Genomic DNA, 138,870 nt, shown 5'->3' on the forward strand with positions numbered 1-138,870 from the left:
ATTAAATAATATTTTTACGCTCTCCAAAACGTGGATCTTTGTTGGAAAAGCAGGCCCACGTTTCGGGGGTGTTTCGTTCCATGCCTAAGTTGAAAACAACGGGCAGTTCCCCAACACATGGGGAAAATTCTTGACATGGTCTCCATTTGGTAGTGGCCGGATTCTGATCTGCAGCTGCCCAAGTCAATGGAGTTCTTTTAGATTTACGCTGGTGTAACTGAGAGCAGAATCTGCCCCTTCTATATTATGCCGGTGGTGGGAAAAGTTGGGCTAAAGTGGAATATTTATATATATAATATAAATGTAAACAACAAAACCAGGCTTATTCTTGTGCGGATGGAAAGAATTTAGAGAGGGTGGAGTGTGGGTTTTTTTTTTCTTTTAGGAGTGTCTTGGTTCTGTTTGCGCGAGTTTAACCCCATATTGTCCATTGCAATGAACCAAACCAGCTCTGGGCAAAGTGGCCGCTTGCCCAGTTTTGGACGGTCCCAAGCAGCCTTCACTCTGACAGGAGTGGAGGGGACACTCATCAGGCCGCAGGCAGGACTGTGCAGTGCAGACCAGACGGATTTCCTCAGGGGTGGAAGGTTCAAGGCGAAACCGATCGGTTTCACTCGCAATGAGGGACTCTCTATCACAGCTCTCAGCTAGTAGTATTTTGAGTCGGGTTCCGCGGTGACACTTGCGAGGACTCAGGGTATGCTGGGACATTAGCTGCTTCCCCGGGTGGTGGGGGAGAAGGGAAGGCGGGCGGAAACGGGCGTGCTGTGAAATCGGCAACCAAATCAGAATAAATCAAAACCAGGAAGGGGCTTCATAACATTGTGGCTGGATGGATGGGGGGTTGGGGGGGCAGGGGCTCAGAGACAGAAAATCCAACCTTCTCCCGTCGAATTTACCAAAAGACAAACTCCACGAGAAGTTTTGCCAGGAGGCGTTTTGGCTTTTCCCTCTCCCCAGTCCCCCTTTGTAGTTGTATAACCGCCTACTGCTGAGTTATATAAGGACAACTGGAAAGGGATGTGAGATCGCTGGGTGGGGGAGTCAAGGATGAAGTGGAGTTGGTACCCAGCGCAAACCCTCAAAGCGGGATTTTAGCCACCTATTTGACTTGGCCCATGTTTCTTTCTACCATGATTCATTCTTTCCTTGGATCTTTCTCCCTTCCCTTTTGTGTGCTTAAGTATTCTGATCCTTGTAAATTACGATCCCACGCATGCACACACGCACGCACACTCTCAATTTCCCCCACCAGGCATCTTTCAGCTTCAGGACATCAGCTCAGCTGTTTCATAAATAAAGCTGGCGTGAAAGTGAGGGTGCCCGGCACACCCAAGGACTGGGTATTGTCCAAATGGGCATGGTTAAAATATGAATAAGCCACGTGCGTGATTGTGAAGCAGAATAAAAATCCAAGCATTCTGGTGGCTGGCACTATGTGCCTGGATGGTATGGCGTCTCCTTTGCTAGCCCACCACTGTCTAGAGTTGGTTGGTGCTCAGTTTCTTAGGACTTGGGGCTGGATCTGATGCTGGTGTCAATCAGCGCAGTTCCTGGAAGGATCTGGCCATGGTTGCTGGAAATGCCCTGAGCAGTGCGAAGACACTGCAGTGCTTGTTAAAAAAAAAAAAAAAAAATTGGGTGTGGGCAAGATTGATTTTGTGCCGCCGCATGCGATGGGGAAGGGTGAAAGGGATGAGGCTCGCACACCCTTTGCATGGCGCCGTCAGCTCCTGTTGGCTCCAGTGGAGCTCCAGCGGCTGAGCAGAATCAGGCCTTTTGTCTGGGGAGGGCGCACCCTCGGGTGCTCGGATCCCACCATCAATCTGTCGTCAATCTCCCCCGCCAACGCCCCAGCAGCCCTGCATCACGGGACTGCGGCAAGAGAGGGAACTTTTTTTTTTTTTTGGTGTGTCATTTCCCTCCTTTTCGGATCCTGGGCTGGTCCCAATAAATGACTCGTGGGCCAAAATTCGGTTTCCTTTGTGACGTAAAAGCCAGGGACGCAAAATTACTGAGGCTTTAGTCTGCCCAGGAGTGAGGATCAGCCAGCGAGGTCTTGGCTTGGGGGAGCCCGAGACCACTTTGACGTGTGACCATAAGGAGCTCCCTCAAACGTATCATAGCTGAGATGGAGAACAAAGTGTTCTCTGAGCCACAAATGTGCTTTAGACACGATCTCAACAGGTCTGTCTTTCTCTCCGGTGCTGGTTACCTGGGGAAGGCACCCCATGCCGGTTAGAATCAAATTAAATTTCCACCTCTTCCCAGCCATCCGGTGGGCCCAGTCAACCCCCAGCCCATGGCCAACCCCCCGACCAACCCCCCGACCACAGGCGCACACACACACACACACACACTCAAGTGCATACGGCCCAGGCTGCAGCGCCAGACTGCCTGCCTCGGATTCAGGCCTTCCCCAACCCCGTAGCAATAGCAGCCCTGCAGTAGTCACTCAATCGCAGCGCGGCCCCTCCTGCGGGTAAATGAGTCTCTCTGTGGGAAGAAAGGGGCATTAATTGGATTTTGGGGTGGGGTCACGTCTTAGACGTCCCGCCCCATTAATGCCCCTACCCCATGACAAGCACCAGACTTTTCCATACGTATCACCTCGCTTTCCTTTAAACCCTGTCCGCCATTCAGAGGGCCCCAGCAACTTGACCTGAATGGGTTCTGGATCTAGCCCAAGGTGCCCCTGTCACACGTCCATCTCTCTCTCCCCGTTTTGTGAAAGTCTCGCTGCTGGGTGGGGTTCCACGACATAGGAGCTGACGACACAATGCTGGATTTGTTTGCCTCGAGTTAAGCCCTGCACGTTACAGCCAGATACAGCAACGACACACATGGATCCGGATGCCTCTGGCCACCGCCATGAGCAGCCGTAGAGCCGTGCGGGAAAAGCACCCGCATGGTCTGGGATTTCTCTAAGGGGCTCGTGGGATTTTTCTCCTCATGACCCTAAAAAGGCCAAGACATTTTGATCCCTCTGGGCACATCTGGCTCTCACCCTGAAGTGGATTGCAAACGAGGGGAATTGGGGCGACCCTCGCACTGCCCCGCCACCACCTCCCCAGTGTTAAGTGTGGGGGGGCAGCCCCCAGTCCCGGGAAGCTTGGGTTGTGTTTCAAAGCTGAGCTCAGCTTTATTTTTATTTTTTTCTTGCAAAATAAAATAAAGAGGCCCCTGGAAAAAGCCCCTTCCCTGGAGGAGAACAAGCTCCCTTTGTTTAAAGCAGGCAGGGATCCGTGCGCAGAGGGACTCGGGTAGGTCATACAGCAAAAGTACGGCCGTGAATAGCAGTCCAGCTGGTATTTATGGGCCTTGGGAAGGAGCGGCCGGCTCAGAATCCGCTGCCTGCAGTGGCCTGGCTCCCAAGGGGGAGGTCGCCACAGGACACCCTCCGCTCCTGTAGATGTTAGCAGGAGCTGGGAGAAGCTGGCAGCTCAGGGTGGGTCGAGTTAAATCCCAGCAATGGGTCTATATTGCAGAACGAGGACCTGCTGCTAAGCCTATGGAAATGCACAGGGGAAGGACCCGATTTCACACCCCGAGAACACACTCGGGACGTGTTCGCGCCCTTTGGTTCCGGGGGCTTTGCTTTGGGCTGCGGCTATTCGGGAAAAGGAGCATTGTCTAGCAGTGAGAGCACAGGCCAGGTCGTTGGGGAATCTGGTTTGTTCCCTCCTGCTCATGGGGACGCCTCGGGCAAGTCATCCCCCTCCGCCTCAGAGAATGCATTTCACACGCGTGGCGATCTCTGAAGGGGAGGCAGGGGGTAGGGCCGATCCCGATCATCGATTCCTATCCCAGCCAGAGCCACCCCAGCTGACACCGGCCGGCGATCCAGCCCTCTTGCAAGACAAGGTGTGGGCCCGAGGCTGGGAGCTCAGCTGCCTACTGGGGGATTTGGTGCTCAGCTCCTCCGAAAGCCCCCCGGAAAGGTGATTTTTCCTATGCACACGCACTTGGGCACACTCACCTGTGCTCACACTCACACACACACCCCACGCCTTTTGGGGCTATCCATTTGTAAGGGCCTGACCCACTGAGGTCAATGGGAGCCTTTCCACTGCCCCCAACGGCCTTTACAGCAGGCCCTAGACCTAAGCAAGCACTGGGCATTTCTGAGTCAGTTCTCCCCCCTCCCCTCCCGCTGTGATCTGGCGTGGCGCGGGACTTCAGTCTCCCCTGCCGCATGCGCCACTTGATAAAGGCTGCCTCCTCCAGCCCGGGCAGCCCGAGCACAACCGCCACCCCCCTCCCGGGACACCTCTCTCTGCGCTGGCTCGTGCTGCATGGGGCTGCAGGTTGGAAGAGCAGAAAGGGCTGCCTGGGTTGATTTATTTACGCTAAGTTACCTTCTTTACGCCTCGTCTCTGGCTGCACTGGGACCCCCCTGGGCTTGGGACCTGCTTGACCCAGTGGGTCAAGAGGCTTCTTCCTCAGATATCCCCCCTATGTGGCAGGGCTGTTCCCTGTCATTCAGCTCTTGGTGCGCTGGGGTCGCCCACAGGCCCATCAGCCCCTGGGATACAGCGGTGAGGTCTTTGCGCAGGCAGGGCTGCGCTCTCGGCCGGGGGTGGCTCTTGGTTACAAGGTTTGGCAGAGGGGCGGGGAGGTGAGGGGTAGCTCTTGGGGGTGTTCGCCCCCTCACACACCATCACTGACTGCGTTTCACAGCCTGTTGGCCCTGGCAGAACTAAGTGGGGATCAATTCCAAAGCTGGAGGAGAATGGGTTTGACGGGGCAGGTGGGGATATATGTGGGGCTGAGATTGACACATGTCCCAACCACAAGAGAGGAAAGCAGAGATCTGAATCACAGCCGTGTTACTTTTCACATCCAAATATCCCCCACGATCTGGGGCCGGTTTCTGATCTCACTGGGGTTTTCTCCCTTCCTTGTTGAGCTACTCTAGATTTACGCCAGATCAGAACTGGGGCCCTGGGCGTTGGCTGGGGCCTATCTCCGGCTGGGAAGCCTCCACCACCCTAGTGTGGAGAGAAAGATCTCAGCGCTAAGCTGTGGCGGGTGCCCACTGACGGCCCTCGCTGGGCTGATGAAGGCTCATCTTCCCCCATGGAATGGTCTCAGCGAAGTTAGTAGATGGCGTGTCAGAGCTGCCAGCCCCCCACGTTAACGGGCCCTGACTGGAATCGTACCAGAGTCCCCCTTGAAACGCTTCTCTCTCTGAGACACAGTGACATTGTTCTTTCACTAGGAGCTAATTTCCATCTAAACCCAACACCTTTCTGCCCAGCTCTTTAAACTGGTCTCAATCCAGCTGGAGTGCCTTCAAATCCAGTTGACTCACTCAAGGTCATATAGCACAAAAGTAGCTGAGCTGAGAACGGAGGAGACCTGGCTCCCTATTCTCTCTTGCTCTAAACTAGGGCTGTCAAGCGATTAAAAACATTAATCGCGATTAATCGCACTGTTAAACAACAATAGAATACCATTGATTTAAATGTTTTTAATGTTTTCTACATTTTCAGATATATTGATTTCAATTACAACACAGAATACAAAGTGTACAGTGCTCACTTTATATTTATTTTTGATTACAAGTATTTGCACTGTAAAACACAAAGTAAATAGTATTTTTCAATTCACCTAATACAAGTACTGTAGTGCAATCTCTTTATCATGAAAGTTGAACTTACAAATGTAGAATTATGTACAAGAAACTGCATTCCAAAATAAAACAATGTAAAATTGTAGAGCCTGCAAGTCCACTCAGTCCTACTTCTTGTTCAGCCAATGGCTCAAACAAGTTTGTTTACATTTGCAGGAGACACTGCTGCCCGCTTCTTGTTTACAATGTCACCTGAAAGTGAGAACAGGCATTCTCATGGCACTGTTGTAGCTGGCGTCGTAAGATATTTACGTGCCAGATGTGCTAAAGATTCATATGTCCCTTCATGCTTCAACCACCATTCCAGGGGACATGCATCCATGCTGATGACGGGTTCTGCTCGATAACGATCCAAAGCAGTGGGGACCAACACGTGTTCACTTTCCTTATCTGAGTCAGATGCCACCAGTAGAAGGTTGATTTTCTTTTTTGGTGGTTCAGGTTCTATAGTTTCCGCATCAGAGTGTTGTTCTTTTAAGACTTCTGAAAGCATGCTCCACCTCGTTCCTCTCAGATTTTGGAAGGCGCTTCAGATTCTTAAACCTTGAGTCGCGTGCTGTAGCTATTTTTAGAAATCTCACATTAGTACCTTTTTTGTGTTTTGTCAAATCTGCCGTGAAAGTGTTCTTAAAATGAACATGTGCTGGGTCATCATCCAAGACTGCTATAACATGAAATATATGGCAGACTGCGGGTAAAACAGAGCAGGGGACATACAATTCTCCCCCAAGGAGTTCAGTCACGAATTTAATTAACGCATTATTTTTTAACAAACATCATCGGCATGGAAGCATGTCTCTGGAATGGTGGCCGAAGCATGAAGGGGCATACGAATGTTTAGCATATCTGGCATGTAAATACCTTGCAACGCCGGCTACAAAAGTGCCATGCGGATGCCTGTTCTCACTTTCAGGTGACATTGTAAATAAGAAGCAGGCAGCATTGTCTCCCGTAAATGTAAACAAACTTGTTTGTCTGAACAATTGGCTGAACAAGAAGTAGGACTGAGTGGACTTGTTGTCGCTAAAGTTTTACATTGTTTTTTTTTTTGAGTGCAGTTATGTAACAAAAAATTCTACATTTGTAAATTACACTTTCAGATAAAGAGATTGCACTACAGTACTTGTATGAGGTGAATTGCAAAATACTATTTCTTTTGTTTATCATTTTTACAGTGCAAATATTTGTAATAAAAAATAATATAAAGTGAGCACTGTACACTTTGTATTCTGTGTTGTAATAGAAATCAATATATTTGAAAATGTAGAAAAACATCCAAAAATATTTAATACATTTCAATTGTTTAACAGTGCATTTAATCGTGATTAATTTTTTTAAATCACAGTTAATTTTTTTTTAGTTAATTGTGATTAATTGACAGGCCTACTCTAAACACTAGCTTGCACTTCCCTCCCAGAGCCAGGAATAGAACCCAGGAGTCCTGACTCCTAGCCACCTCTGCTCTGAGCACTAGATTGGACAAATTATCACAGCTGAGAGTAGAAATCAGGAGTCCTGACTCCTTAAACCACCCTCTGCTCTAGCCACGAGCCAACCTTGCATAAAATGACTAAACATAAATATCAATTATTGACTTCAGCGTTGAAAACATGTGGGCTCTGTCTGTGTCCCACACACGCATAGGAGAACAGGGCTAGTTCTCATCTAGCTAATTCGCTGCACTGCTGATAATTCGCTCCAACTGACCCCACCCAGCAGCCTCTCCCCACTTCTCAGCACTGTAAGCTCTGCGGCAAGATCTCGTCAAAATACACCACGGCCCATTCACTGGTCTGCCCTAGAGACTGAAAAGAAAATGGCACCTGTCAAAATAAGGGAACAAAGAGCATTGTGGGAATGCTGTATCCTTGGGTTTCATTTCTTTTGTAATCCTCTTTGTTTGCTAATTGGCACAACTGGACAATACACACGATAGATCTCCCAGCCATTGGGGTGGGTGTGTGTGTGTGTGTGTGTGTGTGTGTGTGTGTGTGTGTGTGTGTGTGTGTGTGTGTGTGTGTGAACAACACACACACATAGTAGAAACTGTGTACAAGAAATTTGGACCCGATGAAGTTCCAGCAGCTAGAGAGGGGCCTAAGCCACAAAGTTTGGCTCTGTATTTGAATTTGCCCAAAGCTGGGGGGGAGTATTTGGGTCAGGAGTCTGGTTCTGACCCAGCGGCTGTTTAGCCTGCGGGGAAATGGTTCAAATCACTCAAGATGTGTACATTTCAGTACTGGTGACACAGATCATAAGAGTGAAATGGTGCTGTGAACCCCGCCCCCCCGGTCTATCTATGGGCTGACGCTCTTGTGCACTGGTGAGGGATACGACCACAATGAGTTGGACCCAGAATCTCTCTCCGTAACCCTAGGTCCTTACACATCTGCTGTGCTGGGCCTTTTCTGTCTCTAACTACTAGGGTCCTACTTTAGCGGGGGTCATACACCTGTCAGGCTGCAGAGACCCAGTGCTGGCAGGTACCGGGGGGGGGCGGCAGGGCGTTCAGACAGGATTTTCCATGCCCCTGGTGCTTAGTTTAAGAAGAAAGCTAACACTACTCGGATAAAATTCCCACTCTGCTTCCCCCCGGTGCCTTCGGTCTCCACCTCCTGCCTCCCCAGAAGTCTGATCCCGTTAAAGAACAGCCAATCTAGCTGCTCTCGAGGTAGGATTATTTATTTATGAGGTGTGTTACGGTAGTGCCTAGCACCCCAGTCACGGAGCGGGACCCCACTGTGCCAGGCGCTGCACAAACACAGAACAGATCCCTCTAGGCTAGCCGAGGAAACAGTCTCCAAATCTTTTTCTCAGGGCCTGACCCAAAGCCAACAGGGGTCTTTCCACTGGCTGTTGGATCAGGCCCTGGGCTCAGTCCAGACATAAGAGGGTCTCAGGACGAGATGAGGATCTGTTTGCAGAGGAAGGGGCGCTGGGTGTGTGCAAAGAGATGCTGTGGTTTTCATTTGTAACTGTTGTAAATGCTCTTTTCCTTCTTCTTCTTCTTCTTCTTTTTTTTTTTTTTAGTATTAATTTTCAGACCAGAAGGAGTATTGGGGGGGAAATTAAAAGGGATCAAAATAAACACGACGACACTCGGTTTATCTGTCGCCTGAGCCGTCCATCCCAGGAACTCAGAGTTAAAGGGTTAAGCTTTACCCTGCTCTGCTGAGGTTAGTACTATGTTACAAATAGGGAAACTGAGGCACCGAGAAGGGACGTGACCTGTCCAAAAGGGAAGGTTAGAACACAGGAGTCCTGGTCCTCCCTGCTTTGACCATTAGACAAGGCTCCCCGACCAGAACTAGGAATAGAGCCCAAAGCCCCTGACTCTTGGGCCCCACCCTCACTCTAACCACTAGACCCCACTCCTCCTCCCAGAGCTGGGAATAGAACCCAGGAGTCCTGACTCCCAGCCTCCACCCCTGCTTTTATCACTAGACCACCCCATTTATGGTGGCAACCTCTCTTTACAACCTTGACGTCAATCACAACTCTGACCTCACAGTCCGCCTCCCAAGCGCACCCCTGCTGGTTGTGTCACGTTGGCTCTGAGGCCATCCTGACGCATACTTCATGTGTTTCCTCCTAGCAAAATGCCGCGACCCCTTCCCTTGAAACAAATCCCCCTCTGTAGTGGCCGTAGCCCGGGGCAGGCGTGGGTAGGCCGAGCTGGCTGGATCCTTCGTTATCCAGATCGGAGCGAGACAAGGTCTGAGACTGCGAACTGCGGTGTGCATGTGTGTCATGTTTCTAATTCAGCAAGACTCAGGGTGGGACCGGCGGGGGCGTCTGATCCAGCTCCGTCCCTCCCCTCATGCTCAATGCCCCTTTGCACAGGGAGGGGAGCTTTCCGAGTACCTACTGTATGCATGGGGGACTTTTCTTCCTTTGGGTCTCGCCTTGTTCTTTGCAATTTCATTAGGCTATTCTGTGTGCTCTCTCCCACCCCCCACCCTCCCAAGCCATCTCTCTCTTTCCATTGAGGGGTTCCCCTTTCCTTTTATTCCCCAAACATTTTAAGGACTGTTCCCTGTCGCGGTCAAGGGCCGTGCTTCGAAAGGGGGCCTTAGCGTCAGGTGGGGATCTGTGGGGCACTGAGCTTTGGGCGTGTGCATTCATTTCCGGAAAGGGGCTCAGTACATCCCTCTGTGAAACTGACGTCCACGCCCTACAAGTGTTCTTATCCTTTGTATTATGGTAGCACCGAGGGCCAGGAATCCTGTGTGCTGTGTGTTTGTTTGGTATATTACGGTAGTGCCCAGGCGCGCCAGTCATTGACCAGAACCCCACTGTGCTGGGGCCGTATGGTCCCTACCCCACAGAGCTCACTTGTCCATAGGCATCTGGCCAGATCTTCAGCTCCATTAGGGGCTGAGAAGGATCTGGCCACGAGTGTCACAACAGGGCCCGCTGGACCCTGAGCGCTGCCAAAGTGGAAGCTGCAAATCAGACCCAGGCAGTAGAATCAAGTTAATTCCCACTGATGTGTGGGAGACGCCATCTCTCTCCTCACTGCCTGGCAGTATTGTATGTGTTTCTGAAATCCCCAGCTCCTAGTGTGAGCACATGACAATCCCGAAAGGACATTTCTGGCCAATGTGGCTGGAGAGAAAAGTTTGAAAACGTGGCCGGAGTGCTCCCTACAGGGGCAGAAAGTAGGAGGCAAAGAAAAAGACCCACCCTGGCCCTGCTGTGATTATGATCTCATGATTTTTAAGCAAATCTCAGGATTTTGGAGAGGGCGGGCTCCTGATGTTTGCGCTCTCGGGGTTGGCAGCAGCGTTGGGGAGGGAGCAAACAGGCCAGGTGATGACAGCACCACGTGTTCGGCTCAGTCCGACCAAGCGCCACTTAAGCCGATCACGCGCTGCGCGCTGCTATGGAATCTCCTGGTGTCAGCTTGGCTGGGTGAAGCTTTATTAAGAGGAGGCCTTGGGGCTCTGCTCTCTAATCGTTGCTGAGAACTGGGGGGCCACGTTTGTGGATCAGAGACGTGAGAACTAGCTGTGGGGGGGTGTGGTGTTTACACACACACACTATATCTTGTGTGCAGGAGGTACACACACAATCTAGCATCTGTCTATCTATGCATATGTTCCATGTAAGATAGTAACCCCCTCTTTGGTTTACACCTCAGTTTAGTATACAGCTCAGGGGCTGCTGAGGGTGTCCTCTCTATGGTCACTACCTACACCATTGCCTCACAATGCCAGATTAGCTCCATTTAAAGAGGGAGAAACTGAGGCCGAGAGAGACTAAGTGACTGGCCCCAGCTGGGTGGTGACCCAGCTCTGCCGACACCCCAAGCGAGTGCTCTAACCGTCTTGTCTCCTGCCCTGCTGGGACAGAGCCCCGAGCTCTCTGCTTTCCGAGCCAGTTGCTTTCCCTGGCCCTTGAGAAGGGTTTGGGGAGCCAGACAGAAGGTGGTGGGTTGCTGAGGAGCTGAGGAGAAGAGGGGAGCTGAATGGCTCTTGAATTTGGTTTTGGCATTTTAAATAACTGGTAGGGTGTGTGGAGCCGGTGCCTGGGCACTCTTTATTGCTCTGAATCAAAAGAAAATAATAAAATAGCAGGAGTAGTAGGTGTCTTACGGTAGCACCCTTGCTCTTGTTTAGTTTATGTGTATTACTGTAGGGCCTAAAAGTTACACCTAAAATCAGGGCCCCCACTGTGCTAGCCGCCGCGCAGACCCTCACTGAAATCGGGGCCCCTTAGTGCCAGGCGCCGCGCAGACCCTCACTGAAATCGGGGCCCCTTAGTGCCAGGCGCCGCACAGACCCTCACTGAGATCGGGGCCCCCTTAGTGCCAGGCGCTGCACAGACCCTCACTGAGATCGGGGCCCCCTTAGTGCCAGGCGCCGCACAGACCCTGACTGAAATTGGGAGCCCCTTAGTGCCAGGCGCCGCACAGACCCTGACTGAGATCGGGGCCCCCTTAGTGCCAGGCGCCGCGCAGACCCTCACTGAAATCGGGGCCCCTTAGTGCCAGGCGCCGCGCAGACCCTCACTGAAATCGGGCCCCCTTAGTGCCAGGCGCCGCACAGACCCTCACTGAGATCGGGGCCCCCTTAGTGCCAGGCGCCGCACAGACCCTCACTGAGATCGGGGCCCCCTTAGTGCCAGGCGCCGCACAGACCCTGACTGAAATTGGGAGCCCCTTAGTGCCAGGCGCCGCACAGACCCTGACTGAGATCGGGGCCCCCTTAGTGCCAGGCGCCGCACAGACCCTGACTGAGATCGGGGCCCCCTTAGTGCCAGGCGCCGCACAGACCCTGACTGAAATTGGGAGCCCCTTAGTGCCAGGCGCCGCACAGACCCTCACTGAGATCGGGGCCCCCTTAGTGCCAGGCGCCGCGCAGACCCTCACTGAAATCGGGAGCCCCTTAGTGCCAGGCGCCGCGCAGACCCTGACTAAGATCGGGGCCCCTTAGTGCCAGGCGCCGCACAGACCCTGACTGAGATCGAGCCCCCTTAGTGCCAGGCGCCGCGCAGACCCTGTCTGAAATCGGGGCCCCTTAGTGCCAGGCGCCGCCCAGACCCTGACTGAGATCGGGGCCCCCTTAGTGCCAGGCGCCGCGCAGACCCTGTCTGAGATCGGGGCCCCTTAGTGCCAGGCGCCGCGCAGACCCTGTCTGAGATCGGGGCCCCCTTAGTGCCAGACACCGCGCAGACCCTGACTGAGATCGGGGCCCCTTAGTGCCAGGCGCCGCGCAGACCCTGTCTGAGATCGGGGCCCCTTAGTGCCAGGCGCCGCGCAGACCCTCACTGAAATCGGGAGCCCCTTAGTGCCAGGCGCCGCGCAGACCCTGACTGAGATCGGGGCCCCCTTAGTGCCAGGCGCCGCGCAGACCCTGACTGAGATCGGGGCCCCTTAGTGCCAGGCGCCGCCCAGACCCTGTCTGAGATCGGGGCCCCTTAGTGCCAGGCGCCGCGCAGACCCTGTCTGAGATCGGGGCCCCCTTAGTGCCAGGCGCTGCGCAGACCCTGTCTGAGATCGGGGCCCCCTTAGTGCCAGGCGCCGCGCAGACCCTGTCTGAGATCGGGGCCCCCTTAGTGCCAGGCGCCGCATAGACCCTGTCTGAGATCGGGCCCCCTTAGTGCCAGGCGCCGCGCAGACCCTGTCTGAGATCGGGGCCCCCTTAGTGCCAGGCGCCACGCAGACCCTGTCTGAGATCGGGGCCCCCTTAGTGCCAGGCACAGCGCAGACCCTGTCTGAGATCGGGGCCCCTTAGTACCAGGCGCCGCGCAGACACTGTCTGAGATCGGGGCCCCTTAGTGCCAGGCGCCGCGCAGACACTGTCTGAGATCGGGGCCCCTTAGTACCAGGCGCCGCGCAGACACTGTCTGAGATCGGGGCCCCTTAGTGCCAGGCGCCGCGCAGACCCTCACTGAGATCGGGGCCCCCTTAGTGCCAGGCGCCGCGCAGACCCTCACTGAGATCGGTGCCCCCTTAGTGCCAGGCGCCGCGCAGACCCTGTCTGAGATCGGGGCCCCCTTAGTGCCAGGCACCGCGCAGACCCTGATTGGAATCAGGACCTTCATTGTACCAGCTGCTGCACAGACACAGAGTGGGAGGCAGACCGCTCCCAACAGAGCTCACAGACTAACTAGACAAAGGGTGGGAAGAGAAACTGAGGCACAGAACTTTGTTGATTTCCCCCTCTGGTGATCCACAAATCTAACACTTCCGAGCCGTGTCACCTGACGCCCCAGGAGAAGGTTAAACGGCAGAGACAGCGCTGCCTGGGATTACTTGTCACTAGAACGCCATTAATATGTAACCAGATTTGCAGAGACGGGCACGTAGGCTGCACCTGCAGAGCCCTCGCTGTTCCCGCAGCAGCCGGTGGATCCACGTGTCACGCGGGTGTTTGTGAGCCCGTCTCGCTGGGCGAACCCCGCGGGTGCAGCGGACACCCCTCGGTTGGGAAGCGTAAGGCTGAGTGGGAAATGACCCACTTGTCAATTGCAGCTACTGACCCTGGAGAAAGGAGACAGCTTTAGAAAGCAACTCTCCCGTGGGACTGCTACGAAGCCTAGGGCCAGATCCCCGGCTGGCGTCAATCAGCGTCACCCCATGGGACTCAGTGGACCCAAGTGGGATAAATTGGCATCTCTCCGTTGGACTCAATAGGCTGGGTTCTCCCATTGAAACTGATGGGAGCTGGGGGACAAGCCTCTATGGCCGCCCTGTCGTAAATGCATCAGGCGCCATCTTCAAACTAGTTAGGTTGTTTGTCCCCACAGCCCATTCCTTGCAACCAGTTCGGGGCTTCAGTTCCCCAGCTCTGACCCTGCCGCCTTCCTCCCCAGTGCGCACTCCTCACAGTCAATGAGAATGTTCAGCGCGAGGACGACTTGCTGGCTGGGCCGAATCGAGGGGTTTCACTCCATCGGAGCTTGCTGTGGGGAGGGGCAGGTTCTGCGGAGTGCCTTACCCCACCCAGCGGCGTCCCGTGGCCGTTTCACTATCGCGGCTACCAGCCATTCTCCAGGTGGGGGTCTGATTGCCGCCAAGGTACACAGACCTGAACTAGCTTGGGCCCCAATACCAGTGAAGCCAGGGCAGACTCAGATCGGAGACCCTAACGGAAAATCTGTCCCCTAATTTTTAAATAGTTTTTGGGGAAATAACACAGCAAAGAAACAGTTCAACCAGTGACATCATCCCTGAGAGATTTAATGATGACAATCAGATGCACCTATCTACTGTGGAGTGAGTGTCACCGCCACAGGACTGCACTCTGCAACCATCTAACTCCTTACAGGGCTCAGAAACCAGTGCCCGGGCTGGTAGAAAAGGTTATTTAATCCTTAAAAGCTCCATCCCCGCAGTCTCCCCTGAGCTAGGTCAGGATTATCCCCATTTTACAGGTGGGGAAAACTGAGGCATAAGCTGGGCAGTGAGTTGCGGCATGAAGAGGCGGATCTGGGAATCCCGATGGTCAGCCCCCTGATTCTAACTCACTAAATTGCCTCCCCTCCCAAAGCTGGGGACAGACCCGGGAGTCCTGACTCCCAGTCCCCACTGCACTAGCCACAACCACTCCCCTCCTAGAACCCTGCAGTTCTGACTCCCAGACCTCCGTTCAAACCAGTAGGCCTCACTCCCTTTGCCAAAGCTAGGGATAGAACCCAGGAGTCCTGGTTTCCGCTCCTAGGCTTGATCTAGCCCTGTTCCATTCCCGTTGGCATTTCAAGTGAGTACACAGGTTTTCCCAAACAAGAGGCAATAAAACTTTTATAGCCCCCCTGGGCACCATCAAACATTTTGTTTAAGCAGCTGAGTTTGTTCATTGTTTATCCATATTTTTTCGGTCTCCTTCCACCCTTTCCCCTTTGAAGTACGTTAGTTACTATGGATACAGTGATGTCATTGAGGAGGGAGGAGCTTAACTAGATCCAGAATGGCAGGATAACATTGATCTAGGCCACATTACACGTTTCTTCCAGGAGCTTCTGCAGCTGATAGTAAGTCTGTGTAGACAAGATCAGGCACTAGTTAGAGCACAGGGCTGGGAGTCAAGACTCCTGGATTCTGGGAGCTTGGCCTAGTGATTAGAGGTGCAGCGAATCAGGACTCTCGGGTCTGGTCATAGTTTTTCCAGTGACTCACTGTGTGACCTTGGGCAAGTCATGTCCCTGCTCTGTGCCTCAGTTTCCCTGTCTGCAAAACAGGGCTATTGGCACTGACCCACCTCTGCAAAGAGGTTGGAAGTCTCCTGATAAAATATACCACGTGAGCAACCACTAGGGTGACAATGTCACCTGTACATGCCAGACTGTGCTCCTTCTCCGGGCGTGTCAAAAGTTAACAAAATGACATTTATAAGGGCAAAAAACAACCAAAAAACCCTCTTTTTCACTTTATACTCAAAAACAGCTGACCCATTTTTGCTCAGAGTTTCCAAAACAATTCACCCCCCTCGCAGAGGCTCGAGGAGGAAGGATTTAGCCTGAAGGTGAAAGTTATCAGCAGTTGGAAAAGATCCTTTAGAATGGAGTCACTTAGGCAACCTTAACTAATACTTCGCTCTTCCCTAGCGCTTTCCAGCAGTAGATCAAGAAGCCCTTTACAAAGGAGGTCAGTATTGTTATCCATGTGATACAGATGGGGAAACTGAGGCTCAGCGATGTGAAGAGACTTGCCAAAGAAGAGACAGGCCAGTGGTAGAGCTGGTAACCAGGTTCCACTAGGCTGCACTGTCTCCTATAGAGGTAGCTATGCCCTGTACGTATTGTGTGTGTGTGTACCATATACACAGGCCAGGGCTGTAGCCACAATCTGGGATTGATAGCCTATGGACTAGGACTAGCTCAGTGGTTTGAGCATTGGCCTGCTAAACCCAGGGTTGTGAGTTCAATCCTTGAGGGGGCCACTTAGGGATCTGGGGCAAAATCAGTACTTGGTCCTGCTAGTGAAGGCAGGGGGCTGGACTCAATGACCTTTCAAGGTCCCTTCCAGTTCTAGGAGATGGGATATCTCCATTAATTTAATTTTAATTTAATTTAGGATTTACTATAGCTGATAACGATTTTGAGGGGCCAATCTGAGATGCCTTAAAGGGACCTGATTTTCAGAAAGTACAAAGGGCCTCTGAAAATCATCAGCCTCCTTAAAGGTGTCTCAATTTGGACACACTAAATTGTGGCACGCAAAATCAGTCGTCACTTTTGAAAGCCATGGCCCTGCTAAACACCCCCCCACACACACACACACACATTTGTGTATACATAACAACAAAACACCCCCGCCACATGAAGATACATGCATGACAAATACCAGCCCATGCAATTATGTACTTGTGCTTTGTTGATCATGTTCATCTAGCTGTAAATACTACGGCAGCATCCCTGGTTATTAAGGCCCCGATTCAGCATGTGCTTATGTGCTCTGCTGAATCAGGGCCTAGGGGAAGAGATCCCCAGTCCTCTTTAGACGCTGTAGCTTCTGGAGTGTATAAATTGGTTGTAATAATTCCTATTTAGCTCCTACATCTACATACTTAGATTATCATTCCCACATAATCTGCAATGCAGTGAGAGTCAGGAAATCTCTAGTAGCTGAGATATTTGCCCCTTCCGTTTGCTGATCCCTTCTCTTTGTAATGTTGGTGGACTTTACTTTTCGTTGACTTGGGAGAGTGGAAACAGTCAAAGATCCTCGAAGTTCCATTTCTCCGAAGTGCTGTCAGTTTTGGGGTGCTGGAGGTGAGAAAACCTTGCCCCGGATTTTCAGAATGCTCTCAGCACCTACAACTCCCACTGGTTTCAGCTGGAGCCGCGGCGCTCAGCCCTTTGCTTAAGTTGAATCTCAAGTTGGGCACCCAATATCAACAGACACATTAGCAAATGTTGGGCCCAAACCTCCCAGCCTGCAAGCCCAGCGTGCTTTTGGCACAGAGGTTAAAAATAAATGTTCGGTGGGTTCCCATTATGAGCTGTGTTGCCTCCTTAAATGAACATTTTATACACACAGAGAGAGAACTAGCACTGTCTTATATGTGTGACTGGCATCTTAATAATGTTGTTCGCTTGGGTACTGTTCAGCAGGAGATTCCAAAGCACTTTATCCCCGTTTTACAGATGGGGAAACTGAGGCACGGAGCAGGGACGTGATTTACCTAAGGTCACAAGGCAGGTCAGTGGCATTGGTGACACCTTTGTCTCTCCCAGTGACACACAGTTTAGTTTTCTGAGGCCTGAAATGGATTAAGCCTAACTAAAGTTTTTGGGCTCAATATCTGGATAAAAATGAAGGCCTTGAGTTACGCACAGGCTTGGCAGAATTTGATTTTTTATACATATATAATTTTGGGGGGTAACTGATGTTTATTTTTAAGTATTTTTTTCAGGTTTTGTCTATTTACATTTTAACACTTGTGCAAAATTCTGGATTTGAAGCTTTTTTTTATTTTTATCCATTTCAGTTTTTACAGTTGTGGGAAATGATGGGGGTCAGCCAATAATAATTTAATGACAGGAGACGTTTGAGATTCAAAAAGGGAAACACAAATCGTCAACATCACGTCAAACTATATCAAGTAAATATCCTTCAGTCGACCTCTAGTTCTCAAGCAGCGTTTTTCTTTCTTTGCCGGTCTGTAAATTTCAGTTATTATCCGTGGAAATATTTTCCTATCGGTTTGTGTGTGCAGGGTGAAATTGCCATTTACCAATAAAAATCGAATCCTTCCAAGCCTAGTTATACAGGAGGTCAGCCTAGACGATCTAAAGGTCGTTTCCGGCTTTAAACATAAACTAGGAACAGAGCCCAGGAGTCCTGGATCTCCTGTTCAGGAACCTCAGATAAGAGAGAGTCAGAATGTCTCTCAGAAGGAAATTGATAAGGGTTTCAAGGTTGTTAAGGTTGTGAATAGAACTGGTGGAAAAATCCAATGTTATTTCTTTGAATGGATTTGAGAGAAACTATGTGGATCAAAATTTTTGACTGAAATATCCATTGATTTTTTTTTTCAAGAGAAACGTTCAAAATGAAACTTTTGTGCCAGATTGTTTCGAATGGAAATTTTGCTTTTTGAAATCTGACAAATGTCAGTTTGGAGACCTGGGGGTATTTTTATGCCTTTAAAAAAGAAACATTTCCCCCCCTTTTTTTGACTGAAAAGGGGAGAGACAATAGAGGTTGGGGTCCAGAAAAAGGATTTTTTTCTGGTTTTTGCAAACCCAAATGAAATGAAAATATCAATTTAGGACTGAGATGAAAATTCCAGTTTCATTTTGTTTTGATTTTTTTTAATCAAAAAATTGGAATTGAACCTTTTCAACTGAGACAAAAAACTGCATTTTCAGATGGGGGGAAAAATGCTTCTTTGAAAAACTTCAACCAGGTCCAGTTGCAAGAAAGACCTTGAAAAGCCAAGGAACCAAGGGGTTCAAATTTCCAGGATCTAGGTAAGAGGTTTGGTTGCAAATCTAAAATTCAGACTGAAGTTTGCAAACTCCCAGTGTTGGGGAATCCTGAAGATCTTGATGCCTCTGGTTTTAGGTCCCCGATGGGGGTTTCCTTAGATTAAAACACAACAGAGTCCACTGAGTTTTGCTTTGATTGTTTGAAAGCTCAGGGGACGGAGTGAATCAAGGGAAGTAAGGCGCTAACCCCCTTTGAGGACCAGGACGTAAAGTCCCACAAGAGATCTGTGGCAGAGTGGGGAAGGCCATTGTGCTGTTCCTCCGCTCTCATTCATTTGGGTTTGCAGATCCCTGTGGAAATCTCCGCCTCTCTTTCCCACCCACCTGGGGCTAAGCTGTATCTGGCCAGTGGGAATAGAAAGCATAATTCTGATCAGATTTCCAGCAGTGTAACTCCACTGACTTCCCTGGAGTTACTCCACATTTACAGGTCAGAATCTAGCCCTTACCCTTCAAACAGGAACATGCTTTCAGGCGAAGGGCCAGTTTCTGATCTTGGTATAAATGTGGTGGAGTCGCCCAGCGTGACCCAGATCGGCAATCGGGAGTCAATATTTGCAGAAGTGATTTCCTCTGAAACAGATCGTCCACACTTACACTGCGAAGGATCGGGCGAGGCCTGGCGTCAGGAGAACAATACTCCTCTTGCTTTGTCATGGCTACAATGAATAACACTGCAGTTGCTAAGTCATCACCTTCTGTCACTCTCGTCCCCCAAAGGCCAATTATTATTTAATCAAAAAGTGCTCCACCTAGTGGACAGAGATGGACCTGCCTCTAAAAAAATCCTTGCAGGTGAATGAAAGTTGTAACAAACTTTGCCCTGCTTCCGAGCAGGAGCATGGAAGGCATGTTCACCATTGACTGGCACCTTCAGGCGATCTGCCTGAGCCCTCCTAGGCATCCGCCTCTAGACAAGCCCTCAGTGCATGCAGCTTTGGTCGTGCCTCTTTCTGAAGCTGGCCCATTAGCCCTTGATTCCCCCAGAGGCCAGGAGTGTCCAGAATGGGGTGATCCCGATCGGCCCCGCCTTCCGTCCAGAAAGAACGATTGTTTACGCCACACTCGGCCATGTTTCCTCATCTCTTTAATGTACTTGTTTGTTCATTTTCGGCAGGAGCTCTGCTTTGGGGGAAGGCTATCCAGGTATTCCCCCTAGAGCTTCTCTTCCTGTCCCAGCCATGGCTGTTATCTTCTCAGCCGTCTCTGCAAAGGCACACTCCTCAGCAGACGCCGAAAGAGAACCCAGGAGTCCGGAGTCACAGCCCGCCCTGCTCTCCTCACTTGAGCCAGCTCCCCTCTCTGGAGTCCTAGGTCCCAAAGCCCCTGCGCTCAAGCACTAGACCCCACTCCCCTCCCACAGCTGGGACGAGAACCCAGGAGCCCTGACGCCCGCCCAGCTCTAACCACACAGCCGTGCCACGTGGCAGTGCTTAGACCCCAGGCGGGGCGTTCCTTGTGGTGTCAGTGTACCACGCTGCGCGCTGTAGCCTTGCCCGTCTCCTCCTGTTAGCTCTTTGCTGCTTGAGGCGGGAGGGCGGGTTTCACAGGGGAGCTGACTTTGCATTCCCGCCCCATCGTGTATTTCCCAGCGGTATCATTCCCCCGCTGGCTTCCCAGCTGCCTGGCCCCAGACTGCAGCTTTGGGGGAGCTGCATGCTCGAGCCCCCAGCCCAACAGTTTTGGGCCCAGGCAATGCAAGGCAACACCCGGTCACAGAGCAGGGCTGTGGTCACTGGTGGGGGTGGGCTGGAGACTGGCAGGACTGGATCCCCTGCCATGGGCCGGATCTCAGATGCATGTTGGGACGGGGGAGCAGACTGAGCCTGTCTCCACAGACGGGGGGAGAGGGACCCCCCCCTCGTGCAGCTGCATGAGGCCAACCGCCTGCAAGGGAAGGCCAAGGGGCCGGTAGCCCTGGGCTGAGCCTTGAGGGGAGGAGGGCTGGAGAGCAGCTTCGGGCATTCTCGACACCACATGGCGCGAGGCTGGCCTGCGGTTATTTTTACTAGGGCTCCGTTAGTACCGTACAAGGGGCGGCCCCGATATAGACACGCTGGGGCCCGGAGGGAGCCGTCAGGCTATGACCCGGCCTGACTCGGCGGCTGTGTGAAGGCACATGTGGGCCTGGGAAAGCAGGGCCAGCGCAGGGAGATCCAGAAATACCAGCAATCTCAGCGGTGTGCTGCCCGCCCCCTATGTGGGCACCGAGGAGAGGGGTGTTCTGATCAACACCGATCACGGGGCTGTGCAGTTGGGTAAGAGCTTCCAAGCCAGGGCCGAAGCCAGGGGTAGAACCCAGGAGTCCTGACTCCCAGCTCCCCCACTCTAACCATTAGATCCCACTCCCCTCCCAGAACCAGGAATAGAGCTCAAGCCCCCATGGCAGGCAGCTCTACCCACAAGTATTTCCCCCGCACAGCAGCTAAGTGTGGTGACCAGCAGCGTGGAGGTGCAAGGAGCCAGCTGGCAGGGCTTTGCCCGCGCTTGGGGAGCAGCCCCTGCCGCTCATGGTCCCAGCCCTGCCAGCACCGCCAGCCTATGGAGAGGCCGTTTTCCCGACAGAAGCTGGAGCAGAGGATACAGAGGCTGGATCCCCACTGGGATCGGAGGGGAGGGATTGAAGGCACCAGATCCCTTAAGAGTATAAATCGCAGACCCCATGTGCACTGACTGGAGGCCGCTGGGTATGCTCCCTCCCACAGCAGGGAATAGGGGACTGAGAATCAGGGCTCCGGGGTCTGGCCCCAGTGCTGGGGCGGTGACTGGGCTAGTGTGAACCAGGATTCCGAGCACTGGGGCGGTGACTGGGCTAGTGTGAACCAGGATTCCGAGCACTGGGGCGGTGACTGGGCTAGTGTGAACCAGGATTCCGAGCACTGGGGCGGTGACTGGGCTAGTGTGAACCAGGATTCCGAGCACTGGGGCGGTGACTGGGCTAGTGTGAACCAGGATTCCGAGCACTGGGGCGGTGACTGGGCTAGTGTGAACCAGGATTCCGAGCACTGGGGCGGTGACTGGGCTAGTGTGAACCAGGATTCCGAGCACTGGGGCGGTGACTGGGCTAGTGTGAACCAGAACTCTTGGGTTCTATCCCTAGATCTCCCACTTTGAGGCTGTTTAACCCCAGGCGAGGAATTCTCAGGCCCGTTTGCCCAGTATCCTGTTTCTGACAGTGGCCAGAACCAGTGGGGAAGGGACACCCTAATATATTGTTCTTTAGTAGGGGTATTACGGTAGTGCCTAGGAGCACCCCATCCCAGAGGAGGACCCCGTTGTGCCAGGCGCTGTACAGACACAGAACAATCCCTGATACTTACAGACTGGCTTTAATCCTGAAGCATGAGGTTTAATCTCCCTTCCAAAAGGCCGGCTTGCATTAACTCTTATAATCCTGGTTAACCTTACCCTCCATTTCTATCTCCAGTCCCTCTTTGAACCTGGCTGAGTTCTTGGCTTCAGGGCCATCCTGTTGCAGGGAGTTCTACATTCCAAGAGTGCGTCGGGGGAGAAAAGGATTTCCTTGCATTGGGTTTGAATTTGCTCAGGGACTAGAGATCAGGGTGATGGGTGTAAATAGAGCAGGTTGGCTCTGGGGCGTAGTTGGGGGAAGGCAATTTCTTTACACCTCTGGCAGGACAAGAAAGGCGCTCTCCCTCTCTGTGTCTGTCTGTGCATGTCTCACTCTTCTCTCTGTCTCTGGGACGCTTCCCCTATTTATACAGCAGGATTCGCTCTTCCCCACCCCCGCTTGTGACTAGCACCTTCCAAAGAAATAGCAGAAGCAGAAAATAGCTGGTTTTTATTTGCAAGTGCTTTGCACGCAGCCGGCAGGAGCCCAGTTTCATCTGGGAGCTGAAAGGGGATGTCGGATCCAGTCCAACCCCCCTTGCACTCTGCTACTTTCCATGTGCGCTCTCAGCTCAAAACCACGCTGGTCCCCTCCCCACCCACCCGCTGATCATCTCCTTCCCCAACAAGAGCCAAGTCACTCCAGGGGACTGAAATTGCAGCCAGTCGCCCTGGGTGAAATCCCTCTTCATGGGAGTAAATTTCACCGCTCCTGCTGGATCACAGCTTAAAACCCTCTGTGGATTTTAATCCAGCAACCTCCCAGACCTTGAAATCCTGTGCCCCCCACCCCCCGGGAAGCCTGCAGCTCAGCCGTAAACCCCCCCCCCCACCACCTCTGGTGGGACTTGAACGCCAGGCTCCTCTGCTCTGGATCATGATGGTGAAGCTGTTCTGGGCCCATAGAGCGCCCAGATGCTCCCCATTGTGGCATGGAGAGACGGGATGGGGGAAGCGAACTCCTCTAAACTCTGCCCACGCAAGTTGTCAAAATGAGGTGCTGATCACGGTAGATTGCACAGATATTCGGATATGATCCTACTCCACGGGCTGTTCCTCGGTGGGGCTTGAACTTGTCCGTGAGCTGAGGTCTTTCCTGCCTGGAGAAAAGAAATCAGCGGTGGCATCTCCCAAATGACACCCACTGCTAGCACCAAAATGAGAGGTGGTTCTCAGTGAACGGGGCCGATCTGCCAGCCTCCCTTACAGGAGGGACGAAATAGTGAGCAGTTGTTGACTTTTAGCACTGTGGCATTGGCGTTCCCCTCTCCCTGAGCGGAATGGGGCAGTTCACATCTCTCCGAGCTCCCATTCCAGGCTCTCGGCAGACTCAGGCAGACATTGCTTCCACTTGAGTCACGTTCCTGAGGTTTTCTTTGTGACCACGACCACTGCTTTTTAAAAAAAAAATTAAAATGGAGATTTTGGAGAACAAAAGAGAAATGCCAGCGTGCCGCGTGGGTGGGTTTCTGAGCCCTGGAGCCAGCTCCCCAAACGTTTCTCCGCTCCTTCCCCATCGCTGTAACACAAACAATAAACATTTTTGAAATGAAAGCTGAGATTAGCACAGGGGTCGGCAATCTTTCAGAAGTGCTGGGCCGAGTCTTCATTTATTCGCCCTAATTTAAGGTTTCATGTGCTAGTAATGCATTTGAACGTTTTTAGAAGGTCTCTTTCTATAAGTCTATAATATAGAACTAAACTATTGTTGTATGTAAAGTAAATAAGGTTTTTTAAAATGTTTAAGAAGCTTCATTTAAAATTAAATTAAAATGCAGAGCCCCCCGGACCGGTGGCCAGGACCCGGGCAGTGTGAGTGCCACTGAAAATCAGCTCACGTGCCGCCTTTGGCACACGTGACATAGGTTGCCTAGCCCTGGATTAGCACATGACTCCAGGAGCTGGGGCTTGAAGTAAAACACCCCATAGCATGAGAATCGGCAAGGCCACACCTCTCCCCACCCGGCTCCCCATCTCGTTGCCCATCGTCCCTTGGAGCTGGTTTTTTATCCCCTTCGGGGGTCGTTCTCCCTCCATGAGCGTTTCTGTCTGTGGCCGTTTGACAGGATTGGGGGGACGGGTATTGCTGGACAAAATGAAGCTCTAATTGTAACCGTTGTTACTTGGGGACAGATTGTTCCAAGATGGCTCAACAATCTCAGGGGCTGAGGAAAATGTGGCCATAGGAGACACAGCCCTCACTGGGCCTGGGCTGCGACTGGGAAATCCAAACCTCATGCAGGCGCTAAGACAGCAGCCGGGTTTTTGGGGATAAACGGCCCTTGTGACCCTGGGAAATCCAGACTTGAAAAGTAATAATCCCTAGTGCTGGGTTCTATTACCGGCCTCACCACTGGCCTGCTGGTTCCCTTGGGCACGTGACTGCCCCGCTTCGTGCCTCAGGTTCCCCATGTGTAGGATGGAGGTGATGACAGTGAGCTCCCTTGTAAAGCACTTTGAGATCTGGGGTTGGAAAGTGCTAGGTATTGTCATATTTTTCAAATACCGAGAAGGGAAGCAAGTCCATGGTCGAGCAGGGGGTAGAACCCAGGAGTCCCCCGGGGAAATTCCAGCCAGGAGAAAGGACCCCCTTGAAGTTCAATTTTAAAACAGCTTGAGATGAATTGGCTCCATATGGAACTGCCTAAATCCCCACCCCTTGAATCCAAGCTGGCAGCGCTTAGTCACCTGCCTGCGGTAGCAGCACCTGTGCTTGTGATGAGCTCACTTCTCACACGTTCAAGCAGAGGCAGGGCTGGCTGGGACTTGAATGGGCGAAATCTCCCTGGAAAAGCCAGCAGGGAGTCAGTGGTGCGTGGGAACTCGGCAAGGGGCACTCTCACTAAGCAAATCCAGGGCCCAGCGGTACCCAGGGGACCCAGGGCTGCTGGAGATGCATCTTTTGGGTGATGGCAGCTTTAGTAAAATATCCTGTTGTCCAAAGTCTGACACCGCTAATCACGTTCTGACCCCTCGCGTTTTCAATCGGATACAGATGCTTTATCACTTCCTGTCCTATTCCTGTGCCCTGCAGTATTGCTGTGTGGCAGTTAAACAGCTGCCATTTTCCGTCCCAGAGACGGCTGCATCTTAGTGCTGAATTGGCAATCCCTGTGCAGCAGCCTTGCCGCGGGGCTGGTTAAAAAACTGCTGCGCCCCACCTCCGAGGCAGCTACGTTTCAGTGCTGGGTAACATTGCTGTGCAGTTTTTAAACTGCTCCACCTCAGAGGTGGCTGCATCTTAGTGGTGGGTGAAAAAAATTATATTCAGCATGCCGCTTACTAAATCATACAGGCTGAAAGTTGCTATAAAAAGGCTTTTTTATGTGAAATTTAATTAATTCTGGGCATTCTTTTCCTGCTGTTTTCCTTTTAAAGGAATCACCAGTTTCCAAGTGGTGGAAAAGAATGCTCTGAATTGTGGAGAATTTGGTCATTTTAAATTATTGTTATTATTTCATTGTCTCTCAGTTTACATTGTTTTTCTCCAGAACCCCCGGAGATGGTTGGAAAACACACAAAACGATCTGATATTTTCCAGCCCCAGGGAAGTGATGGCAAATGTTTCAGAAAGAGCTTAAATAACTTATTGGAGGATCTTCCTGTTCTCAGATCTATCCCTGAAGCCTAGTTAAAGGCCATTGTTTGAGAGGGGAGTAATGTTTTCCTGGTATAACCTCTTCCAAGCAACATTCGATCCATTCTCCCTCAGCGCCGATATTTACGAATTTGTTCGCCATTCAAAGTAGGGCTGATGATGCGTTGCTTCCATGTTTGAATAGCTGTTCATTTGGTCACATGGAGCTGTTTCTGCTTCCTCGCTGGTTGACTCGCTAACACCATGACCCCACTGGGCGCTGCACTTTGGTTATTATGGATTCACTGCTGCGCCCTCGGGGCTGGCTTCCTCTTCACGCCCCCTAGAATTGGATGCCAGTTGGGAAATCTGATCCATGTGAGTTTGGGTTTAAAACAAGACAAAGCCATCGGAATGCAATAGTGTGGTCTAGTGGGTAGCACAGCATAGGGGGAGACAGGACACCCGAGTTCTAATCCGAGTGGGAAGCTGGGTGAGCGGGGCCTCCGTTTTCTCCCACCTTGGGGGACTTTAGATTATGAACTCTGTGGGGCAGAGACTGCCTCCCACTGTCTCCCACCCCACAGAACGGGGGCATCGATGCAGCGCCTGGCATAATGGGAGCCAAGTTCTCGGTTAGGGTCTCCAGCACCATTGTAATGGCTATAATACCGACCACTGGCAAGGCCCATGTAATAGATCGATAGAAAATAACCCCGCGAGGGGATGGAAGCCAGCTGGCTGGATGTACTGGGTTCTGGCAGGGGCATGTGACCAGTCCTGTGGGGAAGGAGCTCCTTCTTAACTCAGACAGGGGTCTGTGCTGAAATGTCCCGGGGCAGCTGGCGCAAGAGTGTCACCTTTCTGATTCATTATTAGGTGTTTTACGGTAGCACCAAGGAGCCCAGACATAGCCCAGGACCCCATTGTGCTGGGTGCTGTACATTATGTATTAGGTGTTTTACGGTAGCACCTAGGAGCCCAGACATGGAGCCAGGCTGTTGTAAATGCCATAAAGCTGAGGCCGGATCCTGCTCTGTTCCCCTCTGTAGGGATCATTAGTTACTAGCTGTCCATGTCCCCGTTCAGCTGGGGAGTCCCTGTTATTGCAGCCCGCCCAGGTCACACCCACTGGCCTTTGAGATACCCCCGGTTTGACCCTAGATGTCACATGCTCTGGGGCGGCCCAGGCTGAGCGAAAGGTGTTCCCGCCAGCATGCTCACCTCTGGCCATGTGGTCAGGAAGAGAGAGGCACCCCACAGCCGACCCTGGGCTGAGGGAGGACAGGCAGGTGAAGGATGTGGGCCTGGCAGCGTGGCCTAGCTGGGGGCGGGGCTGGAAGTCAGGACGCCTGGGTTCTATTAGCAATGGAATCGGTGCGCCCTGCTCTTACAGGCATTTTTGGTGCACCATCGTTGTAGGATTGAGTCACCGTTCTGGTGCTCAGGTGTTGAGTCACAGATGCCCCTCACTCCTGACCCCCCAGCTCCCCATTATTCCACCCCCGGACACCCCAAACACACAGTTCTGCCAGTGCCCCTTACTCCCGACCCACAGCCCCCTGCTAGCCCTGCCCTGGGCTCCCACAGCCCCCCCCCCCCCCCCGCCAGTGCCCCTCACTCCCGACCCGCAGCCCCCTGCTAGCCCTGCCCTGGGCTCCCACAGCCCCCCCCCCCCCGCCAGTGCCCCTCACTCCCGACCCGCAGCCCCCTGCTAGCCCTGCCCTGGGCTCCCACAGCCCCCCCCCCCCCGCCAGTGCCCCTCACTCCCGACCCGCAGCCCCCTGCTAGCCCTGCCCTGGGCTCCCACAGCCCCCCCACCCCGCCAGTGCCCCTCACTCCCGACCCGCAGCCCCCTGCTAGCCCCGCCCTGGGCTCCCACAGCCCCCCCACCCCGCCAGTGCCCCTCACTCCCGACCCGCAGCCCCCTGCTAGCCCTGCCCTGGGCTCCCACAGCCCCCCCCCCCCCCCGCCAGTGCCCCTTACTCCCGACCCGCAGCCCCCTGCTAGCCCTGCCCTGGGCTCCCACAGCCCCCCCCCCCCCCCACCGCCAGTGCCCCTCACTCCCGACCCGCAGCCCCCTGCTAGCCCTGCCCTGGGCTCCCACAGCCCCCCCACCCCGCCAGTGCCCCTCACTCCCGACCCGCAGCCCCCTGCTAGCCCTGCCCTGGGCTCCCACAACCCCCCCACCCCGCCAGTGCCCCTCACTCCCGACCCGCAGCCCCCTGCTAGCCCTGCCCTGGGCTCCCACAGCCCCCCCACCCCGCCAGTGCCCCTCACTCCCGACCCGCAGCCCCCTGCTAGCCCTGCCCTGGGCTCCCACAACCCCCCCACCCCGCCAGTGCCCCTCACTCCCGACCCGCAGCCCCCTGCTAGCCCCGCCCTGGGCTCCCACAGCCCCCCCACCCCGCCAGTGCCCCTCACTCCCGACCCGCAGCCCCCTGCTAGCCCCGCCCTGGGCTCCCACAGCCCCCCCACCCCGCCAGTGCCCCTCACTCCCGACCCGCAGCCCCCTGCTATCCCCGCCCTGGGCTCCCACAGCCCCCCCCCCACCGCCAGTGCCCCTCACTCCCGACCCGCAGCCCCCTGCTATCCCCGCCCTGGGCTCCCACAGCCCCCCCCCCCGCCAGTGCCCCTCACTCCCGACCCGCAGCCCCCTGCTAGCCCTGCCCTGGGCTCCCACAGCCCCCCCACCCCGCCAGTGCCCCTCACTCCCGACCCGCAGCCCCCTGCTAGCCCCGCCCTGGGCTCCCACAGCCCCCCCACCCCGCCAGTGCCCCTCACTCCCGACCCGCAGCCCCCTGCTATCCCCGCCCTGGGCTCCCACAGCCCCCCCCCCACCGCCAGTGCCCCTCACTCCCGACCCGCAGCCCCCTGCTAGCCCCGCCCTGGGCCTCCTGAACAGAGACAGCCAGTCCTGCCCTACTCTGACCTTCCCTCTTCTCAATTTCCCATTCATCCTTCTCTGCTGCCAGGCAGCATTTGCAGCAGACCAGGACTCTAGAGCAGAGAGTCGCGGGGGAAGAGGAGGCCCCAGCGCTGGGCTTGGGTGCCGGTCCTGGCTCGAGGGAGCTCAGGGCCCAGTCAGGTCCATCGCTGGCCCAGCTGGGAGGGGCCCCGGGAGCTCGTCTTGTTTGATACATACGAATAAAAACGAACTCTGACAGGATGGCTGGAAACAGCCGAACGCCCAGGGCCCCACCCTGCTGAGACAGGGTTTCCGGAGCTGCCACTTAATCTCAGTGCTTTCTAAAATCTATTTTTAGGGTCATCTTTAACTGCTCCAGAATCAAGAGGCCGGCAGTCCTGGGGGGAGAGGGGAAGGGGAGGGTTGAGTCCATGGGGTGGCTGGGGGGGCTGAGCCTCAGGGTTGGCTCCCAGAGCTCCTGGTCTCAGAGCAGACTCAGCTCCAGGGGAATCTTCCCAAGGAGGCTGGGGTTTAGGTGAGGGGGCTTGGGATGATGTGTGTTGGGGGGGTGCTGATCAGATGGGGTGTCTGATTGGATGGAGCGGGAGGGGTCTCTGTTCAGATGGGGGTCTCTGATTGGATGGAGCAGCAGAGAGGTCTCTGATCAGGTGGGGGGTCTCTGGTTGGATGGGGTCTCTGGATGGAGCAGGAGGGTTCTCTGATCTGATGGGGCTCTCCCATTGGAGCAGGAGGGGGTTCTCGGATTGGATGGGGGTCTCTTATTGGATGGAGCAGGAGAGAGGTCTCTGATCGGGGGGGTTCTCTGATTGGATGGAGTGGGGGGGGTCTCTGATTGGATGGAGCGGGGGGGGTCTCTGATCAGGTGGGGGTCTCTGATTGGATGGAGCGGGGGGGTCTCTGATCAGGTGGGGGTCTCTGATTGGATGAGGGGGCAGGGGAGAGTCACTGATCAGATGGGCAGCCACTCACCTTGCCTTCCCTTCCTCCCAGCAGGTGTAGGTGGATCTGCCCCCTGGGAGATTTCAGAGAGGGACCTGACCTGACGCGGTGAATCCAGAAGAGACTGGGCACCCCCTGCCCCTCCAGACAGTGTCTGTGTCCCTGTTCGGCTGGTGAGTCCCTGGTACTGCAGCCCTGCTCCCCCCAGATCACACCCACTGGCCTTTGAGATGCAGGCTGGGTGCCCCAGTGATTGGCAGCCAGTGCCGCTCCCCTAACTAGCCACGGGGGGGAGCGATGCTGCCTGGGGCCTGAGCTGCCTGGGGCCTGAGCTGCCTGGGGGCTGAGTAGCTGAGACTGGGACTTGCACCCAGCTCCCCCATGTAGCAAATCGTTGGCTCCTGCCTCCGTAGGCATCAGGAACAGGGAAACAGCTGCCCCAGGGTGGGATGAGCAATCCCCAGGCAGCATTCCTGTGTTGTGATGAAAACAGCTGCCACGCCCTACCCCAGAGGCAGCTGCATCTCAGCCCGGGGGCCAGGGATCCCTATGTGAACAGCCCCCGCGCCGCGCCACACCCCAGAGGCGGCTGCGTTTCTGTGGCGGGTGCGTGTTCTCCATGTACAGACTGTAAAAGGCTTTGGGACAGAAGGACTTGCCACTGGGCGATTTCTTCCCCACCCCCAGCTGAGACATGACCAGGCTGTGGATTTGCGTGGCTGAAGGAGTGCGCTGGGGGATGGGAACGCAGGATGATGGGCAATGTGGCTGGGCACGGAGGAGGAAAGGGTTAAGCCCGCAGCGCTGCCGGGCGGAGGGGGATGGGCTTGTGGTTTGACGGGCGGGCGCCGGCTTCTAGGAAACAGCGTCAGCCCAGCGCAGCAGGCGCAAAGTCACTTCCTCACGGTGGGCACAACTGCGAACTTCCCCTTGGCGCCCGGCCCAGCCGGGTCATGGGGCCAGCCGGGTCTTCAGCGGGGAAGGGGCACTGTCCCCACTGCCCATTCCCTCTGCTCAGCGTCTGTACCCGCTGTGCACGCCAGCCCCCCACTCCCAATGGCCATGGCGGTCCTCCCTGGCCACGGGGCCGTGTGTGAGAGCGTGCGTGCGAGCGACACTGTGTGCGTGCAAGACGAAGCGCGGGTTTGAGTGGGTGTGCCCGTGTGAGCGAGTGTGGGTGTGATTTCTGCGTTTGCGGCTGGGATCTGCCTGGGGGGCGGCGGGTTTGGCTGGATGCGCGTGGGGCAGTGTGATGAGCGTGGGGGCGGCTGGGATCTGCCTGGGGGGCGGGTTTGGCTGGATGCGCCTGGGGCCGTGTGATGAGTGTGGGGGCGGCTGGGATCTGCCTGGGGGGCGGGTTTGGCTGGATGTGCCTGGGGCAGTGTGATGAGCGTGGGGGCGGCTGGGATCTGCCTGGGGGGGCCGGTTTTGGTTGGATGTGCGTGGGGCAGTGTGATGAGCGGGGGGGCGGCTGGGATCTGCCTGGGGGGCGGGTTTGGCTGGATGCGTGTGGGGCAGTGTGATGATCGTGGGGGCGGCTGGGATCTGCCTGGGGGGCGGGTTTGGCTGGATGCGCGTGGGGCAGTGTGATGAGCAGGGGGGCGGCTGGGATCTGCCTGGGGGGCGGCGGGTTTGGCGTGGGTGTGTGTGGGGCCGTGTGATGAGCGTGGGGGCGGCTGGGATCTGCCTGGGGGGCGGGTTTGGCTGGGTGCGCCTGGGGCAGTGTGATGAGTGTGGGGGCGGCCGGGATCTGCCTGGGGCGGGGCGGGTTTGGTTGGATGTGCGTGGGGCCGTGTGATGAGCGGGGGGGCGGCTGGGATCTGCCTGGGGGGCGGCGGGATTGGCTGGATGCACCTGGGGCAGTTTGATGAGCGTGGGGGCGGCTGGGATCTGCCTGGGGGGCGGGTTTGGCTGGATGTGCCTGGGGCAGTGTGATGAGCGTGGGGGCGGCTGGGATCTGCCTGGGGGGCGGCGGGTTTGGCTGGATGCGCGTGGGGCAGTGTGATGAGTGTGGGGGCGGCTGGGATCTGACTGGGGCGGGGCGGGTTTGGCTGGGTGCGCCTGGGGCAGTGTGATGAGTGTGGGGGCGGCTGGGATCTGCCTGGGGGGCGGGTTTGGCTGGATGTGCGTGGGGCCGTGTGATGAGTGTGGGGGCGGCTGGGATCTGCCTGGGGGGCGGGTTTGGCTGGATGTGCCTGGGGCAGTGTGATGAGCGTGGGGGCGGCTGGGATCTCTCTGGGGGGCGGCGGGTTTGGCTGGATGCGCGTGGGGCAGTGTGATGAGCGTGGGGGTGGCTGGGATCTGCCTGGGGGGCGGCGGGTTTGGCTGGATGGGCGTGGGGCAGTGTGATGAGTGTGGGGGCGGCTGGGATCTCTCTGGGGGGCGGCGGGTTTGGCTGGATGCGCGTGGGGCAGTGTGATGAGCGGGGGGGGCGGCTGGGATCTGCCTGGGGGGGCGGCGGGTTTGGCGTGGGTGTGTGTGGGGCCGTGTGATGAGCGTGGGGGCGGCTGGGATCTGCCTGGGGGGCGGGTTTGGCTGGATGCGCATGGGGCAGTGTGATGAGCGTGGGGGTGGCTGGGATCTGCCTGGGGGGCGGCGGGTTTGGCTGGATGCGCGTGGGGCAGTGTGATGAGCGTGGGGGTGGCTGGGATCTGCCTGGGGGGCGGCGGGATTGGCTGGATGCGCGTGGGGCAGTGTGATGAGCGTGGGGGCGGCTGGGATCTGCCTGGGGGGCGGCGGGATTGGCTGGATGCGCGTGGGGCAGTGTGATGAGCGGGGGGGCGGCTGGGATCTGCCTAGGGGGCGGCAGGTTTGGCTGGATGCGCGTGGGGCAGTGTGATGAGCGTGGGGGCGGCTGGGATCTCTCTGGGGGGCGGCGGGTTTGGCTGGATGCGCGTCGGGCAGTGTGATGAGCGTGGGGGCGGCTGGGATCTGCCTGGGGGGCGGCGGGATTGGCTGGATGCGCGTGGGGCAGTGTGATGAGCGGGGGGGGCGGCTGGGATCTGCCTGGGGGGCGGGTTTGGCTGGATGCGCGTCGGGCAGTGTGATGAGCGGGGGGGCGGCTGGGATCTGCCTGGGGGGCGGCGGGATTGGCTGGATGCGCGTGGGGCAGTGTGATGAGCGGGGGGGCGGCTGGAATCTGCCTGGGGGGCGGGTTTGGCTGGATGCGCGTGGGGCAGTGTGATGAGCGTGGGGGCGGCTGGGATCTCTCTGGGGGGGGGCGGCGGGTTTGGCTGGATGCGCGTGGGGCAGTGTGATGAGTGTGGGGGCGGCTGGGATCTGCCTGGGGGGCGGCGGGTTTGGCTGGATGCGCGTGGGGCAGTGTGATGAGCGTGGGGGCGGCTGGGATCTGCCTGGGGGGCGGCAGGTTTGGCTGGATGCACCTGGGGCAGTGTGATGAGCGTGGGGGCGGCTGGGATCTGCCTGGGGGGCGGGTTTGGCTGGATGCGCGTGGGGCCGTGTGATGAGTGTGGGGGCAGCTGGGATCTGTCTGGGGGGCGGGTTTGGCTGGATGCACGTGGGGCAGTGTGATGAGCGTGGGGGCGGCTGGGATCTGCCTGGGGGGCGGCGGGATTGGCTGGATGCGCGTGGGGCAGTGTGATGAGTGTGGGGGCGGCTGGGATCTGCCTGGGGGGCGGCGGGTTTGGCTGGATGCGCGTGGGGCAGTGTGATGAGCGGGGGGGCGGCTGGGATCTGCCTGGGGGGCGGGTTTGGCTGGATGCGCGTGGGGCAGTGTGATGAGCGGGGGGGCGGCTGGGATCTGCCTGGGGGGCGGTGGGTTTGGCTGGATGCGCATGGGGCAGTGTGATGAGCGGGGGGGCGGCTGGGATCTGCCTGGGGGGCGGGTTTGGCTGGATGCACGTGGGGCAGTGTGATGAGCGGGGGGGGCGGCTGGGATCTGCCTGGGGGGCGGCGGGGTTGGCTGGATGCACGTGGGGCAGTGTGATGAGTGTGGGGGCGGCTGGGATCTGCCTGGGGGGCGGGTTTGGCTGGATGCACGTGGGGCAGTGTGATGAGCGGGGGGGCGGCTGGGATCTGCCTGGGGGGCGGCGGGATTGGCTGGATGCACGTGGGGCAGTGTGATGAGCGTGGGGGCGGCTGGGATCTGCCTGGGGGGCGGCAGGTTTGGCTGGATGCACCTGGGGCAGTGTGATGAGCGTGGGGGTGGCTGGGATCTGCCTGGGGGGCGGCGGGTTTGGCTGGATGCGCGTGGGGCAGTGTGATGAGCGTGGGGGCGGCTGGGATCTGCCTGGGGGGCGGGTTTGGCTGGATGCACGTGGGGCAGTGTGATGAGCGTGGGGGCGGCTGGGATCTGCCTGGGGGGCGGCGGGATTGGCTGGATGCACCTGGGGCAGTGTGATGAGCGGGGGGGCGGCTGGGATCTGCCTGGGGGGCGGCGGGTTTGGCTGGATGCGCGTGGGGCAGTGTGATGAGCGGGGGGGCGGCTGGGATCTGCCTGGGGGGCGGCGGGTTTGGCTGGATGCGCGTGGGGCAGTGTGATGAGCGGGGGGGCGGCTGGGATCTGCCTGGGGGGCGGCGGGATTGGCTGGATGCGCGTGGGGCAGTGTGATGAGCGGGGGGGCGGCTGGGATCTGCCTGGGGGGCGGCGGGTTTGGCTGGATGCGCGTGGGGCAGTGTGATGAGCGGGGGGGCGGCTGGGATCTGCCTGGGGGGCGGCGGGTTTGGCTGGATGCACCTGGGGCAGTGTGATGAGCGGGGGGGCGGCTGGGATCTGCCTGGGGGGCGGCAGGTTTGGCTGGATGCACGTGGGGCAGTGTGATGAGCGGGGGGGCGGCTGGGATCTGCCTGGGGGGCGGCGGGTTTGGCTGGATGCGCGTGGGGCAGTGTGATGAGCGGGGGGGCGGCTGGGATCTGCCTGGGGGGCGGGTTTGGCTGGATGCACGTGGGGCAGTGTGATGAGCGGGGGGGCGGCTGGGATCTGCCTGGGGGGCGGCAGGTTTGGCTGGATGCATGTGGGGCAGTGTGATGAGCGGGGGGGCGGCTGGGATCTGCCTGGGGGGCGGCGGGTTTGGCTGGATGCGCGTGGGGCAGTGTGATGAGCGGGGGGGCGGCTGGGATCTGCCTGGGGGGCGGGTTTGGCTGGATGCACGTGGGGCAGTGTGATGAGCGGGGGCGCGGCTGGGATCTGCCTGGGGGGCGGCAGGTTTGGCGTGGGTGTGGTTTCTGTATGCGTGTGCATGTCTCGAAGCGCAGGTGTGAGTGACGTGTGTGCCTACGAGGAAGCCCGGTGCAGTCACCTGCAAGCCGCCGGAGAGCCGTGGTGTGCAGCAGCGCCCTGTGCCCCAGACCTGCAGCACTCGCTGCTCTCTGGCCTCGCAATCCGGGGCAGCTGGGTCGGGGCTCCTTCGAGCCCCCCCTCCCGCTCTAGCAGGCCCTGGCCGTGTCCCACCTCCCTGGGGCTGCCTGGTGTCCGAGATCCTCTCGCCCCACCCCAGGCCGCTCAGACACAGCCCCCCCTTGTGCCGCAGAGGCCCAGCCAGATTTCACAGCTGCTTGAATGAAAACCAGAAGCATCCTCCTCTTTCCCCTCCTTGATCTCTGCTCTCCCCGCCCCCCAGCCCTAAGGACATTCGGCATGTCAGGCACTGCAGTGGGGGCATTGGGTCTGTGCCCCTGGTAGGGAGGGGCAGGGAGAGGAGGGCAATTTCCCAGCCAAGAGAGATGCAAACCTGGCCTGGGGCCTGATTGGCAGCGAGTCCGTTCCCAAGGTTGAGGCAGGAGGAGATGAGGAGGGAGAAACTTGGAGCCACCTTTTTGCTCCCAGTATCCTGGGGGATCTTGCCCAGCTCCAGGCGTAAGTCAGAGCAGCCTTGGCCCCCATGGCCCCTGGGAGGTAGAGAATGGCCAGAGTTCACCGGCCTTGTCCCCAGGCCTGTCTGCAGCCGGCGCGGGGAGGCCCCCTGGCCGAAGGGGTTCGCAGAGGGCTGTTTCCCCTGAGTTTAAGCTGTAAGCAGGCATGCTCCTCGCTGTCAGTGCTGCCCCAGTGCTGCACTAGGGGGCGCTGTGCTGCATGGAGGTGTGCCAGGCGAGGGATCCCTGTATAAAAAGCCCCCACCCCAGAGGCAGCTGCATCTCAGCTCTGGGCGAGGGATCCCTGTATGAACAGTCCCCGCGCCCCACCCCAGAGGTGACTGCAGCTGAGCATAGGGCGCAGTGCTGGGGGATGGAACTGTGTCTCTGACCTGCTCTTTGCTCCGCAATCACAGGTGCCAGCGTAATGTTGACCAGAGACTCCAGGACACCTCCCCAGATGCTGCCTCCTTCCTCTCTTGTCTTCAGCAGCTGGATGGGGTGTGGGGTCCCCCCAGCCTCTCCCACCCAGCGGGGACAGCAGCCATGCCAGCTTCTCCTGCCCCTGCCAGCTGGGGTTCCTGGTGATGCGATTTTTATCCTACCACCCAAAATCACATTGCCAGGGATTTCCAACGGGCAGCGGGCCACAGCGCCAGGAGACCAACTGGCTAAGGGGGGGGCCCGCCGCCCTCTGCCGCCAGCTGCATGAGGCCAGAGATGAAGCGGATCCGAGCACCCCGTCACGGTAACGCAGCTCAGCGCCAGGTATGGGAGAGCGGGGGGATTCGGGGCCGGGACGGGGCGCTGAGGGCAAGCAGCGGGGTCCAGGGCAAAGGAGGAGGAGCTGTGGGAAGGGGGGGAGCAGAAGCTGGGGAGGGAGCTGAGGCTGGGGGGGGTGTAGCCGATCCCTGAGTTGCCCCCCCAGCACTGCCCAGCGCCCGCCCGACACCGGGGTGCAGGGCTTAGCTCACCTGTGAACAGAGTTCGCATCCGTATCGTGTTCACAGTGGCTAAGTTCCGCCCCCTGGGGTCCATTCCCTGGGGCTCGGAACCGCCTCAGCAGCTGGGCTCCTCCCGGAGGGGTCCCCAGGTGCTTAGCATGGGGGGGGGAGTCAGGACTCCTGGGTTCCGTTCCCAGCGCGGCTGCTTTCTCCTGGGGGCCCTGCGTGCCGCGCTCCCGGGCTCTGCCTCCCGTGCCTACTGAGCTGATACTCAGTTGCTTTGGTTAAACTGGCTCAGTTCAGCAGGAACAGGAGTCCGGCTCCAGCCTCACGCCGGCCAGGAGCCCCCGCTGCCGAGAGAGGGGCCCGCGCTGCCCCAGCACAGCACGGGAGCCCCGAGCCTCGGGGGAGATCACCAGCACCAGCTGATTCCTCCACAGCCAAAGTGGGGGGAATCCTGGGCCCCACCCCAGTTCCTACTCCTCCTCTGCGCCTTCCCCATTCCCTCCTTCCACCTCCTCTCTGCCTTCCCCATTCCCTCCTTCCACTCCTCCTCTGCGCCTTCCCCATTCCCTCCTTCCACCTCCTCTGCGCCTTCCCCATTCCCTCCTTCCACTCCTCCTCTGCGCCTTCCCCATTCCCTCCTTCCACCTCCTCTCTGCCTTCCCCATTCCCTCCTTCCACCTCCTCTGCACCTTCCCCATTCCCTCCTTCCACCTCCTCTGCGCCTTCCCCATTCCCTCCTTCCACTCCTCCTCTGCGCCTTCCCCATTCCCTCCTTCCACCTCCTCTCTGCCTTCCCCATTCCCTCCTTCCACTCCTCCTCTGCGCCTTCCCCATTCCCTCCTTCCACTCCTCCTCTGCGCCTTCCCCATTCCTTCCTTCCACTCCGCTGTTGCTCCCAGTATGCCCGGGCGACCCCATGGAATTGGCGTCAGTGGGGTGAAGTGGTGGGGGCGGGTATGTGGCTTTGTGTTGCTGTCTGCACTGGGGAAAGCTAAGAAGCTTTGAGCCCAGCCGGGGGCTCCTGGAATAAACGCTGCTGACCACTCAGAGCCTCCGAACCATTTCTTTTCTTGCGGGAGGTCCTGGGGGGGCGAGGGCAGGGGGGAGAGTGGTGGAAGTGTCATGTGACCTCGTGGGTTGGGTGGGGAGGGGCTGGGAGCCAGGACTCCTGGGTTCTGATCCCAGGAGGGGGTAGGGCCTAGTGGTTAGAACGGAGGGGGTGGGGGATGGGAGTCCTGGCTTCTGGTTCCATCTCAGGAAGGGGAGTGGGGCCTAGTGGTTAGAACGGAGGGGGTGGGGGATGGGAGTCAGGCCACCTGGGTTCTGTCCCAGTTCTGCCCTGTTTCTTTGTTCAGCAGAGCCTTGGGGGAAGGGCTCACGGCCCGACCGCTCAGCCAGCAGCAGAATTTAACTGGGCGGGGGAGTTCCCCTCCCTGCCAGGCAGCCGGGGCCGGAGGGTTGGTGTTTACAGGGACACTCACGTTATTACAAACACTGGGGGCTCTCTGCTGTCAGGGGGATGGGACCCAGCTGGCCCCCGCGTGGCTGGGACGGCCCCTGCTCAGAGCTCAGCACATGGCTCACCACCCCCATGGCCTTAGCAGAACACTGCCCAAGCCAAACCTGTGGGGGCGCTCTCCCCTGGCAGCCAGGGCCGGGACCCAGGGTGGCGCTAGGGGGCGCTGTGCTGCGGGGGGGGGGGGGGGCGGGGCTCAATCTGGGTGCTCTCCCCTCTGAATCAATGCTAACCCAGGTGCCCAGCAGAGAGGAAAGAGTTAACAACGTGGCCATTTAAATGAACCTCTGAGTCCACCCCTCCCTGAGCTGAAGGCGGCAGGTCCCACCTCTCTGGGCCAGGCTCAGGCTCTCTGCAAACTCAGGCAGACCTGGGGGCCTTTCTGAGGTCGTCTCCACAAGCGGCGCAGCGGGAGGCTTCTTCGTGTTCTTTCTGTTGTGAGGAAAACTGAGGTTCTGGAGAACAAGCTGACACCGGCGCGCGCGGGGTCTCCGTGGGCTGACCCAGGCTGAGCGGTGGGCGCAGACCTTGTCGGTGCAGCCGAGCCGCGTGGTTTCGGAAGCCAGTTCCCCACCTGAGCGTCAGTCCAGCCAGCTGGGCCGAAGGCTGCGCCCATGGGGCCCCAGCCCTCATGCTGGGTGTTTCTCCAGCACCCCTGCCACCTTCTCCCGTGGATCTGGGCGGAGGGGAGCCACAGAAGGGCTGGGTTCCCTCTGCCCCGGGGCAGGATGAGGCGGGCGACAAGAATCTCCCCAGAGGAGGGGCATGGCTGGGGATCCCCCGAGACCCACCTGCCACCGGCCCAGCGTGGCACTTGAATTGCTTGCCAGCCACCCTGCTCTTCCTAGCTGCCCAGGATAACGAGAAGGAACTGAGGGGTGTTTCCCATGTCCCCCACAACCTGCCCCCCTGCAGGCCCTCAGCACCACAGCAACGCCACAGCCCAGCAGTACGGCCTCAGCCCTGCATGCCGGGGGCGGCAGGGGGTGGGGAGGGGGGTATCGGTTCCTCCTTTGCAGCACTGTTAAGAAACCCGAGTGGTGGGAGGAAATGTGCGGTGGCCGTGTCCTTCTCCACCCTCCACATGGAACCTGAGCGGAGGAGACGGTTGGGAGAACCACAGGCTTCCTGGAGTGGCCTCTTACGGGAACGCGGAGCCACAGGGCTATTGTGACACAGGGAGAGGGGACGGGCAGCACCCATGGGATGGGGGGGCTCAAAGTGGGTAGGGACCACTTGCCCAGCACCAAGATGCAGCTGGCTCTGGGGGGGAGACCATGGCAGCTGTTCAGCTGTCACTTCATGCTGCAGGAGGAGTGCTCACCTGGCACTGAAGTGCAGCCACCTCTGGGGTCAGGTACAGGGGCTCTTTACACAAGGATTGCTCACCCAGCGCTGAGATGCGGCCACCTCTGGGGCATGGGCATGGGAGCTGCGCTGCTGCATAGCTCTTTAGGACAGGAAGTGAAGGGAAAATCAGTCACGTTGTGAAACCACAGGGAAATGTAGGGAGGCAGAGCAGGTATGAGGCAAGGATGTGGTGGCTAACACACTGACCATGTGCCCTTGGGGGGCCAAGTCACACACCTCCCCCTTTGGTGCCTCAGTTTCCCCCTCTGTAAAACAGGGGTGATGATTCTGCCCCCGCTTAGCTGGCGAGCACTAGGGGCAGGGTGGCCACCACTCAAATGCAGGAATGCTCGACTCCCCGTGGGCTCTGACGCTGAACAACGTGACGCCCGTGATTGCAGGCGTGTGAAACAAGCCAGGACAGGGTGCTGCATTGAATGAGATGCACAACGCTGAGCCCTGTCCCCGCCCCCCCAGCTCAGCCCCGGCCCACGCAGTCCCTCTGGGGCAGCCCCATGGGCGAATTCCTGGCCCAGCGCGGCGCAAAGGAACGTTTCTCAGCAAGTCGAGGCCTCATGGGCAATTAGCGGATTAAGGGGATCCGATCCCACCCACTCTGAGTCACGGGCTGGTTGGCGCCTAGACCAGTCTGGCCTGCCCCCCGCGCGAAGCAGGAGGTGGTAGGGCTGGAATGCTCACACACAGGATGTCGATACAATGTGGGGGTGGGGGGCACATGCCAGGCGACCAGGTGACCATATGGCCTCGCCCGCTAACACATGGCGCCGTGGCTCTCTGGGGGAGCGGGGTATGGAACCCGTTGCCGCTGGTTCAAAGCCGGGCCAAGTCCCAGGCTCACGAGCCCTGCCTGGCTGGTCGCTGCCCCCTCTGCCCTGCATGGAGCGAGTTTGATGCAGGACACGTGCCCACCTTATAAAGCTGACCCCAGCCAATGCCACGGCACCGCAGCTCCCCTCCCCCCATCCCTGGAGGGAGTGTGGCTGGGGCGGGGGGTGGGGGGCACTTGCAGAGCTGTGCCTGAGACACCCGGAGCCTGAATTCAATCACTCTTGGTGCTGCCTGAGAACTTTGCTTGGGAGTAGGTAACAGCCCCACGGACAGAGGGGAAACTGAGGCATGGCAAGGGGAAGGGACTTCCAGGTGTCCTGACTCCCAAGCCCCTCCCAGAGCTGGGACTGGGACTAGGACCCAGGTGTCCAGACACTCAGGCCCCGCTGCTCTAAGTACTAGACCCAATGCCCACAGCTGGGGCTAGAACCCAGGCGTCCTGCCTCTTAGACACCACACCCCTGCACTCACTCAAGTCCCATCCCTCCCAAAGCTGTCACCCGCGGCCTCCGCAGTGCATCTGCACCCATCCGCTTCCTGCCCGTCTGCGTTCCTTTCCCACCACCCCTCCCCCAGCCCGCCCACCCACGGAGGGGGGGCACCCAGTTATAAAGGGGTGTTTGAGCTTGTGCAAAGTGTTAGCTACCACACACACACACACACACACACACACACACACACCTCAGCTGCTGGTAGGTTGGGGGAGCTGAGTGGGGGGGCTGCGGGGGTCACTCTCCAGCAGTTGATAAAGGCCTGTCAGGAAGTTGTTGTCTGTCTGGGCCACTTTGATCTGAAATGTCAGCTGGAAATAGCACTGGATCCTGGTCAGCCCCCCCCCCGCCCGCCCGGTCTCAAATCCCAGTCAGTCACCGCTTGCGCCTGCCAAGAGCCCATGGCCTGGGCGACAGAGGAAGTGTGTGGGGGGGGGGTTGGCGTAGGATGGGCCTGGACGCCTGGGGGCTATTCCCAGCTCTAGGAAGGGCGTGGCGGGGGGCGGGGGGGCGCTAGAGGAGAGGATCTGGGAGTCAGGCCTCTGGGTTAGACGCTCTGGCCTGTGTCTCCAGCAGGTCCGACTGGCTGAGCAGTATAATCCTGGTCTCACTTTACCGGCTAGGAAAAGTTCCCCGGAGTCTCCCGGCACAGACAAGGCCGGAATAGCCAGTTGGGGGGGGGGGGGGTGTATGCGGGGAGGTGAACTCAACATCGCCTGCTTCCTCCCTGCATCAAAACCAGACCCAGCCCTACTAGCACACCCCCCCCCCCCCCCCGCGCACACATGCCAGTTTGGGTCAGGCTGCTTTAGAGCTGTTCTAGCAGCATCTGCCTGGGCAGAGCCGCTCCAGTGCAACCCCCCCCGGCCAGCCAGGCAAAGCCGCCAGGGGAAAACCCTGCTTAAACCCTGGCATGGCTGCTGCATTGCAGGGCTGGGGGGGCCCCCCGCTCCAGCCAATGGCCCATTGGAGCCAGCCCCAGCCAGACAGTGTCAGGCTGCGCCCCCCTGCCACCCTACCCCATCTAATCCAGCTTCCCAGCCGGGGGAGCTCAGTGCCTATTAGGTATATTACGGTAGCACCGAGCGGGCCCAGCTGAATGCAGGCCCCCTCACCGGGCAGGGCACAGACCCTGACTGATGCCCCATTGCGCCAGGCGCTGCCCAGCCACAGGTGGGAGCGAGTCCCTCCCGCGCGCACAGCAGCCAATGGCAGGCTCATTAGCTCCATTGTACAGATGGGGAAACTGAGGCACAGCACGCGCGTGCGCATGAGGACATGAGCTGCTCGAGGTCACCCACAGCCACACCCAGGCACCCCACACTCCCGGCACTGACTCACTCAAACCCCAGGCGCCCATCCCCCTGCCCTGGGCGCTGCGCCTCCCACAGCACAGGCCCCCGGTAATTACGGGCAGGGCCCGGCAGCCGGGCCGGGTTACGCTTCTTCCCGTGATGCTGCCACAGGAATCGGTCACGTGACCCTTCTGCCGCCTCGTGGCGTTTCTGGCCCTGTCCCCGGCTCGGCAGCGGCCGCACGTGGGCCGGAAGGGGAAACTGAGGCACGGGGCCCGGGTGGGGTGGGAAGGGCAGAGTCCCGGCTCCCAGCCCGTAGCGGGCCGGCAGGGCTGCGTGGGCCGGCGGGGCAGGCTCCGAGAACGGCCCCGGAGCGAAGCCCGGCCGCTACCGCACGTAGCTCACGGGGCTGGGCGCTGCCGGGCGCCCGCGGGCTGGTCGGTGGGCGGCGGGCGCCCCCTAGCGGGGCACGCGGGGAACGAGCCGCTCGGCTCTGCGAGCGGGCAGGGCCCGGGCTGAGCGGGACGAGCCGCAGGCGGCAGCGGGGCTGGGCAGAGGCGGCCACGGCCAGGCTCACAGGAGGCTACACAGGCCGGCATAGAGAACCCAGGCGTCCTGACCCCACCCCCCATCTAACCCCTACCCTCCATCTACCCCCCCACTCTCCTCCCACAGCTGGGCACAGAACCCAGGCATCCTGACCTCACCCCCCATCTAACCACTACCCCCCACAGCTGGGCATAGAACCCAGGCACCCTGACTCCCCCTCCCCTACCCCCGATCTAACCCCCCCTCCCCTCCCCTCCCCGAGTTGGGCATAGAACCCAGGTGTCCTGACTCCCAGCCCCCCTCCTCCTCCCAGAGCTGGGGATAGACCCCAGGTGTCTTGACTCTCAGTCCCCCCCCCCCACACACACACACCCGGGCATAGACCCCAGGAGTCCTGACCACCTCCTCCACCCAAAGCATGGTCCTGGGGGAAGGTCATTGGGTCTCCGACAACCTGGTTCTTAATCCCCAGGTCTGCCTGGTCACGTCGCTTCCTCGTCCAGTGTTCCCCGGGGGCAGGTAATTAAGTTCTTTAGCACCACGACTGTTAGTGACCCCCCCCAGCACAATACTCCCCCCCATCTCAGCCTGGGTCGGGGCAGTGCCCGGCTCAAGTGGCAGCAGGTGCCGCAGGCTAATGCCACATTGGTGAGAAATGTGTTTCCTTTGATCAGTTTTGAATTTGCCCCCCAGTTTCCTTCACCAGCCCCACCTCATATGGAGGCCAGGCCTCCCCCACCCAATGATCCCTGCAGCGGGGCCAGGCCTAGTCTGCACGGCCTTATCCCGGTGCCAGGCGGCCATGTGCGTAACCAGCCCCTTTGGCTAAGTGGAGCCTGGCCCCCGCTGCTCCCAGCAGAGGCTGTTCCACATTCGTCCCCCTCCGCCAGAGAAAACCCTTCTTCTCAATTCCCATCCTCCAGCCTGAAAAGACTCAACCGCCCCCACCGCTGGCACCAAGAAGAAACCAAAAAAGTCGTGTTTTTAATGTTAAAACTTTTACAAAAAATACAATACAATAAACAATTCAATAAATAGAAAAAAATTACAAAATTACATGATTTTTTTGTTGTTTTTTGTAATATAGGCAGGGAAACAAACAAACCAACAAACAAACCAACAATGACCGGTAAGGAACAAACCGGATCCGGAGGGCTCCTCACCCGAGCTGTGCAATATAGAAGAATATCGTCTGCCCCTCCTCGGCTCTCAAGGGACATGGAGCATCAAAATCAAACAGCCCCCCCCTCCCCCCAGGTCATCTCAGACCCCCTCTTCATATATATTAATCTCTTTTAGATTATCTCATCTTCACAATAATCGAGTTTGTAACGTGCCCGGGCGTCTTTCCTGAGTAGAATTTAGCCAGAGGAAAATGGAGTTTTGGAGACGGGGGAGGGCACCCTCTGGCGGAGACTGAGAAATTACGCCCCCCCCAGGGTAGAAAAAAAACAAAAAACCCTCCAGTCTCCTAGTCTTGTTCTGGCCTGAAGCAGGGGGAGGGTTGAGGTATGAAACGAGCACTGCTACGAACCAGGAAAGCTTTCCGCCCCCCTGAGCCTTGCGCTGGGAGAGACCAGAGTAGGAATCCTTCACTTGGGGGTGTCTGCAGAACAGATCACACCCCCAGCCCCGCAGGGGTGCAATACAGGCTGGATCAGGGCCCCCCCTTTCTTTGCTAGGATCGATTTAGCCCCCCCCCCCACAACTGGGTCCTGGATTCATCTACATCTTCCCTCCCCCCCAGGGTTAGAGCAGAAATACTGGGGGTGGGGGGAAGACAGGACCAGATAAGGGGGGGGTTGGTCCCTAAATAGTCACCTGGAAAGAAGCCCCACCCCCCCCACACCAGCTGGAAAAGAACCGCAGGAAATCCACCAGGCCGGCGGCTTGGGGGTGGGAGCACCAGACGGGCAGGCAGGCGCTTGTCCCCCTCGCCCAGCTGCCCTGTGCTAGGAAAGAGGCAGCCCCGGAGGTCGGAGGTTGCAGGTGCCGGGCACAGGGCCGGAGCCACCCGTTCCTGGAGATGTTTTTGGGAGGTAGCGCGGGAACGGTCAGGCTAGAAATAAGGGCAAATGAGCCCTGCAGCTTGGCCTCTCCCAGATCTGAGCGACGGCTGGTCCGACTCCCTTCTCGCCGCAGAGCCAGACCAGACCCGCTCAGACACCAGGGGGATGGGCACTCCAGAAAGACCCAGGTCCCCTCTGGCTTCCCGCCGCCTGCTGGGCTGGATCCACCCAGCCTTTGCCAGCGGCTGCCCTTGGCAGACAGCGACCGGGGCTGCCGCGGAAGGGGTCCTTTAGCCCTTCGAAAGGCTGGGGCTGGGTAGGGCTAAAGGAGCCGAGGGCCTGGCCGGGCCCCTCCCGGGGGTTAAGTCTTTGGCTCCTCGCCCTTGCAAGATGCCAGCAGGGAAAACAACTCCGGTATTGGCACAGGGGGATGGAGGAGCCGGATCCGGCATGCGGCCCATGCCCTGCTTCCCCCCACTTCACTGCTGGGAGGGGGGAGAGGTAGGACATGTGGGGGCTTCTGCTGTCACAGGTTCAAAGTCCCAAGAGGGAATTTATGGGCAAAAATGGTACTGACTCCGGGAGAGCTGGGGTGGAGACAGGGCTTATTTCCAAGAATTACGGACCTCCCACCTCGCTGAAGAGCAGCAGGAAACCCGCAGTGCCCCCAAGGTGCTGGCTAAAATCACACCATCTCACAGCTGCCGCCAAGCCCAAGCCCCTCCTGCCCTAGGATCGGGCCCCCAGCCACCCCCCATCAAAACCAGGCTGGCCCCCTTGCCAGCTGCTTGGGCCCAGCTCCGACCCCCGGGCTCGGCTCCTTCAAGGCAGACAGCCGGTAGCCGCAGCCGTCCTGCGGTAATACTGAAATCTGCGACTCCTACAACCCCACCATGAGTCCGCCCCCCCACATATAAATTAAACACTGGAGAGAAACGGGGTCCTTCAAAAGGGTACGGGGTCCTTCCCCATTGACCAAGTCCTAGCCCAGGGACCCCCACTCAGATGAGGCCCCCCCCTAACTGAATGGTGGGGGCCCCATGTCAAACCAACCCCACCCTCAGGGGGCAGTGATGTGGGGGTTCCCCAGCTGAATCCATAGACCCCCCCAACTGACCCGAGGAGGGAGAGGGGGGAAAGAGGATCAGCCCGTGGCCCCGCCCCCTAGCCAAATCGTTCCCGTACGAGGAGCATGAGTTTCTTCTTGCCCTTGTAGGTCTGTTTGAGGTTGTCGAGGAACTGGCCGAACTGCAGGTGCCCGTCGGGGGCCAGCAGGAAGGTCTCGCGGGCCTTACACAGGAACTCGATGAACTCGCTGTAGTGCCGGGGGCTGATGTGGGTGAGGCGCGAGTGGGTGGTACTGACGTAGGCGGCGATGGCCGCCTCCAGCAGCTGGCACAGGGGGGCTTTGTCCAGGCCGGGGGCGGCGGGGGGCTTGGCGGCGTGGCGGCGGCCTGAGAGGGCGGCCAGGCCCGGCGGGGGCAGGCTCCAGCGGCGCAGGATGTCGGAGAGCATGGGGGCGCACTGCACGCTCTGGATGATGAGGGGCACGATGGCTGAGAGCTGGCTCTTGCCCAGCGAGTGGCTGAGCGAGCAGGCCCAGAGCACGTCGTTCACGGCCGGATGCGTGTCCTGGTTGAAGGCGATGCTGAGGTGGGAGAAGGCCAGGGTGGCCAGTTTGTAGGCGCGGAGGGGCAGCCCCCGGTGCTCCATGTACCGGGCCACGGTGAAGAGGTGGGAGTGGCCCATGCCGGCCGCGGCGGCCGAGTCCAGCACGATCTGGTAGGCGGCCTCGAAGGCAGCGTGGTCCTTCTCGCACAGGGTCAGGGCCGGCAGCGAGCAGTTCTGCGGGTCCTTCATGGCGCACTGCAGGGCCACGGCCCGGGCCCGGGCACACAGCTCGTCCCGCTGCCCGAAGGCCAGATTGAGGCGCAGCAGGGTGGCCGGGGTGGTGCCCGTCACGGCCACGATGGTGGTGGCTTCGATGGGGGTGAAGAGGCTGTACCAGTTCTGCATGATGTTCATCAGCGCCTGCACTCCTGGGGGGAGGGGAGGGGTCAGTGCAGCTCATGGGTCTCCACCCGCCCGCCCAGCCTGTGAACCCCACAGCGGGCAGGGATCTCCCCATTCAAAGAGACAGCACCTTGCCCAACTCCAGCTGGGACGAGAACCCAGGAGTCCGGGAGCCCTACCCGTCCCCTGCTCTCACCACTAGACCCCACTCCCCTCCCAGGGCTGGGACGAGAACCCAGGCGTCCTGGCTCCCAGCCATGCTGGGTTGGTAGACTCATGCTATGAGCCGGGAGCACCAGGTGCCGTGTTAGAGGGGTGGGGTGGGGGGATTGGCTGGGCCAAGGGCCATTCATGGGGTATCAGTACGGGGGGAGGGCGCCAATGCCCCCCCCAGCTCCCCCACTCACCGATCTCCGTGGCACAGCTCACCAGCCAGCGCACCATCTCCCTCCGGCGCCAGGTCATGGTATTCAGAGTCATCCGCATCACCTGGGGGGGCACAGAGGGGGGGGGACGGACACACAGCTCGTGACAGTGGCCGGGCCATGGCCCCCACAAGACAGAGCCCCCACGGCGGGGAGCCCGTCTACAGCTGCCGTGCGCTCGGATTAGAGCTCTTACGGAGCCTTGCACCAGAGGGGCTGAGAGCACGCGGGGAGGGGTCACAGCACAGAAAGGGAAACTGAGGCACAACAGAGGAAGGGACTGGCCCAAGGTCTCTCAGTGAATCTGTGGTAGAGCTGGGAGCAGAACCCAGGAGTCCTGACTCCTAGCCCACCCCCGCTCTAACCACTAGATGCCACCCCCTTCCCACTGCGTGCTGTTAAGCAGCTGCTGCGCCCCACCCCAGAGGTGGCTGCATGTCAGTGCTGGGCAAGCGACCGCAGCAATCGGGTCTGTCAAGATCTTCACACTCCTCCAGTGGGGACGCAGCCGTCGTTCCCCCCGCCCCATACCTGCAGGCCGAGCTCCAGGGAGATGTTGAGCAGCGTGGCGTCCGGCGGGGCGCTGGCCGGCGTCGCAGTCTTACAGGCGTCCTGGGCCAGTTTGAACAGGAGGGCAGGGGAGTGGATGTTCTGCTGGATGGACCCCAGGACCGTGTGCAGCCACTTGGGGTCTCCTAGACCAGGGATGGGGGGCAGAGATTAGCCCCAGGGGTGGCTGGGACACCCAGGGGAAGAGGATCTGCAAAGCTGCAGGGCTAGGAACTGGGGGAGCCCAACTTGAGCCCCCGTGGGCCTGGTTCCCAGAGGGGCTGATGCCCGCAGCGCCCAGCGATCACAGGGGCCCAGCTTCTGAGCCTCAGGAAGGGGCTACAAAGACTTCCCCCTCTAGGGGGCGCCAGCTCCCATCTGGCAGCAGGGTGGGGACTGGCTGGCCCAGGAGGGAGGGAATGGGGCACGGGGCCTTTCCCCTCTAGGGGGCGCCGGCTCCCATCTGGCAGCAGGGTGCGGACTGGCTGGCCCGGGGGGCAGGAATGGGGCACGGGGCCTTTCCCCTCTAGGGGGCGCCAGCTCCCATCTGGCAGCAGGGTGGGGACTGGCTGGCCCAGGGGGGGCAGGAATGGGGCATGGGGCCTTTCCCCTCTAGGGGGCGCCGGCTCCCATCTGGCAGCAGGGTGGGGACTGGCTGGCCCGGGGGGCAGGAATGGGGCACAGGGCCTTTCCCCTCTAGGGGGCGCCAGCTCCCATCTGGCAGCAGGGTGGGGACTGGCTGGCCCGGGGGGTGGGAATGGGGCACAGGGCCTTTCCCCTCTAGGGGGCGCCGGCTCCCATCTGGCAGCAGGGTGGGGACTGGCTGGCCCGGGGGGCAGGAATGGGGCACAGGGCCTTTCCCCTCTAGGGGGCGCGGCTCTGATCCAGCCCCAGGCTATCTCACATCCTTTCCCATGTGAAGGGGATTGGGGGGGCCCTGCCTGGCCCAGAGGAACAAGCATCTATCACAGAAGCTCAGGGCTCCGCGGTCTCCTCATCCTCCCATGGGATCAGCATGGGGCCATGTGAGGGACTTGACCTGGGCACTCAGTCAGTGGCAGAGAAGGGATTAGATCCCAAGAGACCTAGTGCCCAACTCTACCCCTCTGCACTGTGATGATTAGACCCCACTCCCCTCCCGGAGCTGGGGCAGAACCCCAGAGTCCTGGCTCCCGGCCCCGCTGCTCTAACCACAGGGCCCCGCTCTCCTCCCGGAGATGGGGATGGGGATAGAACCCAGGAGTCCTGGCTCCCAGCTCCACCATCCCGGTCTAACCACAGGGCCCCACTCCCCTCCTGGAGCTGGGGCAGAACCCAGGAGTCCTGGCTCCCAGGCCTGGGCTCCAAGCACTGGCCCAGCGTCTGGCTTCACCTTTGGCTGCGGTGAGCATGGCCGATGCCAGCTCGCACTGGCGCGTCTCCAGGTGGCCCAGGATGAACCAGCGGGGAAAGCGATTGGCCATCATGGAGTCCAGTGGGTTCTGGTGGAGGATGTCCCCGGCCGGCATCACCGTCTCCAGCACGGGGAGCCTGCGGATGGGAGAAGGGGGCTGGTCAGGGGAGCTCCCAGCTCCCCCAAGCCCGGGCTCAGCAGAATAGCCTGGCTCCCAGCCCCCCCGGCTCTAATCGAGCGAGGGCTGGGACTGTAACGGTTTAAGAGAACTGGATAAATTCATGGCGGTTAAGTCCATTAATGGCTGTTAGCCAGGACGGGTAAGGAATGGTGTCCCTAGCCTCTGTCTGTCAGAGGGGGGAGATGGATGGCAGGAGAGAGATCACTTGATCATTGCCTGTTCTGTTCATTCCCTCTGGGGCACCTGGCATTGGCCACTGTCGGAAGACAGGACACTGGGCTGGATGGACCTTTGGTCTGACCCGGTACGGCCGGTCTTATGTTAACCACCAGACCCCCCCCCCCCCCTCCCGGAGCCAGGGAGAGAACCCAGGAGTCGCAGCCCCTCCCTGGTCCCGAAGGCGACAGGAGGGGAGACACCCTGGATATCGCCCCCCACACCCTCCCCCCAGGGGAGCAGCTCGTTCAGTGGGGGGGTGGGGGGGAGGGATCATCTCGGGGGTTGTGGATGGGGCCCTCCCCACATGTCTCTGTGCCCCCGGCCAGGTGGCTCACAGGCATGGGGTTTGGGTGGGGGGGTACCCGTTGCAGCCACTGCCTGGGCTCTCCTCGGGCCCCTAGGAGCAGGTTTGGGGGGAGGCAGCACCTCAGACCCAGGGAGGGCAGGGGGAGTACCAGGGAGAGCTGGGGGGGGGAGCGGCTGGGGGTACCCCAGGCTGCGCTGCAGGGTGGGGGGGAGGTGGCTCGGAGAGCTGGGGGGGGGGGGGGAGAAGCTGGGGGTACCCAGCCTACGCTGCAGGATGGGGGGGTTGAGCACCGAAGCAGGAAGTGGGGCAGCCCGGTTAGGTAGCTGATGCCGGGGCCGGCTGGAGGGCAAAACCCCCCCAGGTACATACCTCATGGCTCTCAGCGCCAGGCGATAGGCCAGGTCGGCGTCGTGGGGCAGCAGGGCAGAGAAGAGGTAGCGGGCGAAGGTGTGCATGGGCACGCTCTCCCGGAACACCACCTCCCCAAAGCCGCTGAACGGGCCGCCTGGCAGGGGACAGACGCCAGGGTGAGGGGCTGGTCGGGCCAGGCGCCCTCCCCCACCCCACCAGAATCCCAGAGCGCAGCTGGGCAGCGCATCAGCCAATCGCAGCACAGCCTCCCCCTCCCGATGGAGCTGAGCCCCTCTCCTCACAGGGAGGGCAGGGTCCCCCCCCAGCTGGCCACGGGGCCCTGGATCCCCTGCCCAGCCCGGTACCTTCCAGCAGCAGCGCCGCCTGCTTGCGCAGCACCTGCGCCAGCCTCTCGTCCGGCTCCATCTCGTCCAGCAGGGCGATGAGCTGCTCCTCGCTTCGCACCACCTTGTCCTGGGCGTAGAGCCCCTCGGGCATGGCCCGCTGCTGCCCCAGCCCCGCCAGCGCCACCTCCAGCGCCAGCGCCAGGTACGACTCGCCCGAGCCGGGGCTGGAGGGGACGGGCACGTGCTGGTACAGCACCTTCTTCTTCCCGTCCGCTGCCGCGTCTGCAAAGGGGGAAGTCAGCCACGGCTGGTGTGCCCCCCCCAGTGCGGGAGGAGATGGGGGGGGTCAGCCACGGCTGGTGTGCCCCCCCAGTGCGGGAGGAGATGGGGGGGTGTCAGCCACGGCTGGTGTGCCCCCCCAGTGCAGGAGGAGATGGGGGGCTGTCAGCCACGGCTGGTGTGCCCCCCCAGTGCGGGAGGAGATGGGGGGTGTCAGCCACGGCTGGTGTGCCCCCCCAGTGCGGGAGGAGATGGGGGGGGTGTCAGCCACGGCCAGTGTGCCCCCCCAGTGCGGGAGGAGATTGGGGAACCCTGGACTGAGCCAGGAGTACAGACACCGATGCAGACCCCACAGTCTGTGCCATCCCCCCACTCCCCCAGTGCGGGAGGAGATGGGGGGGTGTCAGCCACGGCCGGTGTGCCCCCCCCCAGTGCGGGAGGAGATGGGGGTTGTCAGCCACGGCTGGTGTGCCCCCCGGTGCGGGAGGAGATGGGGGAACCCTGGACTGAGCCAGGAGTACAGACACCGATGCAGACCCCACAGTCTGTGCCATCCCCCCACTCCCCCAGTGCGGGAGGAGATGGGGGTTGTCAGCCACGGCTGGTGTGCCCCCCGGTGCGGGAGGAGATGGGGGAACCCTGGACTGAGCCAGGAGTACAGACACCGATGCAGACCCCACAGTCTGTGCCATCCCCCCACTCCCCCAGTGCGGGAGGAGATGGGGGGGTGTCAGCCACGGCCGGTGTGCCCCCCCCCAGTGCGGGAGGAGATGGGGGTTGTCAGCCACGGCTGGTGTGCCCCCCAGTGCGGGAGGAGATGGGGGAACCCTGGACTGAGCCAGGAGTACAGACACCGATGCAGACCCCACAGTCTGTGCCATCCCCCCACTCCCCCAGTGCAAGTCCCCATTGCCAAGGGGGGGTCACCAGGATCTCTGCTTGCAACCCCCTCCCTCCCCCCCACCCGTCACAGAGTGTGGTACATCCCGCCCCGTACCTGGATAGAGCGACAGCCCCTCCTGGTCCGTCCGGCAGGGCTCCAGGAGGGTCCGGCACAGGCAGCCAATGGGGTCCAGGGGGTGGCCCACCCAGCCCTCCAGGTTGGTGATGGACGTGCTGCCCTTGTGCAATATTTCTGCGGGGAGGGGGAAGGCCCATGAGACGCTGGCTCCCGCCCCACAGCTAAGACCGGCCACGCTCGCTGCATGGGGGGCCCCTCCCGGCCCAGAGCCCCCTGCTCCTCCACACCTGAGTCAGGGAGCCCCCGGCTGGCGCTGGCAGGTCCATCTCCCACTGTTAGACGCTAAGGCCATGAGCAGAGCAAGGAACCCAGGCGTCCTGGCTTCCAGCTGGCTCCGCCCACTAGACCTCCCCCCCCATCCCCCCAGGACTGGGAATAGAACCCAGGCGTCCTGGCTTCCAGCTGGCTCCGCCCACTAGACCTCCCCCACCCCCCCATCCCCCCAGGACTGGGAATAGAACCCAGGCGTCCTGGCTTCCAGCTGGCTCCGCCCACTAGAACTCCCCCCCCATCCCCCCAGGACTGGGAATAGAACCCAGGCGTCCTGGCTTCCAGCTGGCTCCGCCCACTAGACCTCCCCCACCCCCCCATCCCCCCAGGACTGGGAATAGAACCCAGGCGTCCTGGCTTCCAGCTGGCTCCGCCCACTAGACCTCCCCCACCCCCCCATCCCCCCAGGACTGGGAATAGAACCCAGGCGTCCTGGCTTCCAGCTGGCTCTGCCCACTAGACCTCCCCCCCCATCCCCCCAGGACTGGGAATAGAACCCAGGCGTCCTGGCTTCCAGCTGGCTCCGCCCACTAGACCGCCCCCCCCCTCCCCCCAGGACTGGGAATAGAACCCAGGCGTCCTGGCTTCCAGCTGGCTCCGCCCACTAGACCGCCCCCCCCCTCCCCCCAGGACTGGGAATAGAACCCAGGCGTCCTGCTTCCCAGCCCCTCCCCCACCTTTCTTCTGCTGCTTGTAGCTCTCGAGCTGGTGACGCCGCTGGAGGCGCATGGTGTTGCCAAGGGCGGTGGCCAGGCGCAGGGCCTCGCGGGGGTAGCCGTGGGAGCGCAGGGCGTCCACGCGGGCGCAGGCCGTGGGGAAGGGGTCGCCCAGCCAGAGCGGGCGGCCCTGGGGGTCGAAGCAGAGCTTGTCGCCGCCTGTCTTCAGGCCCAGGCCGTAGCAGTCACTGCCGAGGATCTTCTGCAAGTGGCAGTCGCCCCAGCGCAGCTCCCCGGCCTTGATGGCGCGGCCGAAGACGGTCTGGCGGGCGCCCGCTGAGGGGGTGAAGCTGGAGTCAGGGCAGGGCAGCAAGAGGCTGAGCCTGTCCCCACTAGGGGGCGCCAGCTCTGATCCGGCCCCAGGGCAGGGGCCTGGCTGGCTCGGGAATGGGGCTCGGGGGGGCCGGGAATGGGGCTTGGGGCCTTTCCCCTGTAGGGCCCCCCCCCCCCCCCGAGATGTGAGCCATGGGGAGTAGACCCTCCCCACACTGCCCTGGGGTCCAGGGAATGGGGAACTGCTCCCAGCTCCATCCATCCCTGCCCCTCCAGCCTATCCCCTACATCTCCGCTCCAAGTTCCCACTCCTGTCCCCCACATGGGGCCTGGATTCTGTCGTCCCCCCCCCGCCCCCCGCATACCTGCGCTGGGGACTGAGGGGAGCTGCAGGGCCGCGGTGGCTCCAGGCACATCAAAGGAATAGTTTCCCTCCTCCAAGGGGCAGACGTCCAGCTTGTTCCACTTCTTCAGCAGCGCCAGCCACAGGGCGCGCTCCTCCGGCTTGCAATGGGGGTTCAGGACCACGCACACCCACAGGGCCCCTGCAGCAGGGAGAAGGGGGTGATGCAGGCGCCAGGCAAACCACACTTCACCCAGGCTGCAGGTCCGGAGTGAGGGGCACAAGCAGAGCTGGGGGTGGAAGGCCCCGGACTGGGACAGCAGGGGACTGCGGGTCGGGAGTGAGGGGCACTGGCAGGGCTGTGAGCCCAGGGCCGGCATAGCGGGGACTGCGGGTCGGGAGTGAGGGGCACCGGCAGGGCTGTGAGCCCAGGGCTGGGACAGCAGGGGACTGCGGGTCGGGGCACCGGCAGGGCTGTGAGCCCAGGGCCGGCATAGCGGGGACTGCGGGTCGGGAGTGAGGGGCACCGGCAGGGCTGTGAGCCCAGGGCTGGGACAGCAGGGGGCTGCGGGTCGGGAGTGAGGGGCACCGGCAGGGCTGTGAGCCCAGGGCTGGGACAGCAGGGGACTGCGGGTCGGGAGTGAGGGGCACCGGCAGGGCTGTGAGCCCAGAGCCGGCATAGCGGGGACTGCGGGTCGGGAGTGAGGGGCACCGGCAGGGCTGTGAGCCCAGGGCCGGGACAGCAGGGGGCTGCGGGTCGGGAGTGAGGGGCACCGGCAGGGCTGTGAGCCCAGAGCCGGCATAGCGGGGACTGCGGGTCGGGAGTGAGGGGCACCGGCAGGGCTGTGAGCCCAGGGCCGGGACAGCAGGGGGCTGCGGGTCGGGAGTGAGGGGCACTGGCAGGGCTGTGAGCCCAGGGCTGGGACAGCAGGGGGCTGCGGGTCGGGAGTGAGGGGCACCGGCAGGGCTGTGAGCCCAGGGCTGGCATAGCGGGGACTGCGGGTCGGGAGTGAGGGGCACCGGCAGGGCTGTGAACCCAGGGCTGGCATAGCGGGGACTGCGGGTCGGGAGTGAGGGGCACTGGCAGGGCTGTGAGCCCAGGGCTGGGACAGCAGGGGACTGCGGGTCGGGAGTGAGGGGCACCGGAAGGGCTGTGAGCCCAGGGCTGGGACAGCAGGGGACTGCGGGTCGGGAGTGAGGGGGCACTGGCAGGGCTGTGAGCCCAGGGCTGGGACAGCAGGGGACTGCGGGTCGGGAGTGAGGGGCACTGGCAGGGCTGTGAGCCCAGGGCCGGCATAGCGGGGACTGCGGGTCGGGAGTGAGGGGCACCGGCAGGGCTGTGAGCCCAGGGCCGGGACAGCAGGGGGCTGCGGGTCGGGAGTGAGGGGCACTGGCAGGGCTGTGAGCCCAGGGCCGGCATAGCGGGGACTGCGGGTCGGGAGTGAGGGGCACTGGCAGGGCTGTGAGCCCAGGGCTGGGACAGCAGGGGGCTGCGGGTCGGGAGTGAGGGGCACTGGCAGGGCTGTGAGCCCAGGGCCGGCATAGCGGGGACTGCGGGTCGGGAGTGAGGGGCACTGGCAGGGCTGTGAGCCCAGTGCTGGGACAGCAGGGGACTGCGGGTCGGGAGTGAGGGGCACTGGCAGGGCTGTGAGCCCAGGGCTGGGACAGCAGGGGACTGCGGGTCGGGAGTGAGGGGCACTGGCAGGGCTGTGAGCCCAGGGCCGGCATAGCGGGGACTGCGGGTCGGGAGTGAGGGGCACCGGCAGGGCTGTGAGCCCAGGGCCGGGACAGCAGGGGGCTGCGGGTCGGGAGTGAGGGGCACTGGCAGGGCTGTGAGCCCAGGGCCGGCATAGCGGGGACTGCGGGTCGGGAGTGAGGGGCACTGGCAGGGCTGTGAGCCCAGGGCTGGGACAGCAGGGGGCTGCGGGTCGGGAGTGAGGGGCACTGGCAGGGCTGTGAGCCCAGCGCTGGCATAGCGGGGACTGCGGGTCGGGAGTGAGGGGCACTGGCAGGGCTGTGAGCCCAGGGCTGGCATAGCGGGGGCTGCGGGTCGGGAGTGAGGGGCACTGGCAGGGCTGTGAGCCCAGGGCTGGCATAGCGGGGGCTGCGGGTCGGGAGTGAGGGGCACTGGCAGGGCTGTGAGCCCAGGGCTGGCATAGCGGGGGCTGCGGGTCGGGAGTGAGGGGCACTGGCAGGGCTGTGAGCCCAGGGCTGGCATAGCGGGGACTGCGGGTCGGGAGTGAGGGGCACTGGCAGGGCTGTGAGCCCAGGGCTGGCATAGCGGGGACTGCGGGTCGGGAGTGAGGGGCACTGGCAGGGCTGTGAGCCCAGGGCTGGCATAGCGGGGGCTGCGGGTCGGGAGTGAGGGGCACTGGCAGGGCTGTGAGCCCAGGGCTGGCATAGCGGGGACTGCGGGTCGGGAGTGAGGGGCACTGGCAGGGCTGTGAGCCCAGGGCTGGCATAGCGGGGGCTGCGGGTCGGGAGTGAGGGGCACCAGCAGATTAGCCTGGGAGGTGCTAGTCTAAGAGGCTCCCTCCTTTACCCAGCTCGTCCCACAGCTGCCGGCACTTGTCCGTCATGCCGGCTCCCTGCTGTCTCCACAGGGCCAGGCGCGGGTCCTCCAGGAACTGCTCCGTCATCAGGATCAGCATGCGGGCGCCGTTGGAGTCCCGCATCCGCAGCATCTCACGCACCTGGGGGGGTGGGAGAGACTCAGGGGGGCTTGCAACCGCTGCGGCCCGGGGCAGATGGAGCCAGAGCCAGAGCCCGGGGGGGAGGGGGGAGCCCAGGAGCCCCCCCCCCCCCCCCCCGCAGCCCAGGGTTGCTCCCCCCTTAGCTACAGCAGAGACCCCCGCACTGCAGGGCAAAGGGGGCAGGCAGTGACATGCCCCCTCCACGGGAAGAGGGGCCTGAGCCAGCTCCAGCCAAGTGGCTAGGGGAGAGTGATCAGCAGGGACCCCTGTTCTGGGGGAAGCCAGGGGGGGACAGGACCCCAACCTGGGGGGCAGAAGGGAGGGGACACAGCCAGGCCAGGGGGGCGGGGAGGTTGTGGCCCTGCTGAGGCTGGGGAGCCCTTGGCAGGGGGGTGTGGGGGCAGGAGTTACCTTGTTGAACATGGACTGCAGCTGCTTGCTGGCTCCGTAGTAGCCGCCGTTGGACAGGAGCTGCCTGACCTGCTCCTGGATCTGCTCCTCGTCCAGGTGCCAGCAATTGGCGTCCTCGATGCCGGCGCCAGCCGTGGGGTCTGGGGCACCTGGGGGGGGAACAAAGTCAGCAGGATAGAACCCCCTGCTCCCCTGGGACTCCACCTCCCCTCTTGGGCACAGGGGTGAGGGAGGGAGTGACAGAGGCCCCTGCTCTGCAGCCAATCAGGGGCAGGGCCTGGGCTCTAGAGCAACTTCGGGGCCCCGCCCAGCAGCCAATGGGGGGAAGCAGATCCCAGATTCTACAGCAACCCAGGGGTCCCCCCACTCTGTAGCCAGTGGGAGGCGGATCCCAGGGCCGAGAGCGACCCAGGGGTCTCCCACTCCATAGCCAATGGGAGGCGGCCCCCCCGTACCGTGCACCCGGTTGATCTCGGAGCCCAGCAGGAGGATCTCGTCGGCCAGCCGCTGGGCGGTGGGCAGCACCTCGGTGTGGTGGGCGCTGATCAGGTACTGGACGAACTTCTGCAGCTGGTCGCGGTTCATCTGGGAGAGGGTCTCGGAGATGGGCAGGCGCAGCTCCACCTGCCGGGCGTTGCGAATGCGGTAGAGCGACAGCGCCACCACGTGGGCGCAGTAGAAGATGTCCCGGTTGTCGCAGGCGCAGCTCACCGACGTGATCTTGCAGCGGTCAAAGCTGATGGAGACGTGGAAGCTCCGCTCCGGCTCCGTCACGGTCCCACTCAGGTGGAAGCCTGGTGGCAGGAGGGGACAGGGTTGCTGTGGGAAGGGGGAGGTGGTCCCCTGCTCCAGCCACTAGACCCCACTCCCCTCCCAGAGCTGGGGGCAGAACCCAGGAGTTATGGGTCCCAGACCCCCTGCTCTAACCACTAGACACCTCCTGCCCATTGTCTATGGAGACTGGGAGCTCTCTGGGGGAGAGACCATCTCTCCCCGTGTGTCTGGCAGCACCTGGCGCAGTGGGGCCCCCGATCTCAGTCGGAGCCTGCACAGGGCCTGGCCCAACAGGGGCCTCCGATCCTGGGTGGTGGAGCTGCCGTGGGGAATCTGCGCAGTGCTTGGCCCAACGAAGGCCCCAGTCTCAGCTGAGGTCTCTAGGTGCTGCCAGGGAGTCGGCCCCGGGCTTCCCCCTCAGCTTCTCTGTCACAGAATCACCAGGTCGGTCGGGAAGACGCCTCATGAGGTCTCCACCTCCAGCCCCCTGCGCCCAGGCAGGGCCAAGGAAACCTCGACTGGCTCTGAAACGCTCCAGTGATGGGGATCCTGCAGCCCCCCTTGGACGCCTGGCCCTGAGAGTTAGACGGTTCCCCTAATATCCAGCCAAAATCTCCCCTGCTGCAGATGAAGCCCAGGGCACGTGCCGAATCCACGCCGGCAATTCCTCCATGCCCTATTTTCTCCCCTTTCCTCGCAGGCCAAGGCTCTCCTCCGGACTCTCCCCGACTTCCCTCCAGCGCGGCCCCCCAACACCGACCTCCGGGCCTGACACACCCCACACCTGTGACCTCGCCCCACTTTGTGCAACCGCATCCCATTGCTGGCCCATATTCAATTTGTGATCCACCATCACCCCACCCAGTGGGCCCTGCCAATCAGCGTCTCCCCCTCTGCGCCTACCGCCTGCCAGGGATCAGCTGTTTCGTGGCGTCAGGAGGCGCTGGAGGAGGTGGGGGGGGGGGTAAGGGTGCAGATCACTTGGGGGAGGGGGCGGAACTTGGTGGGGAAGAGGCGGGGTGGGACCTTGGGGGAAGGGGTTGACTGGGGGTGGGGCCTGGGCAGAGCCAGGGGAGGAGGGGGGGGTAAGGACCCCCTGGCAGATTAGAAACTCTGCACCTCTGTCCCGGGCCCCGCACCCCCTAGGGACGGCCCTGTCCCAGTCCTGTAGCTGTGCCTTTTGCTTTTTCCTTCCTCAGCGCGGGAGTTTCCTCTTCTCTCTACCGAACTGCATCTTGCTGATGATTTCAGACCCATTCTCTGATCTGTCACAGTCGTCCTGAATCCGAGTCCTGCCTCCAAAGCGCGGCCAGCCCCTCGCCGCTTGGTGCCATCTGCCGATTTTATCGGCGGCCCCTCCATCATCCGCGTCATTAACGAAAACGGCAAATGGTGCCGGACCCGGGACTCAGCCCTGTGAGACCCCACCAGATATGTCCTCCCCGCTGGAGGCCAAACCTCGGAGAACGATTCTGAGCACAGTCATTCAAGCCGCTGTGCACCCACTTTATCATAATTCCATCTAGACCACATCCCCCACGTCTGCTCATGAGAACGTCACGTGGGACTGGGTCAAAAGCCTGCATAAAATCACGATACATCACGGCTACTGCCCACCCCACCCCCCAGGCCAGGAACGCGCTCAAAGGAGGACATGAGGTTGGTCTGGCCTGGCCTGGCCTGCCCTTGACAGATGCTGGCTACCCCTTATCAACTGTTTGTTTGTTCCAGTATCTTTCCTGCTATCAGGGTCAGGCTGACTGGTCTCTCGTTCCCAGGCTGCCTCCTTCCCCTTTTTAAAAAGACACGTTTGCCCGGCTCCGGGCCCTCACCCGGCCTCCGGGAGTTCTCCAACGGTTCACACTGCTTCAGCTGGTTCCATAAGGACCCAGGACGAATGCACCGGGCCCTGCCGATTTGCATACAGCTAATTTCTCTAAGTCTCCTTGCACCTTTCTCGGGGCTGAGCACCTGGTCGCCATTAACCCTTGTAGCGATGACCGAAGCAAAACAGGCATTAAACACCTCAGCCCTCGTGGGGTCATCAACGATCGGCTCTCCGGCCCCGCTGAGTAGCGGCCCGGCTCTTCCCTTCGCCTTTCTCTTGCTCCTGCTGCATTTAAGCAATCTCTGGGTATTATGGCTTGTGTCCCTCGCCAGGGGTAGCTCGTTTTGTGCCTTAGCCGGTCTCAGCCGGCCCGTGCTGCTCTTTCGTGCTCCTTCTTAGCACTTGTTCCCACGTTTGGCAGGAGCCCTTTCGGAGTTTCAAGTCATTAAAAGCCCTTCCCCTCCCCTCCCCGGGTCACCTGCAGTCCCTCCCCCGGCCAGGAGCAGGTGTTTGCGGGTGAATCCCCGTGAGGCTGGGCTGGCGAGTGCTGGCTTGCCGGAGGAAGGGGCAGGGGAGGTCAGCCCGTGTGGCACACACCCAGCGGGTGAATCACACGGGTGAGACGGGTATTGGGGAGGTGGGAGGGGGTGACACAGACACCCTGATGGAACCAGTCCCCCCCCCCCGTGTCATAGCATGGGTGGCAGGTGCTGACGTCTGACCGAGACTGGCCCAGGGCCAGGCGGTGACTCACGGTGACACAGCTGGGGGTGGAACCCGTGGCTGCCGGCTCACGTCACCGCACACCACAGGCTGGGCCGGAGCCAGCGGCACACACGGGAGGGGCTAGAACTGGAAAGAGGAACAGGCAGTGGGAACAGCGGGTGCCGGGAAGGACGGGGTCAGGGACACAGCAGCCACCCAGGCCACCCTCCCCTGACTGAGACTGCGGGGAGTAAGACAGACACCGTTACCACCCAGGGACTGTGCTTCAGCCCGGCTGGAGTCCCCACAACCCAGAGGGGCCCCGTCACCCCCCAGGCCAGAGAGAAACCCAGGCACTTCACCCACCCCCCATGGAGAGAGAGACACCACCCAAAGTCCGGGGCTGGGGTCCCGCGCGGCTGGCTCGGAAGGCCAGGCGGGGTGGTGGTGAAGGAGCTGGGCTCGGGGAGATCCATGCTCAGTTCCCAGCTCCAACAGACTCCGGGTGTTGTCCAGCAAGTCAGTGGCAATCTGTGCCTCAGTTTCCCCCCCTCCCCCCGATCTACTATGTCGGGATAATAATCCTCTACTGGGAGTGTGAGCTCTGGGGGGCAGGGACCGTTTCTCACTAAGGCATGGGGAGAGGGGGGGCTGCAGCCCCCGGAACCCCAGGGAGCCCTAGCACAGAGAACCAGAAACCACAGTGGGGAACAAGCTTATAACGGTCACTGGGATGCAGGATTCTTCACTTCCTGTCTTAAGCGGGGGTGTGGCTTGTACACAGCTGCTGCACCCCACCCCAGTGCTGCTGCATTTCAGTGCTGGGTGAGGGATCCCTGTACAAACAGCCCCTGCGTCCCACCCCAGAGGCGGCTGTAGCTTGGTCAAGGGCCTCTAACCACTGCCATTATAAAAATAAATGCTAAACTTTCCAGAGCTGTTCAACAATCCCCACTGGCCCTCAGAGCCCTCGGCTCCACCAGCAATAAAGTTCCTTCCTCAAAGATGGCAGCGTGAACCCCGGCGTTCGGGCTGGATTCGGACAGGCAGTTGCACTGCGATGGCCGCTCTCGTGCTGTTTTGGTATGATCCTCCTCCCCCTCCCATCCTGACCTGTTGAGCAGCGCCGCTTTGCTCCACCCCAGAAGCGGCTGCATCTCAGGGGCAGGTAAGATTTAGATCGCGGGGTCCTTAGAGACGAAATACAGAAACAGACCCGACAAGCTTCCAGCCTGAATACGGAAACTCCATTAAATGTCTCACTCCCCCACAGCCTGTGACCCTGGACACTGGACTGTGTTACAGACCCTGTAAACGCCACGGCCCCTGCTCGGAGATCTCGGGGGGAGGAGAGCAGTACGACCCAGGAGGTTAGAAATACACAACCCTGGCCGGAGGAGCCAGCCAAACTGAGCTACAACCAGGCTGATTTCAGCGAGCACTATTAGGGATATTACAGTGGCCCTAGTCAAGACTGGGGCCCCATTGTGTCAGGTGCTGCACAGACAGCGAGTCCCTGCCTTGAAGAGACACAGGGTGGGAGGGGAAACTGAGGCGCGGGGCAGGGACATGGCAGAGCCAGGAAAAGAACCCCGGCGTCCTGACTCCCAGCTGTCCCTGCTTCTACTCCAGACCCGGCGCCAAATCAGCGGTGGGAGTCGCATCTCGGCGCCAGGTGCACTCAAAGCCGCACTGCCTCCGGCTTGGAGCAGGGGCGCGGGACAAGCGGAGTCCTGGCTTTCACCCCGTGGGCCCTGCCCACTCCCCTCACACGAGGCGAGCACCGGGGGCTGCTCCCCCCACCCCGGGACAGCACGCCCAGAAATCCCCAGCGCCCATGGGAGCTCTGGGGCAGAGGGGCTGGGGGCAAGCAGTTGACTGAGGCTGGTTCTCCATCTCCCCCATACACAACCCCTCCCCGGATCTCCGGCCCACACCCTGCTTCCCATCTCCGCGTGCTCGGTGCCCCCTCGGAAATTGGCCACCTTTCCCCCTCCAGCCCCGAGGGGGAGCCGCTCACCCCTTTGCACCTCCAAGAGCGCCTGGCCCCACCCCAAACTGGGCCTGCGTTTATCACCCCGGGGACAAGCTCCCGAGGGGCCCAGCCCGAGAGCGGATGTGTTTCTAACCCAGCTGCTCTAGGAACCGGCGGGCGCTGAGCCACGCAGGAGGTCAGGCACCTGGGCTGGCCTGGGAACCTACGCTCCCCGGGGCGTCGCCAACCTGCTTGGGCAGCAAAGGGCCAGGGGTTCGAGGCAGCTGATTTCAAACTCCAGAGCCTCCCCAGCGTCCAGGCACTGGGATGAAAGGGCACAGGGACTGCCCGCCCGGATCAGAGCGGAGGCCCAGCTGTCCACCTCCCTATGCTTCCAGGCACAGTGAACCCACCCCGCAGCAGCCCCCGAGGGATAACCTGCCCCCTGCCCGAGGTCTCCCCAAGGGTGTCCACACTGCAGCGCAAGCCTGGGTTTACAACCGCTGGACCTGGGTGTCACAGCCACGCTGACGCCTCCGCGCTGCCCCCATCTCCTGACTCGGGTCTGCACCTTGCCCTGCGTCCACACTGTGAAACAACAGGGCTTGGACCGGAGTCACAGCAGGGCTTGGGCTGAGAGCCCCCCCAGCAGGGTCCCAGGACCGGCCCAACGCTGAGAGTCAGAGCCCAGGCTTCGACTGTAGTGTAGACAATACTCGTCTCGTCAGAGCTTGGCTTCGGCTCTGAAGAAAGAAATCATCCATCCCTTCCTACATGGCTGCTAGCAGTAACTGCGGCTATCCTTGTTACCCCTGTAAAACATCCAATCCCTCTGACCCGTGCTCAGTTCTCAGCCCCGCTGCCATCCAGCGGCCGTGGGTTCCACAGGCTAACACACTGGGCAGACAGTCTTTCCTTCCAGCAGTTTGGAAGAAGATGCCTTTTCATTTCACCAATGTCCCCTTGATATTCATAGAATATCAGGGTTGGAAGGGACCGCAGGAGGTATCCAGTCCAACCCCCTGCTCAACACAGGACCAATCCCCAGGCAGATTTTTTGCCCCAGATCCCTAAATGGCCCCCTCAAGGATTGAACTCAACCCTGGGTTTAGCAGGCCAATGCTCAAATCACTGAGCTATCCCTCCCCCCCTCAATCTCGTGCTGCAAGACAGAGTCCCCACAGCCAAACGCTCTTCAGCTCAGACATCTGCTAGCAGCTCTTTCCTTCCCTCCGGGAGCTTTTACACCAAGAACACACGAGGTTAAGCCACCCCACTGGCCCCAGCAGTAACCCTGCAGAACGAGGACACAGCAGCGTCTTAGAGACAGGCAGGATGGCTCTGGCCCCAGCTTTGCAAATTCAGCCAGTGGAGAAGGTGCTGGGTCTGACACCCACCTGGATATTTCACATCAGCAAACCTGCCTGGAATGCAGGGATGGGCAGGTCAGGAGAGCTGGGAATGAAGGGCACGCGAGCCCTGCAGGTCCAGCTGCGGCCAGGTAGCTGGCTCCACATGGCTCTGTATTAGCCATGGGGCCCACCTGTGTGCTACGTGTCCCTGAGCAGATCAGGGCTGGAGCACAGCCCAGAGACATGGCAAGGTCCGGTCCACACAAAATCACAACCGGGGGTTGGAAATGGGTCCTCTGCCACGGTGGCTGTATCGGCCTGTGTTTCTACCGCGTGCGAACAACAGACCCCCAGTTCAGGGACCCTCAGCAGCATGTCTCAAAGCGCTTCACGAACAAGGTCGGAATGATTATCCCCGTTTTACATATGGGGAAACCGAGGCACAGAGCCAGGCCCTGACTTGCCCACTGTCACCCAGCAGGCCAACGGCAGAGTTGGGAACAGAACCCAGGACTCCTGCGTCTCCCCCTAGCCACGAGGTCACACTGCCACCCCATTCAGCACCTTCCATACCGCATTCCCACGTGTACGACGCCTACCAAATAAAATCGGCCTTTCCATTAGTAGCTCAGGGACGCCGGCCACACAATCGGGCCCGAATACAAAGCAGCAGCGGGAGCTGGCTCCCTGCACACAGCTGCACGCACAGGCTCACAAGGCCTTAATTCCCAGGTCTGCCTGGGCCTTTCCCCAACAGAGAAAGAGCCAAGCGGGTGCCAGACCCGACACCTTCCCGGGAGCTGAATTTGCAAAGCTGGGCGCTGGAGATGCTGCTGGGTCCTCATTCCGTGGAGATACTTCTGGGGACTACCACCGTGGGGGCGAACGCTTGCAGCCTTGTGGCACGCAACCCCCCAGCGAGAGACGTCGGAGCAAGACAGAGAGCCTTATGTCCATGGGTCTCTCACTGCAGGAACCCCAGAGGGCAGCCCCTTGTACAACAATGGGACTCTGTTGAGCATTTTCAGACCCGCCGAGATCCAGTGAGGAGCAAATTTCAAATCCATCCCCAGGAAATCCCACAGGAGCGTCTGAGTCTCGATCCACACAAGCAAAGCTGTGCTGTGGGTGCGCTTGTCCGTACCAGACCTTCCCTCGGCCAGTTTTGAGAGTTTATTCCCAGGCAATTCCCCTGGGGCAAGGGGAAATCATTGGGGTGATTTTCCCCGCTGGGGTGAAGGGGATCGTAGTTTTCACCAGGGTCGGGGAGAAGAACCAGATTTCACACAACACCGACTCCAACTGGAACCACGTTTAAAAGAGACAAACAGACTTTTGTTGCCTAAATGAGAAGGGGACGGGAAGCCCTAGAAGTTGGCGGAGGAGTTGCTAGCGCAGGCACACAGATACCCCCCCACCCCCAGCTGCCTACAGTTTCTCCTGTAGGGCCTGGAACAGCCCTTGGGGGCGGGATAGCGTCGAATGGGGAGAGAGCTCAAAGGCAAAGCATGTGTTTTGGGCTAAGTGGCCAGGTCCAGGAAGACAACCGGACGCGCCACACTAGAGACAGGGAGTGGCTGGTCCACAGCAGGGAGGGTGAGACCAGGACATGGGGCTTCGCCCAGAGACCTGGCCGGTGCTGATCTGAAGGTGCTAGGGCTGGGGACGTTGCAAGCCGGACGGGACCCGGCCCTGGGGAACGGGACCCAGAGAGCAATACTGGCTGGGTGAGAGGACTGGATCCCAGGGTGTGGGCCCGTCCCATCTCAGCAGCTGAGACTCAGCCCAGTTCTTAGGGCAGCAACTGTCCGTGTCACAAACCCCAGCAGTGATCAGCCCCTGGAGTCCCAACTGATTGGGGTCCCTGTTGTACCAGGCGCTGCGCAGTCACTCACAAATTAATCCTTGATCACAATTAGGGGCCTGTTCTGGGTGCTGCACAGACACCCCTGACATGGGGTTCCCTGTTGTTCTGGGTGCCACATGGAGCCCCCTGTCCGTGACTAGGGGTCCCTGTCCGTGACTAGGGGCCCCTGTCCGTGACTAGGGGCCCCTGTCATGCCAAATGCCACACAGGTGCACCCCCCAACCATGATCCGAGCCCCCTCATGCCAGGCACCACACAGATCCTCCCCCCTCCAGCTAGCATGGGCTGCACAGACACAGAACGACAGCTAAATAGAGATGACAGAGGAAGGATCAGCCCCTGTTTTAGATCTGGGGAAACTGAGGCCCAGAGAGACACAGCGACTTGCCCAAGGAGTCCGTGGCAGAGCCAGGCAGGGGAACTCCGGTCCCAATCCTGTGCCAATCCCTCTCTCTTGAGCAGGCTGAGCAGAAGGACTGAGGGGGTCCCTGCCGATGCCTTCGCAGTGAGAATCTACCTATGCAGCAGCTTTCACCAGCCCCAACTGCCCTCTGCCCCTGCCCCCACCCTGCCCCGCTCCCAAGCCCCCAGTGGGCGACACTCACCCACTTGCAGCACCCGGTCGACGGCCCCAGATTGCAGCAGGTGCAGGCCGCGGTTGAAGGGCACCCGGGAGTCTCGCTCGCCTTCGGGGGGGTGGCAGCCGAGGGACGAGTACATGCAGATCTCACGCTCGCTGCGCGGGAAGGACCAGAACACGATGCGCTTCTGCACAGGCTCCGGGACGCGGGAGAATCGCTCCTCTACCTGCAGCACACGGGGGCAGGGGAGGAAGGGACACGGCATCAGGCACCCACCTGGTCTCAGCCAGCGACTCAAGCTCTTCCTCCCCTAGGCGGACAAAGGCCCGTGGAAACTGATAGGCCAAAAATCTTCCCAGTGCACCGGAGTAGCAGGGATGTTCCCGTCACTGGCCCGGCCCAGCCGCTGGCTAGGAGGAGCCCGCACCTGGGAGCCAAGGCTGATGAGATGCCCCCTTGGGGAGCCAGTTTGGTCGAGCAGGGAGGCAGCTCAGCTGCTGTTCCCTAGACGCCCTCCCGAGCGAGGTGCACATGGGGCGTCTCTGAAGCGTTCTCCCCTGAGCATGATGGGAGGGAAGTGGGGTCTAGTGGCTAGAGCAGGGGACGACTCTTAGATCCTGTGGAACGCTCCCCATCACTACAAGCCCGACCCAGTGGCCGTTGGCTAAAACGGCCACCGTGGCTCCGCTGGCTTGAAAGACTCAACGGGGAACGGAGACAAGGTGTGTGGGGGAGCAAGGACCACGACAACAATCCAGGCCCTGGAGAGACACCAGGCCAGGGAATAAAACGGCACCTCAGCAATGAACCGTCCGTTTCCTCTCGGTGAGATTTTCCAATCTGACCAGCGTTCTCGTAGCCGGGCTGACGCCAGCGCCCCACCGCGCCCGGCGCTGCGCAGCCCCAGGCTGACGGGCCCTCCCTGCCCCACACAACGCAACAGACACACAAGGGAAGGATCGTGGCCCCCCCACTTCACAGAGGAGGAAAACAGAACCGCAGAGAGGGGGCAGCAACTTGCCTGAGGGCACACAGGGGGAGGCTGGGTCCAGCACGCCACTCACACAGCCCCTAGACTCAACCCCTCCCCCCCCCCACCCCGTCCCCCTGTGATCAATGAGCTCGTTTCTCATGGTGGGTCCAATCCTACAAATTTTTTACATGATCTTGTTGCCCTTGAACAGGCAAAGCTCCTGGGAGCTTCCCCCCAGCGAGGGGTGCAGGATCAGGGGTCCTTGCGACCAGCCCTCGATCTGTGAATTGGAAGGCAGCGCTACTCACTTACATTCAAGCCCCATAGTGTGTTATTTTCGAGGACCGCCTGCGGTCTATTTCCCCCCACCAGGGAAATGTCAGGGGGTCAGAAATGAGTTACAGACGAGGTTCTAAAAGGACAGATTTAGGTCTCCATGACGCAGGGGCTCAGAGCAAAGAGAAAAAAAGAAAAAAGCCACTGTCAGTTTCACCACAGAAAACAACAGGCTGCCCTCGTTTGCATGTTTTCCTCTGTCAACCCCCTCAAAGCGGAGCGATCGGTGACTGGGGGGAGGGGGTAGCGGGGGGCTGGAGTCAGCTGAGCGGCCCCCGCAAACAAGGAGCCAGCCAGTGTTAAGAAGCAGAGACTTGAACAAGAAAGTGCTTGCACCTTAAAAATAAACCGCGTTACGGAACTGGGGAGCAGCCCAGCCACCACACGGACAGACAGAGCCCCAATAGAGTCACAGACACCAGCACGGATACGCGAGGTGTGAAATATACCCTGGGGTAGGGGGTGTCTATTTTATGTGAGGGCCTCGCAATCTTTACTGTATTTATCCTCACCCCTCCCCTGCGAGACAGGGCAAAGCTAGCACCCCCAAGGGACAGAGGGGAAACTGAGGCACGGAGCAGCGCTGGAACTTGTTCCCAGCAAGGGGCGTCTGTGGCAGAGCAAGCGATTGACCCCAGCTCTTGGCTCGGGCACTAACCACTTTCCTCTCCCTCAGCACGCAGACCCCAAGCTGGGCAGGCCCCCAGGGTCTGGGGCTAGGAGGAATGGGGCAAGAGGTGCATTTAGGGTCTCGCAGTCAGGTCTGGACTCTTCATTTACCGCTGGACCCTCAGAGTCAAAAAAATGACTAGGGCACCGTCTGCCACTAGAGGACTGTGCCTTTCCGGGGATGTCCCAGTGCTGATGTTCTCTGACACCAGGATCTCTCTCTACCTCTGCCACCAGCCCCTCACCACCCTCAGCCCCTCATCCAGCAACGGGGAAGGGCACCACAGGACACCTAGGACATGGCACCTAAGTCAAGAACAGATGATCTAAGGGTTGGAGGGACCACGTCTCTGCAGGGCAAAAATCTCACCCACTTGTGGGTCTTTACACCAGACCCTCAGCACAGCCCCTCTCCAGCAGAAGGGTAAAACCAGGCAGCACCAAGAACACAGCTGAGGTCTGAGCAGCCTTTACTTTTAGCAGGTCCTGTCAGGCCCCTACTAAATGCGTCTCTGGGGCTGATCCTTGGATGAAAGGAAGCTGCCCTTTTTTAAAGCCACCTCTCTCACCTGTTCCAGAGCACGAAGTCTCAGCATGTCCTGGTGGCGGGGGCTAGCGGGGAAGGGTTCATTCATCTCGGGGAGGGGTGTCATGACAGGAGACTCCTGTCTGACAAGCTTCCCAGCCTGACTCGAAACCAAATCCCTTCCCTGGGAGAGGATCATCCCAGCAGCCTGGATTCTCGGGGGCCAGGGGGGGTTAAACACTAGTTTGGAGGGTGGGGGGAGTCAGGCCCACGTTCAGACAAGCAGGGAGATGGGGAGACACACCCCAAGTCTGCTCCCCACCCCGGTGCCCAGCCCGTTTGCCAAAGCTCCCTCCGGGGGTCACGTCTCCAGGGTTTTGCCCGGACTAGTTTAGAAGTCCCAAGCAACGTCTGTTCCCAGCTCTCGCTCTCAGCACGTATTTCCCTGGTACCCAGCTTGAACGCAGGAATCTAGGGCGGACAGGGGCCTCCTGGGTCATTGCCTCCAGTCCCAGAGGCGCCCCCTGAAATTCCCCTTTGTTCAGCTGCCATCCTCCCCAATAGCCAAACAGCCCCCTCCCCACCAGTGCTCCCCGCTGGGGCAGCCAAGCTGGGGAAGCCGGAGGAGGGGCTGAGCCGGGATTGCCCGTCACCCCAAAAGGAGGTCAAAAAGCCACCCAGTAATTTAAAGAGGGCTGGTCTGTCCTGGGTGTGAGTAACCACTTCCTCTGACCCCAACCAGTATCACCCTACCCGCAGGCAGGCACCCGCCATGGGGCAGGGGAGGAGGAGGAGTGGGTGGGAAGAGGCCGCTCAGCCGGTGGAGTGCGGGGGCTGATCCTGGCGCAGAAGCCGTGGGGGGGGGTGAGGACAGTAGGGGGGTTGCCCTAGTGGCTGACACCTGCTGTAGGAGCATCCCACGGCGAGGACCGGGGGCTGGGGAAGAGGATCAGGTGGGGCCACCCCAAGGGAAGAGATTGGGGGAAATGCCCCGGTGGGGTTATAGGGGCAGCCCTCAGAACCCAGGGGGTGACAGGAGATGGGGGGGGGGGAGAGACAAGGAATAGAAAAATGGGTGGACACTAGGGTACCCCCAGGATTGCTGACGGGGGAACACTGGGGACGGGAAGATGGGATACCGCCGGGGCTCCCCCAGGAGGGCTGACACAGGGGGGAGGGGGATACCCCTGGGACTCCCCCAGGAGGGCCGACACAGGGGGGGAGGGGGACACCCCCCGGGGACACGTGGCGGGCCGGGGATCCCCGCCGGGCCCGGCCCCCCTCACCTGCTCGAAGGCCCACGTCTCCGCCACCCGCTTGGCGCTGAGATCCAGCAGCGTCTCGGCCCGGCCGCCTCCTCCGCCCTCCGCGGCGGCCCCGGGGCCAGGCCCCTCGGGCCCCCGCCCGCCGCCGGGGGGGCCGCAGCGCCGCTTGGCGGCCGGGTGCTCCATGGGCTCGGGCGGCCTCGGGCTCCCCGCGGCCCAGCGCTCGGGCTCGATCCCCGGGCTCGCCCGGGCGCCTCCCCGGGCCCCGCCCGCCGGGTCCGGAGCTCGGCGGCTCCCGCGCTCGGGGGGGCGGGGGCGGGGTCTCCCTCGGGCCCGGGCCGCTCTCGCCGCGCGGATCCCCCGCCGCGTCCTCCGGCCCCGCGATGCGGCCCCTTTAAGAAGCTCCACAACAATGAGCTCGACGGCTGCTTGAACCCCGGCTTCCCCTCCCCCTGCCGGGCCCCCATTGGCCGCCGGGAGGCAGCCCCCGCTTGCCAATGGCTGTCCCTGCTGTCAATCAGCGGCTGGGCCCCCTCCCCCACGTGGGAAGTCTGGGGAGAGCCGTCAATCAGGGCGGGAGGCCCACCAATCAGGGAGCGCGGGACCGGGAGGTGGTGCCCATATATGGGGAAGGTGGGCGTGGCCGCCGGGCCTTCATTCACAACATTCGAAAGAGGCTGGAAATGGCAACAATGTAGCAACCGGGAGATTGCGGTGGGTTCCGGCCCAGGACTCAGGAGGCAGGCTCCGCCCCCTTCCCTCCCAGGTACCCCCCCAGCTCCTCCCCCTTCATCTATCAGTCCCTTCCAGGGACCCCCCCCCAGGCTAGCTCCTCCCCCCTCCGTCTCCCAGCCCAGGGACCCCCCCCAGCTCTCTCCTCCCCTCTGTCTCCCAGCCCAGAGACCCCCCAGCTCTCTCCCCCCCGCGTCTCCCAGCCAGGTACACCCCGCCCCCAGTTTCTCCTCCTTCCGCATGCCCCACACCATGGACACTTCATCTTCCAGACTAGGGGATCCCTCGGCCCCACCTGGATCCTCCTTCTGCTGCAGTTCCCACTTCCAGCCAAGCACCTCCCCTATTCCTCCTGCTGCAAGCAGATCACCCACCCCATGTGCAGGTTCCACCCAGGACCACGTACCTCCCACCCCAGGGCAGCACGTTCCCACCTGTCTCCCATCCCATGCAAACCAGAGCAATGCATGCAAATCCCCTTGCCCTGTGGAAGGACCCAAAAGCCTGCTGTTTATAAAGGGCTCCGGTTAATTTTACGGGACTTGGGGTGGGGGGGGGATGGATAATATCCAGAGCCTATGAAGACAAAAGCGGGAGGGATGCTAATCAATGAGGCAGGGCAGCATCCCTAGAGCAGGGGTTTGCCCAAGTGTCCCCCCCTTTCTCTGTTACTATCCGCTGTCACTCCCCTCCCCAGAGGTGGCTGCATTTCAGTAGGTTCAGAAGGTTCCTCAGCTCAGACAAGAGGAGGCTCTTTGTGATTCTGCTGGCATAGGGCAGAAACTAGGCCCGTGCTTGGGGAAGCCCAGGGAAACTCGGAATGAGTTTAGGAAGCCCAGGTAGCCATTTCCCTGAGGGGCAACACACTTTATATTGGGAGGTGTCTGAGGCAGAGTTAGAGTCACCACTCCACCCACAGGACATCTGAGCGCTGCCTCTTCCTGGAGAGAGGGTACATACGGCCAGTTCCACGCCATGCTCTGCGGTGGGGGTAACAATTGGGGGTTCAGGTGTTGGTTATCCCATCCTTTCCATACCTTACCAGGGGAGGTTATAGCAGATAGGGATCCCTGATCTAACAAGAGCTGGCTTCTCACCAGAAGATCTTCCTGCTTTGTAGAAAAGGCCAGTATCATGATCTCCTTTTGTAGATGGGGAAACTGAGGTACAGAGGTGGTGTGACTTACTCAAGGTCCCCAGTCAGAGCTAAGAATAGAACCCAAGTCTCCTGGGTCAGTGCTCTAGCCGCCTTCATTGACATGGTGCGACTGAATGAACAGGACGAGCGATGAGTGTGGAACTCTCACACTTACTATGTCATAGCTTAAATTCAGACTTGGATTACTTAATGATGATTAATGATTGCTTGCAGGAGAGTAGCCAACTGCAATACAATTTTGCATTGTATTAAACACCTCATTTTGCATTTCTAAGACCCAGTCAGGAGCCAGATAATCAGGAACCCTGTTCAAAGGAGTTCTTGCTAAAACTTGTTCCAAATCTCAATGCTCGTTGGGTCTGAGCCTGTTAAGAAACCACAGTGCAGCCTAGATTCAAGGTAGGATTTGGAAGCGTCAGTGCCTTTCTTGGACAAGCAGGTACTTGTGTACAGGGGACATTGGCTATGATGTGATTGTCCCACTGACTCCCCCCCCCCCCCTAAAAATGATTAAAAGTCAACTTGGTTTCACTGGTCAGGGACTTGGGAGACCAGCGTTTTATTTCTGGCTCTGCCACTGGGTGACGTTGGGCAAGTCACTTTGCCTTTATGTGCCTCAGTTTCCCCCTCTGTAAAATGGGGATAATGATGCCGACCTCCTTTGTAAAGTGCTTTGAGAGCTGCTGATGAAAAGCGGTAGATAGGAACTAGGGATTGTTATTAATCTATTGCCGTGCAGATGCAACTAAGGCGTGTGCTCCAGAAACCCAGACCTGATTCAGGTGTGACTAGTAGCTGTTGGAAGTTGTCTCCCATTGTAAGAGCCAGGGGTGTGCTCCTGCCGTGACACAGCCGGCACTCTCTGCCGGGATGCCAAGAAGGGATCCAGGCACTCTTCATTCCAATGGCGGCTCTCCCCAAAGGGCAGTAATGATAGTACCTTGGTGTGTCCCCAGCTCTCTTGGGGAATCTCATTATGAATGGAGCCTCACAATCCTGCAAAGCAGTGGGCAGTAACATTAGCCCCATTTTACAGGTAGGGAAAGTGAGGCACAGGGGGAAGTGACTTGCTCAAGGTCACCCAGCAAGTCAGTGGCAGGGCTGGGAATAGAATCCAGGACTCCTCCATCTCCTCTAACCACTAGGCCACAGACCTTCTAGAGCTGGGAGCGGATTCCAGATCGCCTGGCTCCCATCCTTTTGCTTTGACCACTCGACCATTCTTCAAGCAAGGGGCAGGGACGCAGATAAGGTTGCAGTGAAGGGGCAGGGGCCTGGGAAAGGAGATATGCCCTGCTGCTCAATCTCCAGGGCTGGAAGGCTGGAGTCTCTCACCACCATGAAACATCTTGTGCACAAACATCTCCTTGAGCGGCCCTGTTTGCATTTGAGGTGTCCGGCAATCCTGCTCACACCTGCACCCCCTCCAACCCCCGCTTCCTTCCCTGTTCAGCATCTGGGGAGTGTGGTTCCAGCTCTGACCTCAACCAAATCCACCAACCCCCTTGCTGCTGCTGGGGGCAGGGGGCTCCTAGCAGCAGGGAGGAACTAACACCCCGTGACGAAGTGAGCTGCATAAGGAGGCAGAATCTGGGCTAGAGTAACCCTGACGGCCTTTTGCCCCTTCTCTGGCACCTTGGGATCTCAAAGCACTTGGTGAACATTGATCCACCAACCCTGGAGGCACAGGCCTGCGTTATCTCTGCTTTACAGAATGAGAAGCTGGGGCTGCAGCCACAAGACCCCACTCCCTTCCTGGAGCCAGGAATAGAACCCAGGAGTCCTGGCTCCAGTGCTCCTCTCCTAGCCACTAACCTGCCCTTTCCGCCAGGGCTAAATCCACTGTCTAAATAAAGCCCCTGAAAGAGGGTTAAGCTGCTTCCCCCAGCTGTGAGGTCTGGGAGCTGGGTTAGCGGGGCAGACAGCATGGGGGTCCCTCCTTTCGGTTGCTTCCAGCGTTCAGAACAGCCTTGAACTGGCCCCTGCGGAATCCCCATTGTTCCCTGCAGACAATTGGGGGCTGATGGGGGGTCCCCCAGCCCAGGATAATCCCCATTCCCTTTGGAGGTCTACAGTTCTCTGGGCAGCCCATTGCTGGAGGCCTCTTACTTCAAACAGAGCCGGCTTCGGAGATCACTTGGAATCTGCATCCCCACTGGAACCTGGAGGTTCCTCCCACACGGGAAGAGTTAGCACAGGAAAGATGGGACCTTGCTGAATGCCCCACAGGCTTGGCACGGGTGGGGAATTGTCTGTGCTAAATGATGGAGCATCAAGAAATAACTGAGCGTGGGGCCCAGTGGTTAGAGCAGGGCTGGGAGCCAGGACTCCTGGGTTCTATCCCCAACTCCTGCCACTTTGCTCAATTTGCTTCTAATCTCTGTTCTTGAGTTTCCTCCTCTGCTCCCCAGAGAACTGGGTGGGAATCATCAAATACATTGCAGCCAGGCCCCCGGAGAAGTATCAGAGGGGAGGGGATTGGAATTTCAGCTCCTGCTGCAAAGGGCTCCATCCCCATCACCCCTCCCGCCTGCCCCATCTGCAGAGCTGATTATCCGCAGGGAAGGGGGCTGACACGGCTCCAACCGATCAAAGACCAGGCCAGGTCCAGCAGGAGCAGATGAAAACCTCCTTCCTTCCCAGCGCTGGGCTGTTAGCACGTGCAAGTGACAAAGGCTGGCAGGGGTGAAGGATTCATCGCACTGAGACCCAGTGTTTTTAGTCTCTATTCATTCTGCCCCCTTCTAATCCCTCTGTCCCACTCCCAGGGAAGATGCTTTGATCTATCTCCCTCCATCCCCCCACCCCCCTGGCTCACTACGCCTCCCCCCATGACCTCCAGCAGCCAGGATCATCTCCCCCATGCCCCTGAAACGAAAACACTCCATGGATGGGAGTTAATCAGGTTAAGGAGCTGAGCTGGGCCTTGGAGTGAGAACAAGCCAGTCTAGCACATGGGCGGGGGAGCCAGCACCAGGAAATGCACAAGCCACATCTACACTGCAGCTCTGGCCAGCGGGGGCCCGAAGAGGTGCGAGCCCTGTCCGACAGCCAGCAGAAGAGCCTAGCGTAGCTGGTTTCGCTCGTAAGCCAGCCCCGTACACAGCACAGCTCTGCCAGCGCCCACGCCCGCTGGCTCTCCTGGCGTAGCATACCGGGACAGCGCTCATCGACATGGAAAAGTTAAATCAACACAGGTGTGAAAATCCCCCCCGCCCGCAAAGCGCCAGGGGCGTGTGGCCAGAACTCCCAGCGCAGATACCGATATGTCAATGGCAAAACGTTGCCATCGCTTGGGGTGTAGACACAGCCTTCGTGTGGACCAGGCCTCAGTAGCGCCGAATCCGTGTCCCAAGGTTTGAGCGCCGGCATTCACACGGGAGCAGTCATCGTTTAAGGCTGAAGGGGCTATTGCGATCATCCAGCCCAGGCTCCTGCAGAACACAAACCGGAGAACCCCCACCCCGCCCAGCCTCCTGCAGGCTGGAGAATCCCCCCCACAGTAGCCCAGAGCGCATGGCCGAGCTAGAGCACGGCCTTACCAAAAGACGCCCCCCGGAGAAGACTCTACTGTACCCTTAATTCCCCCGGTGAGGGCCACAGCAGGTAGGACGGCCCAGTGGTTAGGGCAGTAACCTGGGAATTGGGATCCCTGGGGTCCATTCCCAGCTCTGCTACAGCACTCCTTGGGTGACCTGGGCCAAGTCACTTAGGCCCAGCTCCTCCGAGGCATTCGGCACCCACTGAGTTCCCTGGGAGTTCGGTGCCTAACTGCTCTGAGGGTCTGGATCTCGGCCCCTCTGCACCGCAGGGCCCCTGCTTCTGAAGTAGGGCATTAGCCCCACCCTGCCTGACAGAGACAGCATGTGAGGTGTTCACACATCATGGTGATGGGGCCAGATGAGGACATGAGATAGAGCCATACAGGGATCACGAACGCAGATCCCCCACAGGGTGGAAGTCCTGCAGGGACCAGATTTCACACAACGCAGTTTTTTTCACAACACACAGTTAACCTGTGCAACTCCTTGCCAGAGGATGTTGTGAAGGCCAAGACTATAACAGGGTTCAAAAAAGAACTAGATAAGTTCACAGAGAATAGGTCTATCAATGGCTATTAGCCAGGATGGATAGGGATGATATCCCTCGCCTGTTTGCCAGAAGCTGGGAATGGGCGATGGGATGGATGACTTGATGATTCCCTGTTCTGTTCATTCCCTCTGGGGCACCTGGCATTGGCCACTGTCGGAAGACCGGATACTGGGCTAGATGGACCTTTGGTCTGACCCAGTCTGGCCGTTCTTATGTTCAGATCCACCATAGACCCCCTGCTAGCCAAGCCAAGGGGAACCTCCCCCACGCTGTCCTGAGCACAGAAGGCTCGGGGGGTGGTTAGCTCACAAGGACCATGTGGATCCTGTATCCAAGCCCCCAGGGCAGGGGCCTTCAGCTATCCTAATTTTACAGTCCCCAAGGAGGTGGAACAGAGGAGTTACAGGAGAGGACGTTCCCCCCAGTACATTTTATTAAAGCACCGGAGGACAGTCAGGGCAGGAAGACACCCCAGCAGCTCGTCCCTTCCCCCAGGCGTTTTCAGAGACCAATCTGCATGGCTGGAGTCAGTCAAGGGAGCTGGTAAGAGAACATGAGATTCAGCAGCTCATCTCAACAGGCCCAAGCTGCTCCCCTTCCACTCACAGCAAACGAGTTTAGCCCCAGTTGCGTAATTCACATAGGCAGGTTTTCCTAGGTGCTGCCACAAAGTCCACCGGGGCTCCCGGGCTTGGGAGGAGAGGGCCCACAGCCAGCAATTCACCAGCCAACAAAAGCCTTGAGACTGTTCTCGCTAACTCTTCCGTGGCTGCACCAGCTCCTGCCCGAGGCAACACCCTTCCCGACTCTGCAGTGGGAGACCTACAGACAGCAGAGGGAGCACAGGCCTCAGTCACTTTCCTGCCGTAGGGAAGGGACAGAGAATCCCTCGCCTGGGGCCTGGCTGAGAACCACCGAGTTGCCCTGCCCCGTCAGCCTCAGCATCCTCCCAGGTGACAAGACGGGCTTCGCTTGTGCCCTTTCTGGCACGAGGCAGGTTAACCACGTAGGCTTAAGCCACCCCCCAGCCCCAGCTACAAGGCATGGAACAGGCCATGGGGGAATATGAACCGTGGGAGACAGAGGAGGAAGAACGAGTCCAAGGAGGCAGCTACAAAAGCGCTTGTGTTCAGGGACACACAGCGGCCCCCGTCCCGACACAGGGCTCCAAGCTGAGCAGCTCAGGTTACAGGGGAGACGTGCTGGACTGGCCCTTCTTCTTGGCTCCCTTCTCTGGTGCTTTGACCACGGTCAGCTTCTTGGCCATGCTGGTGCTGGCTTTCATCATCACCTCGTGTTCAATCTTCTTCCGGATGCCGACTTCCAAGGTCTGGGGAGGAAGGAGCCGTGAGGCAAATTAACCCAGCAGCAGCCATCTAATCAGGGGCCTCCTGGGGAGGAGCTGGGGGCCCTCTAGTCCCTGCCCATCCCCCACCTCCCTTCACCACTTTACCAACGAGTGCAACGGAACAGGTCTCTGCCTGAGCAGGTGACACCCCTTTGGAAATCACAGCACTGGAAGGGACCTCGAGAGGTCGTCTAGTCCACTCCCCGGCAGGCCTGACAGGAGCGAGTATTATCTAGACCAGTGGTTCCCAAAGTGGGGTTCGCGAACCCCTGGGGGTTCGCAGAACGTTTCAGGGGGTTCGAAAGAAAAATTTCATTAATGGCGGCCAGAGGACTCTGCTGGGACCCAGTTGCAGGGCAGACAGCCCGAGCCCCAGGGAGAGCGGGGCCGGGCAGTTTGAGCAGGCAGCCCGAGCCCTCCCCTGTCAGCGGGGGAGCCGGCAGCCCAAGCCTCGTGGAGAACGGGCAGTTTGAGTTGGCAGCCCGAGCCCTCCCCTGTCAGCGGGGGAGCCGGCAGCCTGAGCCCCAGGGAGAGCGGGGCCGGGCAGTTGGGGCAGGCAGCCCGAGCCCCGCCCCCGTCAGCGGGGGAGCCGGCAGCCCGAACCCCAGGAATTTGCCAAATCTCATCTAAAGCCAGAACCACAGCCCTCCTTGTTACCACTAGCCACAACCTCACCCGAAACTAAAGGTGGGTGAAAAATACCAAGCATTTTTCACAGAAAGTTTTGAATTTTTTTCACATTTTTTCAAAATTCCCCAAGAAAAATTTACAAAAAACTGAAACAGAAAAATGGTCCATTTTCAAAAACTGTTTTCATGAAACATTTTCTGATTTTTGAAAACCAAAAATGAATTTATTTTTATTCGAAACCATTTTTTTTTTAAAAACAAAAGCCAAAAAAACATTTTACAGAAACATTTTTGGTTTCTGGTTTTTCTATGTTCGTTAAAAAAAGTTCCAATTAAAAATATTTTTCAGAGGTTCATAGATTCCGGGCCCGGCAGTTGGGGCATCCATCACACTGAGGAAATTTAAACTTAAATCCCTGAAAATATTCATTTTTAGGAGGGGGTTCACAAGATTTCACAATTTAGTGAAAGGGGTTCGCGGGCTGTTAAAGTTTGGGAACCACTGATCTAACCTGTTCTTAAAAATCTCCAGTGATGGAGATTCCACAACCATGGTCTGCACACAGAGAGCAGAACTCTAATTGTGTTCCCACACAGGGTTCCAGGCTAACATTACCCATGTCCATGTCTAGCATGGTTCCAGTCATGTTTTTGTTAGGGCTGTCAAGCGATTAAAACAATCCATCATCAGCCCAGAAGCATGTCCTCTGGAATAGTGGCCGAGGCATACAAATGTTTAGCATATCTGGTATTTAATACCTTGCAATGCCGGCTACAAAAGTGCCATGCAAACGCCTGTTCTCACTTTCAGGTGACATTGTAAATAAGAAGCCGGCAGCATTATCTCCCGTAAATGTAAAGAAACTTGTTTGTCTGAGCGATTGGCTGAACAAGAAGTAGGACCGAGTGGACTTGTAGGCCCTAAAGTTTTACATTGTTGTGTTATTGAGTGCAGTTATATAACAAAAATCGACATTTGTAAGTTGCACTTTCACCCTAAAGAGATTGCACTACAGTACTTGTATGAGTTGAATTGAAAAATACTATTTAGTCGTTTTTACAATGCAAATATTCGTAATCAAAAGTAATATAAAGTGAGCACTGTACACTTTGTATTCTGTTGTAATTGAAATCAATATATTTGAAAATGTAGAAAAACAAATAAATGGCATTCTATTATTGTTTAACAGTGTGATTAAAACTGCGATGAATTTCTTTAAATCGCAATTAATTTTTTTGAGTTAATTGCATGAGTTAACTGTGATTAAATCGACAGCCTTCGTTTTTACTGGTTAGCTGTACTAAAGTAGTGGCTAGGAGCTCCTGTCGCAGACCAGCACCCCGCTGTGCTAAGTGACGTACAAACACAGAACAGACAATTTTCACCGTCGCAGAATTTACTATCAAAGGCAAGAGACAACAGATGATACAGGCCGACTGACAGATGAGCACAAGGAAACAACGAGGAAAAAAATATATATATTGGTCACCACGATATGTTCAGGTATGGCCCTTGTGGAGTGGATAAAGCAGATTGGAGTGAATTATCAGCTTTGATTTACAACACAGAATTTAAATCCCGTCTATTCTCCGCAGGTTCTTATCCCACTCTTCTCCACCTTCCAGTCGCACATCATACAACACGACTGACACCTGTGACTCATTCTCTCTCTCTCTCTCTCTCTCACCCAATGTGGGGTGGAAGGGACCCTGTCCCCCAGGACATCCAGTCGAACTCCCGCTAGCCCAGGCCACCCCCTCATATCATCCTGTTCACAGCCCTTACCGAGCTCCATCGCGAAGCTAGTTCTGGTGTTGTCCCCACTGCGCTGACTGGGAGGCTGATCCAGAACCTCCCTCCTCTGATGGTTAGGGACCTGCTTCTATTGAGTCACGTGCAGTTTGTCCTCGCTGGCGCGTGCAGTGGTGCAGTCTGTTTGGGTAGGGTGGTGTGGTAGACGTACATGCTGCTCTGTGTTTACACCGAAGGATCAGGTTGGAGCTTTGTAAAACTGACAAGCAGCCGCCCTATTACTCCTGGCGAAGAACCTTCACACCAGGGTGGCCAAACTTACTGATCCCCCAAGCCACATACAATAATATTCAGAAGCTCGAGAGCCGCACAACTTTACACGTGCATTTTTTTAAACATTAACACCCTACTTACTGTATCGTGGCTAATTACTGCCAGAGCTAGAGGCCTTTTGGGTCTCCATCCAGGCTGTAAGTCTTTGGAAATCCGGTTGTCAAGGCGGTACAGAGGAGCTCGGTCAGATGTTGATTTGTAAGGACTGCAGGAGGTTTTGATTTTACCAACTTCGTCAGGGAGTACAGCGATTCACAGCAGTATGTTGTGCCGGAAATTGAATGAGTCGCACACTGGTCTTCTTGAGTTGAGGATACTTCGTTCCTGGCACTTGCTTCCAGAACTCGATTGCAGACTGTGATTTATGCATCATCTTTAGAGCCTGGTCCTCCTGGAGTTCCATTTCTATAGTAAGGGTTTCCGTAACCATGGTTTTGGGAATTGGACAGCCATTGTTGATCATATCAACCATGAATGGGGTTACAAGAAAGGCGAAGCAGGATCTTAACTTCTGCAAGTCTTCAAACCTGGCCAGAAAGTCATCAAGCAGTCCTTGAAATTTACCTCTGTATTCCTCGAGTTTGTGATCTTCTACTTTGATTTCGGGGAATATGTTTACCCTACTCTTGAGGTGGGGAAAGTGGTTGAAGTCTCTTGACACTATGTCTCTTTGCAGAAGCTTTAACTTGTTCTGGAAGATGAAGACTGTCTGAGTAAGCTCAGAAATAATCTTATCCTTCCACGGAAACGTAGCAAACAAATATCGCAAGTTGGGGTTTATCTTGTATATCTGTGGATTTGTCAAGAGCTAGGCTGAATGCTAGAGAATTCTTTAGATCGTTTTGCTTCTCGCTTGCAACGTTCAGCACTGATCTGGGAAGATACGCGTCTCCATAGTGTGGCATGAAATTGGAATTTGTTTTATTAGTCGTTGAAGTTGTGTGTTATTTGGATCTAAAATTGCAACCACTTCCACAATATTCTTCATCAGAATATGGATGTTTAGCACGAGCGATATTCCATGACATAATAAAACTAGCTTCAGTCGGTGTGTCAGCTTCCTTACTGAATGCTGAAAGCAGCGTCTGTTGACTGTTTAGGCGTAATTTTAATGCGGTTAGCTTGTTTTTCCTTAATTCTGATTCAGGAGGGTATTTAGATGAGTTATTGTGATTTGTTTCATAGTGATGTTTCAAGTTGCTCGCTTCGTAGTGAATGAGCGATGCACTGCAGATAAGGCACAGAGGTTTGCCACCTTTAACAGTAAATGCAAACTCTTCCTCCCATTCTGGCTTAAAACTTCGGTTTTCTTCTTCATACTTGCATTTCTTACAATTTGAAGATATCATTGTCATTCATGAAATTAACGTAGGGTTAACACAAACCTAAAAACTATTCAAATGCAACTTATGAACCATAAACACAGCCTGTATTCTGCAGAATGCAGAGAGATCGCGAGCACACCAGCTCTGTACAGAACAAAGCCTAAATACAGAAAGACAAAATTTCCTGAAATTTCTCTGCAAGCCCTGCACTTTAACTATAAGAACTGCACTGTGGCTCATGAACTGCAGTTTGGTCAAGCCTGCTCTATAACTAGGTCTCTACCAAATTCATGGTCCATTTTGGTCAATTTCACAGCCATAGGATTTTAAAAATAGTAAATATGATTTCAACAGTTTAACCCTGAAATTTCACAGATTCTGTTATAATTGTAGGAATCCTGACCCAGAAAGTAGGGTTTTTTTTGGGGGGGGGGGGTGTCACAAGGATATTGTGTGGGGGGGTGCGGTACTGCTACCCTTATTTCTGCGCTGCTGCTGGTGGCTCTGCCTTCAGAGCTGGGTGCCCGGCCAACGGCTGCCGCTCTCCGGCCACCCAGCTCTGAAGGTAGTGTAGAACTGGCAATACCGCAACCCCCCTAAAATAACTTTGCAACCCCCCTGCAACTTCCTTTTGGGTGAGGACCCCCAATTTGAGATAAGCCGGTCTCCCCTGTGAAATCTGTATAGTATAGGGTAAAGGGACACACAAGACCAGATTTCATGGTCAGTGACGCGTTTTTCATGGCCATGAATTTGGTGGGGGCCTATCTGTAACAAACTGAGCTATAAACGCTGCTACTGCTGTGGGGGCCGTTTGTTTTTCACACCCCACCTCACCTTTTTCAGTTTCTGCTGCTGGATCACCCGAGCTTTCTTGGGAGCAATTATCCGGCCTGGAAGAGAGACATGGGAGAGGGGAGAGAAGCATTTGGACCCAGGGAAGCAGAACTTAATGCCAGCAGCTGAACGGCCCCAGGATGGGGATCCCCAGCCGGTGGGCCAGAGAGCTCCTGTGAGGGGCCTGGGGGAGGAGTAGGGGGGTAACAGCCTCTCCCTGGGGATTGCAGGCGGATGGGGCTGCTGGGGTCCTCTGAAGTGTGGAGGGCTAACAGGTCACTCACCCCCCCCCGCGCCGTGCCCGGGAGCCAGGGCCCCGCTAAACCTCCCCCCCCCGATCTCCGCCGTGCCCGGGAGCCGGGGCCCCGCTAAACCTCCCCCCCCCCGATCTCCGCCGTGCCCGGGAGCCGGGACCCCGCTAAACCTCCCCCCCCCCGATCTCCGCCGTGCCCGGGAGCCGGGGCCCCGCTAAACCTCCCCCCCCCCGATCTCCGCCGTGCCCGGGAGCCGGGGCCCCGCTAAACCTCCCCCCCCCCACCCCGCCCGGGAGCCGGGGCCCCGCTAAACCTCCCCCCTCGCCGTGCCCGGTGGTCTCGGGGCCCTGCCCGAGGTCAGCTAGGTCTGGCCCCGCCCCCAGGCCGCTCACCTCCCTTCCGGGGTCCCCGGACCCCCTGGGCCACCGCCGCCTTCTTCCCCCCGCCCGGCTTCTGGGCCTGGAACTTCTGCTTCCCCTGAGCCATGATTCGGCCTCCACAGCCGGCAGAGCCCCAGTGCACGCCGGGATACAGAGGGGCGGGAGAAACGTCACTTCCGCTGCATGCCGGGATGCAGAAGGGCGGGGAGAAACGTCACTTCCGCTGCATGCTGGGATACAGAGGGGCGGGAGAAACGTCACTTCCGATGCATGCCGGGATACAGAGGGGCACGCCGCGCGCCCAGTGCATGCCGGGATACAGAAGGGCGGGGAGAAACGTCACTTCCGCTGCATGCTGGGATACAGAGGGGCACGCCACGCGCCCAGTGCATGCCGGGATACAGAAGGGCGGGTGCAAAACACGTTCCCCGGGCAACCTTGCCAGGATATAGAGAGGCACACTAACCACAGTGCATGCCAGGATACAGAACACCCTGGGGGGCAGTGAGATCACCCCACCCAATTCCAGATACCCTTATTCCCCCCTGCAAAGCTCTGAGGGCACCCGGGGCCTCCTGGGGAAGCTCCCTCTGCCCCCCGTTTGCTCTGGTATCAGTGAGTCAGGAGGAGCCGCTGGGGCAGGTTCTGCCCGGCCCTGCTGCCATTCAGAACATCCAGTGAGCCCAAAGCCCAGCCCCGGGAGCAAAGGGAGAATCTCCTGGGGCAGTAGAGGGGCTATGATACACAGGGAAGGAGGGGGTAGTCAGAATCCATCCAGTAGAGGACACCCAGCTCATTAAAGCCCTGCTAATTTAGACAGCTACAGGCATCACCCCACGCGGACAAGTGGTGGTGGTCAAAGGCGATGGGGATTTATTAACAGCGTGTAAAACAGAGCCAGGCAGGGGGTGTATTACCCCCACCCACAGTCTTGCTCTCTGCGGAGGGAAAGCCGGGTCTCTCTCCACCCCCTGGCCGCCCGAGTCAGGGCAGTTATTGGCCCGAGGGGTTCACTCTCCTTTCTCTGCCCGGGTGAGGGCCTCTCGGAGCTCTTCAGGGCGGAAGACACCAAGCTCCGTGATGATGCCCCCAGTGATGAGCTCGTGCGGCGTGACGTCGAAGGCCGGGTTCCAAACACCAATCCCTTGGCAGGAGAAAAACAGACACTGTGAGCCACTCAGCAACGTGACATAAATATCCAACCAAGAATTCCCCCTTTGGCTCAATATCGCTGTCTCCTCTTGCACCAAGACAGCCCGCTGGTCCACAATACTGTTCGGGGACGCGCCCCCACTGCAGTACCTGGCGCTGCGATCCTCACTCCATTGACGTCCGTCAGCTCCTGGCTCGGCCGCTCCTCAATCACGATTTCAGCCCCTTCTGCCAAGCTCAGGTCACATGAGGTGCTAGGGGCCGCCACGTAGAAGGGGATCCCATGATGCTTTGCAGCGATGGCCAGCTGGTAGGTGCCCACTTTGTTGGCGGTGTCGCCGTTGGCCACCACCCGGTCGGCTCCCACAACGACAGCTGGGAGAGAGAATGCAACGTTTAAAGTCCTGGAGGGGCGATTCCCGTGCCACATGACCACCAAGGAGTCAGCATTGAGATGGCCACCTTAGTATTAGTGAGATCCTATCACGGTCCCCTCCTCCCGCCCCCTCCCTGCTGCTGGTCAGCCTTGTGGCTGGCAGACCCCAATCCTCCCGCACCACCCAGGGACTGCACAGGGCCCCAACGAAGCAGCTCTATGGAGCACCCAGCATGATTCTCCGAGAGGCAGTGATGTCCAGGGGAAAGGGCACCGTGCTGGAAGAACACTGGGATTCTATTCCTGAAGCCATCACCCCTCTCTATGCCTCAGCACGTCCACCCCCCTCATAGACGGGGGACAATGCTACTAATACACCGGACTTGTGTAAAGTGCTGTGAGCTCCGGGGATGAAGTGCCCTACATTGAGAAATAGGTGTTACTGTGTCAGCCATGTGCAAGGCAGAGCTGGTGCTGGCTCCTGTTGGTGTCATGATGCTGGATGAGAGGGATCTACTGATGTATTGACTCCTGTGAGCGTGCACCCCAAAGACTCAACCAAGATGGGTCCCCATCGCACTGGGCACGGCCCAGACGTCTCCCCTCTGACCGAGACCGGGGCACCATTGTGCGTGATGCTGCACAGGCCCTGGCCGAGATCGGGGCTTCATCCTGCCGCTTTGCAGGTGCCCGCCCTTGACTGAGATCAGGGCTCTATCATGCCAGACTCCAGGATGGCCCCTGCCTTGAAGAGCTCACTCGCTGAACTCCACATCTCCTTCTAAAAGGCCAGCTGGTGCCTGTGGCGGTGGGGTTCACTCACCCGACACGCCCTTCTCCTTCATGGCCACAGAGACCATGCTATCCGCAATGAGCGTGGCCGGGATATGCTCGTATACCAGCTCGTAGGCCGTCAGCCGCGCCCCCTGGTTGTACGGCCGCGTCTCCGTGCAGTAGACGTGCTCCAGACAACCCAGGGCGTGCAAAGAGCGGATGACACCTGCAAGGCGAGAGGGGGATCGTGAACGGTGAGGGCAAGAGGTTAGTGAGTTGGAGAGCGCGGGTTAGTGGTCACAGCAGGGTAGCAGGACCCCTGGGGTGAATTCCCCTGACCTGGGAGGGGAATGGGGTCTAGTTCTCAAAACAAAGGTTGGGAGTCAGGACTCCTGGGTTCTACTCCCTGGGTCTAAGTAGGGGGGTGGAGGGTGGACTAGTGGTTAAAGCAGAGGGAACTGGAAGTCAGGACTCCTGGGTTCTCTGGCTCTGGGTGGGGTCTAGTGATAAGACCCGACTCTACGCAGTCCTGGCGGAACCCCCCTCTTCCTCCAACCCAATCTTTACAGGCAATGTGGCTCCCCCTGGTGTGGGCAGATTGCCCCCCCTCCAGCCCCACATACCCAGAGCGGTGCCATAGCCGGCGGTGGCCAGGGAGCCGGTGTTGCAGTGGGTCAGCACCGTCACCTTGTCCTGCGGTGACGCCTGGAGCAGGTGGCGCGCCCCGTGCTCCCCGATGCTCCTGTTGTCCCGCAGATCCTTCTCTAGCATGGCCTCTGCCCACTGGATGACGCTGGGCGGTGGGGGTAAGGTTAGGGCACGGCTCCCTCGACCCCGGGGAAGGGAAGGGGCCGTGGGCCTGGCTCTCACCTCTCCCGCAGGCTCTCGGCTGTGGCCTCCTCACGCTGGGCCTCCTGGGAAGCGAAAGCCCCCAGCTCCTCGGCCGCCCGCGCCATGTTCACCGCCGTGGGGCGCGCAGTCACCAGGTAGCGGAGGGAGTCATGGATGAAGGTCTCCAGGCTGGCCTTGCCCTGCCCCATGCCGGCCCCACCGTGCAGCTCCACCGCCAGGCTCAGGCACCCCACAATGGCAATGGCAGGGGCACCCCGCACCTGGGAGACAGGGGGCACTGTCAGGGTGGAGTGGGATCCAAGGACGATGTGGGAAGCTTTAGGGGGTGGGGTGGAGAGATCCTGCAGGGGAGGAGCTGCCACCCCAGGTCAGAGCAATAGCCCAGCTAGGCCTGTCCCCAGACCCGGTCCCCACCCCATGTCTCCATGCCCATATCCAGCCTTGTGCCCCCCCCTCCACCCCTCCATACCCAGCCCCACACCCCTCCGTGCCCAGCCCTGCACCCACCCACCGCTCCACACTGTGTCCCACGCCCTCATATCCAACCCTGACCCTGCACCCCCCTGCTCCGCCCCTACCCCGTCCATATCCAGCCCTGCTCCGCGCCCAGCCCCAGCCCTGTACCCACTTCTCCCTTCCGTGCCCTGCCGCTGCTCTGAGCTCCCCTTTCTCCCCACGGGTGCCGCCTGCCAGCGCCCCGGGGTGCCGCCCCACCTGCATGGCCCGGATGGCCTCCCAGCCCTGGCGCACGCTGCCGATCTCCTCGTAGCGGCTCCGCTGGGGCAGCAGCAGCTGGTTGAGGATGCGCAGCGAGCCGCGGCGGTAGCGCAGGGCCTCCAGGCTCATGGCCCCGCGGGCGGCGCAGCTCGGCCGGGAGGGACTCGGGCTTCGGGCGCTGCCAGCCCGGGACGGAGCTGGGCCACGGGGCTCCGCAAAGGGGCTGGCTGGGTCCTAAAGCGAGACCCGCGCTGCGCAGCGGCCCTAGCGCCGCCGAGTCCCGGGCTGGGCTCTGCCTCTGTGAAACCGGGATTATAACCCGGCAGGACCAGCGTAAGACCCCACGCGTCTGGCCAGGCCCAGCCCTAACCACTAGACCCCACTGCCCTCCCGGAGCTGGGAGAGAACCCAAGAGTCCTGGCTCCCAGCCCCCCACACTAACCACTAGACCCCCCCTGCCCTCCCGGAGCTGGGAGAGAACCCAGGAGTCCTGGCTCCCAGCCCCCCACACTAACCACTAGACCCCACTCCCCTCCCAGAGCCAGGGAGAGAACCCAGGAGTCCTGGCTCCCAGCCCCCCCACACTAACCACTAGACCCCACTCCCCTCCCAGAGCCAGGGAGAGAACCCAGGAGTCCTGGCTCCCAGCCCCCCTGCCCTAACCACTAGCCCCCCTGCCCTCCCGGAGCTAGGGAGAGAACCCAAGAGTCCTGGCTCCCAGCCCCCAGCTCTAACCACTAGACCCCCCCTGCCCTCCCGGAGCTGGGAGAGAACCCAGGAGTCCTGGCTCCCAGCCCCCCACACTAACCACTAGACCCCACTCCCCTCCCAGAGCCAGGGAGAGAACCCAGGAGTCCTGGCTCCCAGCCCCCCCACACTAACCACTAGACCCCACTCCCCTCCCAGAGCCAGGGAGAGAACCCAGGAGTCCTGGCTCCCAGCCCCCCTGCCCTAACCACTAGCCCCCCTGCCCTCCCAGAGCCAGGGAGAGAACCCAGGAGTCCTGGCTCCCAGCCCCCCTGCCCTAACCACTAGCCCCCCTGCCCTCCCGGAGCTAGGGAGAGAACCCAGGAGTCCTGGCTCCCAGCCCCCCACACTAACCACTAGACCCCACTGCCCGGGAGCCGGGGCCCCGCCAAACCTCCCCCCCCGCCGTGCCCGGTGGTCTCGGGGCCCTGCCCGAGGTCAGCTAGGCCTGGCCCCGCCCCCAGGCCGCTCACCTCCCTTCCGGGGTCCCTGGACCCCCTGGGCCACCGCCGCCTTCTTCCCCCCGCCCGGCTTCTGGGCCTGGAACTTCTGCTTCCCCTGAGCCATAAGGCGGCCTCCACATCCGGCAGAGCCCCAGTGCATGCCGGGATACAGAGGGGCGGGAGAAACGTCACTTCCGCTGCATGCTGGGATACAGAGGGGCACACCACGCGCCCAGTGCATGCCGGGATACAGAAGGGCGGGTGCAAAGCACGCTCCCAGGGCAACCTTGCCAGGATATACAGAGAGGCACACTAACCCCAGTGCATGCCGGGATACAGAACACCCTGGGGGCAGTGAGATCACCCCACCCAATTCCAGATACCCTTATTCCCCCCCTGCAAAGCTCTGAGGGCGCCCGGGGCCTCCTGGGGAAGCTCCCTCTGCCCCCCGTTTGCTCTGGTATCAGTGAGTCAGGAGGAGCCGCTGGGGCAGGTTCTGAATGGCAGCAGGGCCTGGCAGAACATCCAGTGAGCCCAAAGCCCAGCCCCGGGAGCAAAGGGAGAATCTCCTGGGGCAGTAGAGGGGCTATGATACACAGGGAAGGAGGGGGTAGTCAGAATACATCCAGTAGAGGACACCCAGCTCATTAAAGCCCTGCTAATTTAGACAGCTACAGGCATCAGCCCACACGGACAAGTGGTGGTGGTCAAAGGCGATGGGGATTTATTAACAGCGTGTAAAACAGAGCCAGGCAGGGGGTGTACTACCCCCACCCACAGTCTTGCTCTCTGCGGAGGGAAAGCCGGGTCTCTCTCCACCCTTTCGCCGCCCGAGTCAGGGCAGTTATTGGCCCGAGGGGTTCACTCTCCTTTCTCTCCCCGGGTGAGGGCCTCTCGGAGCTCTTCAGGGCGGAAGACACCAAGCTCCGTGATGATGCCCCCAGTGATGAGCTCGTGCGGCGTGACGTCGAAGGCCGGGTTCCAAACACCAATCCCTTGGCAGGAGAAAAACAGACACTGTGAGCCACTCAGCAACGTGACAAATATCCAACCAAGAATTCCCCCTTTGGCTCAATATCGCTGTCTCCTCTTGCACCAAGACAGCCCGCTGGTCCACAATACTGTTCGGGGACGCGCCCCCACTGCAGTACCTGGCGCTGCGATCCTCACTCCATTGACGTCCGTCAGCTCCTGGCTCGGCCGCTCCTCAATCACGATTTCAGCCCCTTCTGCCAAGCTCAGGTCACATGAGGTGCTAGGGGCCGCCACGTAGAAGGGGATCCCATGATGCTTTGCAGCGATGGCCAGCTGGTAGGTGCCCACTTTGTTGGCGGTGTCCACCACCCGGTCGGCTCCCACAACGACAGCTGGGAGAGAGAATGCAACGTTTAAAGTCCTGGAGGGGCGATTCCCGTGCCACATGACCACCAAGGAGTCAGCATTGAGATGGCCACCTTAGTATTAGTGAGATCCTATCACGGTCCCCTCCTCCCCACCCCATGTCTCCATGCCCATATCCAGCCCTGTGCCCCCCTCTCCACCCCTCCATACCCAGCCCCACACCCCTCCGTGCCCAGCCCTGCACCCACTCACCGCTCCACGCCGTGTCCCACGCCCTCATATCCAACCCTGACCCTGCACCCCCCTGCTCCGCCCCTACCCCGTCCATATCCAGCCCTGCTCCGCGCCCAGCCCCAGCCCTGTACCCACTTCTCCCTTCCATACCCAGAGCGGTGCCATAGCCGGCGGTGGCCAGGGAGCCGGTGTTGCAGTGGGTCAGCACCGTCACCTTGTCCTGCGGTGACGCCTGGAGCAGGTGGCGCGCCCCGTGCTCCCCGATGCTCCTGTTGTCCCGCAGATCCTTCTCTAGCATGGCCTCTGCCCACTGGATGACGCTGGGGGGTGGGGGTAAGGTTAGGGCACGGCTCCCTCGACCCCGGGGAAGGGAAGGGGCCGTGGGCCTGGCTCTCACCTCTCCCGCAGGCTCTCGGCTGTGGCCTCCTCACGCTGGGCCTCCTGGGAAGCGAAAGCCCCCAGCTCCTCGGCCGCCCGCGCCATGTTCACCGCCACTGCCCTCCCGGAGCTAGGGAGAGAACCCAGGAGTCCTGGCTCCCAGCCCCCCGCACTAACCACTAGACCCCACTGCCCTCCCAGAGCCAGGGAGAGAACCCAGGAGTCCTGGTTCCCAGCCCCCTGCGCTAACCACTAGATCTCCCCTGCACTCCCAGATCTAGGGGGAGAACCCAGGCATCCTGGGCACCCCCCTGCTCTAACCACTAGACCCACCTGCCCTCCCAGAGCTAGGGAGAGAACCCAGGCGTCCTGGCTCCCAACTAGGGTGACCAGACAGCAAATGTGAAAAATCGGGACGGGGTGGGGGGTAATAGGAGCCTATATAAGAAAAAGACCCCAAAATCGGGACTGTCCCTATAAAATCGGGACATCTGGTCACCCTACTCCCAACCCCTTGCTCTAACCACTAGATACCACTCTCCTCCCAGAGCTACGGATAGAACCCAGGCATCCTAGCACACCCACAGTAACCACTAGACCCGCCTGCCCTCCCAGAGCTAGGGTTGCCAACACTCCAGGATTGTCCTGTAATTTCCAGGAACTAAAAATTAATCTTTAATTAAAGATTAGTTCATTTGATGAAACCTCCAGGAATACATCCAACCCAAACTGACACCCTAGATAGAAGCCAAGAGCTGACCTCTCCCCCACTGCTCTCCCCAAGCTGGGGATAGAACCCAGGGGTCCTGACTCCCGACCCCAATCCACTGACCATGCTGTCTCTAGAACCTAGTGGACATAAGACTGGCCACACTGGGTCAGACCAATGGTCCATCTAGCTCAGGATCCCCCGATAGTGGCTGGAGCCAGATGCTTCAGATGGAACGAACAGAACAGGGTAATTATTGAGTGAGCCAGCCTGTCGTCCAGTCCCAGCTTCTGACAATCAGAACACCCAGAGCATGGGGCTGTGTCCCTGCCCACCTTGGCCAATAGCCACTGAGGGACCTACCCTCCATGAACTTATCTAGTTCTTTTTTGATCCCAGTTATACTTTTGGCCTTCACATATCACATGGCAAGGAGTTCCACAGGTTGACTGTGCATTGTGTGACAAAAGCACAGCCTTAGGTTTGTTTTAAACTTTTTGCCTATGGATTTCACTGGGTGACCCCCCGTTCTTGAGTTAGGTGAAGAGGTAAATAATACTTCCTTAGTCACTTTCTCCACCCCAGTCATGATTCTGCAGACCTTTTCTTTCAACATTCCCCCCCCCCATCCCCGCTGTTATAAAAGGTGCCTTCTAAAGTGTATTCCCTTTCCCAGATAGGAATAATTACACTGCACTTTATACTGGAATAACACTATCAACCCCGGGGGAGGGGGCGGTGTACCAGTTTTAACTAGCCCAGTGTAGTTAAAAGTTGATACAATCTGTGTGTGTTTGGACAAGGCCTTAGTCTCATTGAACGTCAACAGGGCGAGTTCTACCGTTTTAATGATCTCAGTAGAGAAATGTCAGTCCTGGCGGACAGTCCCACAGCACACGATCTGTACCTAAACCAGACCGGAGGGGCTAGGTCAGTTCTGAAAACGGGACGTAGGTTCTCCCGTGTTTGAAAATGTCACCTGTAGACAAGTCCCTTGGCAGCCCTGCATTTAGCAGGTTTAATATAGCAGAGCTTGCGAGGGTTTCCATTTCAGTTATTCCCTTCCCTGCGAAGTCCCAGCGAACTGGTTTCCTCTCCTGCCGTTCTTCAGTCTTGTTGCTATGAAGCAGGAGAGACACGAAGGTTCATCACAACCAGCCAGGTGTGTGCTGTCAGCAAACCATACGGTTAATCAGCTGGGGCCAGCGTTTAATGGAGGCTTATTTTAGTCTGTCCTTTCCTTTACTATGTACAGAGGACTAATGGAGCAGATACAGGGGACGAGGGGAGGGGCACCGTATAAGTATCAGAGGGGCAGATGTGAATCCACACTAGAGGAGGCTGCGATCCTGGGGGGAGGAATCTCATATACATGGGGTACAGGCTCTGCCTTTCCAGAGTTACACCAGGAAGGGTATCAACAGTGCTGATACGGGGTGTTTGAAGGTCTGTCTCGCTGGGAGCTCTGTGGAGAAGGCAGGATCACCGCTGTGGCTTGGAGGAGCAGGAGTTCTTGCTGGGTCTATGGCTTAGAGTCATTGAAACAATGCGGGCCCCCTAAGTGCAGCCCTACGGGGGTGGATGGGTGTGTGTGTGTGTGTGTGTGTCAGTCCACTTCAGAATCAGAGCTGGAGTTCGAATAGTCTGCCACGAGAGAGGAGCTGAGGCTGGCGGAGCAGGAGGTGCTGGCAGTGCCCTCCGCAGGGAGGACGTCGCCGTTGGCCACGGGGGAGCTCTGCTGGGGCGTCCCATGGGCTACGCTGTCGCGGCTCTGCCCGCCAGTTCGTGCCCCATGCTCCATGCTCTCGGGCCCCTCCCTGGATTTGCGGCGCACAATGCCCAAGTGGCCGATTGTGATGTGTGAGCCGCCAGTGAGCGCCTTCGGGGGCACGGCTTTCCCGGCGAGCCCCAGCTTCTTAAGCGTGTCGGTGGCTTTGCCAGTTGGAGCCTGAGCAGGGGGGAACCAGGAGCGGCCAGAGATCTCTGTTCGCTTCAGCTTCTGTTTGTCCTCATAAGCTGGAAGGAGAGGGAGGGGCAGCAGGGTAGTGACGAGCAGCCACAGAGGGCACCTGAAAGCTTCAATGCCATTGGGAGCATTGGCTCAGGGATCCTGCCCTGGGACCAGCACACACTGATCTACGGGGCTCATAGACCCCCAGACCTGAATGCCACTCCCCTCAGAGCCCACCCCCAATCACACATCAGTAAGCAGCAAAGCCAGGACTAGAACCCAGGAGTCCTGGCTCCCACTCCCTCCCCCAACGCTGGGAATAGAACCCAGGAGTCCTGCTCTAACCACTAGACCCTACCCCTCCAAAGCCAGAACTAGAACCCAGGAGTCCTGGCTCCCCCGATTTGTTCATCCCCAATGTAAATCACATCCAACTGACTACCGTTGGTACGGTCAGTGGTGACCGTAACCCTACGCTGCCCACATTCCTCAGGCCAAGACAGGGCCCTGAATCCCTCTGTGCACAGGGCCCCCCAGAAGACCCGAGGCAGCCCCCACCCACAGCCCCAGAAGGCAGCACGTACAGTCCAGGCTGTGGTACTTGAGCAGAGCTGCCAGGCGCCGGTCCTCCTCCGTCTCCTGCACCAGAGGGATGCTCAGGTTGGCCTTGGTCTGCAGAGCCAGAGCCTTCTCCTCTTCCTCCTGGAGAATCTTCTTCTCCTCCTAAACAGGGGAGGGACAGGACGGTGAGAGAAAGGGCCCAGCCAGCAGCATCTACAGTAAGCCATTGAAACTCAGCCCTGGTGTAAGGAGAGGGGGTAAATCCCATTGGCTTCAGCAGAGCTGTGCCTGCTTACGCCAGGGTTAGACTTGGCCCCTGATCTAGTGCCCATGAGACTGATGCTGCAAGAACTGTCCAGGACAGAGAATCATGGAGACACATCACTGAACTGCCACAATATCTAGTGCAAAGGACAGTCTCAGCAAGTCCTTCCTTCAGCCCAGCACCACCCCCGGGCTCTCCCCTCCAGCACCTTCCATCCACAGATCGTCAAGCACTGTATAAAGGAGGTCAATATCATTATCCCCATTTTACAGATGAGGAAACTGAGGAACGGGGAGGGGACCTGTCCAAGATCACCCAGCAGAGCCCAGGTCTCCCAAGTCCCAGTCCTGTGCTCCATCCATGAGGTCACGCTGCCTCCCAAAAGGCCAGGAGGGTCCCAGCTAAGAGCAATGTGCAATCCACATGGCTCTCAGTCCCTGCTCACCCTGAACTTCCTGCGCAGCATGCTGTTGATGGCGAAGTCGTCCTTCCAGGCACTCTGGGCCTCCTGGATGTTGGACAAGGTGGGGATGGCTCTCTGCAGCTTGCTCTGGTCCACGGTGCCATGCTCTAGCCGGTACATGGCATCTGTCTCCAGCTTCTTCTTCTCCTCGTGTTCTGGAGGCAGAGGGACAGACACACGGACTCACCGGTGGGGTCCGTCCTCCCAGCCGCTGGAAGGAGCAGGGCCTGCTGCTCCCTGGGCTCACCTGTGGTCAGGATCTGCTCGTTGTCCTGCATATCCCAGCGTTCCTCCTTGCGCTGGGCCCCGCTCACGATGACGTAGTCACAGTTCGCCGGGTCCGTCTGCATCTCGATGTAATTAACGCACAGGTGGCACTTCATCCGAAACCTGGCACCCAAGGGGACAGGCTGGGGTCACGGCTGGGGGGTTATCTCCTGGCCACCTCCTTGAAGCCCCAGCCAGACTCCAGCTCTCCGGCCTTTGTGCCTGTCCCCTGCTAGGGGGATCTTGCACCGGCTCCTGAAGTCTTTGGCACGTGGTCCCACCAGAGACAGACACCTACTTCCCCTCTCAGTATTATCCACCCGGTAGATGTGTGTGTGTAGGGGGGGAAATCGAGCACGGGAGGGGGAGAGAGAGCAAGGACTCATCCAATTGAGTGGCAAAGCCGGGAATCGTCTCCCCCCCCACTCTAACCACTAGACCCCACTCCCCTCCCAGAGCTGGGAAGAGATCCCAGGAGTCCTGGCTCCCAGCCCTGTGGTCTAACCACAGGCGCATCCCCAGGGGAGCAGGTGGCGACGATGGCACACAGAGCCCAGAGGACGTTGCTTTAAATCCAGCTCAGCTCAGCAGCAGCGTTATCATCTCTGTCATGCCACGTTCGTCGTTGGGGTGCTGCTGGCTCTTCCGGGGGCTGTTCCCTCTCCTTCTGGGCAAGAGGCAGGCGGCGGCTCTGGGGCCCATTCTAACCCTGACTGCTTTGCCTGGGGAGGCCGTTTGGGGCCAGTGACAATGGTGGGATTCTGCGATGTGGCCCCCCCAGATTCAGCTCACCCAGGTCACTGCTTTGCACAGGCTCAGAGCCTGGGAGGTGAGACAGGGAGGAGCGTGCGCTTCTCGCACCTACCTGTAGATGGGGGTAGTGTAGTAATTCCCAACTTTCTTCTTCTCCGCATTGTACCGGACACCTGCGACAGACAGAGCTGAAGAGCCTGAAGCGCCAACTCCACCCACATCCCGCATTTCCCTCCAGCACCGGCAAGGATGTCATGTCTACCTGGGCTCTCAAGCTATGCTGGGAACAGGACCCAGGAGTCCTGGCTCTCAATCCCAGGGTTCATAGACACTCCACATTGTCAGCAGCAAGACTACACACTTTTGGACAAATCCAGGTCACACAGCGAGTTGAGGTATGAGCTGGCAAGAGAACCCAGGAGTCCTGACCCGCCCCTGCTCTAATCACCATCACTCTCCCCTCCCAGAGCTGGGACCAGAACCCTGAAGAATCCCACCCAGAACTGGGAATAGGACCCAGGCATCCTCTCCTCCTAGCCCCCCTGTGCTGACCACTAGACCGTACTATCTCAAGTGGCTGTTCTCTTGTACTACAAACCTTCTCTCCCCTGTCTCTCTTTCCTGCCTCATCATAAATTCCATCCTTTCAGCACCCTGAGACGAAGGGACGTATCATCACCCCCATTTCACAGATGGGAAACGGAGGAATGGAGTAGATTAAGTGACTTGCCCAAGGTCTCACAGGAAGCCCGTGTCTGAGCTGGGAACTGAACCCCGGTCCCCCAAGTCTGAGTCCCGTGCCCTACCCACCAGACCGCCTTCCCCACAGCTGCTGCTGGTCGAGCCATCGCCCCAGGTAGTGCACGGGACATGGGAGGGCCATATCTCCATGGGGGAAGGGAGGGGTGTGTGTGTGTGTCGGGGGGGGGGGGGGGTTATTCAGCCAGGGCTCAGAGAGGACAGCACAATAGCAACCATCAGAGAGAGTAAATTAAAGCTGGGTTTGGTCCCTCCCCTAAAGTCAAGGAGCCAACCCCCTAAGGCACCCCACACACACACCCTGGGACATCCCCTCTCCACCGTCTCAATCCTGTCATGACTCGTGCTCCCAGCAATGGTGGGAGCACAACTGCCTGGGCGTGGCACTGTGTGCCGAGCATCCGGAGGATGGAGACCCGAGCTCCGGTCGGGCTGTGCACACCCAGGGTGCTAGGTGAGCGCTATGCAGACCCCTGGGAGAGCAGGAGCTTACCCATTCCAATGTGATTCTTGCAGCCATCGCACCAGATGTTGTAGGGCATCTCGAACCTAGGAGAGAGCAGCCAAGCCGGTGCCGGTCACCCTGGTGCTAGAACCGCACGGCCTCCCCAGCCAACAACCGCTGAGCTGGAGCGAAGGGGCTAAGCGCAGCTAGGAGCAGCTGAGTCAAGAGTCCACAAACAACCTGAATTCTGCCTCAGGCTGAACGCGGGCAGCAGAGGGGACCTGGCTCCTTTAACCACCGGCAGCCAAGCATCCCCAACACAGAGAGTTTGTGCCCGTTACTTCTAGGGGAGGCAACTGCACTGACCTCAGCTGGGGGCTAACCCCAATGTCCTCCCTAAAGCACCACTCAGTGTAGTTGTGAGAATAGAACCTAGGAGTCCTGGCCCCAGAAGCCCCCTGCTCAAAGCACTAGACCCCACTCTTAATCCAGAGGTGGGAATAGAACCCAGGAGTCCTGGCTTCCCAGTCCCCTGCTCTATCTACAAGGCAGCAACCCACGGGTTCCCTCGAGATGCATTCAGGGGTCCTGAGGGATGGTAAAGGAGCACAAGATCTTACCTGATGATAAGGATGCCCTGGGAGAGCTTGCGGGCTCTCTCTCGCAGCGGGTGGCTGTTCCGGTATTTATTAAGGGAGACATGCTGTGCGGGAAAGAATAGAAAGGCAGCCGTTAACCCATAACAACAGGCCAACATCAGTTTGGTTCCTAGAACTGGAGCACCGGATCAGACCGACAGTCCCTCCAGCCCAGTATCCCATCTATGGCAGCAGCCAATGCTGGTTGGTTCAGAGGGAGGTGTAAACCCACCATAATATCCCATGGAGGAAATTTCATCCTGACCCCCAGCTGGAAGGCAGCTCGTACAAGGAAGAATGCGGACCTACAGCCCTTGTGATCCTAGCCATGGCGGACTTCGTTCTTACCAATATCACACCTAATCCTGCTTTGAAATTTACTAAAATCCTGTAGCAGGGAGTTCCACAGTTCCTTATAAAGTAAGTTACCCTTTATCCACTTAAAATCTGTTGCTTTTGAATGTAATCAGCTGCCCTCACAGGAAAGGGGACAAAGTGAGGCCTGGCTGGCTTAATTCCCAGTTATTGGTTTCATTCCCAACTACAGTAGCAGGCTCAGAACTTTGTCCATGAGGCTGACTGGTAAACACAGTGTTCATGCTGGCAAGAGCAAACCCGGACACCAAGCATCAGTTGATGTGTCTATGACCAGGCCTTGCTGTTCAATCCCTGCTCTTACCTTTGCTGGATCGAAGTCAGGAGGGTAATACTTATTCACGCCTTTTCTTTCACCCTATAAGGAAACAAGCAAAAAAATAATAAACTCCTACATCAGGATGCAAGACTCAAGCAGCCAATTACTTATCTCAGGTGAGATTCAATTCTTTTTATCCATCTGTCTCAGCGATTTCATGAGAATCTCAGCTTTCATTAAAAACAAAAAAGGCAGTTTCCTGCCCCTGAAAGTCATGAAGAAAAGCTTAGAAACTTGGGCTGAGTGACCTGAACAGCACAGAAGGCTAAGAAAAGGAACTCATGAAATCTCATCATTTTTTGAGGCCTGACTTGTGATTTTTGAATACCCCAGGATGGCAACATTGGGATCAGCTCCACTCACCATTGTGAAAAGTCTCTAGCTCCAAGCACCTGGAACACACAGTCTGTGGGAAAGATAAGGAGAGAGGGTCATTTCTGGGACTAGAAATAATAACAACTTGCTTTTATAAAGCACTTTTCATCTGTAGATCTCAATGCACTTTACAAAGGAAGTCAGTATCATTATCCCCATATTACAGATGGGGAAACTGAGGCACACCGCAGGAAGGGACTTGCCCAAGATCACCCAGAAGACTAGGGGCATCCCTCCTAAGTCCCAGTCCACTCAGCCACACTGCTTCTCTAGCTCTTTCGCTGCCTGTTAAACTGATCTCACAAGGGCAACCGCAAGCCGCTCCTGCTGGCTGGCTCAGTTCCCATTGTCCTGGGGGGTGGGACAGAGGGTTATAGCCCGCTGCCCACCCCCAACATACTCAGAACAAGTTTTGGCTTAGTAGTGTGAACAGGCCCCATCCGTGGGTTAAGCATGTCCCCAAGCAGCAGGCTAGTCTCAGAGGCTACCAGACAGAGCTATGATGGGGGCGGGGGGAAAGGGTGTTGCTAAGCCCCCCTGTCTCCCCCCCACCCCATAGCAGAGGCAAGGCCAAAGGGCCCTGAACGAGTCAGTGCCAGGGCAGTTCAGCCGGGATCTCTTGGGAACACAAGCCCAAGGGTGGGGCTGGCATCACCAGAAACACCCCCCCCCCCCCCGCCAGTAACCAACACCAGCGTGTGTGTGTGTGTGTGGGGGGGTGGCTGAGGCTTCCCCCTCTGCTTACACGGTGGGGGGGGGGGACAATAAGGGGCCTTTCTGGGAGTTGGGGACAGCTCAAGGGAACCCTTCACCCTCCCACCCCAGATAAGGGGGGAGGGAGGGAGGGACACACAGAGAGGGGCCCCTCCCCAGGGCGTGTGCGGGCCTGGGGGGGCCGAGTGAGGCCTCCCCCAGTGGGGGGGGCAGAGAAGGAGCCCTCCAGTATAGTGGTGGGGGGCAGAGAGCCCCCCCCCCAGTGTATGGGGACAGTGTGTGGGAATGAGGGGGAGGGGACAGACAGTAACACCCCCCCCCCTCCATAAGTATCTGGGCGGGGGGGGACCCTGAGGTTTCCCTCCCCCAACGCAAGAGCGATCACTAACCTCTTCCGCCTCTGCCTCCTCCTCTTCCTCCCTGTCATCAACAGCCGCCTTAGCTCGGCCCCTCCCCAGCCCGTGTGGCCCCGCCCACAGGGTCCCGCCCCCCCAGCTGCGGCAGTACCCACGTGGCGGGCTCTGGCTGGGCCGGGTGCCGCATGGGGCGGGAGCGGGGCTTGCAATGGGAAGGTGGGTGGTGCCACCTAGCAGGGCCCGCAAGCCCCAGCAACCCCCCTGCCCCGGAGGAGGGGAGTCCCTCCCTCCCTCCCTTCGTCCTAAATAACAAGGCGTAGGGTTGCCAACTTTGGTTGGAGGAATTCCTGGAGATTGCATCACATGACATAATCTTTCATTAAAGATTAATCTTTAATTCTTGGAGACTGCAGGACACTCCTGGAGGGCTGGCAACCCTCAACAACCAAAACTCCGCTGCCCTGTCTGCAACCCCCACATGGGAGAGAAGAACCAGGTCTTGGCACTGGGGGAACCGGACCAAGGGGGATAGGGAGGCGGTGAATACTTCAGGCTCATGCCCCCCGCCCTGCAGGATTGGGAAATAACCCCCCAGCCCCTCTCAGCAGACAGAGGCATTGAAACCTGCTTTGGGATCAAGGGGTGATTTGCACAATCCTAGGGGTGGTGAAATGGCCTCCCAAGCGCCCGAGCCTTTGCCAGGGCTCCCCCTGCATGTTGGGACTTGGGAGTCCTGGGCTCGCTTCCCAGCTCTGGGAGAGGAGCCTTAGCACGCTGGTTGAGAGGCAGGATGCCTGGTTTCTTTTCCCAGATCTGACACCACTGCTGAGATCTAAGGGCTAGAGCAGGTGATGAGGAGGCAGGACTCCTGGGTTTGGACACCAGATCTGGGCTGGGAGTGGAGTCCAGTGGCCACAGCTGGTAGTTGGGTAGCAGGACTCCTGGGTTCTATCCCTGACTCCTCCAATGAATCAGTGCACAATTGTGGGCACGTCACATCCCCGTTCTATGCCTCAGTTTCCTCATCAGTAAACCAGGGGTAACAATACAGGTACATATTGATTAGGTAATTCTTAACACAGGGGATGAGGCATGCTCCCCCCACACACACAGTAGGCAGGTATTATATACCGTTATCAAGGGGGAAAACAGGCAGATAGCAGGAAAAGGGACTGGCACAATGGACCTGAACCCAAAGTTGATTGGAGCTTTTAGGTACTGCTGAAATACAAAGAATACGGTGTCTTGCCTGAGCTGACCTACTGCATCATGGTAAAGGTGGCAATGGAACCCAGGAGTATTGATCCGAAACCCGCTCTAGCCCCTGGACCACACTGCCTCTCTTCATAGCAGTCGCTGAGGCACAGAGCAAGCAGATTATGACAAATAAGGACTTTTGTACGTGACTAGGACAGTGGGAAGGGAAAATGAAAATGCAGATGCAGGGATACTAACATAATCCCACTCGGGGCCGCAAAACAGCCGAGAGCCCATTTGAAATGGGACAGACATGCAGGGAAGGGATTTAGGGTTATGACTCAGTGGCTGGCCACGTTTATAAAAGAAACATGGCAAACCCAAGATTAATGGGAATCAGCAGCAGAGTGCGAGGCAGAATATTTTCATTGCAACAGGGTTAGATCTGTGGACAATCAGGCTTGCGGGTAGGGTCTCTTTCCAAGTAATAGGAAGAGGCTGCATGTGCCTGGATGAAGCTGGGTATCAGGACTCCTGGGTTCTATCCCCAGTTCTGGCAGGCGAGGGTGGCTGGCGTGGCGTGGCATGGGGAACTGAGTGGGAGCACGCCTTGATTGTTGTTCCAAGGCAGCTTGGCTAACTCAGTGGGTGACCTTTAGGGCAAGTCCCTTCCCCTCTCCCTCCCTCCCCCACTTTTCCCTTTTGTAAATCAAGGATCACAAGAGTTCCCCAGCCTTTGTAAAGCACTTTGAGATGAAGGGAGGAAAGTGGAACGGTTGTATTATTATTCCTCATTTAAAAGAGGGCAAGTTCGGCCAGAATTGTTCCATTTCAGAAAACTTTGTATTGAACATCTGCCTAAGGGGTCCACCGAGCAGGTGACGGGGGGCCAGGACTCCTACATTCTAGTCCTGGCTCCCTATTAATGCATGAGGAGCACCTCATAATCTTTACCATATTTATCCTCACAACCTCCCGAGGAGGTAGGGAAGTATCAACTCCACTTTGTAGCTGGGAGGTACAGGGACACTGAGCCCCAGATCCATGAAGGTATCGAGTCTCCTTCCTAACAGAAGTCTAAATATTTTTGTGGATCTGGGCTTTAGAGCAAGATTTTTAAGGTATTTAGGTGTCTGAAGTTGCAGATAGGCACCAAAGTGGGATGTTTAAAAGTTCCCAGGTCTAAATGTATCTTTAGGCACCTAAATACATTTAAAAATGTGGGGGCCTAAGTGACTTGCACAAGGCCCCACAGTGAGGCTACGGTGGAGCTGTGGAGTGACCTCACCCCTGGACCACTTCCTCTTGTCTGGAATCACGGCCCAAGTGGGGACAGACTGAGAAAGGCAGAACACTACTGAGAGCAACTCAAAGAAGGCAGGGGTGCTAAGCATGGGTCCCTCGTTTATGCAGTTGCTGAAGCTCTAAGACAATTTGGAAAAAACTGAGGTTGAAGTGCTGATTGCCTTTAAACAGGGCATGCGTTCTCGGCTCTAGTCAGGCTGCCTAATCCACACCTATGATTTAGCCTACATTTGCCACACGCTGTCATTGCAAAGAACAAAATGCAACCCAATGCTGTATAATTAGCTGAAGGCGAATGGTCCGTTCACCTCCAGCTAGCTCTGCTTTAAGGATTGCCCTCAGTGGAGCTGCGGGGCACAGAGTAGCACGGAAGGTCGTGGATTCTAATCCAGGCTCCGCTGCTGGCTTGCTGCGTGACTTTGATCAAGTCATGGCTCTGTGCCTCAGTTTCCACATCTGTAACCAGAGGGATGACGGGAAGCTTAATAAAGAGTGCTTGGAACCAAGAGAGCACTGCAGGAGTTATACGTATTCATAGATTGTAAAGGCCAGAAGGGGCCGCTTTGATCATCTAATCTGAGGGCTTGTCTATACTTACAACGCTATAGCAGCACCGTGTCAATGTAGACACTGCCTACACCGACAGGAGTGGTTCTCCCTTTGGCATAGGTAATCCACCTCCCCAAGAGGCAGTAGCTAAATCCACACGATGACAGAATTCTTCCATCAACCCAGCACCGACTACATGGGGATTTGTTAGTTTAACAACACCTGGATTTTTCACACCACCCCTTACCGATGTCATTAAACCAACCTAATTTTCTAGTGTAGGTCAGACCTGACCTTCTGTACAACCCAGGTCATAGGACTTCCCTGAATTAATTCCCGTGTGAACTAGAGCAAATCTTTTAGAAAAACATCTAATCTTGATTGAAAAATTGCCCTGTTTTAACAAGCGGCTCTGCCCCAGAGAGAATAAAAAGCCATTGTCTTTTGAAACAATGGACCAAGCACAACAAACCAATGTCTCATTAACGCTGATGCCACTTCTTATTGCAGTGGCTCTTCAACGTTTTTACTGGTGACCCCTTTCACATAGCCAGCCTCTGAGTGCGACCCCCCCCCTATAAATTAAAACCACCTTTTTATATATTTAACACCATTATAAATGCGGGAGGCAAAGCGGGGTTAGGGGTGGAGGTTGACAGCTCACGACCCCCCAGTTTGAGATCCTCTGTCTTATTGTCAGGACATCTGCTGGCCAATCGTAAGATTCTGCTCACTTTTAAAACATCCTTGCAACCCATTGGCAGTAGAAGTGAGGGCAGGGTTAGAAGGCACTGGGGGGGTGGGGGGACAGGGTTAGTGAATCCCAGGGGGCGGGGTTACAGAGCAGCATGGGACGGGGATGCCGCATTTCCCTTAAAGCCCCAGTTCCTGGAGTCACAAGATTAAGTAAGAAATGGTTGAATATCCCTCCCAGCTCCTGTCAAAAAAATTCTAGACCTTACAGCTGCAGGGGAACTCCTGGAAACGTGCCTCTCGGCAAAGGTTCTGAAACCAGCCAGCACATGGACAGAACCCAACTTCTTTGACATTTTAAGCCAGTCTCATGGTTGGTGGGGGGACAGAATCAAAGTGAGTTCGCTAGAAGATGTGACATTTTTTACCCAGGTGGATTTTGAGTCACAGTGATAGTAGAAGATCTCCCCCTCTTTGGCGCTGCCCATCCACTCCCTCTGGCTTTGCTCTGGCCGCAGAGCCCGGGGAGCTTGACTCAAGGATAGGGTGTCACAACCTTTTCTGTGAGACACGTCAGAGCATTAAACCAGTTTGACAGCTTCTGAAATAGAAAGGGGGGGGGGGGAGAGATTGCCAAGAGCAGCAGCATGAAGGATGCCTTTGCCAGCTGGTCTGGGATTGCAGGAGACCACAACAAGCCATGGAGTTCACATCCTTGACTAGAGTCTTGGGAGACCAGAGAATGAGCTCAGAACTAACAGGGCAGGCTAGTAGATTATTCTTAAAGGGCGATCCCTAGACCGGCTAATTTACAACTGGAGGCCACACGCTCTGTTGGCTAGTGCACAGGGCTTGGGCCAGGACTACTGGATGCTATTCCCAGCTCTGTCCCTCTCTAGCTTCTTGTTACTCCCACTGGGATCTGAGCAACTCACAAGATTATAAAGCAGGCATTTAATTTCTCTTGGCCCCAGCCTGCGGCGGCCCAGCCAGCTCATGTCCCCTGTCGGTGTGCCACAGTCTCCCCCTCTGAAAGTTAGGGATAATGGGACGTGTGTTTCCAAAGCTCTCTCAAGCCCTTGCACAAAGCGCTCTATAGGAAATGTGATCTATTAGCAGAGCTCCCAAGGATTTGACCAGGCTCCTATCAGATTTTATAACCTGCAGCGCAAGTCGTAGCCATGGAAAACACTTGCAAAGCTCTTAATCTCTGCCAGCCGTTCCAAGACTGCTTTATTGCAGAGAGCAAGCTGCAGCAGCCGTGCTGGATAGGGTGGGCGGAAGAGCCAGCCTGGCCCAGTGCTCCAGAGCAGGAGCTCTGCAGAACTTTACCCCACATCCACAAGAGAAGAGGCCCAGAGCAGAACAGCTGTACTGGCCAGGGGCCCTGATCTCACTACGGTGCGTCAAATCTTTTCTCTCGGCAGGCTCTTGCTGGAGGAGAGGGGAAATAAAACGCCGCCAGATTTGTTTAATCATCTTCTGTATGGAACAGCCAGTTAAGGAACTTGCTCAAGATCAAGGCCCCTAAGCAGAACAGCCAAGCTGCTCCAATTCTCTGATAACAGCCTAACAGGGACCAGTGAGTATATGTCAAAGGCTTGAACTGTTTGCTAACCGATGGTGCAAATCCCATCTACACTAGAAACCAGAACCGAGTAGTAACAAAGGGGGGGGGGGGCAGGTTCAGAGCAGGCAGCTCCATTGCTAGCTGTATTCCCCCCCCCCCCCCCCAGAGTCCTAGCAGCCTATCAAGAGCAGCTGAAGGCTACCCCTGAACTTGGTTCCCTTGCCCAGACTGTCCACCTGCCATGTAACAGCCACACAGAGCAGACAAGCTGCCTCGCAGGCATCCATCCCTTCCTTTGAAGCACCAGACACTGGCAACAGTGAAAGGCAAAGTATCAGACTGACAAGAGCTCTGTCCCTGTGGCAGGCGAGATTCTAGATGTTCGGGATTGGGCAGTTCCCAAAATAATGAAAGGTCTAGAAAACCTGACCTTTGAGGAAAGGTTAGAAAAACTGGGCATGTTTAGTCTTGAGAAAAGAAGCCTGAGGGGGGAGCTGGTAACAGTCTTCAAATATGTAAGGGTGGTTATAAAGAGGACGGTGAGAGATTGTTCGCTGTGTCCACGGAAGGTAGGGCAGAAAGTAATCAGCTTAATCTGCAGCAAAGGAGATTTAGGTTAGATGTTAGGAAAAACTTTGTAAGGACATTTAAGCACTGGAACAGGCTTCCAAGGGAGGTTGAGGAATCGCCATCACTGGAGGATTTTAAGAACAGGTTAAACAAACACCTGTCAGGGATGGTCTAGAGCAGTGGTCCCCAACCTTTCAGTGTGGCGGGTGCCTGACGACTAGCCACCGAAATGCCGCTGAGGAGCGCGGCCGCCGGACAAGCAGCCGCCAAAATGCCGCAGAGAAGCGGCAACGTCAAGAAGCGTCGCCGCCAAAATGCCGCTGCTTCTCGGCGGCATTTCGGCGACAACGCTTCTTGACGTTGCCGCTTCTCGGCAGCATTTCGGCGGCTGCGCTCCTCGGCGGCGGGGCGCTCCCTTGTCAGTAGGCGGGCGCACATAGATGCCCCGGCGCACCGCGTTGGGGACCACTGGTCTAGAGGTTTACTTGGTCCTGCCTCAGGGAGCTGGACTAGATGACCTCTCGAGGTATCTTCCAGTCCTGTATTTCTAGGATTCTCCTAGCAGATACATGCACACGCACACACACACGCACGCACGCACACACACACCTCGGATAGCAGCTGTAAGAGCTTTGAGACTTCCTATCTGGTGCACAGAGACAGCAAACTACCTACATGCATCTCCTTCTTCTACCCTCAGGATCACACAGCCAGAGCGCCTGACCGCCCCCACCCCAACTCACTTTTACCTTTGCTAGCATTCCCTTTTTACAGTCTAGTGCCGATGCCGCCTAACCTGGAGGCCAAGCTGCCACTCAAAATAGCCTGCCCACCCCAGCTGATTTGCAGTCGGGATCTGGCTCCAAAAGCAGCAGCTCTCCCACCGGTGGCATAACTGGAAATAAGGCAGAGACACCCCCTTGGGCACGATGCTCATTCCAGGAGCCACGGCCTTCCTTCAAAACAGGCAGCCCCCAAGAAAGGGTCAAACGATCCAAGCCTTAATCCAAATGTCCACTGAGGAGGCTGCAGGGTTTGTGGCAAAGGACCACTGAAGTTGTGTATTGTTAAAGTGACATCACCCATTGCAATGTTATTAATGGTGACCTGCCCTCCCCCCCACTCCCAGGGAAACAAAAATTGTGACTTGTGCTTCCATGTAAAGAAAGCCTGGAAGTGGGATTTGGAAGACAGATAAGACGGGGGATAGTTCTGCTTTTTACATTAAAAAGTCAGGCCACATCTGCCTCAGAGGGCTTTATGGAGAGCTGGCAGAATAATACTGCAGATACTGAAGTATAAATAGCTGATCAGTCGTTTAAAACACTGTCTTTTGGGGGATGTTGAATACCTATTTAACTCAAACACCCACGTATATTTGGGAGAAAAGATCTCAATGTTAAAGAGTCAACACTGCAGCATCCTTCAGTTAAGGTTGGCAAAAGCTCACCCTCTGCCTTTCAGACCTAAGTCCTCCAGCAAAGCCAGGGAAGGCAAGCCTTGACGTTTCCAATATTTACGGTGTAACACTGTGACAGAATTACTGAGCTGGCTGGGTGCATGTGTCTGGCACAGCCAGACAGCCCCGACAGGATGCTCCTATCTCAGGAAGTAACTGAAATGTGTGCGCCTCCTGGCTCAGGGAGAGAAGGAAGCTGTTTGTACCAGCAGCAGGGAGGTAGCTGCCTCTGTACCCTCTTTCAGTTGTTCTGTTCAATTGTGCTCACAGCCATGTCATTATTCCGGGTCTCCGCAAGGCTCTGCTGACCCACCAATAAGGAGACTGTGAGGTCAGAGGACAGCAAATCTTTTGGGCCTCTTTCTACATCCCAAAAGGGGCCCTTTATAACGATCCAAGCTCAGGATAGCAGAGGGGCTCATTACGAAATCAGGCCTTGAGGGACGGACCAGCACACAAGGCTCAAGGGCTGTAGAATAGAATATATATTTTAATTTACACATGTGTCCAACCGGATAGGAAGAAAAAGACTCTCCTATCCTGATAAGGCAACAGTGAACAATGATAAACCTCCAGAGAACAGAATGGGGGAGGAAAAAATAATATACAAATGGGACTAAGTTTAAAAAAGTTGTAAGGAAAGATTCCCACCCTCAGTCTGCCCCAAGCCTCCTCCCCGTTCTTCATTCTCCTCCTGTCTTCACCACTTCTTTTTGTGCTCATCCATTGACACTCCTCCCGGGCCCAGTGCCACCACCAGCAGCAGGCCCCCTATTACCGACATGGTCTGGAAAAAGTCATACTTTAGGAAGTCGTGGAGAGGCCTGTAGGTGGGGATGTTCCAGAACGCGTTCTGTACCAGATTAATTATGAACAGCCAGATGACCAGGGTAAGGGCGGCCAGCTTGGTCTTGAAGCCAATGGCCACCAAGATGATCAACGCCATGCCAAAGATGTCCTGGAAGATCTGGGATGGGGGAAATATCAGGAGACATGAGTACCTGCACAGCTCTTTTATACCAGGAGCTGAAAGCACTTCACAAACAGCAAGTCAGGGCAGAGCCAGGAATAGAACTCAGGTGTCCTGGCTCTCAGTTCCCTGCTCACAGCTAGAGCAATACTTCTCCCCAGAACTGAGAATAAACCCCAAGATCATCATCTCAGTTCCGTCTTCCTTCAAACCCAGTTCCGACTAGGGATTCTTCCTACATTGGTCACCTGACCCATCTCTCTGCAGCCTCCCATACCTGGCCTATTCTCCCCATTTTTGGGGTCTTGCTTGTTAGACTCTTCAGGGCAGAGGAGCTGGCTGCACGTGGAGGGCTTGGAAAGCGAAGAAGGCTGTTTGGACTGGAATGCGGAAGCAGCAGAGATGCAAGACTACGTTATCCTGCCCACTGCACTAGCTCAAGGCAGGGTCAGGTGGGTCGGGAGGTCTGAGGCCTCTGCTCACTCTCCCCGCGACTAACCAGCAGTGGAGTAACCTCCCCGCTCTCCTTCCCACACACATTCCAAACAGGGCGTGGAACCTGCAACTCAGAGCAGCCAACTCGCCTGCCTACACTGCTGCTGTGCGTGGGTTACAGGGGAGACCCCAACAGCACTAAGGGTCCCTGAAGTGAAAGGGGAGGACATCACAGGCATAACCATGGAGGGAGGTGGCAACACCTTTGCTTCAGGGCTAAGTGCGGTGTCCAGCCCCATTGCTGGATGGGCTGCCTGTAGCAGAGAGGGGACCCCAGGACAAGGTGTCAGGGAGTATCAGAGGCCACTTACGGTGAAAGCGCTGAGTTCAAAGTGCAGCAGTGTCATGAACATGAGCACAAGCAGGAGCCTGCCCCCCAGCTGCATGTACTGTCGCGGTGAGATGTCGTCCACGGTGGGGACGCCGGCGAACATGGACTTCCCTTCAGAGCGGGACTCTGCCAGCAGCAGCAGCAGCCCACCTCCTAGGGCAAGGTTCCTGCAGCAGGGGGAAGCGAAAGGATCAATGGATCATGGAGCTACTGTCTTCTAACGTGAGTGTGATGCCTGCCATGCCAGGGACGGAACCGGGCACCTCCATCTTAAAAGCAAGAGCCCAGTCTCCCTAGCTGGGGCTGTAACAGACTCGTATCCTCTGTGGGTTGGGCAGAGCAGGGGACCTGTAGCACACACTCACCAGCGGGTTACACAAGCCCCCACCAAGCTCGCCTCTAGCCCTTACCATCCCGGAATCACATTGTACTTGGGTTCATTAGTGAAACCTGAACCCTACCAGGAGGGATGACAGGTGGGGAAACTGAGGCACAGAGTGGCAGTGACTTGGCTAAGGTCAGATAGGAAGTCAGTGGCAGAGCGAGGTTAAGCACCCAGGAGTCCTCTCCTCCATTTTTCCTGTCCTAATCGCTGGAGTCAGGGATTGCCTTTAGAAGCCAGGCCTTGCCCTCATTTCTTTGTGGCTAAGTAGCACCAATTCCATTCATCGGCTGTAACTCACCTCATCAGGAATTTGAGATCCCATAAAATACTGTAAGCGACTGTCTGCAAAACAGAAACCACCAGTTTAAACCCTGTGGCCAGGTAACAGGTTCAGCTGCTTGCGGCAGATGATCTCAAGGAGTTGTTCAAAAGTGAAGCCCCATGGAAGAGGAGTCAGTTTCAATTTCACGTTACAGAGGGGGGAACTGAAGCACGGAGAGGCCCTGCAGCGAGGTCCCTTGCACACGGCCCCGCAGCAAGTCAATGGTGAGCACCTCAGAGGCTTCAGTGTATTTATCCTGTGAGGCAGGGCAGGGCTACTATCCCCATTGTGCAGATGACAAGTCATCTAAGTCTGTCTCCGGGCTTCAGTTCCCAAGAGCACAGGTGCCGGCTTCCTTATTTCCCCAGGGGTGCTCAACCCGCACTCCGCCCCAGGCCCCCACCCCGCCTCTTCCTATCCCCTCCCCCGAGCACGCCCTGCCCTTGCTCCGCCCCCTCACCCCCAGGGCCTCCTGCACACGGCTGAACAGCTGATCTGCGGCAGGCGCTGGAGGGGAGCGGAGAGCAGCTGATTGGCAGGCAGGAGGTACTGGGGGCGAGGGGGAGGAGCTGACTGGCGGGGCCGCCGGTGGGCGCTGAGCATCCACTAATTTTTTTCATGGGTGCTCCAGCCCTGGAGCACCCACAGAGTCAGCGCCTATGCCCAGGAACACGCAGGGAGTCTATGGTACAGCAGGGAATTGAACTGGAGTCTCTCCCAAGTCTCGTGCTCTATCCACCGCACCGTCTTTAAAAGAGCTAACCGTGGCTTAGCAATGATTAAGATGTCGGCGGACACAACGATCTACAGAGAGAGTTGAAGGGGGCAGGACACCATGACAGGTGAGAAATTTCGTTTAACAGAATGGGGGGTGATAAGGAACGAAAGTAAGAAAGGGGAAAATTTAGGCTGAATAGCAGGACATTTCCACATAGTAAGATGTACTAGCAGTCTCCCCCAGGGAAGGGATGGAAACCCCGGGTGCTTGTGACATTTACAAATTCAACTGGAGAAAGCTTTAGAGAATAGAGCGAAGGGCACAATCTTGCCCCAGGGAAGACACAGACTAAGGGATTGTCAACATATGAACATTAATCCCGAGTAAGGGAGGCTGTGAATTTAAAGCAGATTCACTTTTCTTGATTAACTCCATGTGTAGATGCTTTTGTCTCAGAATAAAAGTGCTTTATTCTGAATTAGCGTAATCCACTTTAGAATTGAGAATTCACCCGAACTCTTGAATAGCTATTCCTGATTAACTCCCCATGTAGACAAACCCTAATAATAGGTCATTGGTCTTTTCCGTTCTCTAGCTTTCATGGTTCTACAGCTCACATCATTCCACAGCCACTGGCCATCAGTGCCCACTACTATCAATCCACCAAGCAGCCAGGGGAATCTTTGCTAGCCATGGCATCCAGTACTCCTGTCTGGAGCAGCGTCATGAAGCTAGCCCGTCTCCCACTCACCTGCATGAAGATAATCCCAAACAGGCCAAAACAAGCGTAAGGAACAAACTTCCTGGCTAGGACTAGAATGCACCCAACTGCAACAGAGACACAGAAAATGGAAAAAAAAATAAATCAGCACCAATGCAGGTTAACAAAACACAGATGACCCTTTCAATATTCACTCTTCTCTATGAGGGAGTTTGGGGCATTTTACCACCAGCGTAGTACATTCAGGGTGAGATTTTCAAAGCCAATGAGGGAAGACAGCCACATGAGTCTTATCAGAATTAGAAGAGGAGCTTCTCCACAGAACAGCCTCGGGGGGGACACTTGACTGGATGACTTTAGAGGTCTTTTTCCAGAGGGATGGTGGAAGATCACAGGAGATCTATGTTCTACTCCAGACCCTGCCCCGACTCACTGTGTGACCATGGAAAAGTCATTTCCCTGTTCTGTGCCTCAGTTTCCCCATCTGCATAAGAGGGACATACCACCCTGGGGCACATGAAGTTTAACGCTATGAGATCCCAGTGTGGAAGGTGCCAGAGACAGGCAGAGTGTTGCTATTTCAAGGATTCCAGCTTCTGCAGTGAAATACTGCCTCGGTGCGATGTTCAGCATTTGCAGAGCTGGGGGAGAGGCCGGGGAGGGGTGGAAAAGTCACCTATGTACAAACCAAATGCACAAGCACAAAATGGGGAATAACCGGCTAGGCAGCAGTACTGCAGAAGAGGATCTGGGAGTTATAGTGGATCACAAATTGAATACGGGTCAACTGCGTGATTCTGTTGTGAAAAAGGCAAATATTCTGGGATGTGTTAGCAGCATCATACGTTAGACATGGGAGGTCGGGCTGTCGATTAATCGCAGTTAACTCACGTGATTAACTAAAAAAATTAATCGCAGTTTCAATCACACTGTTAAACAATAGAATACCAATTAAAATTTATTTGATACGTTGGATGTTTTTCTACATTTTCAAAATATATTGATTTCAATTACAACACAGAATACAAAGTGTACAGTACTCACTTTATATTATTTTTATTACAAATATATGCACTGTAAAAACGATAAACAAAAGAAAGAGCATTTTTCAATTCACCTCATACAAATACCGTAGTACAATCTCTTTATCGCGAAGCGCAACTTACAAATGTAGACTTTTTTTTGTTACATAACTGCATTCAAAAGTAAAACAATGTAAAACTTTAGAGCCTACAAGTCCACTCAGTCCTACTTCTGGTTTACATTTACGGGAGATAATGCTGCCTGCTTCTTATTTACAAAAGTGAGAACAGACGTTCGCATGGCACTTTTGTAACTGGCATTGCAAGGTAGCATTATCTCCTGCAAATGTAAACAAACTTGTTTGTCTGAGCAATTGGCTGAACAAGAAGTAGGCCTGAGTGGACTTGTAAACTCTAAAGTTTTACACTGTTTTACTTTGAATGCAGTTATTTTTTGTGCATAATTCTACATTTGTAAGTTCAACTTTCATGATAAAGAAATTGCACTACAGTACTTGTATCAAGTGAATTGAAAAATACTATTTCTTTTATTTTACAGTGCAAAAAATATTTAGATAAATAGTATTCTATTATTGTTTAACATCACGATTAATCGAGATTAATTTTTTTAATCGCTTGACTGCCCTAATGGGAGGTAATTATTCCATTCAATTCGGCACTGATGAGGCCTCAGCTGGAGTACTCTGTCCATTTTTGGGCACCACACTTTAAGAAAGATGTGGACAAATTTGAGAGTCCAGAGGAGAGTAACGAAAATGGTAAAAGGTTTAGAAAACACGACCGACTAAGAAAGGTTAAAAAAACTGGGCAAGGTTAGACCAGAGAAGGGAAGGCTGAGAGGGGAGCTGATAACAGTCTGCAAATATGTAAAAGGTTGCCAAAGAGGATGGTGATTAATTGTTCTCCATCAGGTTAATTTGCAGCAAGGGAGATTAGGGTAAGATATTAGGAAAAACTTTCTAACTCTAAGGATAGTTAAGTACTGGAGCAACTGACCGAGGTAGGTTGTGGAATCCATCACTGGGGTGGTCTCGGTTACTTGGCCCTGCCTCAGCATGGAGGGTTTCTGGACTAGATGAACTCTCGAGGTCCTTTCTATGATTCTGTACCCAGGCTCCCTCCCAAACAGCAGCTCAGAAGCATCACTGAGGTGGGAGGGCTCTTACCCAGCTGTCCAGACATGTTGATTAACACGAATAGTGTGGCCAAGATGATGCCACTCCCCCACGACATATTGATGTAATCCCGCTGCTCGTTCCATTGAAACCACATCCGTATCCCATCCTCAAGGAAGGTGCTGATCAGACAGAGGTGAGCCAGGTGAGGAAGGTAGCGCTTCGTCATCCGCAAGAACTAGAGGGGGAAGATATGGCCAGAGGAGGAAGAACGAAAGGCAGCATTAGAGAGTCAGAAAACAATGGCCCACAGCAGCTGAAGCAACAAGTTGCTAGGTTACCCAGCTCCAAAAGCGAGACTACTTTGGTCAGAGGAGAATCTGAGAGCACCTTGCACACTTCCATTAATAAATCTTCACTTCGCCTCTGGGAGGCAGGTATTAGCCCCATATTAGAGATGGGGAAACTGAGGTGAGAGCCGCAACTTGACTTTTCTAAGGTTGTACGAGTCAGCGGCTCCCAACCCCTGCTCCGACCACTCCACATGCCTTCCCAGAGCCAGGAATAGAACCCGGGTCCAGACTCCCAGTCCCCTGCTCTACCCACTAGAATACACTCTCCTTCCAAAACTGGGAGTAGGTCTCAAGAGTCCCAACTCCCAGTTTAAACTCTCTGGGAAAACATACAAGGACACCTTTGAAGCGGTAGGACTGCTGTCGGAAGCTGCTTTGAAGAGCAGGTAATTCGCACAGCTCTACACTATGCGTTCGTTCTGTAGCCCCACACAGTAGAGATTCACTGACGCAGGGGAGGAGACTGCGTAGTAGCTATTAGTCTAGAAGCATCTTCCACCATTCAAGAGGGGTCCAAGCCAGGTAAGCCAATTCCTTGGAACTGTCTCACATCTGAGTACACCAACCACCCCCTACTGTTTTCAGTATAAATTTCTGGGCTACACCTCACATCTCCATTCAGTCCTTAACCCCTTGGAAGATGAGGCACGGTGGGGGATAATGGATCTTGTCCAAGGTTACAATGTTAGTTGGTGGCTGTGCTGTGGACACGGCCAGGGGATATAAAGCGAAATGTATTAGGTGTACTGCAGCGGTGTCACTGAGTCCCAGTCATGGACCCCTCTGTGCTACCTGCAGCACACACACAGTGCAAAAAGATGATCCTTGCCCTAACGAATCTCTAAGTCAGAAAGTCAGACAGTTCAAGGCCAGGGGAACCACCAGATCACCTACTCTGACTTCTTGTAGATCACAGGCCACCCACACCACCCAGCACCTACACACTAAGCCCAACAATCAAAAGTTAAATCAAAGTATTACAGCCCACAGCTTCACAGAAATGGAGCTCCCAGTTATCCAAATACCTGAATGTTTCAAATGTCCCAAACTCTTTCAAAAAGTCCTTTGTTTCTTTCAGGATGAAAAAGGTTAGATCCATGTTGAGTATCATACTCAACAGCAGCCAATGTTCATTAACACATCCTCTAACAAACTTCTAGGGATACAGATATTCTTATTACTAAGTTTATTAAATACCATGTTTTTTTTTGTTTTTGTTTGTTTTTTTGGGGGGAGGACAATGATGAAGGAAGAGAGGAAAGGCAAGACCACATCTAACTTCCTCTACACCCCTGATTCAGAAGTTTTAAGGAGAAAATCTCTGATTCTATCTACCCATACACTTAACTTTCATCTCCAAGCACTTCAGTATTTTAAATGAGCTCTTTGATCCTGAGAGATGACAAACTGGCTGGCCTAGAGGCCAAAATACTTGTTCTGTGGATACAACAAAGCATAGGCAGTGATAGTGTAGTCTGTCCCCCACACCCCTAAGTAACACACACATAACATACACACCTCTATCACCATTCCTGCTTCGGATGCAGGAACAGTCCTTTAACCAATGTAATAATTTAGTCTGCAAAAGGCTCTCTGTTATCAAATAGGTGCCTTCCCAAGGTGGCACTGAATTACTCGTGGAGTCTGTGAATAAGGCAAAACAATCAAATCAAATTGAAAGTCTATCAAACGTTAAGGCCCTGTCTACACTACAAAAATAACCATGGTTGTGAAAGCACAGGAACCTACAAGGATATGAACAGTATTCTCAAGCATCGTTAAAACACAGTTTTCTTCCATCCATACCAGCTAGATTAAACCATATTATAACATGGATTGGCTCCAATCATGTTTAAAACATTGCTCTTTTCATAGCATAAACAGGATTTAAAAGTGCCTGTGTGTATAACACAGGACACCACATGTGCTTTCTAAGGAGCTCAATTTAACTGTAATCTAGACACACTTCTAGCGTGAGAGAGGACAGTGCCAAAGAAAACTCACTAGATCCACGTGCCAGAACACATTGCTGAGGAAAAAGCAGAATAGCGGGGTGGCAAAAAAGCCAAATTATTGGGCTCAGTATAGGGGTAACTGAGTGAAATTCTATGGTCTGCGATATACAGAAGGTCAGACTAGATGCTCTAATGGTCCCTTCTGACCTTAGGATCTATGGGCCTACCTCAAATCCTTTATCCACTACTTACATTTCTATAATGCCTTCCTACCCTGAAGGATCCCAAAGCACTAGCTGGCTACGTAGCTTTATGGCCCCCATCTCTGTCCGATTTGAGCAATCAGTTGAGTAGAAATCAGTTTAATCCCCAAATCCCTGTTGTCTGAAACTGTGTTACACCCTCTAAGGGTATGTCTATAGTACCCACCGGATCAGCGGGTAGTGTTCGATGTATCGGGGATCGATTTATCGCGTCTCATCTAGACGCGATAAATTGATCCCCGAATAGACACCCGTACTCCACCTAGGCAGGAGGGGTAAGCTGGGTCAAAGGGGAAGCCGCGGCGGTCGACTCGCCGCCGTGAGGATGGCCAGGTAAGTCGAACTAAGATACTTCGACTTCGCGTAGCTGAAGTTGCCTATCTTAGTTCGAACCCCCACACTAGTGTAGCCCAGGCCTAAGGTCCATCAGTTATGTTAAGTGTGCTCATACCGAAAACCCTGTTTATCAGTAGAGCCCTGCGTGAATATAAAATTTGTATCCGCATCCACCATCTGCAAACATGGTCCATGGATATAAAGCGGATATCCGCAGATTTGCAGGGCTATAGATATAAAATTTGGATCCACGTCCATCTGCAATCCACAAACATGGCCCGCAGGTATCCGCGGCTCTATTTATCTGAATGAATTTCATATCTTCCCGATCTATATGGGTAACAGGGTTCCACAGAACACCAAAGGGGAAGCAGCCACATCTGGGAAAGATGGCAGCAGGTAGTGCACAAGCAAGCTGAGAACTGGGAAGGGGGAATTTTAGCTCAGGAACCCTGCACAAGTCAGACCTTGGGATCTTTAATACCCATGCAGACTGGACATCAGCCTGAGTTTTAAGGTCTGGTTCAAGAGGGTAAAATACACAGGGCTCACTTTACAATTGTAAGCAACGTACTGTGTACTTGGAATACAAGCCCTAAATCCTCCTAACTATTCCCAATATCCATTTTAAACACAATCATGTCAAGATGTTTCCAGGCTTTGTGCACTGGTGCCTACTGCACAACAGAGACACCAAAAGACGTTCCTGTAAAACACATGCTCAGAATCAGCTCAAGTGTTAACTGGAGTTTGTTATGTCCTCAACTGAGACTTTGCCCTAGGATGAAATCAAGGTGCCACATTAGCAGCGCTGGAAAATGAAGTCTTCTAGTTATCCATAGGATGGGTACAAGATGAGAGATAGTGAGGAAAACTTCAAAAACACATGTAACCCCTGCCAGCATACCTGAGCTTGAGAGACCTTCTTCTAGGGATAAGCCAAATACCGTTCTCTGAGAGGAGGACTTAAGGTGTGATATTAACTAACACACATTTTAAAAGTCTAACATAACCTAGCCAAGACTGTAATTTGACCACTTTAGCACGTGTTAAAGGCAGCTTGCATTGCCTACCCTAGATCTTTCAAACAGGTTAGCATCTGTTTTACATCTTTACATCTTTGTTGACCTCTGGCAAGAGAGCCACTTGCAATACTGTCAGCAATTGTGCAAGTCCTAGTAGGAGTTTAGTTGAGACTCGTGAGCACCATGAAGATATTCTGCAATCTGTGTAGCTGAGACGAAGTCAGAACTCCCAGGTTCCACTCCCAGCTCTGCCACTGATTCACTGTATGACCACGGGTAAGTCATTTCCCCTCTCTGTGCTACAGTTTCCCCATTTGCAACGTGGGGATAACACCTACTTTTCATGGGCTGTGAGGTTGGATTCACTAATCTGCTAGTGAAGTGTGATTATCACGAGGTAATGCTGGATTACTATTGGTGTGGAATGGCACTGAACTAGTGACATGAAGATTCCCTCTCCCATTATAACTGACCCCTTGCACACAGTGTTCAGGAGAAAACATTCCCCTGTTCTGTCCTTGGGTTTGTTTATTTTGAGGGAATGGATATCAACTGGAAATAGTCAGGAAAGCAGAAATTTTAATCCCATCAGATTCATTACTTCATGGTTCAAGGCACAAAAAGAAAATGCCAATTCAAGTCAACAGAGCATCCCATGGTGCACCAGCCCCACTTTACTAGACATGTGGGAGGAGTGCTGGGCACTGTCAGGGGTTCTGTGCTCTTTGTCTCCTTCCTCCCCAGATTCTTGATTTTTTTTTACCTTTGACCTCACTCCTGCTCCTGTTTTTTTCATTTTTTGTCGCCAGAAATCGATTGTGTAGTGGGCTTAGTGGTTCCTCCCCCTGAGTTGGGGGCGGGGAGGGTTTAGTTATGGGTGGGCCTAGACCTTCCTGCCCCAGTACTACAGATAGTAGCCTTGCAAACTCCAGGCTGGGTGCCCTGTACACCATACCCCACTGCAAACCAGGAGATGTGGGTCCCCTGCCTTCTCAATACCACCCCCCAATGGGAGTGGGAGGGGGAGAGGAGACACACATGGTACAGCCTCTCCTCCCACTCTTCTCCCTGGCCCCCCTTCCTACCGTGTGTGGGGGGGAACAGGTGGTACATCCCTCCCCCCAAACAGAAGGAGAAGCAGGTGGTACATACCCCCGTTTCCTACAGGCTCCACGCTTGGGGGAAGAAAGAAGCAGCAATTGGTACTTCCCCCTCCCCCAGGGGGAGGAAAAGCGGGTGGTATATCCCACCCCCCATTTTTGATAGATCCCCCCCAATACCCTCCCCATGATGGTACATCCCCCATTACTTCTCTAGGGGGGCAGTAGGTGGTACAGTCCCTTCCCCAGGGGTAGATGGTAGATCCTCCCTTCTCCATACCCACCCCCTTCACTATAAGAGGAGCAGGCGGTACGTCCCACCCCTCACTATCCTTGCGGGAGATGGTATCTCCCACCCCCTCAATGGCTCCCACGCGGGGATGGACCAAACCATTCCCAGCCGGGAGGGGGCAGGTCAGTCCCAGCTCCCGCTCCTCCAGGAGGAGCCGCCCCCAGCCCTGACACCTCTCCCCCTCACCTGGTCGGCCAGGTCCTCAGCAGCCCCCATCAAATCTCCACTGGGCGCCATAGTCGGCTCCGGCCCGGCCTCACTGTCTCCTCAGGGGCCGAGAGTGGGAAACAGAGAGGGCGTGGCCGACGGCGGGAGGGGGCGTGGCTAGTGCGCAACCAGTCACAGGGAGGTTCCCGGCCCTACCCCACCCCCGGGGGGGGGGGTCACGTGGGCTCCCTCGGCCATGGCTACCGAGGCAGACCCGTTCGTTTCAACGGCGTTGCCTCGATAGCCATGGCGGCCGGTTCCAGCCTTCACCCTTGGCGGCGGGGGAGGAGCCGAGCGCTATCGCCAACTTCCCGCCCTCGGAGGGCTGCGGTGCGGGAGGGGGGAGCCCACTCACCACAGGGGGCGGGGGAGTGGCCCCAGTCTGGGACTTAGGAGAGCTGGAACCCTGCCACAGCCTCACGCCGGGCCAGGGCGCCCCACACCGGCCAGGGCGCCCCACACCGCCATGGCCAAATCACCTCAAGAGCGTCCAAAGCGCCTCACGCCGGCCACAGCCCCCCACACCCGGCCACGGCCACAGTGCCCCACACCCGGCCACAGCACCTCACGCCTGGCCACGGCGACACCGCCTCACTCCCAGCCACGGCCACAGTGCCCCACACCCGGCCACAGCACCTCACGCCTGGCCACGGCGACACCGCCTCACTCCCAGCCACGGCCACAGTGCCTCACACCCGGCCACAGCACCTCAGCCTGGCCACGGCGACACCGCCTCACTCCCAGCCACGGCCACAGTGCCCCACACCCGGCCACAGCACCTCACGCCTGGCCACGGCGACACCGCCTCACTCCCAGCCACGGCCACAGTGCCCCACACCCGGCCACAGCACCTCACGCCTGGCCACGGCGACACCGCCTCACTCCCAGCCACGGCCACAGTGCCCCACACCCGGCCACAGCACCTCACGCCTGGCCACGGCGACACCGCCTCACTCCCAGCCACGGCCACGGTGCCCCACACCCGGCCACAGCACCTCCGCCTGGCCACGGCGACACCGCCTCACTCCCAGCCACGGCCACAGTGCCCCACACCCGGCCACAGCACCTCACGCCTGGCCACGGCGACACCGCCTCACTCCCAGCCACGGCTACAGTGCCCCACACCCGGCCACAGCACCTCACGCCTGGCCACGGCGACACCGCCTCACTCCCAGCCACGGTCACAGTGCTCCACACCCAGCCACAATGACAGCCCCTCACGCCCACCTATAGCACCTCATGCCCAAGGCCTCACGCTTGGCCATGGCAATGCCGCCTCGTGCCCGGCCACAGCCACATCACCTCACGCCCAGCCAGGGTGCCTCACACCAGACCACAGTATCTCACACCCAGACACGGCATCTCACGCCCAGGCATGGCAATGGCACCTCACACCCAGACAAGGCATCAGTTCTTCAAATGGCACCATGGGGCCGGCACCTCGCACTCAGCCACAGCGACAGCGCCTCGCACCCAGCCAGGGCAACAATGCTTCAAACAATGCCATGGCAACATGACTCAACTGACAGATATGATGGCGCCGTGTTTAACGTGACAGGGGATGCTCTATATCCTGGTAAAGAGGAGCAGATAGATGTTGATAAAGTACAGGTAGGAACTGAAGAGAAACAGTCAAATGAAAGAGTCCCATTCAGTTACCTCACATGAAGGCAGACAACTAAATACTGACAAATGTTATAAGTTCTTGTATACAAATGCAAGAAGTCTAAATACTAAGATGGGTGAACTTGAGGGCCTGGTAATAAATGATGATATTGATATAACAGGCATCACAGACACTTGGTGGAATGATGATAATGGGATACCAGAATGCCAGGGTACAGAATATATAGGAATGACAGAATAGGTTGCACTTGTGAGGAAGTGGCAGTATATGTGAAAGAAAGCATAGAGTCAAATATAGTAAAAATCTTAAATAAATCAAACAGTACCACAGAATCTCTATGGGTAGAAATTAAATGCTTGAATAATAAGAGAATAGCACTAGGAATATACTACAGACCACCTGATCAGGATGGTGATGATTGTGAAATTCTTAGGGAGATTAGAGAGACTACAAAAACAGAAAACCCAGTAATAATGGGGGATTTCAACTATTCCCATATTGACTGGGAACACTCAAAGAAGACAAGGCTATTGTGGAGAAACTAAATGAATTCTTTGCATCAGTCTTCACTCCAGAGGATGTGAGGGAGATTCCCATACCTGAGCCATTCTTTTTAGGTGACAAATCTGAGGAACTGTCCCAGATTGAAGTGTCAATAAAAGAAGGTTTTGGAACAAATTGATAAACGGTGAAAAGTCATCAGGACCAAGTGGTATTAATTGAAGAGTTCTGAAATATTAAATTGCAGAACTACTAACTCTGAAATGTAACTTATCGCTTAAATCAGCCTCTATACCAGATGCCTGGTGGATAGCTAATGTAACTCCGATTTTTAAGAAAGGCTCCAGAGGCAGTTCTGGCAATTACAGGCCGGTGAGCCTAATTTACCAGGCAAGTTGGTTGAAACTGTAGTAAAGAATAGAATTATCAGACACACAGATGAACACAATGTGTGGGGAAGAGTCAACACAGCTTTTGTAAAGAGAAATCATGGCTCACCAATCTATTAGAATTCTCTGAGGGGGTCAACAAATGTGGACAAGGGTGATCCAGTGGATACAGTGTACTTGGACTTTCAGAAAGCCTTTGACAAGGTCCCTCACCAAAGGCTCTTAAGCAAAGTAAGCAGTCATGAGATAAGAAGAAAGGTTCTCATGGATCATTAACTAGTTACAAGTTAGGAAACAAATGGTAGGAATATATGGCCAGTTTTCAGAATGGAGAGAGTTAAATAGTGGAGTCCCCAAAAGATCTATACTGGGACCACTGCTGTTCAACATATGCATAAATGATCTGGAAAGAGGTAAACAGTGAGGTGGCAAAGTTTGCAGATGATACAAAATTACTCAAGATAGTTAAGTCCAAAGCTGACTCTGAAAGCTACAAAGGAATCTCACAAAACTGGTTGACTGAACAAGAAAATGGCAGATGAAATTCAGTGTTGATAAATGCAAAGTAATGCACATTGGAAAATATAATCTCAACTATACATACAAAATTGTGGGGTGGAAATTAGCTGTTACCACCCAAGAAAGAGATCTTGGAGTCATTGTGGATAGTTCTCTGAAAACATCTGCTCAGTGTGCAGCAGCAGTCAAAAAGCGAACAGAATATTAGGAACTGTTAGGAAACAGACAGATAAGAAGACAGAAAGAATCATAATGCTACTGTATAAATCCATGGAATGCCCAAACCTTGAATACTGTGTGCAGTTCTAGTCGACTATTGGAATTGGAAAAAGTACAGAGAAGGGCAACAAAAATGATGTTTCATCTGATGATCGATTAAAAAGATTGGAACTGTTCATCTTAGAAAAGAGATGTCTAAAGCGGGATATGATAGAGGTCTATAAAATCATAAATGGTGAGAAGAAAGTGAATAAGGAAGTGTTATTTACCCCTTCATCTAACACAACAACCAGAGGTCACTCAATTAAATTAATAGTCATCAGGTTTAAGACAAACATACGGAAGTACTTCTTCACATAACGCACAATCAACCTGTGGAACTCATTGCCAGGGGATGTTGTGAAGGCCAAAAGTATAACTGGGTTCAGAAAAGAATTAGATACGTTCATGGAGGATAGATCTAACAATGGCTATTCGTGAAGATGGTCAGGAACGCAATCCCATGCTCTGGCTGTCCCTAAAACTCTGACTGCTAGAAGCAGGGACTGGACAGGGGCTAGATCACTTGATAAATGGCCCTGTTCTGTTCATTCCCTCTGAAGCATCTGGCTCCGGCCACTGTTGGAAGACAGGATACTGGGCTAGATGGACCATTGGTCTCACCCACTGTGGCCATTCTTATGTTCTTATGAATGATGGCATCTGCTATACAATGCATTTGGTGTTGGTGTGGTAAGAGTCCCATCAAAACCTGGAAATAATAGGTCTGCCTCTAACAGTGATGGTGGGGTGCCATACCGGAACAGGACATGAACAGGGTTTCCTGCCTCAAATAGCAATGGCGTTGTCTCAAACACACTGTAAGCAATGATATTGCCTCAATGGAGCCAGATCCATGGTCTGCATTTGGCCCATACTATCTAAAATTGCACTCCTTTGCCTCTCCTTCCAGTCACAGTCTCATTGCTGGCCACATGGTGGTGCCACAGGCCACAGAACCCAAGGGGCATCAAATGCAGAGGACCGTTCCATTGGCTGTTCTCCCAGCTCCTTTGCATTTATGTTTAGTTCTAAGTTAATTCTGACGCTCTGGGTGTTTGATTTTTGTAGGGTTTGATCAGAGAGATGGTAGCTCATCAGTGCCTGATGATGGAGGTCCTATCTTACCAGAGGAGGCACAGCATAGGGAAGCTTCCTGCACACCCAAACACCCTGCCCCACCCTACTTCAGCTTACTGTGCAGACAGACACCCTGTCTAGGGGTAACAGGGGGAGTTCAAGTCTCCATGGCCCTTGATCCATCTGCTGAGGCTGCCTACAGGGGGAGAATATGGGGACAACCAGGGTTTGCTCATCTGTGTTTCCAGATGGCTTATAACCAGATGTGACACCAGGAGCTCCCTGGCAGGACAGGTGTCAGTAGCTGCTGAAACACACTCTTGCCTTGTGCCAGGCTTCCTACTCAGAGGTGACCTGGGGCAGCGGGTCCAGCCTGAGAATGTTTGGAACCCCAAAGGAGACTGTAGTACAGCCTATCGGCCAACCTCAGAGATCCCAGAGACCCTGAGGGCACTATATCACCGGCCCTCTCTGAGGTCAGACAGTCAGGGATCACGGTGATAACCCTGTGGGGTTGAGGACCACAGTACCCCCTATGGACAAAGTCTGAAGCTGGACGTTTTCACTAAATGGGCTGCGACCCAGGTACAGCGCCGCTCACACCACAACAAACCATTCCAGCCCTCCATCAGAATGGGTCTCCCTCCAAGGTGCCCCAGATGGATTCCTGTCTTCCTCCCCCACCTGAGTCCTTAATCTGCTTCCCCAGGAAGGCAGCCCACCTTAGCAGGAGACTCTTGGTCAGCAATCAGCTTTTTCTTGCATTATCGCCTGTTGTGGTACCTCTGCCCCATCCAAAAACCTGCTGACTATGGGATCTGATTCCAAGCATCATGTCTTAATCACCCCATGAATAGAGCATAGCAATCCAATAGGGGTCAACAACCCAATTTTTCAGTCACCAGCCTGCACAGGCCCCCTCTGTGGGAGGTCAGGGCTCACAGCGGCCTCCTTTATAGCAGAGGATTTCCCCCCCCAAAAAACAAAATCTTCAGGATTTGGCTGTCCAGGGAAGTTGCGTGTAGAAGCCTGCCCTGTCCCCATCTTTTTGGACTGCAGCCACGAGAGCTTGGAGGGCCTTGTCCTGAGCTGCCACACCCTCAGGTTCTTGCTGCAACAGTTCTGCCTTCAACAAGACACTGCTAATGTCCTTTAAGAAGCAAGAAGCCAAAGGCCATGGGTCTCTGACAGCAGAGTTGACACGTAGAGATCACCAAGAGGGGAAATGTGAGAAGCCGCTGTCTTGTGAGAGGCAAGATGAGCCCACAGCCTTGAGTTCCCTCAGGGCCAGCTCTACTGCTGGGAAGGGCTGTGTAACGCCTGACGGAGAGTGTTTCCTTTATGCTTAGCCAGCCCAAGAGGATCCCCCAAACCCTTAAATGCCAGCTGGCCTGTCAGCTCTTCTTTCCACCAGCAGATCAGAGGCTTTGAGAAACAGATACACTGGAGACCAGTATCCTTCAACCAAAGTTTCTGCACACTTCTCTGTAGCACCTCCTGCCAGGACAGTCTGGGACTGGGGCAGCTGGGAGTCTGCCCCCTGCACTCAATGCCAGGGCTGCCGAGAGCGGGTTCGGGCCCTGGTGAAAAAAAAATTTCGGACCCCCAGCAAGGGCCGAGGGGGGGGGAAGCCGGAGAAGCCAGGCCCCGGGCCCCCTTCCAGACCGCCAGGCCCCGGTAATTTGTACCGGCTTCCCCCCCTCTCGTCAGCCCTGCTCAATGCACATGCCTCACTCCCTACAGCACCTTCTGCTGGGACAGTCGGACTGAAGTAGCTGGAAGCTCCTGTCACATCCACAGCCTGTGTTTATGTACCATTTCGCACAGCTCTTTCTGCGATGAGGCACTGGAACTGGGTATCCTGGAGCTCCTGCCCTAAATTCCCTACCCATCCCCATCTAGCCGTGTCCGGAAACCTCCCCTGCTCCCCGCTACAGCACCTCCAAGTGATTAGCCAGTGCCCTGAGAATTAGCTAGATTCCTAAGGGTTAAATACACACACAGACTTTGTGCCGCTCCAAATCCTGAGCTAGCCCCAGGTGGTACTCTGAATGGGGTGCAAAGGGTGACTCCCCTGGGTGTCGAGAATGCTAGCTGGAGCTGCTCCAGTTATCACTACTCTGTGTAATCCAACAGAGGAGGAGAGAAACACAGTGTGAACCCAGCAAAGCTCTCACATGCACGCTGTCTCACCTCCCTGCACACACATACACCCCCCCCCACTGTCAGAGACACAACTACTCACTCTCATGCGTGTGCACACACACACACACGTGCTTTCTCATCCCCCCCTTACACTAACAGCACAGGCAGCTGGCATAGCCCAGTGGTTAGGGCACTCGCCTGGGACGCGGGAGAACTGACTCCCTGTGACATTAGACAAGTCAGAGTCTCTCTGTACCTTTGCGTCCCATCAGTACTGTAGGGATAATCGTACGGCTCTGTCACAGGGGTGGGCGTGAGGATGAATGCGTTAAAGATTCTGAGGGCCTCAGATACTACAGCAACGGGGGTGAGATAAATATCATTGCACACAAACATCTGCCACAGCAATGCACCTAAATTGGCCCTTCTTATGTGCACTTGCAGACCATGCACTGTCACATCACACACCTGTTGCACACTTACTTTGTCTGATGCCCCCATGATTACCATCGTGTGCACACGCAGACATGCTGCAAACACAGCGTCTCACACGTGCATTCAAAAACTGCCTCTCTCAGACGCAGACATTCCCTCTCTTTTATTCTCATCCCAGAGGCTTTCTTTTCCACGTGTCGTTCTGTTTTCCTCAACACTCCCACGCTGTCCTTGTGTGAACTGACAATTAGAGGAAACGGCTGTGCCGCACACACACACACACACACACACACACACACACACACACACACACACACACACACACACACAGCTCCGTCATCCTGTGGGGTGGAGGTGTTACACACTAGAGTGGAGGAGAATGGGGCTGGGAATTGCCAGAGAATCCCCCTTAAAGCAGGGACTCCTCCTCCTTAGTAACACGCTGCACCCCAAAGCCAAAGAAGTCCACAGGCCTCTGCACAAACATCTTGGTTGAGTGGGGCCTCAGCACTAGCCGTCACTGCTGCTCTCTTTTGGCAGAGTGGGGGGCTTTCCTCCAGCTGCACTCAGAGCCAAAAGCCTCTACCCAGTGAGAAATGGACTGCAGAAATCCAGGAAACCAGGAAAATCTGAGTGGTTTCCTACCTCTGTGGCCCCCGTCTCTTGCCTTACTTGCCCATATACCTGCCACTCATTCTGACTCTTCCCTCACTGCCACTTTCTCTGATTCCTCCCTGGCTTCATTTGCTTTCGCATCATCTGATCTCTCTTTTACTCATTTCCTCCCTCTGATTCCCCCTCATTACCTACTATCCCCTAGGGTCTGGCCATCCTCACTTGTTCCCTTCCCCCCGTTATCACCCCCCTTTGCTTCCCTGCTTATGTCTGTTGCCCTCCACAGCCTTTAGTTATCCTCTGCCTCCCTTTGCATCACTCCCTATGAGTGCATTTCCTCTCTCTCCCATCACCCTAGGAAGCTCTGTTAATAGTAACATGACAAGCCTTAATTCCTTTGGCTAGGACTGGAGATTTTGCTGGGCTTGGCAAGACCCTGCCCCTGGCAGTTTGGCTCCCAAGGATCCCCAAGAAACTGCACTGAATTTTCACAGCTCAGCTGCACTCATTTAGCTTGGAGGAAATTCACTGTCAGAGAAAGATGCAAAGCCCCAGTTTGGCTGTTTTCTTTGCTCAGATAAACTCCCAAACAAATCATGAAAATTTCTTCTCTTTTATTTTTGAAACCTTAGAATATTTGCCAAACCCAGACTGGATTGGGAGGAAGCAGGGACCAGAGAGGCAGATAGTAGGACCTGCAACTGCCAGCACGAGGCAAGGAAAACGGAGGCACCTGTTCTCTTTCGGCGATCTTACAATGGGAAGATCAGGTCAGTCAAACGAGGTAGGTGCAAAAGGAGAAAACACAGGACTCTTGGGTGCTCTGCCACTAACTTGCTTTGTGACTTTGGGCAAGTCACTTCTTGTCTCTCTGCCTTAATTAGTGTATCTGTAAAATGGGGCTAGGGAAGCAGTTTGTGATATTTAATGGCTTGCCCCTGTTGCCTTTTGAGATCACTGAATGCAAGGAGCTACAGACACACTCATAGACTTTAAGGCCAGAACGGACCATCATGATCATCTAGTCTGACCTGCACATCCCAGGCCACAGAACCTTGCCCACCTACTCCTGCGGTAGGCCCATAACCTCTGGTTGTTACTGAAGTCCTCAAATCTTGATTTTAAAAACTTCACGTTACAGAGAATCCACCATTTACTCTAGTTCAAACCAGCAGGTGACCCGTGCATCATGCTGCAGAGGAAGGCAAACTGCCCCCCTCCCCGGGTCTCTGCTTATTCTCGATTGGAACATTTAGAATTGAATGCAGGCATCTTTGACCGCAGCTCTCTGCTGACTACTAGACAACACTCCCTCCCAGAGCTGCAAAGCAAACTGAGGAGTCCTGACTACCCAGCTCACTGCTCTAAACCTTAGACCTCTGTGATGCTTGTGTATGTCCCTTCCTCTGCTGAGGCTTGCTGTGTGGAAAGCACAGTGACCTCTGAGCAATCACCCTGTAGCAAAGAAGAAATTACATGGCAGTGGAACAGAAGAGGGAAGAAAACAACGTATGCCCTAGAAAGTCAGGGACCATACACAAGGTCATGGTGCCCTTAGAGACCCCATCAGAAGCAGGGCCAGCTGCTATGCAAATGAGACCACACCTTCTATTCAAATGAAACCACACTTTTAAAAGGGACACAGTTATTTAAAAAAAAAATTACACCTTTTTTAACTCAAATGTTCAACTTATTTTACTCCCAGCAGCTGAGATTGTTGAAAGTGAAAGAACTTTTCAGTCTCGTCCTTTTCACTGCTGATGCTGTTTGTTTCACTCAGCTTGTGGGAGAGGTAAGTTCAGCTTTGATCTACTGCAGGGGTAGGCAACCTATGGCACGTGTGCTGAAAGCAGCACGCGAGCTGATTTTCAGTGGCACTCACACTGCCCGGGTCCTGGCCACCGGTCCGGGGGGGCTCTGCATTTTAATTTAATTTTAAATGAAGCTTCTTAAACATTTTAAAAATCTTATTTACTTTACATACAACAATAGTTTAGTTCTATATTATAGACTTATAGAAAGAGACCTAAAAACGTTAAAATGTATGACTGGCACGCAAAATCTTAAATCAGAGTGAATAAATGAAGACTCGGCACAGCACTTCTGAAAGGTTGCTGACCCCTGGTCTACTGCATGTGAACTTGAGCCATAATGGAAAGTTCCACACTATGCAGCGCATGGACTCAGGCCAAAGAGACCACTACCTCACCCTGCATGGGATTCAATCCATCGCTGGAGGGTGATAAACTAGGAGCGAATGAAAACCAGAGAGGGATTTATATGTCTCCCTTTACTCCAGCCATTCTACCCCTGATGGAGCCTTGAGCACATGTCTCCTTTCTCTCCTGCCTCCCTCCTCATTACAGCAATAGCCGCAGGGGGAAAGTTTGTCTTACATCTTCAGCCTATGTTCCTTCCCCTCAGGAAATCAAGTTAAGCTGCGGTGTCTCAGCAGTTGGCACTCAGTTAATTAGAGACGGTGGACTGCGATCCCTGCAAGCACCTGGCCAGCCAGCCTTCCCATTCAATGTAGGACTGCTGCGCCCACTTCAAGTGAACCAGCACCACTCCCCCGGCCGGGAGAGTAGCTCTCAGCTCCTCTTGTCTCTGCTGTGCGGGGACAGTGGGCATCACTAATATATGACATAAGGAGCCTTCAGAAAGCAAAGCTGTGAAGCTGCCATGCCTTGAAAAGAGGGTGGTGGGGAGGCTTAAGGAGTCAGGATCCACATGGCAGCAGCTGGGGAAGGACAGTAATGGGTATTTGATGACAGCTGCATCACTTTAATAATAGCTAGGTATTAGCTGGTGGTGTTCATCAGGAGCTCTCAAAGTGCTTCACAAAGGAGGTCAGTATCATTATCTCCATTTTACAGATGGGGAAACTGAGGCATGGGGTGATGATATGACTTGTCCAGCATCTCCCAGCTGGACTGTGGCAGGTCTGCAAATGGAACTCAGGTCTCCTGAGTCCCACTTCAGTGCTCTGTGTTCTCAGACACACCACCTTCTTCTATAGAGAGCATGGGCTGGTCTAGCAGAAAACTGGGGGTCAAGAGTTCCTAAGATTTAGCCCTGGTGCTGTCACTGACTTATGCAGTAAGCTGGAATGAGTCTGTGCATCTCCTGTCTACAAGAGTGACAAATCCATGGCGAGCTGGAAACTTCATGAGTGTCACTTTAGTGTATAGAGTAGCAGTAGACCTCAACTCCTCCGGGACAGCACCATCTTGGCTTGAAACCCTGATCTCCAGGGCTGAAACATGAGTGTTTATCACTTGAGCTAAAGAGCCAGTCTCTACAGCTGAGAGCTGTAACAGATTCACATTCTCTGTGGACTGGACACAGAGGGGAGACATAGCACACATTGACCAGTGGGTTCCCACTTCAGCCCTCAAGGTAAAAGGAGAATCTCTGTGAGCACTATAGGGCTTGTGACACACAGCTGAGCAGTTCTGATTCCACCCAACAGGTGAGGCAGCAATGCCACTTTCATACATTAGCCAGTTCATAGCAGCCAGAATCCAGGGTTTCAGCTCCCAGGAGCAAGGCAGGCTTTTCACAGATTCTCCTGCCTTCCTAGGCCTCTATGTTCAGGGTGTTTCTCCAGCAGATCCTCTCCATTAGACCCTTTTGGCTACTTTAGTGCTGCAGCCGGAACTCTAATTTAGCCACATCCGAAGTGCCTAGTGCCTGGTGTTAGGGAAGGGAGAGGGCCACTGCTTGAGAAGGAGCCAGGCTTCGTGGGGACCAAGCTGGGGAGGGAAAACCACTGGGTGGTCAGGGAAATTGTCCCTTAGGCTCATTGAGTAAGGAGGAGCAGTGACACTTGCAGGGCAGGAAAAGGGGACAAAGCCCCAGCTCCTTTAAGGGCTCTGAATTATAGCCACCACTGAGCATCGGGCTCCTGCTTTTTTTCTGGGAAAAGGCTGGAAACAGAATCAATGTGGCAGAAACACGTGACGAAGATATTTAAGTCCCATTCATAACCTACACTGGCACAATGCTGAGGCAGTGATTCATTACTGACTCAGAGCCCCTCTGCAGAATCACCAGCACCACTCCTGTAGCAATCCCCCTCCCTCCCCTCAGCCTAGTAACCTGCTGGGCCTCTGGGCTCAGCGTTGACTGAGACAGAGAGGAAGGTTAGAGTCCCACCTGGGTGCCCTCCACTCTTCAGATCTGGATGTGTGTTGACAGCGACATGACAGATCAGCCACTTGCCAAGGAGGGGAAGAGCAGTGTAAACAGTGCAGTGTGTTGGAAACCGCGGCACCCCACGACCTGGAATGTGTGAGCAGACTGGAAGTTTTCAGAGGGAGCCTCTGGGGAGGCAAGTCACCAGCAGAGACGATAAATGGTTTTGCTAGTAAATAAGGCGGCTGCTAAACGATTAAATGGGAGATGCCTTTAGGATCTTCCAGTCCCACTCCCCCTTCACCTTCTCTCCCTGCCTCTCCCCAACCTTCTCCTCAGATCACTCGCTGCTTCTGCTTGCAGGTTATAGTGTTGGAGAAGGACTCGTTTTCCGCAGGGTCCCCCAGTTCTCCCCTCACCTGCAGACGTGGGCTAAAGACTATTGTGAGTGTTGCCATGAGGGCCAGAGAGAGGTTAATTAATCTCTTCCCTGCATGTAAGGTCAGAAGTGTGGGAACATCATTCCTGCACATTCTCGCCCCACTACCTTACTTTACAAGAGCTAGGTGTTGCTGTTATTATTTTGCAGATGGGAACACGGAAGCACGGACAGGCAGTGAGACGGGTCCCATAACAAGGTGGTAGTAGATCTGGGAATCGAATCCAGGAGCCCCAATTCCTAGTCCCGTGCTTTAGCATAATCTCCGCAGATTATGGCAGCAATAAGATACATAAACAGGGGTGAAAGGTGTGGTTTGAGCACAGGATTGGAAACCAGGAACTGAGTCCAGCTTAAACAATAACTGTGACCTTACATAAGTCTCTTCCTCTTTCTGTGCCTCAGTTTCTCTAAGTGACCTACTTGCTAAGAAGTGATTAGTTAGTTAAATAAAACACTTTGAAAATGAACAGCTCTGTGTAATGCTAAGGAGTGGTATGATTGTCAGTAGTGAGGAATGTGAGCTGTGGCTCACAATATCAGTTTCCCCTAATAAGTGACAACAAGGAAAGCTATTACGCCATCGGTGTGTAAACAGGGGGTTCAGAGGCCACAATGCAGACACTCAGCTCCCTCACATCATACCACCACCACCACTTAAAATCCATGTGGATCAAAATGAAGCTGAATCACCCCCGAGCTGGCGTTTTCCAGGCATCAGATTTACCATCCAGCAGGGCAGGGAGGCAGCCTTCCCGCCCACGTGTTCTGTTCTCAGGTACGCTGTTGAAGGGCTGGCGCTGCCTACGCAATCCATTTACCACACAGTTCCTTCTGCGCAGCCCTGTTCTGTATTCCAGTCAGGGCCTCCTGTTCCAGGAACCTGTAGGAAGCAGCAAGCGTGGAACGTTATGGGATTGGTTTAGGTTAGATTTCTCTCTCGGGCTCAAAAGTAACCAGGGCCCTGCGCAGGTTGTGGCTACGGTGGTTATTATTATTTGTTGTATTATGGTCGTGCGTAGGAAGCCCAGTCATGGATCAGGTCCTCATTGTGCTGGGTGCAGTACATTATTTATTAGGTGTATTACGGTAGCAATTAGGAGCCGCAGTCAGGGACCAGGAGCGCCGCCAGTTTTTCTGCCGCCTTAGGCGGCGGAAGGTTCCGGCCCGAAATGCCGCCCCCCACAGAGGCGGCGGAAGGTCCCGCTGCCGAAATACCGCCGCGGTCGCCGCCCCCCAAATTGTAGCACCCTAGGCGACCGCCTAGGTCGCCTAATGGGTTGCGCTGGCCCTGTCAGGGACCAGGACCCCAGTGTGTTAGGTGTTGCACAAACACAGAACGAAAAGACGGACCCTGCCCCAAGGAACTCTAAGCAGTGACATACCTGGTCTCTTCAGTTCACCCATGTTGTAGGGAGAGCCTTGCAGCTCACCACCGATGCTTCCTGTGGATGTTACATTTTGACCAATGGGTCTCATCAGATTTTGCAAGATAAGAAAGGTCAATCTTGGTCACTACCTGGATGAGAGACCTTTATGGAAAACTTGGTCCTGAAGGAATTATTGTTAGAGACTCAGTGTGGGAGATGGGACTTCCTCTGAGTCAGTACTTACCCCAGTGCACTAATAGGGGCCACTGTGCTGCAGGGAGCGGTGTGGGAGAATCTCCCGCTTCTAGTCAGCTCTGAATTCAGTGCCAGAGTGCTGCTGGAGGTGCTGTCTTTTAGATGGGACACAAAATAGAAGCTCTGATCTCTTGTGGCTGTTAAAGATCCCCTGGCACTTTTTGAGCGTCAAAAAAAATATCAACCCACCCTCCTAATTCTATGAGATAAGGTCCTAATTCTATGACACATTTTCAGATGTGTTGAGCATCCACAACTCCCACTGATTTCAACCTGCAGCTGCATGTTCCAGCACCTCTGAAAATCAGGCCTGTTGTCGCTGCAGCCCTAGCATGTGGGGCTGAGATTCCCTCAAAATCCTGCAATCTTAAATGGTTTCCTTCCTTAAACAGGATTTAGCAAGGGAAATGTATGGGACAGAACAACATGGAGGACATGCAAAGAGCAGACCAACATAGATGATGGTGGAGCCTTGTTCGTGTCTTAAGCAATATCTGGCAGGGTGGGAAGAATTCAGAAATGATTCTGAAACTTCCCAGGTGCAGTGAGGATTTGGAGGGGGCCGAATGTTTTTGCCAAAGCAGGAATTTGGCCAGGACCCAGAATCTTAGTGGACTGGTGCTGGGAGGAATAATCTGAGAGCTTGAGTGACTGGGACCTTGATTTCTACATCTCATCATCCCCTCATGCTGTGGGATCAGTGTTGATTCAGAAGAACAAGTGTCCCCCACTAAATCACTAACACTACTTTCTGCAGCACAGCACCACTCTGGAGCACTGGGGTCAATACTGGTCAGGGACACTTCTCATGGCAGCTGGGCTTTTCTTGGTAGTCTCCCTATCTACCTACAGAACTGCCCTGACCCTGCTTAGCTTAGGAGTGCAACTTAACACACAGCTTGAGGAAGAACTGCTCTAGGCCCTTGTTACAGAACCCATTTCTAGCACCTGTGAAACTTCTCATTGAAAAGGAAACTGACAAGCCACTGTCACTTCCTTGTCATTCAAATCCCTGGGATTGTTTACCCAGCCCTTGGCCGTATGCCTGGTGGCAGGCAGTTCCTTTTGTTACAGGACGGGAATATGAATCCATGGCACACCTGGCCAAAGTGACATCCCCGGAGCCTGTTTAATTACCTGATCACAATAGACACTTGGCTGTTAGTTGCCGAGAGACGGTGAAGATGACACAAGTTTCATGAGACGGTGTTGTTGGAGCACAGCTTTGTGTGTATGCAGGTGTATAGCCAGCTCTCCTCGCTATGTGGATCTGCCTGGTAACTCCTACCATGGGGAATGCCCATTCATGATTTCCCTGAGCCTGTCCAAGGTAAACTGGGCTTGTTAGCAAAGTCTGAGCTCGTATCAACTGGGGCTGCTTGGTTCAGTAACACTCACTGCTACAGGGTTGTGTTGGATGGGAAGGAGGGCTCCCTCTGTCTAAGATCCAGGGGCAGCTGGCTCCATCAGGGAGAGATTACCTTGCAAAACTCACAGGGCCTTGTTTTATGATAGGCACACACCTGGAAATTGGCTTGTTGCCCCCCGACTCGCTCCATACAGGTTGCTGAGGAGCTGTCGGATGGAGGAGACCAGCTGGCACAGCTGAGAGGATCATGCCTATCCTCAAGGGGGCGCTGCCGACTGGGTGAGTCTCTTTCCTTGTACAATATCTTCCTAGATCTGTAAGTATGTCTCAATTGCCTCTGTAACGCCCTCCCCCCAAATCCCAGGACCCCCCTACACCCAGAGAGGAGCTGTGTGAGCAGCAGCCCACATGCTGTGTATGTTCCCCCTCCTTGGGTGTTCCTGTCCCATAGAGCAATAATGTGCAAGCCTGTTAGTCACAGTGCAGGCGACTCCAGTCCAGTGCTCCCAAGGTGGGAATCTCTGCAGTATCCGTAGGCGCTGTCTTTCTAATGCAACTGCTACAGTAAGGAACAAGCAGAAAGCCACGTTCTCTCTCTCTCTGCCGTGGCAGCACCTTGGGGAGAAGGAGGACCAGTGCCTGCCCTATTTGGAATCAGATATATGAAGAGCTTAACCTACTGCTGCTCTCTATAAATACATTGGGGGGGGGGGGAGGACACCCCAGGGACGGAGAAGAGCTATTGAAGCTAAAGGACAATGTTGGCAAAAGAACAAATGGGGATAAACTGGTCATGAATAAGTATAGGCTGGAAATTAGAAGGTGGTTTCTAAGCATCAGAGGACCAAATAACCTAACTAGTGTGACGATTGAGCCTGATAAGTTTATGAATGGGATGATATGGCAGGGTGGCCTGAGAAAGGAGGGGACTGGATCTGGTGACCCAGGAATCCCTTCAGTCCTATGTTCCTGAATGGCTCTCAATGGCACTTCTGTGAGTCAATTTCACCTACCTATGTTCTGATCTTACCAGTCTCCACTGCTTCTTTCCATTGCCCCTCTCACTCGGAGCTAGGGCTTCTAGGTTCTAGTCCTGGCTCCAGGAGGGAAGTGTTGCCTAGTGTTGAGAACTGGGTGTCAGGACTCCTAGGTTCTATTCCTGTCTCTGGGAGGGAATGTTGCCTAATGGTTAGAACAGAGAAATGGGAGTCAGGACTCCTGGGGTCTATTCCTGGCTCTGCCAGTGGCATGCTGTGTGACATTAGTCAAGGCTCTTCCCTTCTGGGTGCTTGTTTTCCCCATCTGTAAAACAGAGATAATATATTATCTACCTCATAGAGGAACTGATGCTTAATTAATGAGGGGTGGTAGGCTCTGAGGATACATGTAAAACACATCAAGATCCTCTGCACGGCCTTATAATTGCAAGGTGCTGTTGCCACTGCTCTCGTTCACTGGGGGTAGGTTGATCCTCCTCAAGACGCTCCCAATGGGGGGATATTTATAAGCCATATGTCTATCTTGCCATCCACCCACCCTCTGCGATCATTCCGTATCCAACACCGCGACAGTTCCTGGGAACACTCTGTGGCTGAAAGAACGTGCAGCCCATCTGCCTTAGAAGACAGATGCTGGTGTGTGTGTGTTCTCCTTGCAGTCTGTCTCTGGGGTATTTATTACTCTCAATGTGTTATAAAGTCAATAGATCTGGGAGACCTGCTTGTATATCATGCATGAGACAAACAGATCTCCTGGGGGGCGTAGGTGTCTCTCTCTCTTTAACCCTCCTCTGTCCCTATGTCCAAGAGCCATGCAAGAAAAGGAGAACAGTACAGAATTTTAACCATATTCCATTTGGTTTGATTTCCCCTTTAAAGGAAGCGGCTCAATTTTTAATTTGAATCTCAAATCCAGAATGCATGGTGACAAAACAGTGGCACTCCACAGTTGTCACTCACTCACTGCACAGCACAGCTGTTCACAGCAAGGGCAGCAATAGAACTCAGATACTCCTGCTGCAAAAAGCACAGACTGTGTCACTTAAGCTAAGCAGGAATCTCTGTTCGTGATATAGGGCTTATGACATATGGTGAAGCAGTTCTGATTCCATCCAGGGGAAGCAGAAATGTGTGTGTACACATGGATCAGTTCAAACTAGCATGTGCATGTGAGTGTACACACTGCTCAACTCAATTCACCCCAGCATTGCACACACTGACCAATTCATTTCAGCATTGCTGTCCTTCTCCATAACAGGTTTCAGAGTAGCAGCCGTGTTAGTCTGTATCCTCAAAAATAACAGGAGTACTTGTGGCACCTTAGAGACTAACAAATTTATTAGAGCATAAGCTTTCGTGGGCTACAACCCACTTCTTCGGATGCATATCAAGAAGTGATATGCATCCGAAGAAGTGGGTTGTAGCCCACGAAAGCTTATGCTCTAATAAATTTGTTAGTCTCTAAGGTGCCACAAGTACTCCTGTTATCTTCTCCATAACAGTCTCACATTAGCGTGGGATTTACCAAAGCACCTTTGTGAATCAGGAGCACAAGTCCCATTGACTCTTGATAGGATTCGCTTAGGTGCTTTTGAAAACTCTGTCTTATATGCTCTACCAGATACTAAAAAACCTGCCAGCCCAAACTCATGCTGGAGTTACCAGACCAGGGAGTGCACCTCCTGCAGGCATTTAGAAATGGATCAGTTCACCCATTCATTCCCCCAACAGGAAACAAGTTTGGTGTCTCTCAGTCCAGTTCCTCGAGGGACAGATATCTCCATCACAAAACCACCCTTGCAATAGTCACTGATTGCCCTGTCTTGCTGCAAGTCAGGGTGAAGAGGTCGAGAACGTTGCAGCCTGAGGACTGAACTCCCGCCCCGAGCACAGAACTAAGGGGAGGTCTACACTATGGACACTGGGCCAGGCCAGCAGAGCTCCATTGTACAGATGCAGCCTATACCGACAGAAGGAGTTTTTCTGTCGATGTAAGAACACTGCCCCCCCCCCAAACAAAGGGCTTGTCGAGAGGCAATGCTGTAGTGCTTCAGTGAAGACACTACCTATGCTGGCGGGCAGGGTTCTCCCATCCGCGTAGGTACTCCACCTCCCTGAGAGGCAGTAGCTAGGTTGATGGGAGAATTCTCCCATTGATCGAGTGCTGTCTACATGGGGTGGTTTAACTGCATTGCTCAGGGATGTGGATTTTTCACACCCCTGCGCGACATAGTTATACTGACCTAATTTCCTAGTTTAGATCAGGCCAAAGTTAACTACCTCCATTGACATAGCTGTGTCTAAGCTGGGGGGTTTGTTTGCATAGCTATGTTGGTCAGGGGTGTGATGTTTCACACCCCTGATCGATGTGCCTCTGCTGATATAATTTTTCAGCGTAGACCAAGCCTAGGGCCTCATCTACACGTAAAATTTAGATCAACCTAGCTGTCTTGCCCAGAGTGTGAAAAATTCACCCCCTGAGCGATGTAACTGAGCCATCCCTGATGTCGATGTGAGTCGGTCAAAGGAATTCTTCTGGCAATCTAGCAATCGGAGAGGTGGATGAACTACGGAGATGGAAAAAACCCTTCCGTCACTGTAGGAAGCTTCTACACTATGACACTTCAGCGCAGTAGCTCTGCCGTGCTAGCGCCTGTAGTGTAGACATAGGCTTGAGCTACAGCTAAAATGTAGGTCGACCTAGCTGCATCCTCCAGTGTTGTGAAAAATTGACACCCCTGTGAGACGTAGTAAAGCCAACCGAAGCCCTGGTACAGACACTGCGAGGTCGACAGAAGAATTCTGATTTAGCTGCCACTTCTCGAGGATGTTGATTTACGACAGTGATGGAAAAAGCCCTTCCATGTCCAAACAACAGTTCTACAGCGGCATACCTGCAGTGGCATACCTGGAGCACGTGCCTAAGTGTCAGTGATGATGGGAATCTAGCCCTGCATTGGCTCATGCTGCACCTGTAAGCAGGACTTGCTATCCAGCGATTCTCATGCCAATCCGCTGCAGGTTTAAAAAGTGGATCAATTTAACCCTCCAGGCTAGCAAGGACACTTCCGGGTGAGAACTGAATGTCTGTCCCACTAAGCTGTTCGGCTCAGACTTTGGGAGCCCACTCAAAGTCCTTGGACAGAAGGGCAAATGGAATGAACGGTGAGGCACAAAACTCGAAGGAGGTCGGGGTGAGGCACAGAAAGCGGAAGGAGAAGGCCCGGTGCATGCTAGGGCTCCACTTGCTGTTGCTGCTGATGCCTGTGCTGCGTGAAGAAGAGAGAGGGGGAGTGCAGCCTTCAAAGCGCTCTTGGATGCCGGGTGCTAAAAGCAGAGGTCTCCTGAGACAAGGCTTTGAAACAAAACGGAAGAAAGGAGAGAGTGAATCACAGCAAGCGGGAGACAGAAACAAATAAATAAAAGGGACAAACACTTCAGTAAGATGCCTTCCACCAGCTAGAGGAGCATGCTGCTCTATTCTTTAATGCGGGTTCCAGGGGCTGGATATAGAGAGCTGGAGCATGTATCCCACAGCAGGTCTCACCTGGGCAGGGCAAGCCCCCAAACAATCCAAAATGCATCCATGCTGTCTGTCCATTGCCTTGCCAAAGTGCCTGTGACCAGTCCTGGAGGGACCCCTTTCTAGCTAGCTTCAAACAATCCACCTCCCCATTCCTGGGCTGGATGCAAGAAACGTGTTGATGATGAAGGGCTGGGACTGGACCCTGTGGGGGCCACTCCCAGACCATTCTGTGCTCTTCAGGGAACACAGCCAGCCAGAGACATACCCAGGGCTGGAGGAAGCCGATGAGGAGCGTGCTAGTGGCAGTTGTGTGGAGTGGACCCGTTTTGTCTCCTGAAGGTGATCAGGTTCCAGTACCCCCCATGCTGTCTTGGCCCCACTAGTGGATAACAGCCTGTGATTTGGGTACTACCATCACCACCTCCCACCTCTCAGGTGGTTGCTAATCCCGGAGAAATTATGCAGCACCTCAAATGTTCACTCTGTGGCCAGGAGTCCTGAGCTGAAACTAGCTCTGATTGTCAGCTGTATCAGCTCCGCATCAGGGAATCCCCTCTCTAATCCTTTTTCCACCAGTGGCTGCAGTTCTGCCTTAGAGCAGAGGCGCTGTCCATCCTCCCAGATCACTCACAGGCTTCTGCCTCATAAATATCCCAAACGAAATCCTCTGGAGGTAATAACACCCCTCTCTGGAAGCTCCTGTCCAAGGATTGCTAAGCACTTTACATATATAACTGTGCTGTTCATACAACCACAAAAGGCAGCCATAGAATTCCACTCCAGGCATCTTTTATTGTAGATTAAGGAAAATGATAAAACAACGGAAGAGAAATAAAGTCTCCATGAGGGAGAGAGTCCAGTGTGTGGGTCTCCCCTCTGGAGCATCCTTCGTCAGCTCTGCCTCACAACATGGCAGAAACTTTAAGGTGTAGCACATATAAGCATAAGTCACATAGCTACAATTACAGGGAGATGTATGGATGGGAAAGTCTTCTAACTCTTTCTAGTGTAATCATTGGTTCCTGACTTCTGCAGCCAGAGTTTTTGTTCCGCTCCATTATTTGGGGAGCTGAGACAGTTCCCAGTCCAGGCTTTTTGCCTTTGTGGGGTTAAAGATTGGAGGAGATGCATGAGCTGAAAGTGCCACAGCTATCCATAAAGAAACAGGCAGAGAAGAACTGGCAATGGAGACCCCATCAAAGTGCAACCGTATTGGAGTCACTGGAAGGAGTTGTCACTTCCCTTCCATGAGCTGGTTTTGAGGTGGAAATTGCCAGATCCCTTTCTCAGTTTCTACCCAGCCAGTACAAAAATGAGTTTAAATAACTTGGCTGAATCCTTAGCAGTAACATTCATTGTCTGGTGGAGTTTTCCTTCCTAATAAGCTTATCAGCCTCTGCTGAGAGCATGGTTAACTTCATGGTATAGGTGATGAGCAGACAGGTATGAAACTCAGTAATCTGAATCCTTCAGGGCCTGTAACCTCCATGTGTAAACAGACCCCAAACTCAAAGCAATTTCATCAAACCCACAGTTTTGGCCTTCACAGAGGAGCTGTGAGAAACTGCCAGTTTTGAATGTGATACACTGAGGTCAGCTTGAAACTCGACTCCGGAATGGAAGAGGGCAGGCTGGAGGGGTTGTGCTGTCTGAGTGGGAAGCCCGTGGCTGGCATAGCAAGGGGCTGCGGATGAGGAGTGGGAGGCGTCAGCAGAGCTCTGCGTGTGGGGAGCCCAGTGCTGGAATCACAGAGGGAAGGAGCTGGTGGAGGCAATGATTGCTGCAGTGTGTGGGAGCAGGGCTAGCTGTAGTTGCCACAAGTCAGCTTTTGAGGTGCAGGAAGTTGGATTGGAAGTTGCTCTGGGTGCTGATGAATGGGATGGAGGTGCCTTGGCTAAGCAGCGCATGAAAGCTTGCATAGTGCCTGTCGCTACACCAAGGGGCTCTACACAGAGCTCTGGCAGGAGCCCCGGGCCCCTGACTGGGAGCATGCTTTAACTCTGCCTTTATGGCTCACGTAGATGCAGCTGGACCAAAGCCACCCGCACAGGGATCTCCTCCTGCTTATCTTTCAGCGTAACTTTGTTTCGGGGATGCTCACTGGGTGATTAAATTAAAGTAGTTAATTATTTTCTGGTCTGTTTAATTTTCTCCCTTTATTATTCTCAGACATGTCACATTCAGGATGCAGAGTATAAGCAGATGTGACTCTGGCATGCTGGGAACATTGAGAAATCCAGCTCACCCAGAGCTGGGCATGTTATCAGCCGGGCTGTGAGGGCTTTGCTCCCCGTGGGTCCTCTCAAGCTAAGCTGGGCCGGTACTTGGATGGTGAAATCTCTAAGAAAGCCCAGGCATGCTGCTGGAAGTAGTGACTCAGTGGGAGGTGCTCTTCCCTTGGAGTCCCTAGGTTGCCCAACTCCTAGCTAGTGCACTAACCTCTGTGCCATCCTTCCTCTTCTTCTCCTATAAAACCGGATGGAGCATGGGCGAGTGGTTTGTGCAGGGACAGAAAGTTAGGTTCTGTGGGACAGAATGAGGTCCACTGGCTACAGCAGAGTATTGGGGGTCAGGACTGCTGGGTTCCAATACAGG

General features: G+C 56.4%; 6 protein-coding genes across 6 annotated transcripts; all 6 read right to left on the bottom strand.

The window, feature by feature from the left end:
- Window positions 1-45,354: 45,354 nt before the first annotated feature.
- ZSWIM4 (zinc finger SWIM-type containing 4) lies at window positions 45,355-69,018 on the bottom strand. Its single transcript, XM_065419526.1, has 14 exons — window positions 68,854-69,018; window positions 65,088-65,289; window positions 56,437-56,775; window positions 55,982-56,130; window positions 55,420-55,570; window positions 52,900-53,079; window positions 52,223-52,537; window positions 51,252-51,389; window positions 49,994-50,257; window positions 49,647-49,782; window positions 48,550-48,707; window positions 47,160-47,323; window positions 46,611-46,692; window positions 45,355-46,229 (listed from the first exon to the last, which is right to left on the bottom strand). The coding sequence occupies exons 1-14, from the start codon at window positions 69,016-69,018 to the stop codon at window positions 45,355-45,357; spliced, it is 3,318 nt and encodes a 1,105-aa protein (XP_065275598.1).
- Window positions 69,019-75,230: 6,212 nt separating this feature from the next.
- C19H19orf53 (chromosome 19 C19orf53 homolog) lies at window positions 75,231-81,780 on the bottom strand. Its single transcript, XM_065419572.1, has 3 exons — window positions 81,687-81,780; window positions 81,041-81,096; window positions 75,231-76,145 (listed from the first exon to the last, which is right to left on the bottom strand). Exons 1-3 carry the CDS (start codon window positions 81,778-81,780, stop codon window positions 76,002-76,004), a joined length of 294 nt encoding a protein of 97 aa, XP_065275644.1. The 3' UTR covers window positions 75,231-76,001.
- Window positions 81,781-82,531: 751 nt separating this feature from the next.
- On the bottom strand, window positions 82,532-85,674 carry LOC135891872 (methylthioribose-1-phosphate isomerase-like). The gene is made up of 6 exons (XM_065419550.1): window positions 85,543-85,674; window positions 84,847-85,088; window positions 84,600-84,769; window positions 84,026-84,202; window positions 82,977-83,201; window positions 82,532-82,818 (listed from the first exon to the last, which is right to left on the bottom strand). The coding sequence occupies exons 1-6, from the start codon at window positions 85,672-85,674 to the stop codon at window positions 82,685-82,687; spliced, it is 1,080 nt and encodes a 359-aa protein (XP_065275622.1). The 3' UTR covers window positions 82,532-82,684.
- Window positions 85,675-87,596: 1,922 nt separating this feature from the next.
- On the bottom strand, window positions 87,597-89,523 carry LOC135891932 (methylthioribose-1-phosphate isomerase-like). Its single transcript, XM_065419618.1, has 5 exons — window positions 89,507-89,523; window positions 88,708-88,818; window positions 88,377-88,630; window positions 87,887-88,189; window positions 87,597-87,730 (listed from the first exon to the last, which is right to left on the bottom strand). The coding sequence occupies exons 1-5, from the start codon at window positions 89,521-89,523 to the stop codon at window positions 87,597-87,599; spliced, it is 819 nt and encodes a 272-aa protein (XP_065275690.1).
- A 697-nt stretch (window positions 89,524-90,220) lies between these two features.
- On the bottom strand, window positions 90,221-97,713 carry YJU2B (YJU2 splicing factor homolog B). The gene is made up of 10 exons (XM_065419403.1): window positions 97,672-97,713; window positions 96,557-96,599; window positions 96,179-96,232; window positions 95,482-95,564; window positions 94,910-94,965; window positions 93,770-93,830; window positions 92,885-93,027; window positions 92,620-92,792; window positions 91,933-92,071; window positions 90,221-91,413 (listed from the first exon to the last, which is right to left on the bottom strand). Exons 2-10 carry the CDS (start codon window positions 96,557-96,559, stop codon window positions 91,004-91,006), a joined length of 1,122 nt encoding a protein of 373 aa, XP_065275475.1. The 5' UTR covers window positions 96,560-96,599; window positions 97,672-97,713; the 3' UTR covers window positions 90,221-91,003.
- A 7,735-nt stretch (window positions 97,714-105,448) lies between these two features.
- On the bottom strand, window positions 105,449-116,696 carry LOC135891746 (surfeit locus protein 4-like). Its single transcript, XM_065419402.1, has 6 exons — window positions 116,592-116,696; window positions 111,133-111,319; window positions 108,954-109,030; window positions 107,461-107,504; window positions 106,758-106,944; window positions 105,449-105,948 (listed from the first exon to the last, which is right to left on the bottom strand). The coding sequence occupies exons 1-6, from the start codon at window positions 116,640-116,642 to the stop codon at window positions 105,682-105,684; spliced, it is 813 nt and encodes a 270-aa protein (XP_065275474.1). The 5' UTR covers window positions 116,643-116,696; the 3' UTR covers window positions 105,449-105,681.
- Window positions 116,697-138,870: the final 22,174 nt, after the last annotated feature.

This window comes from Emys orbicularis, chromosome 19 (assembly GCF_028017835.1).
Source record: "Emys orbicularis isolate rEmyOrb1 chromosome 19, rEmyOrb1.hap1, whole genome shotgun sequence".
Lineage (NCBI taxonomy): Eukaryota > Metazoa > Chordata > Testudines > Emydidae > Emys > Emys orbicularis.

Coding starts and splice junctions, on each gene's coding strand:
- C19H19orf53 (XM_065419572.1), bottom strand. CDS start 81,780: ATGGCTCAGGGGAAGCAGAAGTTCCAGGCCCAGAAGCCGGGCGGGGGG. Junction 81,097..81,686: donor CCGGGGACCCCGGAAGGGAG/GTGAGCGGCCTG, acceptor TCTCTCTTCCAG/GCCGGATAATTGCTCCCAAG. Junction 76,146..81,040: donor AGCAGCAGAAACTGAAAAAG/GTGAGGTGGGGT, acceptor CTTCCTCCCCAG/ACCTTGGAAGTCGGCATCCG.
- LOC135891872 (XM_065419550.1), bottom strand. CDS start 85,674: ATGAGCCTGGAGGCCCTGCGCTACCGCCGCGGCTCGCTGCGCATCCTC. Junction 84,770..84,846: donor GCCGAGAGCCTGCGGGAGAG/GTGAGAGCCAGG, acceptor CCCACCGCCCAG/CGTCATCCAGTGGGCAGAGG. Junction 82,819..82,976: donor AGTGAGGATCGCAGCGCCAG/GTACTGCAGTGG, acceptor TCTCCTGCCAAG/GGATTGGTGTTTGGAACCCG.
- ZSWIM4 (XM_065419526.1), bottom strand. CDS start 69,018: ATGGAGCACCCGGCCGCCAAGCGGCGCTGCGGCCCCCCCGGCGGCGGG. Junction 55,571..55,981: donor TGCAGTCCATGTTCAACAAG/GTAACTCCTGCC, acceptor CCACCCCCCCAG/GTGCGTGAGATGCTGCGGAT. Junction 48,708..49,646: donor CTGGCGCTGAGAGCCATGAG/GTATGTACCTGG, acceptor TCCCATCCGCAG/GCTCCCCGTGCTGGAGACGG.
- LOC135891746 (XM_065419402.1), bottom strand. CDS start 116,642: ATGGCGCCCAGTGGAGATTTGATGGGGGCTGCTGAGGACCTGGCCGAC. Junction 106,945..107,460: donor GATCTCAAATTCCTGATGAG/GTGAGTTACAGC, acceptor CCCCTGCTGCAG/GAACCTTGCCCTAGGAGGTG. Junction 105,949..106,757: donor TTGAACTCAGCGCTTTCACC/GTAAGTGGCCTC, acceptor CCCCCATCCCAG/ATCTTCCAGGACATCTTTGG.
- YJU2B (XM_065419403.1), bottom strand. Junction 93,831..94,909: donor CAAGAATCACATTGGAATGG/GTAAGCTCCTGC, acceptor TGTCTGTCGCAG/GTGTCCGGTACAATGCGGAG. Junction 91,414..91,932: donor CAAGTACCACAGCCTGGACT/GTACGTGCTGCC, acceptor CTCTCCTTCCAG/CTTATGAGGACAAACAGAAG.
- LOC135891932 (XM_065419618.1), bottom strand. Junction 88,631..88,707: donor GCCGAGAGCCTGCGGGAGAG/GTGAGAGCCAGG, acceptor CCCACCCCCCAG/CGTCATCCAGTGGGCAGAGG. Junction 88,190..88,376: donor GGTAGGGGCGGAGCAGGGGG/GTGCAGGGTCAG, acceptor ACTAATACTAAG/GTGGCCATCTCAATGCTGAC.